Raw genomic sequence first — 144,179 nt, 5'->3', positions numbered from 1 at the left:
CCAGCAGTGGGACACAGAGATGTTTCCATTGTCCCTGTCATGAGGAGGACCCAGGAGTCCCAGGCACCAGCTGTTCATTCATAATGGTGTCCCACATTACACACAGGGAAGCTGAGGCTCCAGGTGGTTGAATCTGGTTTCACCAGAACCTCAACACTCACAGAGCATCTGGGGTCTCCAGTGTGCCAGCCCAGAAGTCTGTCTTGCACAGTTAAAGAATCTATTATTATCTAACAATAAAAATAGAGTACAGTGAAGGTCCTTGGGGGTACATCTGTCCATCTACAGCACCCTTCACCCCTAAAGCCTGACTCCAGGGCAGGACTGCAAGGTATTCATAAGAGGTTGAAGAGCCCGAGGCATCATGGATTGGAATTATGGCTCCCCAAGATGTATTAGCAAAGGATAAAGTTAGGCAAACACCAAGAGCAAGGATCCCTGTGCTTCTTCCAGACTGTTCCCCCACACAGCACTTATCTCAACAAGGGACCCAGGTAGGAAGGCAGCTCTACCCCAAAACAGGATGAAGGCTTTGAAATGAGGATACAGATGCCACCATCCAGAGGGTCCATCACATGGGCTTACTCTCCACACCCTAAGAAGAGCAGGTATCTGGACATCTGTGCCACTGAGTGGCCCATAGATGGGAGGAGGAGAAACAGAGACATCTCCAGGCTCCCACACCATGTCCCCATACTGGCATCACAGACAAGACAAGCAGGGCCTCACCACAGAGATTTCACTGTCAGCACAGCGAGCCATGGGGCTGGATACCCTCCTGTCTGGAGGACCCTCAAAGAGCAGGGAGTGGCTATGCCTTCCTGAGATTGCCAGAGTCTCGCTTGTCTCTGACCCCAGCCAGACAAAAACAAGAAGCGGGGTCTGGGTCTGTGCAGAAAGAATCTCACATGAAAGAACTCAAAGTGATCTTTGGAGCTCACATCCTCTCTAAAAATAAGGACAGACAGTGGGGCAGGCTGAGGAAGAAGCCAGGGGTGGGGCAGAAGGGGACATGCAGCGAGAGGGAGGGAGGTGAGGGGAGAGAAAGAGAAAGGGATCAAGGAAGAGAGGAGAGAGGGAGGGAAAGGGGAGAAGAAAGGAAGGGTGGAGAAAGGGGGCTGTCTTATTCTGTCATCGAACACATTTGGGGCATTAAGTTCTGGCAAGGAGTCTTCCCACCAGCTTCAGAGGCTAGTTGAGGTGAGGCAGTGAGGGTCTTCCTTGGGTTTTTTCCCAGGCCTCCGGTTGATTGCATGTTGATTCCTGCTAGACGTTCAGTAGCTTCTGAGTGTCTGCAGGGTGTTGTGGGGGCATAGAAACAAACACAAACAGAAGGGGCAGGTACCATGGTGGCACTGTTACCCCAATACTCTACGAAGTCCCTTCCCACTGACATCCAGGGTGCCACTATGTGTCTCTAGGGCCTTTATGAGAACTCTGACCTCCAAGATGGGGCTGTAATACAGCACTCCCCCCCCCCAAGTCTGTGAGAGGCAGGCCTCTGCAGCCAGTGTGCAGAGTCCACAGATCTAGCCACAGGATATCATCACCATGGGCTGACCCACCTAGCAGCGATGTTCATTAATGGCTAGACGTGCAGTTCCCAGGTAACCCAGAGCATCTTTCCAGGCCTTTACCACCCGGCCTGCTCTTGGCCGGGCCATTCTGTACCTCCTGTGGCCTGGCCTCCTCTGGGAAGGCTCTCTGCCAGCTCCTGTCCCAGTCCATGATAAGTGGAAGTTTACAGGATGGATGTATGAACAAATGAATGAATGAATGAATGAATAATGAGGGGGAGAATGTGGTATCAGCAGAAATTTCCAGTCTTCAAAAGAGGCTACATTTTAATATTTTGAGCCTCTTAAAAATCACCCACATAGGAAGCAGCTTTGAAGACAATAGAGAAGGCATCTTCTGGGGTGGCCCTGCATCCATATACAGTTACCTGGTACAGGCAAGACTGAGCTTTGACCGCGCATCAATCACATCCTTAGAAGACCTCACCAGGTTGTCCTGTAGACACCTGACCCAATGGCCCTGATTCCTTGGGTTGGAGACAATGTGGACAGTGTCTAGCTGTGCACGAGTTTCACCTGCAGCCAAGGCTGAGCCACTGCTCAAGATAACCCACCCAGAGTCCTCAAAACCTATGATGCTGGGCCTGTGGATTTTGTTCCCTGGGACCTGTTCCCGCAGGATACCTCACCTATGTCTCTTCCATCAGGATTTCTACCCCTCTCTCCAGTTTCCCTCTACATAAGTGTTTTAAGGCCCCCCAAGTTCAATAACCCTCCTCCCCACTAAGTCTCTCATCTCCCTTCTAGGCTCTAATCCCTGCTCAGGGTACCCTCCCATTGAGGCTTTCCCACCCCAGGCTCCTTCCACGATATCCCTTGTCTCTTGTCTCTGGACCTCCCTTCCCTTACATCCTCCCTCTCTCCATCTCCATCCTCTTGCCCCTGCATTTCCCCTCACCTTTTCTGTCTCTCTCTTCCAAAGTCCTTCCCAGTTTGCTATGAATCCATGTACCATGGATGTCTTCACAGCCAGAGGTAGGAAATAGAAATAGTCATTAGAGAGGATATGCCAGGTCAAGAGGAAAGTAGGGTGGGAACAAGGGATGGTCTGATCAGACAGAGGGAAAGGTGGCTTCCACCTCCAGCCTCGCTTCTCCCATCAATATAGCCTTTCATCAGCTCCAAGAGGATGGATTCTGTCTTCCAAGATTGGCTTCCAGCCACGTCTGTAGCTGGGAAGAGTGCTCTAATTAACAACTCTCATTAATCAGGGCTCAAACTGGGCAGAACTGGAGATGGGGGCATTGAGAGGGGCATTTGTATTGCACTGATAAAGACATTGTCACCATATGAGCCTGAGTGAAGGTCCTTGAAGTCAGGCCTAAGATCTCATCAGAAGAAAACAGAAGCCAGGCCTGAACCTGGAGAAGACAGGTGGGGGCTACGCTAGGGGACTGGCCACTTTAGAACTTGCCTGTTTTCTGTTAGCTTCCTTGTGGAAACCTCCCAGTCATTCTCCCACAGCCCATAGAAACTCCAGGTCAGAGGAACACAGACTACCGAGATGCAGCCAAGGCCAGGTCTGTCCAGCTCACAGCCGTGCTCTTGGACTAGAGCAGACCTACATTCCCTCCTCACTGTGGGCACCACACAATGGACCCACTTGGGGGAAAACATCTGAGTGAGCCCTGCACAGGACAATTGGGTACTTTGGGTCATTCTGGAAAGCCTGCTCTGCCTGCTCCTTTATGGAGCTTGGCAGCTCTCTGAACAGATATCACTCACCCTTCCTCCACTCAGGTTGGAGGTGGGTCTTAGAGCTTCCACATCTTGTGGTGCATTTTGTGAGTGAGTGAGTGAGTGAGTGTGTGTGTGTGTGTGTGTGTGTGTGTGTGTGTGTGTCTGTCTGTCTGTCTGTCTGTCTTTCTGTCTCTGTATGCATGTGTATGTGCATGTGTGTGTGTTTGAGAGGTCATCTCTGTTTCACTAACCCATGCTAGTTTTGAACTCATGGTCTCAAGCAACCCTCCAGTCTTAGTCTCCTGAGTAGCTGGGACCACAGACACATGACCACCACACCTCAACTACGCCACTTAGAATTTGACTCCAGACCTAAAAGTTTGGAGGCCCTGCCTCCTTCACCCACATCTGAGCTTGTTCCTATAACTGTATCCTCCTCCATGACTCTATGTCTGATGACCATGAGCTCATTCAAGGGTTCAGCTTCGAGGGCCAATCTATCCCTGTAACTCTGGAAATGGAACATTGTCTCCCTTTGCTTTCAGAGAAATTGCTACACTTCACACTTGCTGCCCTTCAAATGATACTTCCCCACATTTTATCTGTCTTTAAAGCAAGGCTTATTTGATAAGTCCACTGTGACCCCCTGCCCCCCCAAAAATAAGGAGATGCAAGTGAGCATGTATCACAAAGTTTCTATCAGAAAAGGCTTGCCATCAGAACCAAATTTCCCTATGTATGCTTTGCCGCCTTTTCAATTAACAGAGGGAAGGTGAAACTTGCTTATCTTAAATCTGATGACTTTTAAATAATTCTAGAACAGGGGAATTTTATAAGTAACTACAAGTGAGCCCAAATTATCGTTTTGTCTTTATTAGCAAAAAAAAACAAAAACAAAACAAAACAAAAAAAAACTGTCTTACAAAAGCCTATAATTGTTCTGAGCTGGTGCAGCTGTGTCTCTCTTAGCAGCTTGACCAAAGTGGATTTGGACCCCCTACTTGTGCTCCAGTAACTGTTTCCTGTAACATGCACAGTGGGGTTTAATCTAACACTAGAAAATTATTCAGGATTCCGTATAACTTCATGCACACATAGTGTGTCTCCATCTCCTACAAGTGGAGAGCAGCCTAAAGGATAGGGAAGCAGAAATATCTCCTTGCTTCTGGACAACAGGAGCTCCCCATCTCCCTCTCCTGCTGCATGTTCATGCTTCCAGATGAGCTGGATTTGATGGAGTCCTAGGAAACATCAAGTCACATGGCTCTTCAGAGAATTGCATTAACTGTGGGAGCCATGCAGGAGCACCCTGTGATTCCAACCCTCAGCTGGAGACACAGCTTTACTGTTATCAGGATCTCTCAATCCTTGTCTTCCTGAAAGAAAATATTTAGTGAAGCAACTTGTACAGTTCAAATAAAAGTCTGTTTAGTAAAGAAAACACTCCAAAGAGAGATTAGATGGGCTTCACCAAAGCAGGGAGCAGTGAGGTAGGTTCTAGATTGTGGATTTAAAGTTGTTACAAATATTTCTGAGGTGGGCAGTATGTTCGTGTTTTAAGGTAACCCTTTTTCTGCTCCCAAATCATGGTAGACCAGATCTTCTTTTAAAGATATTTCTTTTCATTGATTCCCACAAAAAAAAAGAGTGTCAAAAATCACAAAGCATGAGGTATCATAATGACATCAGACCTTCGAGGATGCAGATCCTTTGTGGATACACATGTGGTATCCCCTGGTACCTTGGTTTCTGATAAAGTGATAAGTGTCTAGCAGCAACCTCAAAAGTATTTAACCACAAAGGGGCTGACCATCAGGAGACACAGTTACCAAGATGCAGATACAGTGTTCCTCAGCTTCCTCATCTATAACTCCTTGTCTAGTCAGGATCACGACACTTCATTCACTAGATTTTGGAAATGGCAGAAGGTCTATGAATCACCTTCCCTATCTGAAAACTGTTTAGAAATAGCCATCTCATTCCACAAACATACTATGAATCTCAGGACAGCATAAGAGAGATACCAAGGTTCTCTCTGTAATCAACAAGGCACCTCTCACAAATGCCACCCAACACATAATGGACCTCTTCTCTTCCATTCCTTTCCTGTAGGAACCTCCCAAACCAGCTGCAGGTACAAAGGTAGAGTCTGAAATCCCTCAAGTCAAGCAGGAAAAGTAGAACCTGGGAGTACTTGGAGAACAACCATTCTTGAGAGATGTACTTACCTGTGTGTACATGTTTGTGTGTGTGCAAGTGTACATGCATGACACACTTGCCTGAGATATAGGGGTCAGAAGTCAACTACATCTATTTGTTTGTTTGCTTGTTTCAAGATGACTCTAGAAATCAAGGGGTCCTTGTGCCTTGCTTCAGGGTAAGCACTTCCCTGATAGCTAGGAAGCTGCCTGCTGAGCCTCAGAAACATCTTTGGGCACAAAGATCAGCTAAGAACCAGAGAAATGCAGGCCTTGTGAGACCAGGCAGACAATTCTGAACACTGGAGGCCGGCCACACTGCATTCTCATACTCTGTCCCTCCAGTGTTCTGAGAAAGCCTGCTGCAGTAGTGCACTGCTGCTACAATGGTGCATTGTAACTGCAATAGTGCACTGCACGTGCCTGGGCATACACTTGCCATCCTCCTCCAGTCTCCTGGGAGGTGTTTGAGCGGCCTCTCCTTGATGCCCATCTTCATTCTAATCCAGGAAAATTGGCTCCTGGCTATCCTCACATCAAAATGAGAAAGAATCATAAGCCGTTGATCCTCCTGCAGTGAGGGCTAAGCTTTGAGATGACCATTTCTTGATTGTGCAAAATAGACATTGAGCTGTTTTATCCTCAGTGGTCGTTTTAATCCCCATCAGTTGGCTCAGGTATTTTCTGAACTTTATTTGCTGCCTCCAGCCAAACACATTTGGCCAAGGTTCTGAGTCAGAAACTGGGTCAGTAGTCTCTGTCTCCTTTAACCTTGCCATGCCATGGTATAGAAAAAGCAGATGTACACACACACACACACACACACACACACACACACACACACACACACACACAGCTCCTACATTCTTGGAATGTTAGGGTAATGGGAGTAACCTTCATTATGCATTGTGAGCCCTTCTGTTTATGCTAATGAGATGACAGAGTGAACAAAAAGGAGGGGCTTCAGGTAGAGGACTTGCAAACACTGGAAGACACTGGTGTATGATCAGAGGCTTGGAACTTCAGCCATGCTCCTCCACCCTCCTTGGAGGAGAGGAGACTAGAACCCACTGGCAATGGCCAATGATAGTTTCTGTGCCTTCTCCAAAATGCAAAGCTCATGATTGACCTGTCACACATTGACAGAACAATGCAGTCTGAGGCCTGAGCAGTGAGTGTCATCTGGGGAGCTTTAGGTGGAGAATGCATTCAAGGACTTGCAGGGAAGTGTGAAACAGTGGGAAGCTCTGTCTACTTCTTAGACCTTGCCTGGTGTGTCTCTTTATTTGACTGTTTATTTATAACCTTCATGATATAGGAGAATCAGAAGCATACATTTTTTAAGACTTTTGTGACTTGTTCTAGCAAATTTTCAGACCCAAAGGCATTTGTGGGAAGCCCCAAATGTAGAGCCATTTGGCTTTGCAGCAGATGTCTGAAACAAGGGCAGTTTGGTTCTTGTGAGTCTGGGCCTTGATTTTATGAATCATACTAACTTCAAGTAGCTCATCCCAGCCCTGACTAAATCCCTGAACATTCAGCTAGTATCCAATAATGACTTCTGACAACTGTGCTTCCAGGAGTGTATGGCTCAGTTCCAAGCCTTACCCATCCAGCTTCAAGTAGCCCAGATTCCCTGCCTTGTCCATAGCAGGCCTTTATCTGTTGTCTGCAGCAGTCTGTCAAGAGAGTCTCACAACACATACACTCCTGTTGGACTCAGCCCACCTTCCTCAACTCACAGCAGTTTAGTGGCAGCCTCACAACTCTAAGATTAATAATAGACCTCAACCCATGCAGGAGATTTCTTGTCTTTGGTCATAAGGTGTGTCATAGAGCTCTCCTGCCAGCAGGTCATAAGCTGAGCCCTTCATCAGCCATGCTGAGTAGGTCCAGATGGCTACATGGTACCCAGGCAATAAGAAACCTCTTCCATTCCCAGACACATGGCCACACCATGGAAAATCTTTCCCCAAAGCCCAAGTCACCACATACAAAGTGATTTCCCGTGATGAAGCTCAAACCACATAAACAGCATTTGTATGCTCGGGGAGGTGGATGGAAAGGACTATGGGGTGTGCCTTTCACCTAGTGATTTGGCCTAGTGAACCCTGGGAATGCATCTGGAGAATAAAGGACTGTGACTCATTCTTCTCAAAGCTTGCTGGATTTCTGTTCTTCAGCGTCCTTGTAGCAAAATAGACTTCTCAAATAAAGAGGCATGTCCCCATACAGCTCCCATCTGGACTTAAAATAACACACTCGCTTTTCATCCTATTATGACCTTGGGATAGGTCATCGCATCACGTTCTGGGGACACCGTGATCTATAAGGAAAGTCTCTTATTATTCCAGGACTTCCCTGGGCACTCTCCTCTAGATGGGGGGTGGGGGGGAGACAGAATAGGGAAAGTGGAAGGATGGAAAAGTGGATGTTGGCAGCTAATTCTGCCTATATTAGTTCTTTTCTCAATGCTATAACAAAATATGGAACAAAAACAACTTAAGGAGAAGGTTTAAGGGTCTAGCCCATCATATGCGGAAGGCTTAGTGCAGGGCAATGGAAACAGCCATGTCTACAACCAGGAAATGGAAGAGGGTGGGGTGGGGTTGGGTGGGGTGACTTGTACTTCACTTGTTTTCTCCTTTTTATTCATTCTGCGACCCCAGACCATGGGGTCTGGGATCACATTTAAAGTAGATATTCCCACCTCAGTTAACACAGTCTAGAACTCCTTCAGTCATTCCCGGGGATTTGTTTCCATGGTGATTCTAAATACAGTCAAATGGACAGGATGAACCACCAGGCTACCCAATATTGCTCACACTAGGTCCTGCCCCTCCAACTCCATTGTTGAGCCTGGGTAAGGAGTCACACTGGATGGCTTTCCTGCCCATCCAGGCAAAACTCACCCAGCTCTCTGCACCCATGCTTTTCCTGGTGGGATAAGAAGTGGCATTTGTCACAATTGAGCCTCAGGTTTTTCCCTCCTGACTGCAGCTTATTGGGGGCAGAAACTAAACGTGCGCATGTTGGTAACAATGCCTGAAAAGTCTGAGTCCCACCACCAAGCTTCGAGTTTGCATGCCTTCTGAAAACTCGCCAAACCGTCCTCACTCTATAGACAAAGCATCTGAGGCAGAGAGAGCTAGAGAGAGGGAGAGGGGGAACAGAAGGGAGAAGAGAAAGGGGAGAGGGAAGAGGAGAAAGATGAGGAGGAAGGAAAGAAGAAGAAGAGAAGCAGAGAGACAGAGAGAGAAAGGAAGGAGAGAGAGATGGAGTGAGATGGGAGAATGGTCAGAGACGACAGAGAAGGAGGGAAAGAGGAGGAGGGAGAGAAGGAAGAAGATAGAGTGGAGAAGGGAAGGAGAGAGTGGGGTAGAGAAAGGGACAGAGGGGGAGGGAATGGAAGAAAGGGAGCAAGAGAGAGGAACTGCTAAGGGGCTCGCAGCCAGAGTTTGAACCCGGGCAGAACACTGAGTGAAGGTAGAGACTAGTGAAGCCTTCATCCTTGGCCCTGGGTACCACTGAAGTGCTTGCGATATCAGCATTCCATCATCAGGACTAATGTCTGAGAAGAGGGATCACTTTGGTGGCTACTTTGCTTAAATAATGTCATCTATCATATCCTCAAATGGGACTTGAGGCAGATTGACAAGTACCTTTATTGTGGTAACAGATAAAGGTCCAGTCCCCAAAGTCTGTGTGAATGCAGAGGAAGATATCTTGCTTAGGGGCTGATTCCCAGATGGCATGTGGAAGAGGGAGAGAGATCACGGGGTTTGGATGCAGACAGGCAAATTTGTGGTCCCCAGGACAAATTTAGCCTGCATGGAGAGAAGAAATGTTGTTCTCAACTGAGCTAAGTCAGCAAGCTCTTCTCAGCTGTCACTGAGTGAGAGAGAGTGTGGGCATGAGAAGAGAGATGGGGCAAAGAATGAGTACCCGTCATTTAAAAAATATATATCCTGTCTCTGAAATTATTTTCATATGTAACCAAGACCACCAGCTTTGGTTGAAGTGGAAATGTGTGGAATGGATGCAACAGAAATGAGTCACAGAAATCTTGGTGCACTGGAGTTGAAATAAATGGTTGTCATGATTCATCAGAGTTGTGACAGACAGAGTCATGATGAATGGAAATAATGATGTATGGAAGACATGATATTCACAAGTCATGATGTTCACAAGTCATGAAGCACAGAAGGTATGGGGTTTAGAAGTCATGGTATTTGTGGTCATAGTGTTTGTGGTCATGTTGCATTGCACACAAATCATAATGTACCCAACTCATCATGAAGATCAGTCATGATGAACAGAAACCACAATGGCCCAAAGCCATGAGTCATGAAAATAGCCATGTATAGAATCCACAGTATATAATGCATAGAAATTATGATGCACAGAAATCCTAATACACATAAGTCATGATGAACAGAAGTCATGATTAACGGACATACTGATGCATGGAAGCTGGAATGTACAGAAACCATGGTGTATGAAAATCATAATGGGCATACATTATGATGCTTGTACAAGCATGACATCAAGGTACACAGAACTCATGAAGCATGGACACCATGATGTATAGATGTGAAAGTCCACAGAGTCATTGTACACGGAAGCCTAGTGCATAATTCAGGGAAGTTATGATGCACAGAGATCACGGCACATGGAAGTCATGACAGAAGTCATGATTCATAGAAGTCATAGCACATGGAAGTCATGGGAGTTAGCAGAAGTCACAGTGCATGCAAGTCTTGATTCATAAAAGCCATGATGCTTACAAGCAACAACACCCCCTTTCCCCCTGCCCTAGTCTCCCACAGGACTACCAAAACCTTGAAGATAAGACATAGACCTCAAACATCTGACAATACATGCTAGCATCTGCCACGAAGGAGTAGATACACAAATGCATCCAACAAAATAATTACAGGATGGGACAAATACTATTTACCTACTAGTTTGGCTTAGGAGACAGGGCCAGGCAATGTGCCTAGTGCTGCATTGTTATGTAGAATCCTCCCTCCCCCACCCCATAATCATTGTTCTCTTAGACTACAAAAGCTTTCCATCCTTCATAAAATAGGCCTACATGATATCATAGAGCAATCTGGGCCCAGGATGTCCCAGGAGAATGGGTATGGCTCTGTTTCATAGTAGCTTTTTCTGAGAACATGGCATGGGAGTTGGGGGGTCTGGGAGACAGCTTCTGGCAGCAGGCAGACACACCCCTTCTGGAGTCTCCAGATTTTGTTCCAAGGAAACACTGCAGGAAAACAAAGGCGCTTGAAAGACAGGAGATTGGAAGGCTTTGGAGACCAGAACTGCAAGATCAAAGAACTTTAAAGCTTTTGAGGTGAGATGTATAAATGGAAACTAATTAATCTGAAGGAGGAGTTTGCTGTGATATTTGAGTTTGCATGAATACCATCTGCTGGGTAATCACAGAGGAGGTCCCATAAACAGAGAAGCCCAAGAAAACATCTTGGAAATAGCCATTTGCCTGGGACTGCTACTCTCAGGGAGATTTAGAACGTGGTGTATGTGGCTTCTGATCATCTTAGCTCTATCTTTGCTTTGGGTTGGGAGACAAAACATCCAGGAAGAACTGACAAGTAGGACAAAGCACCAGATTCAATCCAGAGAGCTGGGTTCAAGTCTCAGGTGGGCATTTGCTTACAGGTAGCCTTGAGTGGGCTACTTAGCCTCCGTATCTCAGTCCCCTCCCTACCACTCACATAAGGCCACAGTGGGAGTAGTCTAAGTGAGAGTCCATTTCAGAGTTCACAGGCTCTGTAAGTGTCAGCTGCTACAATATGAATTGAGTTGCCTCCCTCATTCAGGAAATACTGCTGAGAATGAAAGCTATAAAACCATACAGTTCAAATTACTTACACCTTTGTATCTGAACATAGCTGACACTTAAGACACAGGGTTGTCCCCACACACATACACACACACACATAGATGGCACTAGAAACACAGGACCTCCCCTTCCTGGCCTGATTGGACCCTAGTGACATCAGGAACCAGAGTCCCCAGGTTCTGTGCAGCCACATTACTCTGCTGGCCCTCCCAATAGTGCTTGCTGGCTCAGTGGGTTTTCATGGTAGGTCTCTCCCTATATGCCTGTGATGGTTAATCTTGATTGTCAACTTGACTGGTTCAAAATCAACTAAGAAATTGGTGTCTGGGTGGGCCTGTGAGACACTGTCAGGAATAATTAACTGGTTAGGTATAAACTTTCTCCTAAAGCAGTGGTTCTGAACCTGTGTGTCAAGACCCCTTTGAAGTCAAACAACCCTTCCACGGGGGTCACATATCAGATATCCTGTATGTGGTGGTTTGAAAGAAGATATCCTCCAAAGGGAGTGGCACTATTAGGAGGTGTGGCCTTGGTGGAAGAAGTGTGTCACTGTGGGGGTGGGCTTTGAGGTCTCTTTTCTCAAGCTTTATTCAGTGTGATAGTCAGTTGACTTCCTGCTGCCTTCTGCTCAAGATATAGCCAGTGCCACATCTGCCTGCATGCTGTCATGCTCCCCTCCAGGATGATAATGGACTGAATCTCTGAAACTATAATCACGCTTAGGGAAAAAAGGCAACTAGAGGTTACCAGACTCAGCAACACATACACTGGAAGCTTTGGGAAGAGAGTGTACGGGGAGAGGGGAGGTGCTTAGCAGACCTCCACTTCTAGAAGGACTTAGTTTGCTGGACAGCAAGGTGTCTGGGCATGTGAGCAAGCAGCATGACTTTCTCCTCAGACTTCTTTGTATCTGGGTCACTTGTCAGAAGGTTCCACTCTCTCTAGGGCAGTGGTTCTCAATCTCCCTAATGCTGTGACCCTTTACTACAGTTCCTTATGTTGTGGTGGCCCCCAACCATAACATTATTTTCATTGCCTGAGTGGTGCAATGGGAGCATGCAGGAGTGGAGGGATTGAACTCAGCTGCTCTGCAAAGAGCACCTACAGAAAGTTTGTCTTCCTCCCTTGTCAGCCCTACTATTTTTCACACCACTGTGGTCTGACCTCGAAAGCACATGCAGCGCCTGCTGGGTTGATAGCTCGGCTCTGGAGATGGGCCCTGGAATGTCCAGTCATCTTGAAGCCCATTTTATTGTCTATCAGCCAGGTCTATCTGAATGTCCCCCTGTACACTGAGTTCATGTCCACAAATCAAATCAATCCACCCATCATCTCATGCTCCGGTCACCGAGGCTGAAACCTGCTGCCGACTCATGCTGCTCCCCTGGGCCTCTCTGGCATCACCAACATGTTTAGTCCACACCATCTAGCCAGGCTACTTCCTAATGTACTTTCACTCTGGCTTTGTACACATACCACTGCCTGGTTCAGAAGCCCTTTGCTCTTAAACCTCCCTACCTGTACCCAGCCCTGCTTACCATCTCAGCTGGACCATCTGGCTACTCTGGAATCTCTCCCTTTTACAGCTTTTCAGAAAACTCAAGTTCCACTCCATGCAAGGCAACTACTTAACATGGCTTACAAAACCCCCCATAGAAGAATTCCCTTTTCCCCCAGAGTTTTGTCTCAGACCACATCTATCTTGGTAGTACCCATAGGGTTTTCCATCACTTCTTCTGGTAAATACACCCACACCTGAACATTTTCCCCCTTAGCCTCTTCCTGTCTCCCTCACTGACCACCTTTCCCTGGAAGCACCTCAAGTCCACTGAGGACAGAGCCTTCCCATGAACTCCCTTTACCCCTCTCTAACCCAGGACCATCAGACCTTAGTAAGAAGTGAAGGTTGGGACCCCCCTTAGCAAGATGCTGCTGCAGATTCCACATCTAAATATGAGAGCAAATTGCAAGCATCTGCTGAAGTTGGCTGAGATTAGTCAGGAACAAACAAGAACTCAAAGAAGGGCAAGAATGAGAGCTATTGGTCAAACCCAGAAGCCTGCAGTCTGCCCTGAAAGGCAATCGAGGAACAGCTCTGCAGAGCCTGCACCTGCCACTACGGTGCTTTCTCACAGAACCATGCCAGGTCCCAGCAGATGTTACTCAAGTCTGTCCCACTGGGTTCTACAGTCCTAAAACCTGCTCTCTGTCTCTGCCTCTTCCAGTGGAGTTGCTCATATGGATGGGGTGAGCAGTCAAAGATCGACACCGTTTGCTCAAAGCTACCCTTCCCCTTTGCAGCATCGTGGAGGTAGATGAGGAACTGACTCATTCATCATCCGTCAGCAACATTTGATGTGGGGGCTGCCCCCAGTCCATTAACCGGCTCTGCATTCTCACCGCCTCCTCCTAAGGCTATAGGATCATGGGATCCCAGCACCTTCAGCCCACCCTGTCTCCAATGGAGCTCGGCAGGTGTCCTGCTCATCGCTCAAGAGTGACAATCATGGTGACATGGAGGTCTGATTACAGCTTCCCCTACATTCCACCCGTGATTACATAATTAATATTAGGACACAGTTCACCCACCGATGAGCCACGTGCTACAATCCAAGATGTGGCCACTCACGCCTCCTTCTGTAGGACCCATTAGATTTGGTCGCTCATAGAATCTGCTCTGTTTCCAGCCATGCTGTCCTGTAAGGGAGAAAAGATCATCTGTAACAATTACACAGCTTCTCAGAAGCACTGGTCGCCCTTGACCCTTGTCTGTTCCACTGCCTTTTCTCTGCAGACCTGTTTATTGGACCCTTGACATGACTTCTTTATAGGGAGATACCTCTACTGGCCCCACTGCCCCAGTCCCTGGGGCTATTGATGCCTGCATCTCCTGAGGCTAGTGTGTGCTGGAGAACAGCCTGTTTTATGAGGGATAGACAGTGATGTAGGAACAGACAGAGGAACAATCTGTCCCTTTTCAGTGCCTTCAGGTGGCAGGACATGGAGATCTCTCTAGGCTTCAGGGCCCAAGCTCCCTTTCCTGAAGGCTAGACCCAGGGACATGACTTCTACGCATGTTTCCCTCCTATTAAGGAGGTGCTGAGTGTGCCAGATGAATTTGGGACTTAGAAGAAAGACCTAGTCCCCAAGTTAGTGTTACCCACATCTTCCTCTCTCCTCACTCATCCAGACAAACAACAAAGCAAACAGAAGAAAAGCCAGGACAACTCTGAAGGCTTCCAGACCCCCTTCGTGGTTCAGACCTCACCCCCACACAGCCTCCCCTCATTAAGAAGTGACCTACCTCCTACCTTCCTTCGAGCCAGGCTTTCTCTGCCAAGATTTTGAATGATCTCCACCTGGGTCTTGTGTACAGCATTCTCTAAATAACTATTCTAATTCACAATTGCCTGCTTGTCTTCAGGTGCTACATGGCTTGCTCTGACCCTCTGTTGTGCCCCATCACATGCTAAAACATCAAAGAATGGGGAAGGGGGAGGGGCAATGACTGGAAATAGTATATTGCAAGGAGACCACAGTGTAGGATGGGGGTTTTCCTAATGATCTTGATGAACTTTCTTTGTGGGAGGCACCTGAGGAAAAACCCTAAGCTGGCTAAGTCTTCTGGTGATAATTTCCCAATTGGTGAGACTTTGGGCTCCAAAGTAAACGCAGTTACTATATACGCTGACTCAGTTTCGAGACTCCAAAATTGCCAGAAGCCAAGATGAGTTCATTTGCTTTCATGGCATTTCAAGAACCTGGTAGGACTGCCCAGGTTACAGGTACAAGGCAGCTTTCCCAAGTCCTCATTATTTCAGTTTGCAGACACAGCCCTCCACACTTCAGCTCCAGACTATAGAGAACTGCCAATCAAAGTCTATCCTAGGAGACACATCCACAAAGTGCTCTGGAGCAATTTCCTAGGCACAGGAAACCACTGGGGAGCTCCCTGCCATCACAGGGACAGGGAGGTGGCAAGGAAGGGTGGCATCCCAGTTCCTAGCCCACTGAACAAGCAGTTCTGACCCACCGGCCCCAGGATACACCTGTTTGCATCCCCTGGGGCAGATGGGCTTCAGGGAGAGAGGCAAGTGCAATCAAGGAGCACAGGTAAGCACAGTGCCTTCCACATGGGTCCTGAGGCTGCCAGTCACTGAGGAGGGTACAAATCCACCAAAAACTGCAGGCATCTTCACAGTTGTACCTATTGTTTTGTCTGAGTGGTTATTTGGATACAATGTGTCTTAATTGGGGTTTCTATTGCTGAGAAGAAACACCATGACCAAAAAGCAAGTTGGGAAGGAGAGGGTTTATTTGGCTTACACTTCCAGATCATAGTCCATCATTGGAGGAAATTAGAACAGGAGCTGAAGTGGGGCAGGAACCTGGAGGCAGGAGCTCAGGCAGAGGCCATGCTGTTTACTGGCTTGCTTCCCCTGGCTTGCTCAGCCGGCTTTCTTGTAGAACCCAGGACCAACAGCCCAGGGATGGCACCACTCACCACAGGCTGGGCCCTCCCCATTCACCACTAATTGAGAAAATGCCTTACAACCGGGTCTCATAGAGGCATTTACTCAGCTGAGACTCCTTCCTCTCTGATGACTCTAGCTTGTGTCAAATTGACACACAAAACCAGCCAGCAGAACATGTCTTTTGCATCCCAGGCTGGCCTCTAACTCATGATGCAGATGAGGATGAGCTTGATCTTATCCTCCAATCTCTTCCTCCTAAGTGCTTGGCTGACAGGCATGCATCACCACACCTGGTTTATATAGTGCTGGGGTCGGAACCCAGGACTTCATACACACTAGACCGGCCCCCTACCAAGTGGACCACATTCCTAGCTCACATCTCTATTGCTTTTGATCAAAAATCAGATTGGAACATAGGTGGAAAAGATGAAGTTTACCTTCCCAGGACCTACATCAGAATAATGACACAAGAGGGGCAAGTACAGCAAACAAGTGATTTGGCTCCAACTCTCAGCTGCTGGGAAGCCTTGAGGACTGGGTCTGCACAGTGAGGACTGGGTCTGCACAGTGAGGACTGGGTCTGCACAGTGAGGACTGGGTCTGCACAGTGAGGACTGGGTCTGCACAGTGAGGACTGGGTCTGCACAGTGAGGACTGGGATTGCACGGTCAGGACTGGGTCTGCACGGTCAGGACTGGGTCTGCACAGTGAGGACTGGGATTGCACGGTCAGGACTGGGTCTGCACAGTCAGGACTGGGTCTGCACAGTGAGGACTGGGTCTGCACAGTCAGGACTGGGTCTGCACAGTGAGGACTGGGTCTGCACAGTGAGGACTGGGTCTGCACAGTGAGGACTGGGTCTGCACAGTGAGGACTGGGTCTGCACAGTGAGGACTGGGTCTGCACAGTCAGGACTGGGTCTGCACAGTCAGGACTGGGATTGCACAGTGAGGACTGGGTCTGCACAGTCAGGACTGGGTCTGCACAGTCAAGACTGGGTCTGCACAGTGAGGACTGGGTCTGCACAGTGAGGACTGGGTCTGCACAGTGAGGACTGGGTCTGCACAGTGAGGACTGGGTTTGCACAATCAGGACTGGGTCTGCACAGTGAGGACTGGGTCTGCACAGTGAGGACTGGGTCTGCACAGTGAGGACTGGGTCTGCACAGTCAGGACTGGGTCTGCACAGTGAGGACTGGGTCTGCACAGTGAGGACTGGGTCTGCACAGTCAGGACTGGGTCTGCACAGTGAGGACCGGGTCTGCACAGTGATGACTGAATTTGCACAGTCAGGACTGGGTTTGCACGGGAGATAGGCCCTGAGGACAGGCTTCTTCAGAGTGTGAGCCTTCACAGAATCATCAGAGAAACTCCTGGAAAAGCTGAAGGATAGGAGGAGACCTGGCTCTGTAAGTCAAGAACTGACCCTGGGTCTCACTGGAGGTGGAAAGCCTTGAAGTGCTCTCAGCAGAGAGAAGAAAGACTAGTGGCCTTGGTGTAATGGAAGCTGCAAATAAATGAAGCTAAAAGAGAAAAGGGAATGAAATCTCCAGGACCCTTGCTGGAAGGAGGCAAAGACACGGTGGAAGGATTTGAACTCGAGATCGGGGCGTGTTTACAGGTTACATATCTCAGAGGACATTGAGACCAGCTGCAAAGGCAGATGAGGAAGCAGGTAGAGAAGGAAGCCACATTGGAGGAGTGAAGGTCTGGAGAGCTGGGAAGGTATCAGAACTATACACAGACTTCCAGAAGGTATGAAGGGCCCTCACCAAGCCCCTGTGGTCTGTTGGTGGTGACTTAGTGCAAACAAAACCTACTACAGTTGAAGTTCTGATCCTTGATGGGTAGCCTTGAGCAATGAGTCCCCGTGTGTGCTAGATGGCCTCTGTGGGCATGGCATATCCACACAGAGATGCTGCTCTGTTTAAATGATGCCAGTTAGCACCTAAATTTGGGGCCTTGGCAGCAGTTTTCAACGTGAAGAGGGAAGTGCGGTAGAGCTGAGGTTTCAGGAATGGGAGTGATTCATCCACTACACTTGCCCCACATCCCCACCAATGACAGTTGGCTGTGATGAAAGGGCAAAGCAGCTTTTGTAAAAGAAAGAAGTGTGTGAGAAATAAGTGTGCGTGGGGGAGGGGGGAATGTAGAGGAAGGAACAACTGCTTATAGAACTAAGGTTTTAATATGTTTTTTAAAATGACCCTGAAACAATGGGTGGAAACTGACTTACTACATTGATGGCATTGAAGGGATTGTCTCGGGCAGGGGGAACTCAAAATGCAATTTTACTTTATTTCATACTAAAACATTAAAATTAAATAAATAGAATTTAAAAATAAAACCCTATAAAATGCAGACTGTTTCCACACATTAGCTAGACAGCCCAACGTAAGGTTCTGGATTGAACACATTTAGTCCAACTGAAGGCATTTTGTATGTGATATCATACAAGCTACTCAGCCCCTTTAGACTTCAAATTTCTGATCTATGAAAAGAAGAGGAAAGATGCCCTGAAGACTAAATTAAATACTGCATCCACAGCATTTAGTATAAATCTAGCCCAGTGTATGATAAGTACCCACGTTGTGTTGGCTATTTATATTGCTGTAATTGTTTGTGTTTTATAAATACTTGCTACAATGGTGAGGAGACACTTCCTGCTCCTTGATAAAGCGTTCTGTCTCTGAATGCACAGGAATTATAGCCAGCTATGTTCTTACTCACTGTGCACCCCAATTCCATTTCAGAGTCAGGTAAAAAGCCTGGAGGCCCCTGCTGAGACAGAATGTCAGTGAGGGGGTCTTTGTGGTGGGTGTGAGTAGCAGAAATGATGAGCTCCAGGCTCCATCCTGGTCTTGCATGAACACAGAAGATGTGATGTCCCTGAGCGTCTCTCAGTTAGGTCATGAGATTGAAAAGAGCCAAGGCTAGTAAAGGACTCCTGTTCCCCTGCTCTGTGACTGACAGGCAATAGAGAGAGAAGTTTCCATGACAACACAGCAGGTAGGAATTGTGGTCTCCTCTGTAACAGAGAAGGGATCCCGGACTAAATGAGGTAACCCACACAGAGTCAGAACTTGGTTCAGGGCAGAGCTGAGGTTTGAGTCATGAGATTGGCCTGGTATCCCGTGGAATCCTCTTTGGTTAGACACACTTAGCTCTCAGAGTCTGAAGATAACCCTGTGGGCAGTGGCAAGCAGCCAGCCCAAGCAAACTCTGTGCTGAGCTTTGAGGGGTGAAAAGCAGGTGTGGGACTTGAGTATGGCAGGAAGTCTAAGATGGGGTGGTCCAGAGAAGGCTTCCTCCTTAAAAGAATAATATTTTTAATGAAAACTATACTTTTAAAAAGAAAGGCAACCAAAAAACACATAGGAAAGCTTACACAAATACCAGCACCACCAAAGAGTGTTTGGCTGCAGAGCGGCATCATATTCCCAAGAGGAACAACTTGACCTTGGTGGCCTAGGTGAAGTCCTGCCTGTCTCCATCATAGACACTCCACTTGTAGAAGAAAAAGAAGTATTGTGACTAAGATGGTCCCCAGGGGAGTCGCTGGATGCCTAGGCCCTGAATACAGAATCAAGGGCCTGTGTGACAGTCTACCTACCTGTCAGGGCTGGAGGGGAAGTGCACAGACCTCAAGTCCTGCACCAGAAGCCTTTAGGACCACATAGCTGGAGAAGATCCACCTGGCTTCATTGCTGCTATTCTGACCCTGAACTTAGAGAGAGGAGGCTCAGCCTTTGAAAGGAAAGGAATTACTGTTAACCTTCAGACCCACCACAGAGCTGTCAAAACCAGAGTCTGCTTCCTAAGATAGAATACAACTCCACCCCCAGGAGCAGAGTAGAGTAGGAAGCCCCAGGGAGGCAGCTGAGCAGGCTCCTGCCTCTGCCCCAGACAGTGACCCAGGCAGTTAATCTGTTTTCCAAACTCCATTTGCGGGAGTTCCAGCAAGCAATTGTGTTTCTATCGAGGTGACTCATCAGCCTCCTGCCCCGTGATGGTGCCCGGGGTTTCCACATGCCTCACTCTGTAGACCAGCACTGGCCATGCAATCTCCCCTGCAGGACTGACCTTATTTAGGAGATAGAATCTTGTAACCTAAGTAACGGAAGGGCGGCCTATCTGAACGTGACAGATAACATATTTCTGCCAGCTACACCATGAACCAGTTTTCCACCTCATTTTTTTTTTTTTTTTTTTTTTTTAGATCAAAAATAAATGAGGAAATGGAAAGTCTCAGGAGATTTTGCCTTAAGCGGTGGCTGAGTTCCCCTGGGTGGTAGCAAAGTGCTCTGCCGGATGCCTGGAACATGAGAGGAGCACCCAGTAGGCCCTCAGGACACTGACCCAGTTCTAGAGGATTTGATTCTTTCAGCAGAGCCTCCCCCCCCCCCCCCGCCCCAGTAAGTCTTATGCCCAAGCGCACACCCCTCTACCGCCAGGGGAAGCAGACCTTGTTTGTAGCCATCTGAGGAAACTATCCAGCAAATATCTCAAGATCAAACCTCACCTCCAGTCATCACCTCATCACACTACTAGATGGCAATCTCCTTTAGAGAAAGTGTTCAGGGAACCACTGCTGATGGTGTCTTTGGGTCTGTCCCCAACTCATCACCAATGCAGACTAACAAAGCCCTCTTTAGAACTATAACAAGTAGCCTGTGGTCCGAACCCAATCTTCCAGAACCTTAACTATGACCTTGGACATGGCTACAGCTCTACTCAGCCTTCCAGAAAGGAATGAAAGGGGTACAGAGAACTGCCCTGTGTGGGAACTGGTGGTGGACATTACTTTACAGAAGGCACATGGGCTCCTTGTTCCTGGCCAAGGGAGGAAAAGTTTGTTGTAGGGTATGTCTGCTCACCAGGTGGGAGAAAGATGGCGCATTTCCCCCAGAGCAGAGCTGGTAGGAGCTGATGTCCTGCAGCTTGGCACCCAGAGGCCCTTTCTTAAGCAGCCACCTTCTCACTCTGGCCAGATTGTTCCACATGTTTAAGCCAGGCCCCATCTCTGCCCTGCAGAACATGCATCATCCAACTGGGTCACCAGGAGATTCTCCCTTGGCCCTCCATCTCTCCTCTCTCTTTGAGCACACGTGGCACGTTCTTGTATGTCTAGCCAGACCCACAACCTACGTGAAGACTTCAGTCACAAAGCAAGACTGAAGGTGGTGGGATTTCCTTCTCCTAACACTCAAGAATTCACCTCAAGCCTCTTTGGCCATACCTGCTACTGCAGGGACCTGAGTCTTACTACATCTGCGTCTCCCCGACCCTCCTTCTGCTTCCTTCTAATCCCTACCCGTTAAGCCAACAGCACAGAATACTCTTGCTGTGGGATGTTCTGTATGTTTAATGTGTTGCTCTTATTGGTTAATAAATAAAACACTGATTGGCCAGTAGCCAGGCAGGAAGTACAGGTGGGACAAGGAAAGAGGAGAATTCTGGGAAATGGAGCTGAGGCAGAGAGACGCTGCCAGCCGCCACCATGAAAAGTGAGTGTAAGGTACCAGGAAGCCACAAGCCACGTGGCATCTTATAGACTAATAGATATGGGTTAATTTAAGATATAAGAACTAGATAACAAGAAGCCTGCTGCAGCCATAGAGTTTGTAAGTGATATAAGTCTCTGTGTGTTTGCTCAGTTGGGTCTAAGTGGCTGTGGGACTGGCAGGTAAGAGAGATTTGTCCTGACTCTGGGCCAGGCAGGACTAGAGAAAACTCCAGCTACATATTCTAGTCCACTCCTCACTGTTTTCTGAAAATTCCTTCCCTATCCTGATTCTCTGAAGAAAGCAGTGTTGTTGTCTCAATCTTAAAATCCAGCCTGGACCTCACTTTCTGGTAAGGCTTACAGTCCTTTTCTTGCAGGACATCACCTGTGTGGCCCCTTGGATCCTTCACTGGACTATTTTACACAGCTGCCTGTCACATGACTCTGTTTCACCATGCCATGTGCTTCTGAGGGTGCTCCTAGAGCATGAGGAAGCCCTTTGCCTCCAGTACCTGCCCTGTGGCCAGGCATGCACCCAACACACAGCAGCTACTGGGTATATGATGAGGAACACTGCAGACCACAGAGGCACCACATTGGGAAATTCAAGTCGAGAATCCAATAGTCATCACACCCTTCTATTAGAAACCCTGTGTGTGCCAGAGGGGCAATTGGAAACCCAGAAAAGAGACGTCTGGGGTTCATTTCAAGATTCATGAGTTGGAAGGTTGCTGCAGAGACCGGTCAGGAGACAGACATGCTCATTCCCTGCAGGGCTTCCTACAGGAAATGCACAAGCCACAAGCTGTGTGTACTGGGGCCCAGCAAGACATCAGAGGTTGAGGCTCTGTGCCAGCCTGGCTCCATCTCTAAAGGCGTCTGCATGCAGTCCTTTTTAATTGGGCCTGTGAGTGGCTATTTATCAACATTGGCAATGGGCTGAGCCCTGCTCTTGACTCAAGGAAATGGAGCAGAGAAAAGCACCATTCCTCCATCCTTCCATGAGGTCTGTGAGCACAAGGCTGTCTGATAAATCGGGATGGCTCCAGGCAAGGTGCGCTCTGTGTGAAAACGCTTGGCAGGAAGCCATGCTGAGGACAAGAGCTCCCCCACCATTCCCCAGAGGGTGCGAACCCAGTATTCTTCAAGTCTGTGTCCCTAATACTCTTAACAAGACTTCTTGAAGAAGGTTAAATTTTAAAACATCAGCAAGCTTTGTCAAAGAGGCCAGATTTTCAGAACATGACTGGTTGTCAACTCTGTAACATATGAAATGCAATGCCAAAGGAAGTCAACTCTTTGCTAAAACAGCCACTACCATTACAGGGGAACTTGGCAGTACCACTGGCCATTAGTCATCCCTTTATGTAAGTCTTGTCTATGGGTCTGTACAGTGACTTGGGGAGCCTCTGCTTTGTCCTGTTTTGTAGATAATGGACCCATACCACCTTAGGCAGACCTGTCATTTCCTCAAGGTCACACAATTGGTAAAAAGGAAAAGCTGAAAGAGACTTAGCTCTCTTAAGAGCCTCCAGTTCTGCTAGGTTCTGTTGTATTCTGGTGAGAACGTGCTTGACTCCTTTCTCTCTCTCTCTTTCCATCCCTCCCCCTTTCCCTCCTGTCTCAGAACACAGAACACAGCCATTCACTGCCAGGTTAAGGTTTGTGAAGCATCCTCCGTGGTCGTAAGGAACATAGGGGTACAAGGTAAGCAGCAATGAACTAGCATCTACTGGTGCACTTGGAGCATAATGCTGAGAGGTCTGTCTTCTCATTCACCACTGAGTCTCCTGCAGGTGGGAAGGCCCATACTCGGGGATAGCATGCACTGCCAGTGGGGCATTCACTGGTCATGGCTACAGAACACATGCTGTGTCTTCTGTGTCCTAGGGAACCAGTGGAAATTCCCTGAGAACACCAGGAAAGCCTAGCTATGTGACTACTGAAATCACCCACCAGCAGTACATGGTGACCACAGGACTCCAAGGCTCCTCAGCCATCAAGATGGCCACCCTGGCATCAGTCAAAGCAAGAGCAATGGCAGTATAGTGGCCAGGAGACCCAGGGCCAGTAGGTCACAGTGTACTCCTTGACCTTCTTCTGTCCTACCTCATATTAGATAAGAAGGACTCTGGAGAGTGTGACCCACCTCAGGCAACAGAGCCTGGTAGGTATGACCAAGAAGTCACTCCTTTCTCATCTGCCCTACAGCATCCATTAAAAATCCAGTGTTCCATTTTCATTTTTATCATTTATTTATTTATTTATTTATTGAGACAGGGTTTCTCTGTGTAGGCTTGGGTTTCCTGGAATTATCTCCATACAGTGCTATCCTCGAACTGACAGAGATTTGCCAGCCTCTGCCCCCTGAAGTGCTAGTATTAAAGGTGTGTGCCACCACAACTCAGCTCTTCATGATCGATAGACAGATAGACAGACAGACAGGCACATAGATGAAGGAAGTAAGGAAGGGAGGAAGGAAGAAGAGGAGGAGGAGGGGAGGGGCAGAGGGGGGCAGGAGAAGGGAGGAGAAAGAGGGGCAGGGGGAGGAGGAGGAGGAAGAGGAGGAGGAGGAAGGAGGATAAATAAATCAAAGATTCTTGAAAAGAATCCAGTGTTCCATTGTGTTGCTCTCTTTCCGCTTTTAAAAAGCGTTTACGCATTGGAAGAGGGTCTCACTCAGTGGCACAGGCTGGTCTTGAACTTGTAGCGTTCCTCCCATCTCAGCTTCCCAGAAGGAAGGATTGCAGGCACACCACCATGCGTAGCTACCAGTGTTTATTTTAAAACAGAATGAATTGTAAGCATGTGACTGTTACCTTCATAGTTGCCAAGGAAGGGTGTGCTACTCATCTGGTCTACATTCTCTCTTCACACTTGGAGACAAAGCCCCAAGATTCCCTCTGTAGTCATGGACACCACTTAAAATTTCTGATATGTCCCACCCAAACCAGAACTTCAGAGGAGGAGAGAGGGAGGACCACCCAAGGCCATTCTCCCTCTACCCAGGGAATGGTTCTTGCTTATCATCCCATCCTAAGTTTGGCCATGATTTTCCACAATGTGAGTTGAGCAAACATATCTAGGTGTCCTCTGGATTGAATTTGATGAAGTCTTTCCCTTCATGAAAAGGACATTCAGACATCAGAACTGCCAGAGGTCCAAGTGATCACTCTGTCCTTGTTGGTAAGTCGCTGGTATCTGGTCCCCTTTGAGAGACCAAGAACCAACAGGGTGGACACAAAGTACTGACCCATGTGGTGACATCTGACTTCCTGAAAGAAAGTGTAACCACAAACACCTGTTGGGAACAGACCATATGACAACTGAAATAAATATTAAGTTCTTATGTTTTAATACATAGGGAATAAGAGAAGTGCCTCGAAGCAGGAACAAGGCTGCGGCCCTTTGAGAGCCATGCCAGGTCCTGCCTATCAAACCAACCAGACCTGTCATCTCCAGACTTGGTTCACAAAGGGAAACTGTAAACAGATACACATACACTTAGCAGCCACCTCACCATTACTCACTGCTGGGCGATGGTTGCTCTGAATCCACCTCAACAGACCCCTCCACTCATAGCCCTGCATTCTACCCACCCAGTCTAAAGCCTCTGGGCCTCAGTGCATGGGACTGGCTACCGGGGAATCAAACTTTCTCTTGTGTATCCCCCCAGGAAGGTCTCTTGTTATCCTGCAGTGTCCAGAACCCCATGGTGAGTGAGTGATCCCTTGGGAGCCAACCTACATACAGAAACAGCACAGCCACAGACTTGGGAAAGCAGCCACAGTGGAAGCAGAAAAAAGAGAAAAACATGTACTGCAGGGGTTCTGCAGGAGAGGGGTTGGGACAGGAGCATGGCATTCAGTTCAGAGCAAAACCATCTCCTGGGGGAATCAATGTGCAGAGTGTGGTAGCATCTGTTGGCAGTGGAGCCTCCTACATAACCATGATCCACATGCCAGTGCTGAGTACACAGAATATATGATGTTAGACTGTTTATTTCTAATAACAACATGCTTAAATCAGCTCATTCCAGTTTGTCTGGAGCATGCATCTGTCCAGAGAGTCAGGCTGAGGGTTCCAGTCCCATGTACATCTCCTTTCTTCTAGAGGCCTCTCCATGGTGGGCTTCAGAGTGAGCAGAACAATGCTCCAGGAGAGAGTGGTTTCCAGTCCTTTTGGGGACATTTGTCCATCATTTCTCTCCTTCTTGTTCACTCCTTGAGGTCACAGTGTGCTATGGACAAGGTTCTCCATGCCCCTTTGGCCAGAGTCAACATGGCTCCTCACTGGTGCTTTTCCCCTGACTGATCTTGATTGTGAGACTGTCTTGGTACTGTGGTTCTTCTAACTGGGCTTCAGGCTCCTGTCCAGCAAATGACAGTGGCATTTCCAGGTCCTGAAAACCAAGTATGTCTCCAGAATTTGGTATGTTCTGTACAGGGACCACCCTGGCTAGGAAGCACCAGACATCCAGGACTTGTGTGGCTTTGGAGCCCATCAGCAGGAGGATGTTGAACAAGAGGTCTCCTTGTTTTCAGTAATGAAAAAAAAAAAAGAAAGAAAGAAAACCAGTTTCAGAATCCCAGGGACTGATTGTTACTTGTCCACTTTCTTGGACTTTAAGCCAGAAATCTGCTGACCTCTGCAGGTGAGTGTCAGGGATTCTACACAAAAAAGAACAGGGTTGGGAGCTGGAGAGAGTTCATAGAAGTTAACAGTGCTTACTGCTCTTCCAAAGGACCCATATTTGGTTCCCAGCACCCACACAATGTCTAACAACCATCTGTAACTCTAGTCCCCAAGGATCTGATATCTCTTCTGGTCACTGTATGCATGTGGTGCACATATGCTCATACACACACACACACACACACACACACACACACACACACACACACACACACACACAAATACCCATGAAAATAGATTGATAGATAGATGATAGATTGATAGACAAATAGATGATAGATAGATAGATGATTGATAGATAGATAGACAGACAGACAGACAGTCAGATGATAGATATGATTAATAAAAGAACTGGCTCCACAGAGAAGCATCACCTACCAGTGGGATTGTGGGGGACTGTGGGGTAGTGGCAGTCCCCTAGCAACCAGGTGGTAGGATAGAGATGCTCTTCCATATCCAGCTATAGAGATCTGGGAGGGGATAGCCCAGTCCCAGGATTAAGAGAGAACAACCCAGCAAATGTCTAGAGGACACTGGCCTTTTCTCCATCCCTGGCTCATGAGCTGCCCTCATGTGCTGCCCCACCACCACCTCCTGGAGTATCAAAGCCACAGCACTGTGTCCGTGTCAGCACTAGAATAAAAAGAATACACGTGGATGTCTGTCTTCTCTGGTCTTCAGGGAAGCTGCCTCATGCACCCCCAGAACAAAATCAAGCTAAACAGTGCTGCAAATGCATGTCGGGAACAGCCCTGACAGAGGGGAAGGAGTTCCTGCACCTGACTTCAAACATAATGACTCCCTAGAGCCCAGCTTCCACAGAGGAGGATTTGACTCCACACCTGAGCTTATTAGGGTGCCCTGGGCAAAGAAGGTCAGACTTAGCACTCTGTCTCAGAAATCAGCCCTGGAAAGCCTCCCAGCACTGAGGGGAGCTCTGTCTCAAGTGGGAGTGCACCTCTACATACTCTAGTTCACATCCCTGGACAAGTCAGAAGCCTCCACTGAGGGTGCACACCGGGCTATGGTAGGTGTGGCATAAGAGGCCAGCATGCTCAGGGACTCAGAGAAACTCCACAAAAACCAAGTGCCCTTCTCTACTGCTGACCAGCAGTTTACTTGTCACCCCAAGCATCAGAAATGTGAAACTGCATTGCACACTGATTGGACTCCACATAATAGCTGATTTTGGATGAAAACAATCTCACTTTTTAAAGAAGAAATACTATTCATTTGGATAATGAGCATTATATCAGAATTCTTGGTAAATATTTAGATTGAGTACCTGGGGAAGAAAGAGGCCAAATTAGTTATAATTAATCATGTATAACTCATTACTTAGTAACGTGCATCTCACTAGAGAACCACTGGGTGAAGGACCCTGCAAGACCCCAGACTCCAAGCCAAGCTCACTTGAAGGAGGCAACATCCCCTCTCGTTCTGACAATGACAAATACAGGTTCAGTGGGGGCACTCTCTCAGGAGCCCCCCTCAGAGGGGCCAGTTATAGTCAGGGCTGGGCTACAATTCATTCTGCGCCTCTGCATGGCTCATGGCTCAGAGAGCATCAAAGGGTCAGGATTGTAGTCGCCCAAAAGTCTCCTGCAGTCCTCAAGTCCTTGGGAAGGCCACTCAAATGCAGGACCTAAGAACCTCTTCCTCTGCGGGAGGAAGCACCAGTTGGCATCATGGTGGGGCACTGCCATCCTTCAGAGAGAAGGGTCTAAATTACTATGTGCATGAGTGATGGCTCTGAAAGCAAATGCAGCCAGTGATAAATGGGAAGGACACTGCGCAGCCACCCACATGCACAGAAAAAGAACAGGAACCTGCAGACAGTGAGCACTGAGGAGAAAGAAACACAGTCCCATCTCCATCGGGGGGACTCGGGCCAGGGGTTCCTACACAGGGCAGCTGCTGCCTCAGGAGATGATGGGAGGAAAGAAAAGCTTTCTTCTGGGGGCTGCAGCCCTGGACCTGGAGGAGTCCCACATACTTTGCTTCCACACCTCCTTGGCTGGTTCCTTACGCCTTTCTCTACCTCTCAATCCTCTCCAACTCTGTGGCACACCTCCCCACAGCCTCCCTCAGGTTATCTCCAGGCTTCAGCATCTTAAAACACATGAGCCTCTGGGGACATTTCACATTTAAACCACAGGAAGGGCTGGGGGACCCCATGGGGAGTGAAGTACCTGCTATATAAATGTGAAGACTGCAAGTTCAGATTCCCAAAAACCCATGTAAATGTCAGGAGGGCTGGCTCACCTAGAATGTCACTGTTTGGACACCAGAGACAGGGGAGCCCCACCGTGAGCCAAGAAGCTGAGACTAGCCTAATCGGCCAGTTCAACTGAGCGATGTTAAGATGGAGTGACAGAGAAAGGTACCTGAGGTCAGCATGTAGTCTCTACATGCATGCATATACATGTGCACACACACACACACACACACACACACACACACACACACACACACACACACACATGCACACACACAAACATGGATATGGACATACAGATGTACCACATGTATGTGCACCAAAAAAGTTAAAAACACACAACACCCAAAACATCCACCTCACAGAAACATCCAGAACAACGTTTGACCAAAAATATCAGCAGAATGACTCTGCCGGCTGATGTAGAGTTGCACACAACTCCCCATCTCAGAGTGACACCATCCTCTGATCCTGCTTGTTCATCAACAGTCAATGTGTGGTCCATGTCTGGTGTGGTCCTCCACTGACAGGTTCCTCATGGGTTACATCTTGGTCATCCACTGGCACAGAACTCCAGGGTCATGGGGCTGCACAGTCTCACGGACTCACTTTCTCCAGCCAAATCTACCTCCTGAAAGATCCACAATCTTCTGAAAGAGCACTACCAGCCAGATTGGGGATGCAAGTCATGGGGGGCATTTAATTGAGAGTCTAGAGCTTGATCATATTCCCTGACCACTCTCTGATTCCTGTTCCTCCAAGGTATGAAGAGGTGAGAACTCCCTTGTCTCTGCCTCTGCCAAAAGCACACCAGGTGTCACCGTGTCTCCCTCACTATGGTGAACTGCACCCCTCCTGACCAAGTCACTCCTTGTCAGATATCCCAGCAACCAGAAGAGTTACTGGTGTAGACGAGTTTAACATTAACTCGGTGAACAGAGAGCAAAGGAGGTGACACACCCCAAGGCGGTGGCCTCCTCCAGATAGTCCCTTTCTGCTCTTAGTAACACAATACCACAGACCAGGTAGCTCCATAAAGAAAAGAAGTTTGACTCGTGGTTATGGGGGTGAAAGGTCAAGGGTCACATCTGGCAATGGCTTCTTGCTGGCAAACTCTCAAGGTGATGAGGATGGTGAGAAATGAAGAACTTATGCATACCTTCTTGTGTCTTTCCTTTATCCTATAAAACCACCAGGACTCAATCTTGGGCTTCAACCTGATGACCTGGTCCTAGTCGTTCCTAAAGCTGTCATGTAGATACCACAATGGAAGGGATTTCCCACTTTCTATACCTCGTACTAGAGAGTAAACAGCAATGAAAATCTCATATGCAAATCATGGCACAGTTGAAGGCCTGCATAGAACAGAGTCATAGGTCCATGGAACAAGAGGGATTCACAGCAGATGACCTGACCCAGCCTGCAGCCTTGGCTCTTCTCGGAGCACTGTGGACTTGCCCATCTGCATACCTGCACAAACCAGTTCCTAGAATAAGTCACTTTCCAGATACGAAGCTTTTCAACCCAATCAAGCTTTGTCGGGTTGAAAATGCCATAAACTGAAAATGCGTGGCATACACCTGACTCTCTGACCTTGTATCTTAGCCTCTCCCGCCCTAATCAAAACATTTACCTCAGCCTACACTTGAGGAAAATCACAAACTGATGGTGTTATAAGAGGTTGGCAGTTCACGTTGTGTGAAGAGAAGGAAAGGAAGAGCCAAGCAGCTGTGGAGGTATACTTTCACACCATCTCAAGTCCATAAGCTCATCAAGTTGAACCTTCCAAACCAAGGATAAACTGCATGTCTAGGTACACATCCTACCCATTCTATTTCTCTGGAGTACCCCCTGAGAAACGCCCCATGATTCTCCAAGTAGCAACAGTTCAGCGACCACAACATGAGTTTGTAGAAGAATGAGAAACAGCTTCCATGCTCTGTATGTCTTGGTGCCCACCATCTTCCTGACCATTGCCTCACATGTCTGGCCTCTCAGCCTCTTTCTTTGTGCTCCAACCTGTCCTTGATTCTAGTTCAACCCCAGGGCAGAAATGATATATAAGTACATAAGGCTTCCCTCCTCACCTTTGGTGCAGAGCCAGCCAAGTTCTGGTTTGGGGACACAAAAGACTGTAGAGCAGTGGTTCTCAGCCTTCCTATGTGACCCTTCCATACAGTACCTCATGTTGTGGTGACCCCCAACTATAAAATTTTATGTAGCTACTTCATAACTGTAATTTTGCTACTGTTATGAATTGTCATGTCAATATCTGATATGCAGAATACCTGATATGTTTCCCCCTGTGAAAGAGTCCTTCATCCCCAAAGGGGTCACACCCCACAGGTTGCGAACTGCTGAGCTAGACAAAACCCAACATGGGAAGGATCAGAAAAGAGCACCCCAGGCAAGAAGGTTACAGTGTCCTGCTGGGGCCTCAAAACTGCTCTCATGGATAGTGGAGGAGATATCTGCTACAACCATGCGGCTCATGGAGCATCAGCAGGCTCTCCTACAACCTTGTCTCCATCTCATCCCACAACTGGGAATGTCTTCAGTCTCCTTACCTTAAGATCTTAGTGGATCCATTAACACAGACACATGCTGGCATGGAGTATCCAGGCAGTGTGGTGGGCACATGTTGGTGTGTCAGCTTGCAATGTCCCTGAGAAAGGAGACTCCAAAGGATGTGACAGTTAGTTCTGTGCCCACAGACATTTAAAGCCTGGTGCATTTGGACTCACAAAAGCAAGCATGGAGCAACACTGGTGAGAGAACAGGGAGGGTAGCACCTAGGTACATCATGTGATGCTTGTCTTGGACATCTGCTGTTTCTCCTCCTTTCTGGCCCATCTTACCCCACAGAGCTGATGGAGAGAGCTGGCACTCCATGCCACTCTAGAGAGGGTGCCTGGAGAGCTGTGAATACCTGCCACCAAGTGAGAGAACAGGGAGGTGCAAACATCTAGGAACAGATTTGGCACAACAGTGATGAAGCTCCTAACTGTTCCAGCTGTCCCCAGTGCCAATGCCTGCAGTCCCAGTAGGTGTCATCCAGAGGGACGGGGCAAAGACACAGTCGGGACTCAGAGACCCACAGAAGACTGTATTGCCTTGTTCTCAGCTTCCTCCTAATTTTCTATGGGAAGGCCCAGGTCATCTCTCTCCTTGGAAACCATCAACTCTGATTCTTAGGCAATGTCTGTTCCTAGGCCACACAGCTCCAGAAGTTTGAAGCCACACTATGGGTAAACCACAATCATGATGGGAGAGGATGGTATGGACAGATACAAAATGTGAACATTACCTAGACTCTGGGCAAGAAGAAGCCACCCACCCTTCTCAGGAAATGTCCAGGGAGCCACATGCTCAGCCACACTCACCCTGCTGAGACCTTATTTTCACAATGTACAGAGCGAGGTCACCCTGAATTCTCTACACAGTGACCCAATTTACCTTCCTAACTCAGTCCAGGCATCTGGAACTACCTTTATTTACAGTGACGACACTTGACAGAGACCACACCTGACCAAGTAAAAAGTTAACAACAGAAGTCTCTGTCCAGACACATAGGTTTGAATTCTGGGCCCAGAATTTAATATGGGACATAGGAAGAGAGACACTGCCATTCTCTATCCATTTTGGCAGGAGCCAGGACACAAGGACAGCTACATTTATGCACTGATTAGCCTAAATATTCACAGAATCAACTCTATTCCTGTCTCATCAAAATAACCATTGTGTTAAGAGGGTTTTTTTAATCTTACTGTTTGGCACTTGGAAAAGTTACCATGTCAGTGTGGTGTGCACATGTGTGTTAAGACTTGCTCAGCACATTAATTCTAATTCTAAAATGAGCTCTGAAAATAAAAATTCAAAGGCATTCTATCAACTTGTAATTTTTCTTAAAGCAACTACTGAGGTCCACAGGGAAGTGTGGCTTGTCCCCAGCAGCAGTACACCCTGCAAGGCTACCCCAAGTAACAGGGATGTCACCAACAGAAGGGATTGGCTCTGGATGGCACCAATAAAAACAACAGTCATAATCCTGATGACACCAAAGTAAATGGATTGAAAGAAGAAAAGTTCTCTGACAGAAAAATGCCCATGATCCTCACTGCCCACAGCACAGCTCCACCAGTCTCTCTGGTCCACTCCGCAGAGGGCAGTTTGGAAAACACACAACCCAAAGGCATCTGCCGAGGGCTGGCTCTCTCTCTACCTCTACTGCTCACTAAGAATGTAACTGTGAAAGAGTCACATGACCCGCACCCTGCCCCTGGTCCCTACTAACACCTGAGGTTCAGAAAGCCCCAAGAGACTAGTGCACACTGGTGACTTAACAGGAGAGGTTAGCCAGCATAGAGCCCGGCACATAGTAAAGACTGATGATTGCCCCCTTGCCAAATGTGGACAAGTATATTAGAAACAAGGTCAGTGAACATTTTGCTTTATAACCCCAAGAAGACCTTCTAATATCTGTGGAAAGAAAGAGGACCCAGAGTTTTATAATGGTCAGAGCATCCTCTAGAGGTAGATACATATGAAAGAGAAGTGGAGTGAGGGAGAGAGAGAAAGAGAGAGAGAGAGAGAGAGAGAGAGAGAGAGAGAGAGCGCAGAGTCACTCGGAGGATGGACAGTCTTGTGGGGGAGGGAGGGGTATGGGGTGGCTTGGATAACAGAGGTATTACCTGGCGACAACTTTGCCACTAACCAAGTGATAACCACAGATTGTCAGTCAGGGTCCACTGAACACATTTTCTCAAAGGACTGTGAAAGGATTGGGTAAATTTACATATGGACACTATTTAGATTCCATCTTAAGTTCTCAGTATTAGTCATATGTGTAGATCCAGGGCCAGCAAAGTAAGACCCCTGCCTATGTGTGCAAATAAAATCTTAGGTGAACCATTTAGCTTGTGGCCTTACACCCAAGGAATGCATGTGTAATATGTTTTCACACTGCTGTGGAACACCAGATCCCCAAAGCATTGTCTGTAGGCTCTCCTAAGTATAGCAGATGCTATCACACTTTCCACTTCTATCCACAGGTGACTTAGGATGCTAATACCCAGCCCTGAGTTAGTGCAGAGAGATCACTGCCCAGGCCGAGGACTGGTAAGGAGACTGTTGGTCTATTTCCTGTTGCTGTGGTAAGGGAGAGGGGTTGGATTTGACTTAGAACTCCAGATAGATAGAGTCCACTATATTGGGGAAGACATGGCCACACACAAGGGGAGGCATGGAGGCAGAAGCATGAAGCTGGTTGATCACATTGCATCTACAGGCAGAAAACAGAGAAATGCATGCTAGCTTCCTACATGCTTATACAGCCAGGAGCCCCACATCAATGAACAGCGGGTGTCCTCCCGCTGGTTGGGTCTTCCTACATCCATGAACACAATGCAGACAGTCGTGCACACACATGTCCACGAGCCGATCTTATAGAGACAGCCTCTCATGGAGACCTGCTTTCTGAGTGATTCTAGGTTGTGTCAATTTGATACCACTGTGGCTGAGCCAAGACCAACTGTGAGATAATACCGCTTAGTGTATCAGGCACATCTGCACCATGACCTGAGTAACAAGAACACTATAGTGAGACAAGGCCTCTCAGTGTGTCAGACACTTGTCCCCATGGGTGACCTGAGTAACAGGAACACCAGCTCTCGAAACCCTCCCATCTTTCGGGCTTTGGAAGGAGTAACTGAAGCTCCAGTCCTTAGGCTTTCCTAATTAGTAAGCTTAATTATCACATTAACACTTACCACTGGGATTTTTTTTTCACTTTCAGTCATCTTTTGTGCTGCTATTCCAATTAATTGTGTTGGGAGACCATGAGCCTGAGCTTCAAAGAAAGATGTGTGATTTTTGAAGTATGGCATTTGATCACAGGATTGCCTCAGACAGTTTCAGCATCTGCAAGGGGGAGTTGGAATATTATGCAGTCCTTTATGCATATAAAAATTGGCAATAGAGACATATCATAAGTAAATGTGTGAGTGCATACATACACACACACACACACACACACACACACACACACATACATGTGTGTTGTGTCAGGGTGTTTTTATCTGACACCTGGGATAACTATCAGAAGAAATTTCCCTGTTTCTGCTCATCCATTTGTCCCCATACACACCATCAACACATTCTAAAATGTAACCTCCTTTCACTATTTCTCTTTCCCCAAAAGCTTAAGGTTGAGATTTCCCTGATGCCCTCTAATGGAGCCTGATAGCCATGTTGACAATATGAATACAATGTTGCAGCCTGGTAGCCATGTTGACCATATGAATACAATGTTGCAGCCTGGTAGCCATGTTGACAATATGAATACAATATTGCAGCCTGGTAGCCATGTTGGCAATATGAACACAATGTTGCAGCCAGGTAGCCATGCTGACAATATAAATACAATGTTGCAGCCTGGTAGCCATGTTGACCATATGAATACAATGTTGCAGCCTGGTAGCCATGTTGACAATATGAATACAATGTTGCAGCCATGGGTCACAGCAGTTTTCTCAGTCCTCCTTGGGCATGGTTGGCCACTGTTACTTTTCCTGTGTCTGTGATAAAAGACCATGATGTGAGCAACTTAAGGAAGGGTTTGTGTTGGTTTACATTCAAGGGAGCAGTCCTTCCTGGTAGGGAAGTCATGGTAAGGAGACCTCAGGGCAAAAATATCATATTTCATACAGAGAGACCATACACCAAGGTACACCAAGGCAAAGAGAGGTGAATGCTGGTGCTTAGCTTCTCCTGTCATATGCAGCCCAAGACCCCAAACCTAGAAATGGTGTTAACTACATTCCAAGTGTTCCTACTTCATGAGTTGTAATCAAAATCCTCTCTTGCAGCAAAGCCTGAAGGCTAACCCACTCCAAACAGTTCCAAGTGGGTGTGCCTGGGAACTTCTCCCCTATGTGATACTGGTCAAGTTAACATCCAGTGTTAACCATCACAGAGGCCTTTCCACTGGAGAACCTTCCAGCTCTGTTCACCCCATGAAAGGGACCAAGCATTGCAGGGTCGTCTGTAAGTCACCATCATGGGCCAATGGGGCTAAATGACTGGTTCCCACAGGTTCATTGTGGGCCTGACTGGGCAGGGGCACAACCTCCCACATGAGGAGGAGACCAGGTGGGATGAAGTCTGAGTCTGGGAGCTGAGCAACTCAACATCTTATTTCCCAAATTACACTCCACAGCAAGGATGGGTGTCAGTAATTGCCTCTGGGCAGCAGGGAGCAAAGAGGCCTGGAGGAGAGGAATGCTTACCCCACATGTAGGAAATGAGCAAAATCCAGACCCATGGGAGAAATCTCAGATCCAAATCCAAAAGCCAGCTTCACACTAAGGCCACGTCCAGAATGTCCAACTCCTTTTCCACCATGTCTGCCTCAGAACCTGGCTTAATGGAGGACAACTATGTGTTACTGTAATCACACACAGGCCCCTCGCTGTGTAAACTGAAGTGACATTCCACTCACCACACAGCTGAGAACTCTCCAAATAATCAAAATGAGGGGAGGAAGGTCAAGAAACAGGAGGGAGGGACAGTCCATCTGAAGACCAGTGACAATAGGCTGTCAAGATTTGATCTTCTTAAACCTATCAGCACATTTTCATATAGCTCAGTCGAATTTTCTGTTCCTTTGTGAGCTGAAGTTCCCAGACTACCTACGGGGGGTGGGTGGTCACATCATCTCTAGATGTGACACTGGATCTAGGGGTGACATTGGCTGTAGGATGACACCACCTCTGAGGATGTCAAAGGCTCTGGGAAGACATCAGACATCACTTCTAGGTTGACACTGGCTCTGGGGACTATCACCTCTCAGGTCATCTCCTCCCAAAGAGATACAGACTCTGAGACATGAAGATAATGACTCAGCCAAACAGGGAAAATCCTAAGAAAGGAAAGAGACAAAGGGGGGGGGAGGGTGAGAGGAAGCAAGGGTACTTCAAGGATGCAGAGGAGTCTGAGCACTGGGAGATGAGGACCAAGTGGGGAGGCGCCAGATGGATGTGGTGGGGAGGGGACACAGTGCTGAAGAGCTCACACTGGCCTAAGGCCAGCAGTGAGGAAGGCTCTGATGCTGAGAAAAGACGGGATGTCACCTGTGCTCCTAGAGGCAGAAAAGTGAATGTGGGGACAGCAGCAGCCAGGCAGGCTGGTCCAGACTGGATTAAGTCCAGACATAGAGATCATGGTACAGGGAGGGAGTAGCTGGATCATAAAGGCTTTGGGCAGCAGAGCAAAAGGGTTTTGCTAACAGGCTGGGTTAGGGGTCAAGGGTGAAGGAACCTGAGGGACCAGCACATCTCTGGTTTCTCTTCAAGGAACTGGGACTTGGTGCCACATTGGCTAGATGTGCTGGGCAGTGCAACTTCAGACTATGACTATGTATCTGTGCATGTCACAGCATGTGCTACCCTGCAAGTCTGATAGCTTATTAATCACTCTGAATCCTATCTCCCTATGGGTAAATTTACAAGCTCTGCTGTGGGAGCAAGGTTGAGTTGGCAAATAGAAAAGTGACAAACAGTTCCCACCAGGCCACAGATGCCTGAGAAAAGTTGTCAACTTTGGGTTCCAGCATACCCTGCAGCTTATAGAATGGCTAGCCCACCCCTGGCTGCAGCATGCCACCCACTGCCAGAGTCATGGCAGCTTGATGGGAGACCAGCAGAGGTGCCTGAGAGTTAAATACACCCAGGCACATTCAGCAAAGGCACCAAATGGGCCTGCCTACTCCTGTTTTCTTGAGGGGTTCGAGTCTCCCCAGAGAGCCCTTGCAAAAAGAAGAGAGGGGGTCATGTGACACTGTAGCCTAAAGATGTCTCCAGGGACAGAGTCTCACACACCAAAATGTCACAATACAAGTCCTGTGTCAGTGAAAAGCTCAGAAAAAAATAAACAAAACAAACATATATAAATTAGTCCACAGAAGTCTGTGAGAGCTAGGCGAGAAGCCCCTGACTCCACTCTGTCACCAATTATTCTCTGCCAGGCTCCTGCATGTCCCTGAGGCTTCAGCACACATGCAGAGCACTCATACAACAAAGATGATGGGCCTCAGCCAGGCTTGGCTCACAGGTGCCCAGCCGGTCTGGCAGAACCCAGGGGCTGGAGGAGGGTTGACCCCAGAGGCACAGAATAAAAAATCAGCTAGAATGAGTGGGCAGCATCCTGTGAAGGCTGGAGGAACCACAGCAGTGTGGGGTGGGAACAGCTACCGACATGCTTGCTTCCTGAGGGACCTGTTAGTTCAGGGGAGCTGCTCCTCAGGAATCTCCAGGGAAACCCTGTAGGAGGATAGTTCTCCCACAAGAGGCAGGTTCTACCTGCCCTGAGGTCCCAGACAACAGCTGCCAGGGATCAGATTTCACCCCACCCAGGAACCCCCAACCCAGGGGACATAAGTGTCATCTCTCCTGCCTGAGTTCCGAAGGCAGGTTCCTGCAACTTTGTGTGAAATCCAGATACTTTTGTTCTGATTTGAGCTCTTTGTGTGTGAATGTATGTACACATGCATGTGTGTGTGTGCATGTATGAGGTGCATGTATACATAAATGTGCATATCTGTGTGTACATGTATGTGAGTACACATGTACACTGTGCTTGTGTATATGGGTGCATATATAAGTGTGTGTGGGTACACATGTATGTGTGTGTCCAAGTATGTGGATGCACATGTACATGTGGGTGGGTGCATGTATATGTGTGTGTGGCAGGCAAAGGAAGAGTTTGTACATGTTGGAGGTACATGTATATGTGGGGAGTTACATATATGTGTTGGAGGTAAAGGGAAAACCTTAAATGTCTTTCTTGAGGTGCCATCCAACCTTGCTGAGTAGGTTAACATGTCTGGTTAGTGAGCATGGTCCCTACCTCCACCTCTCCAGGTCTAGGATTACACATGTATACCACGTGTATATGCAGTGGACACAGAATACATCACGCAGGCCAAGGCTGTAGTCACACACATGGCTGTGGGCATGGTTCTCAGCAATTCTGAGAGTTGTGTTCTCTGTCCAGTGACAGGAGCTTATGGCCCACCACTTGATGCCTGGACCCAGGAGGGATAGAGATTCTCACCTCAGATTCTCTGATGGGTGGTGAAACCCTGATGCTGTGGAAATCTGGGGCCAGGAATCTTCCTCTTTCTCCAGCTGCATGCATAGCAACATGCCTGCAGGGACAGACAGATGGGGAGACAGAACAGCTTGGAGACCATCTGTCCAGGAGTATCCCTGTTCACTCCACTCCCCAGCTCTGGCCTGTCTATGCTCACTGCCACCAGGGACTCTGTCCATGTTCAAGTCAACTCAAGCTATCTTTTCTCAAGGCTTTTCCCAGCCGGGAAAGAGCCGGAGCCTGAGCAACATGCTTAGCAACATGCTTAGCGACATGCTTAGCTATAGACTGAGAACCACCATGTATGTATTCAGCACTGAGCTCCATGTACACCAGGCCAGTGAACTCCATGATCCCATGCCCTTCTGTTCCCATCAGCACTCTCTACAGCCAAGGAAGTCGAGTCTCCATGCAATGGAGACTGCCAGGGTCGAAATCCAGGTTCAAATCTAGACCAGGCTGTGCTCCCAACTGCCAATGACATCAAGTTCATGGGCAGCAGGAGGACCAGAGACAAAGCTCAATCCTAAACAATTTCCTTCTCCTCAGAAGTAAAGCAGGTTGCATGCCACCTGCCTCAAGCGCTCTGTGACTCTCCATATTAACTACAGGGCCATTCAACATTCATGTAATGAGAGCTTGTATTAGCCAGGGTTCTCTACAGGAACAGAACTCATTGAGTGAAACACACCACAAACACACACACACACACACACACACACACACACACACACACACACGCACGCACGCACACACACACACGCACACATGGGATTTGCTAGAATAGCTCAGAGGCTGTGGTCCAGCTAGTCCAGCAATGGCTGTCTACCCATGGAAAGCTGAAGAATCTGGTAGTTGTCCAGACCAGGAGGCTGAATGCCTCCGCTGGTCTTTAATATGTTCTGGAATCCAGAAGACATGGGCTCTAAAGCCAGGGCAGGAATGGACTTGCCAGCAGAGCAAGGCCAATCAGGCAAGTAGCCAACTCCCCCTTCTTCCTCTACACAGGCTGCCAGCAGAAAGTGTGGCCTGGATTAAAGGCACTCTCCCTGTCTACAAGATTTGGATTAAAAGTGGATCGTCGCACTTCAAGTAATTTAAGAAAAAGCCCTCCCTCATGGGCAAGCACAGCCTCTTTGGTTATTGTTAATTTAGGGTGTGATCAAGTGGACAACCAAGAATAGCCATCACAGAGCTAATGACCCAGCATTCAACATCAGGGTGCAGGATCCACCCACTCCCACTCCGGAGCAAGTTCACAAACACTTTCTGTAAAGCTGTCAAGAGCCTGGAGACAGTCTGAGGCTGAAGGGGTCTTTTCAGGATCCACCCACCTCAAGCCCACAGTAGAGGGATCCATCTGAGTGGCCCCCATCATGTTCAGCTTAGGCCTTGCCACTCTGCCCTGGGTAAGATGGCCCTGCCAGCTCCACCAACACCTGGAGGGGCCCCTGAAGGTGCTTTCCCCATCTGCTGACTAAGGTCCTGCAGCCTGCCTTTTGTACCCCTGCCCACACCTTCCATCTGCCAAACCAGGCCATCATCAGCTAGGACGAGGCTTCCCGTTCCCACGGTGACATTCCTAGAAAGCCGCAGAAGTGATCGCTCCGGCAGGTTCCTCCATCATGTCAATATTTTCAATAAACAACCCTTTGCTTGAGTGCTCTCGGGGAATTTGATTAGCATAATTCTCTTCCTTTCCTCAAAATTCGATGTTGACAAGGCTATTCTGGTGAGAGCAGAATACAGGCGACTGGGGCAGATTGAACCCATGCTCCTGTCGACTTGTAATCATCCTGCTGTAGGGCTGCAGAGGCTGAAACACTGGCCCTTACTTCATCACTTCTCTGGGGCATTTTGTTGAGAAATGCTGATATTTCTCAGGTGGGGAAGGAGCCTATGAGCTCCAGGGAGCCTGCAAGCTGAACCAGTGTCTACAATGGAGGCAGATTACCTACTTTTCAAACATCAGTTCCTGTTTCACCTCTTCTGAGAAGCGCCCCCCCCCAGCTCTGCTTTCTACTTTCTGCCAGTGAAGTTGAACCCTTCTCCAGACTCTATTAAAATTCTTATCTCTGTTACTATGCTCATAATATTGATCTTAGTTAGGGTTTCTATTACCGTGACCAAACACCATGACCAAAAAGCAAGTTGGGGAGAAAAGGGTTTCTTTGGCTTACACTTCCACATTGTAGCCCATCACTGAAGGAAGTCAGGACAGGAACTCACACAGGGCAGGAACCTGGAGGCAGGAGCTGATGCAGAGGCCATGGAGGAGTTCCCCATGGCTTGCTCAGCCTGCTTTCTTATAGAACCCAGGACCACCAGCCCAGGGATGAAACCACCCACAATGGGCTTGGACCTCCCCTATCAATCACTAATTAAGAAAATGCTCTATAGGCTTGCCTGCAGCCTGATCTTATGGAGACATTTTCTCAACTGAGGCTCCTTCTTCTCTGATGATTCTAGCATGTGTCAAGGTGACACACCAAACCAGCCAGTACAATATTGTACTGGTATAAATGGAAAGGCTGGGGAGACAGCTCTGTCAGTGAAGTGACTGCCTTGTGTCGTGGTTTGAGTATGAAACCCTGTCCCCATAGGTTCATGCATTTGAACACTTGGTTCCAGTGATGCTGTTTGGGGAACTCATGGAACCTTTAGGAGATGGAGCCTTGCCGGAGGAAGTATGTCACTGGAGGTGGGATTTGAGGTTTTATTGACCGGTTTCACATCCTATATCCTTTCTCTGCTTCCTGTGGGCAGATGAGATGTGATCGGCCTGCTTCCTGACTGAATGTCAGCCTCCTCCTGCTGCTGACATGCCGCCCCCACCATGGTGGATTGTAGCCTTCCTGGAACTGGAAGCCAAAATCAGCCCTTTTCTCCTTAACTTGCTGTGCTGGTTTGAATGGCTTATTTGACTACTTGGTCCCAAGTTGGTGGAACTGTTTAGGAGGTGTGGCCCTTATTGGAAGAGGCATCTCACTGCAGTCAGGCTTTGAGGTTTCTGAAGCCCATACCATTCCCGGTGTCCTCTCTCTGCCTTCTGCTTGTGGACCAGGATGTGAGCTCTCAGCAAGGCCTGCTATCATTGGCCCTTCAGTCTACCATGATGGACTCTAACTATCTGAAACTGTGAGTTCTGGTAAATCCTTTCTTTTGTACGTTGCTTTGATCATGGTGTTTTATCACAACCACAGAAAAGCCACTAAGACACCAGGCAAGCACCAGGATCTGAGGCCAATCTCCAGAACCCACATAACAAAGAGCTGGGTGTGATGGTCCACATTGGTCATCTCAGCACATGGAAATGTGGTCAGGAGGGACCCTGGGGCTCACTGGCTCAAGCCAGCCTTGCCTACTGAAAATGTTCCAGGCTAGAGAGAGACCTTGTAAGAAAAACCAGTGCATCAAGTCTAAACAGTAACACCCTAGGTTGTTCTCTGGCCTCCACACATGTGTCCACAAACAAGAACATACATACTCACAAATGTGCCAGCACACACACAAACGTGCACACATACACACATACACACTGCATAAATGTGCTAATCTATCCGCTTCAAATACTCATTGACTCTGAAAAGTATGGTGATGCAGGCCTATAATCCCAATACTCTAGAGACAGAGGAGGATCGAGGGTTTTGGATCAGCATAAGCTACAGAGCTCCAGGCCAGCCAGGATGACACTTGGAAACCATGTTTTAAAACAAAGAAATGTTACTGGAATAAAGAATGCCCACAAGGTACTGAAGAAAACTACAATAATCTGCATTGCTACAAAGAACCACTAAACCCACATCTGCAGTTCTCAAACTGTACCCCCAGGGCCCGCTGGGAGATGTGGATGCTGCAGCTGTCTGAGGACAGCTGCCATCACTCATTCCAGGATGTCACACACGTTCTTGTTACCTTTGATTTTAAGAGTCTGTTAAATGTGATACCTAAGAAGTCTGGCTATTTCATCTATGATAAGGAGATTAACCTTGGCAGAATGCTCTTGTCTGCTATATCCAAATATGAAGTAAGAGCCACTTTGACCCACGTTTGAGCTTTGCCAAATAAGCAAAGCCTGGGTTCCTAAATGGATTTGTGCTTTTCCATAAGGTAGAAAAGTGATTACCCACCATACAGGGCCTGGCTTGCCCTGCGCATTAGCAGAGTAGCTGATCTGCCTTCTCACCGGCTGTCAGGGAAGTTCCTTTGATAGGAAGTTCTAGTGCAGCTAGAAGGCCAAGTCTGGGAGAGGAGAGGTAACTAGTCTCTGGACAGGTCAGCTGCAGAGATAGCCACACCCACCAGGCTGGTGTTAGCTTCTGGCTACACTTGGACCATCTTGGTAACCATGAGAAGCAAAGATTCTAGTTACTTCTGTGAGGAGTCATAGCTCAGCCAGGGGAACACTGAGTGAGGGGACTCAGACTTGTCCCATGAACTAAGGACAAGCTGTGCATGGGAGCAGAGGGCTAGGGAGAGAGCAGGAGACACCTCAGTGCTCTAAGAGGGGGGACTGGGGAGGAGCTATGGGACTGTGGGTACACCGCAGGGGTTTCCCACTGCAGTTTCTGGAACCTAGGCGGTCAGCACACTGAAGTAAAGTTTCTAACACCAACTCTTGGGGACTAATATTCATTCTCACTGATTCCCTTCATCCCCACTCTATACTGTCCACAGGGAATTGAAATGATAAGACTTTGGTATTTTTGAAGGGAAGCCCAGCTCAGTTTTTATCCTCATGAGCTGATAAATGGCAGAACTTACACAAATACATGAAAAAGATCTTAAGTACATGTTCTGTGGGCTGCAGGCTCCTCTCTGGCCAGGGCCTCTCCAACTCTCTACACAAGTGCCAAGTGTAAGACTTTGTCTGAAGAAACGAGTGTCCAAGCCTGCACAGAGCCCATGACTCCAGAAGACAGTCGATCCCCGAGAGGGGGGGTCAGGGTCGAGTCCAGGACCACAGGCTGGTGTTGCTGTCCTTCTCTGGCCTCGAAACTTCAGGGTACTCACTTTCTGCCTCAGAACCTGTCTCCATCTCATAAAACATGTTTATAAGGATCCCAGCTTGACAAGAAAAGACATGTGTGTTTATCCCCCTGATCTCTCAAAACCCTAATGAAACCACAAGGGAAGTTTTTAAAGAGCAGAAAGAAGAAATCTGTAACACAAAAGACAAGGGAGAAGAGAGTAATACCAGAGGAGGAGACATGTCGGGGAGTTCCCAGAAGCAACAGGCCAGAGAGAGAGATGCCATGAGCCAGGAAAGTCATGGTGCCAAGTCTGTGGGAGTCCAGCTCCAACCTGCTCCCACCTCCCAAAGGTTAGCACATACATGTTCAGATTCACATGAAACATGCATTTATATGCACATAGGTGTACACACCTATGTGCATAGAAACATACATGTGCCAGTGCACACACATGAGCAAATACATACACATGCACACATACCTGTGCACAAGCTCATGCATAGAGACTTGTACATAATTCTAATCTATATCTGTGTATTCACATATGCAAACACATGCACACACACACACCATTGCACACACATACATGCACATGCATGAACACAGGCACACACATGCCTCCATGCATGCATACACACTTAAAAACACACACATGTGCACACATGAATGTGCACACACAGATGCACACACAATTACAAACATATATACCACCAGCAAACCCCAAAACACAAACGCACACATGACTATACTTGTAGTCCACGCTCATGAGCACATTTACACACACACACACACACACACACACACACACATATTAGTGCTGGGAGTGGGGACTACTGACATGTAAAAACCTCACTTTATGAACAATCTGCCTGTATTATTTTGCTTACAGTGGCCATGATCTTGAGAGCAGCTGTGATCAGAAGCCGGTCCTGTGGCACCCAAGTCACCTCCACTTGTGGCCTTGAAGTGACCGGGGTACCAGTCGGATCAGTGAACCAGAGTCTGCAGAGTGATGGAAGGTGGCTCTTCACTCCACCAACATGTTGTAACCTCACAGATCACAACTTTCAGCCCAGCTCAGCAGAGCCTCTGCCGTGTAGCAGGCAAAACACAGAATTCAGGACTGTGAGCCTTGTCCAGCAGCTCTGTGGGAGCTGGGTGAGGGGCCCTAAGGCCACATCTGGCTGCCATGTCCCTCAGCTGTGATGGCTCCCTCACGCAGACACCTGTACAGCCCCGAAAACCAAGATTAATGAGCAATTAGTGTGAAAGTCTTGAAGAAATAAGCACTGACTAAACAGCAGACAGAGCAACAGAATTCCTGCCCAGGTTTCGGATTATTACAGACTAAGACTTGTTCATCTCTTGATTTGGGGACAGTCTGATAATGTAGAGGCTGATTTATTTATTTTGTTCCCATGTGTGTGGATGTGTGGAAGCAGGGGTTTGTGGGGACATTTTGTTTGTGCTGTGACAAATAAAGCTACCTGGAGATCAGAGTGCAGAGCCAGACACTAGTTAACCATAGAGGCCAGGCAGTGGTGGCACTCACCTTTAATCCCAGCACTCAGAAAGTAGAGACAGGAGCTCGGCCCTTATTTTGGACTAGGGAGTTGGAGAGGTGAGAAGTGGCTGTGGCATGTTCCTTTACTTCTCTGATCTTTCTGCCTTTACCCCGATATCTGACTCCTAGTTTTTACTATTAAGACCAATTAGAATTTGCACTACAGGGGTTAAAGATGTGAATCATCCCTGATAGCTCCTTCTCTGCATGTATTTATTTGTTTGAACTGGGGCCTCTCACTGAACCTGAAACCAGCTGATTCAGCGAGACCAACTGGCCAGCAAGCCTCACAGATCCTTCTCGTTTCCCTCCCAAACCAAATACATGCACAGCTGGAGTGATAAGTACACGCTCCCACATCCAGCTGTTTTCTCCCTCGGGCTCTGAGGGACTGAACTTGGATAGCAGGCATCCTCCTGAGCCATCACCCTTGCCTGGGCACCTCTTTAAATGGGGAGAAGCACACTTGGCCCTGCCTAGGGCAGAGTGGGTCTTGCACACGTTTGTCTTCTGGGATGACTCTTTCAATGGAAACCTCCCTCCCAGCAGATCCCACATGCACTCAGCCTTGCCTGGAGTCCGAGGCCTACTAGGTGGGCCATTTGGCTCCTGACCCATTGAGTCAGGTCTGCGGCATCTCACCCATACACTGTGAGGCAAGTAGGTTTTGCTGTGTAACACAACTCTGGAAATAAAGCCAGGGGTGCGCACCTCTGGTCTCTCAGGAGGCAGATGCAGTAGACTCACAAGCCCAAAGGCATCCTACGCTATGCAAGAAACCCTGTCTTGCAAAGCCAGTTCCAGGAAAGGTGCAAAGCTACACAGAGAAACTCTGTCTTGGGGGGGGCGGGGAGAAGAAGAAGAAGAAAAACCAACACACAAAGTATCCATCCTACCCGTGAAGGTGTCAGCTAACCAGCCACCAGGGTTTGAAGATGTTTCAGGGAAGTGGAGAGGCCTTTTCAAAAAGCCAGCTGGACGAGTGGGCTGGGGGAGGCAGAGTAGACCTGTCTCTTTCCCACCATAACCTGAGGAATGAGGGCCTTGGACTTTTCCAATAGATCACACCCAGAGCTCTTCCTTTTTCTCAACATTCAGAGACCAGTCCTGAGCCTGTTCTGATCACAGTTGTCAACTTTCTGGCTTATCTTGTACTCAAAGGCTAAATAGGACATCCCTACCTAAACCAGCGTTGCTATTGACCACCATCGACACAGGGAGGGTACCACCAGCATGTCCCCATTTTTACATGATATTGTTGAGTCCTGGCTCCCAGGGTCTGTCAAGAGGACTCTCCAAATATTTGGGGATTCTTTTTGTTAATTGATTTATTCATTTATTTACATCCCTACCAGAGTTTCCCCTCCCTCCTCTCCTCCTGCCCCCTTCCCGCCTCCCCCTGCCACCCTCATCCACTCACTCCTCCTCTGTTTCTGTTCAGAAAGGGGCAGGCCTCCCATGGGTGTCAACAAAGCATGACATACCAAGTTGAGGTAGGACTAATCTCCTCCCTTTGTATTAAGGCTGGGTGAGGCAATCAAGTGTGAGGAACAAGTTCCCAAAAGCCAGCCCAAGTATTTAGGGACAGGCTCTGATCCCCCTGCTAAGAGTCCCACAAATAGACCAAGCTACACAACTGTCACACATGTGTAGAGGGCCTAGGTCGGTCCCATGCAGGTTCCCTAGCTGTCGGTCCAGAGTCTGTGTGCTCCTACGAGCCCAGGTTAGTTGTTTCTGTGGGTTGCCTTGTCATGACCTTGATACCCCCTAGTTTATATAATCCTTCCTCCCTCTTTTCATGATGACTGCCTTTCCTTGTGGTTTCAACAAGGTCCCTTTGGTGAATCCTACCCAGAGATGTAAACTCTCCCCACCCAAGCCTCATCAGCAACTCCTGATGTCAGTCCCAGCCATATCTTCCAATTAGTGGCTCTGTAGCTTTGGGCGCAGACTGTGCCTCTCTCAGAACAGATCTGGTAACAGGATGTGTGGTGTTTCAGGAGCTCCAGGGTGATGGTGACAGGCTGAGGAGCACTGAGCTGAAAGCCGGGCTGCTGTTCTTCAGGTTTCTCTTGTAGACACCCACCCACGCCTCTGCAGATTGCTGTCCTGGCCCCTTCACTAGTTGCCATGGGAAGATGAGAGCTGAAAGCAGGCGTGTTACAGCAGCTTGTTGAGGCTCCAGTCTCCACAGAGGAGTGCTCAGCAGGCTGGAGGCTAACTCATTAGCATGGAGCCCCTGGCCAGGCCTACTTATAGCCGCTCTGTACATGCCTGGCACCCAGGTTCCAGCTCCCTCCTCACTCAGCTGTAAGACCTGGGCAAACGTAAGGCAGTTACGATTCACACTTCTATGTTTTCAATATTGTGTGTGTGTGTGTGTGTGTGTGTGTGTGTGTGTGTGTGTGTGTGTTACATACACATGAGTGTGCAGAGGCCTGAAAAGGATGTCAGATGCCCCCTATCACTCTCCACTTTATTCCTTTGAGACAGAATCTCTCACTGAATGGGAAGCTCACCATTTTGGCAAGGTGGCTGGTCTATAAATGCCAAAAATATTCCTGGCTCTCCCCCCCCCCATGACCCAGTGCTGGGCCTGCAGGCATGCCTAATCATACACAGCTTTTTATGGGGATGCTGGGGATTGAAACCCAGGTACTCATGTTTACATGGAACAAGATTTTACTCACTGAGCCACAGCCCTGCATCCCACCCCCCTCATTCTTGATGCAAGTCTTACTCCAAAGATCTGAGACTGAGTTTCAGACCCATAGGAGATACCGGAGTAAGGATGTGGCAAAGGCAAGCCCAGCTGAGCCAAGGATAGAAGCAGGAGCAGCCTTTTCCCAGGGAAGCCTCTGTTAGGTACTATAACCAAACCACCTATGTGCATGGCCTCAACAAACCAGATGATGACCCTTGGAATATGGGCAGGATGCCCATGTCATGGAGGAACAAACTGAGGCCCCCATGAGCACTAAACAGGCTTCTGGCCAGATGGCTGGGACCATTCTCCAGGCCAGCTCCCTGGAATAGACACAAATTCATGAATTGTGGTCTCACCCTAAGCTCAGTTCTCTGTTTTGAATGCCCATCCCTACCCTATCCCAAACCTTCCTTTATGTTGTGGCTCCCAAAGATTGCAGGTCTAGGTCCCTGGAAACCAGGGGAAAGGGCCTCTGCAGACATGGTGGGGATGGGTACTCCAGACCAGCAGATGGGCCCTGACTGAGGCACAGCATTCTCACAAGAAACAGGAAGAGGTTATGTGACCAAAACAAAACAAGATGGAGGGATACAACTACCCATCAGGTATACTGGCAGCCACCAGACAATACAAGACACGGGGGTTCTAGTTCTGGCCTCTAGAACCAACAGAGTAAATTATTCCTATGTGTAATGTTACCTTTGTGGTCATTTTTGACAACAGCCCCAAACAACAGACTCCAAACAATGGAGCCAACTGACCAAACCCAAGCTCAGCAGAGGACAGCAGCAGCAGCCTCTCCCCAGGGTGTGGCATATGTCAGGCACTGCACCAAATGGCTTACAGGTGTGCCCTCATCAAACCAGAAGGTTGTCTGTCCTTGACGGACCTTGCATTCACACACCTGTATTTTCTTCTTGCAGATTTGCAGTATAAGACACACTGAAGCCCAAGAAGACATACACTCCAAACGTTCACTGCTACGCCCGCAGTCCACCTCTACCCACTCCTTCCACAGAGATGACAGTAGCTGGAAACAGAAGGGAAGCCTAGGAATTACCAACTCAGCTGATTTCACAGCACCTGGTAAGAATGAACTCCCCCCTCAACCTGACTGAGTATTCTGTTCCTGCCAGATGCTCACCGAGAGACAGAAATGCCAATCTCTCCAGGACACCATTCTTCCCAAGAAGCACCATGCCTTAGTCTGCCCTTTCCTGCTTTTTTGCTTCCTAGACACATGGACAGCACTGTCCCCATAGTTCCCATCTCCACACACATCATTAGAGCAGAAGTGGGTTTTCCACAGCTGTGGTTCAGGGAGACACAAGATTCAATTCCGTTTTCGTTGCCCAGTCCCTTTGCTTTATTGGACTCAGTTCTGTGTTCCCTGAGTCTCCAAAGCTCCCCTTGCCTTGAAATGATGAACATCAAGCCAGCAGTCAGTCTGGGACACTTCTTGGATTGTGAGCACCAAGCACCAAGCTCCCAGAATGCAGCCTGCCTCCAACAGACATAAAAGCAGCCTGGGTTTCTTTTTTTAATCTGTGAGAGCTCGGCAGATTCACATTCTACCCACATCTAAGAAGAGGAGCTGGGCAGCTGCTCTCCACAGTGTGAAGCTGGCACAGCCTAGAAGCAGACGTGTGCAGCCCCAGGCGTATGTCCGACTGTCCACAGAGCTCAACTCCGTGGAGACAGAGATGCTGCTCCCAGAAGCCAAGCCTCCACCCTACTTCTGTGCATGAGGGATGCCATTCCTGTAGAGGCTCATAATCTCTCCCTTATAGCATCTGTCACACAGGGCTTAACTAATGTCCCCTGGCTCATCCAAGCAGTACAGAAACATAAAATCCCCATTGTCTCATGGAATCTATGGTTGTTCACCAAAACATTAGAGATCATTCTCAAAGCATTTCGTTCAGAGCTCTGCACCTGTCTGCTAAACTTAGACACTAATCTGGAGAGTACCTGGTTTCCCTCTTGGGAAACATCAGCTCTAAGAGATGGTGGCAGACGTGTTGGTCTTCATTGCAACAAAGCCTCATGTCTGTTTTAGATGGTGCCGCATGAATGTCTGTTAGAGACTTGAAGACTTTATTGTTTAGATTTGTTGAGAAGAAAAATAGGCCATTCCACTCCATGTGTAAGTAAGTGGCTGATGGTGGCCTGAAGGACACAAGGCCATGGAGGAGCTCCAGGGTCACACCAGGGAGGATCATTCAGAGGTCACTGGGAAAAACCTGCCTCTTCCAGAGAGCACACCTGGAAGGAGCCTCGGGGTCTCTAGTGTCTGATGGAGATTAAGTAAGGAGAGAGAGAAGAGGGCGGGAGGGAGGGAGGGAGGGAGGGGAGGGGGGAGGAAGAGGAAGATGGGAGTGAGGAGAACTTTTAGAGAACACACCTAGGCACCAAGGACTGAGTGCCCCTGGCAGTGTGCACTGAGCTGGGATAGCTCAGCACAACCTTGATGTTGGATTCCTGAAGAAACAGCAGCAAGCCTGCCTCAGACTGTACCTGTAATGGGGGAGGGAGCATACAGAGAAAGGAGGAAAACATTGTAATGAGTCTACACACACTGCGTAGCAGATCGAATTGACCTGAGACAATTAGCCAGGAAGCAGAAGTCATAATTCAAAAGCTAGTATCCCTCACACTGGACACTAAGTTAAAGAATATTAGGGGATGGGGATGACTCTCATCTGGCCCAGGTCCTATGTTTATCCCTCTCCTCCCTCCCCCATCTCCTCTTCTCCTTCCCCCCCCACTTCCCCCTCCCCCTTCCTCTTCTCTCCTATTTCTTCATGTTCAGACAGATATTGACTTGCCCTACCCCGCTGCTGCCTCAGTGGCCAGTGGATCCTGGGCCCTGGGATCCTCTCTGCATGACAGTAAGGCTGATGTCATCTCTTTGCCAACTGCTGTACATCAGACCTGGAGACCTCAGTTAAATTTTGCTGACTCTGGGACCTGGGTATGTGACCATCTTGGGGAGGGGTTAATACAGTGTGTGTGTGCATGGTTTCACCATCGTGCAAAGCTATTTGTTCGCCTACATAATTGTGCCTGCAGCACTGACAGGACCCAAAGCTTTCTGCCCATGCTTCGCAGACACTCCACAAATGAATGAGCAGATAAGAATGCTATAAAGACTGGTCAGAAAGCAAATAGAAAGGCAGAGCTGTGGAGAGACCTTAGGATGATAGTCACTGCTCAACCCATCAGTTTCCACGAACAGAAACACAGCATGCGTATTCACAACCCACAACCCACCCCTATAAATAACTATACAGAGAGAGAGAGAGAGAGAGAGAGAGAGAGAGGAGAAATGAGACTACCTATAGTCGGGTATGGGCCTCCTCACCCTCCCCAGAAGGGACAGCATCTGCTTTAGGGAAAAGGTAGCCCTGCTGCAGATAATTCAGGGTTGCAGGACTCTGAGTCCTAGCTCCCAGTGCATCAGGGGAAGGCAAGTGGGTAGTCTGCTATGGTTTGGATGTGTCCACTCCTTCCACTTTCAAGTAGAAGCCCCTCCACATATTACTGTTGGGATGTGGGCTAAAGTAACTCAGGCCATTATGTCTCATAGGGTGGCCACTGGGAGAAAGGCTTATAGGAGTCAGCTTACTCTCTTCCACTACGGCCAGCGAGAGCACAGCACTCATCTCATCTCTCCCTGCCCACGACCATACAGTGAGAAAGCCTTCTCCGTCTTCGTCATTCCTAGACCATGGCATGTGAGTCCCTGCTCATGTAAATCATCTAGGTGTCCTGTGACAGCATCACTGACCACGTGTGCCCCTGTCTAGGAGGGCCAAAATGTCTGCTTTCCCACAGTGCTTTACTTCTTGGAAATGAAGATTCCCAGGCTCTGGCCCACCTCGATGCAATTGGAATCTGCATTGACTAGAACATGTAAAATCGGTGGGTACATCAAGGTAAGAGAAATTCTAAGGCAAATTAAGTTCAGGGAGAAACAGGCCTTAGTTCGGTGCCAAGCATGTTCTTACCACCAGCTGGTTACAGTGGAACAGGGAACAAATCCCACCTGGAGGGAGGGGGACAGGAGAGACATGTGTTAACATCAAGGACTATCACTTTGAGGAAGAAGGATACTGTGTGATGCCTAAGACAAAGCAGGAGGTTCACTGGTCAGAGACAGGGCAGGGAGAAGAGGGCAATTCTATGACCAGCCAGAGCCTCAAGTAAGATGGGGGGCAGGGCCAAGTGTGGCCTGTGTGAATGAGGTGGAAGGATGGCAGTGTACACATGCTTTTGTGACCACAATACAAATGCCTTGTGCATAACCCCCAAAAGAACAGGATGGGGATAATATAAGATGATTTTGATCCCAAAAGGTCAAGGAAGGGGTCTGGTCATAGTGTGCAAGACTAGAATAGGATGAAGTGAAGGATGATCCTAATGGGTCTTAACAATAAAAACCCGGAGTCAGATATCAGGGTGAAGGCTAAAAGATCAGAGAAGCAGAGCAGCAGCCAATAGAGACGCCTTACCTTTACAAATCCTCAGACTGATTGGTGGGCCAAGATTCTATCTCCACCCACTTCATATTCCTGTCTCCACCTCCCTACTGCTGGGATTAAAGGCATGCACCACCACCCCCTGGCTCTGGTGCTCTTTTAGACTGGTTCAATCTCTTGTAGCCCAGGATGGCCTTGATCTTCCCATTTCCTCCTCCCAAGTGCTGGGCTTGAAGGTGTGTGTCACCACCACCTGGCCCCTATGGCCAGCTCCACCCTCTGATCTCCAGGCAAGCTTTATTTGTCAGAACACAAAATACCACACAACAATGAAGGGCTGAGGCTGAGTGAGAGGTTCAGTGGGAACCTGGCAGGACTGAATGTGGATTCTGGCCTCTTTGTTTGGACCACATAGCAGGAGGTAGCATGCTATGAAGGAAGCAGGTAAGCATTGTGGAGGAAGTCAGAGAGTGGCCTGGGAGGCCCTGGAATTGGGTGTTTCCTGAGTACAGAGCACCGTGCATGGACTTTAAGTACCAGGTGGAAGGATTCTCTCTTTACAGTAAGAAGTCCCTACCTGGAACAGTTTGGAGAGTGGAAGAAATGTGGTTCCTAAAGAGTCAGAGATGAGTAAAACCTGAATTCCAGACCCTGATTGTAGAAGACGTGAGGATGAGGTGTAGGTGGCCATAGGCAGTGGTGAGAGCTTGCTTATGTTCTAGTTTAGACTGGCAGGGGGGCGGGGAGGAGGGGAGTTAGGCCTCAAGAGGATGAATATAGATACAGTTCATGATGCAGGTACCATTAGGGAGAAAGTCAGAAACTGCCCAGGCTGCAAGTTTTGAATGTTCTGTGAGTCTGCACCAGTGTACAGCACAGAGGCCTTGTCAAGCACTGGGTGCATGCAGCCTGACTACTCTGGACAGAAAGCAGAGCTCCAGGCAAGGATGGGATGTTGACCAGGGAGAGGCTAAAACCACCCAGGGACTGGTGCTTGGTAGGAAGGACGTGAACAGACTCTGGGGGTTGGAATCATCAATAGGGTAGGGTGAGCTGGTATCAGGAAGACCAGGAAGCTGGTCTTCCCTCACCCAATCCCATGAAAGCTGTCTAGGAGGAAGCTCAGTGGGTCTGCTGTGAGTGACCCCAAACAATCTTTCTTCTTTGTACTGCAGCAGACAAGCCTCTTCTCAGTTCGCATGGTGCCCCATCTTCCAGAGATGTGGGCTTAGAGAGTGACACCTGCAGAATCTGGAATCAGTGGATTGTTGCCTCTGGCCAGCAGCTGAGAGCCACCCACAACTAGGAAGCTGGCCTCAGCCTAGGTTGTGCAGCCTCCAATGTAGCTAGTACAGCTGGCTGCAGCAGGACAAGCAGCCAAGCATGGAGCAGACTGTGCACACCAGTGACAGAGCAGGGCATGTCCAGTGCCACCTCCCACTATTTCTCCAGAACACCACACATATACACACATGTGCATACCTACATGTGAAAAAGTACATGGACCATGTACACACCCACATATGTACAATTACATAAGGGTACACATACACATGTTTACACACAGACATGCTCCACACAGTCCATTGACTCCCTCAGGAACAAAGTGTCCCTCTCCCCCTTTACCTCCTTTGCAGCTTGGAGAACCTTCTGGCCTTCTGCCTCCCCAGTGAGCATTCTCTGAACACAGGGACTTCCCAGCCCTGTCCTGCCTGCCATGGGCTGCTCTCCTGCCATCTGGTCACAGAGTCTGATAAGCATGGGCAAGCAGCCAACTTGGCCCCAGCTCTGCTTGGAGGCTGGACTGGCAGATAAATTGGTTGTGGAGGGGAGCAAGGAGGGAGAGAATGGGGGCCTGAGGGGGGAGTGCAGGCAGAGGAAGAATTTCAGATTCACCCTATGCTAAGCCAGGCTCCAGCTTTCCAAGCTCATTGCAAAGCTGAAGAGTGCCAGCCAGGAGCAGGCAGATGGTGCCGGGCGGGTGTGGGCCAAGTTGGAATGGGCAAGGACCTTGTCAGAATAAGCACAGGGCAGCAGACCCACCACTAAACCCTGCACCCAGGAAAGGTGTGGCCTGCCAACCTCACTACTTCTAGAGGATACTCCAGCTCATTCTGGCTTACTCCTATCCTGAGAGGTACTGACCTGAAACCTTAGAGTTACTCAGGAAAAGACATGGTCCTGGCCATGGGGCTATTGGTACACCCTGGGCAGGTGGCCAGCTGTCAGCTCTTGCACAGAGCAGTTGTGACACTAGAGTAGCCTCCAGGAACTCCAGAGACAAACCGTGGATAACACAAGATTTAGATTGCAAGATACACTGGCTTTGCTGCGACCGATCCTTACTAGATGCTGCCAGTGTGCCCTCTAAGAGGAAAGAGGATTTTATGACAGATCAGCAATGTGGTCCTTGTCACTTAAGTCAATGTCTAGTAAAAATGTGCCTGCTTCTCACACCACAAACTGAGTCCCATCATTCCCTGGTGACCTTGTGAGCATTTCTTTGAAGTCTCACAATGAGTCAACTCCTGTAAGACAGGCCATGGACATATGTGGAGCCACCTGACAGTGGCCAGCTGGGACCCTTGTGTATAGAGTGAGAAGATGATTATGTCTACTGCAAAGGTTCTCTTGATTTTTAATAACCCTGAATTTACTGCTTGGTTCAGAGCAGTTTTGAACTGTAGGGCTGCTGTAGGTTGGAATGGAGCACACTGAGGGATGGATTTGGGTGTATTCCCATAGACAGGTCCACTCAGGCCTGCCTGGGCTATCTGTGGTATGTGCAACCACAGCTACTTGATGTCCCAAGTAGGTCCGAGGAAGTATATGGGAAAGGGAAAAACCCAGTGGAAATCAGCCAAAATCTATGTCATGTTCTGTCTTGGATTTGAACATGATGTTCGCTGCTGTGGAATAATCCTCTTGTACACTGTAAAGAGTTGTCATTCAAGTTGGTTTAATAAAACACTGAATGGCCAGTAGCCAAGCAGGAAGTGTGGGCAAGGTGACCAAACTTAAAGAATGCTGGGAAGAGAAAGGGTGGAATCAGGAGTCTCCAGCCAGAGCAAAGGAAGCAAGAAGAGAATACTAGACTGAGAAAAGGTACCAAGCCATGTGGCTAAACATAGATTTAAAAAAATTATGAGTTAATTTAAGTATAAGAGCTAGTCAGTAATAATCTGAGCTACCAGCCGAGTATTTATAATTAATACAAGCCTCTGAGTGATAATTTGGGAAGCAGCTGCTGGGTATTTGGGAGTTGTTGGCAGGACAGAAACCTCTGGTTCCAATTTGCCTGTCCTGAAATCCCAACTTCACCTGTTCTTAGCATGACATGCTATAGAAGGTAAAGTCCTCAAGGCCTTGAGGCATCTAGATACCAAATTATCCTTGCAAATAGCAATGCCACAGACACACCATAGCAGTAGAAATGTGTTCACTGAACCCCTTTGATCTACTCTGTCACTCAGGTCTAAGTAGGCCAGCATTTAACATCAGACTTTTTTTTAGCAAAACCACTTGAAATCAGCAAGAGGATGCCAAGGCCAAAGTACCTGCCCCACCCCCATCCCTGTATCTCTCCAGCAGCCCACATTCACAGAGAAACTAAGTACTTTAAGGACATGGTCAATGACAGATCAAATTTATTCCCAAGAAAGCCAAGTGGATTTGTAACAGCATGAATATCAGAAGAGCATATGGCTACCCCAATCTCAAGCTAAACTTGTTTATGAGAGATGCCACCATGTTCACCTCCAAACATCCCTGTATTAGGATCCTAACACATGGGTAATAGTGTTCAGAGGAGCAGGTGGGACAGACATTTTCAATATATGTTATGTCATAAGAGCAGACCCTCCTGAAGGAGATTAGTTTATTTATAAAAAGGGGCCAAAAAAGCTCTTGCCCCATCTATCATGTAAGAACATGAGAAGACATCAATAAGGCACACAAGGATTCTTCTCCAGAATCTACCAGATCTCTATCTTAAAGTACCTGCCCTCCAGAACTATAATAAATAAACTTCTATCATTTATGAGCTTCTTGGTCTATGGCAATTAGCCATAGAAATACACACAGAATGAGACAGAATGGGGTCTTGCTGCAGCAAATACCTAAAGCCATAGAGACAGTTTTGGAACTGAGTGGTGGATATAGGGAATAGGAGAATTTGGAATCATGTTCCATGAAAAATCCATAGCTAGACAATTATTGGATGATTACTCTCAAGGGCTCAGGGAAGGGGAGAAGAAGGGGAGCCACAGAAAAAAATGTCAGCTTCCTTTGAGAACATCTAAGTGGTTATGGGGGAGGAGTTAGTAGAAATAAGAGTGGAGAGAATATTCTGATGAGGTATCAGGTAGAAGCTGGTAGCTAGGAGCATGATATTGGAATGAAGTAAACACCCTGGCCAAACCATGTTGATGATTATAGAAGATAGAACTGAGACTGATTGAATTGAATACTTGGCTGAGAAAACCAGATAAAGTGTTTATTCTATAGGATAAAATGGGAAATGTGGAAAGATGTAAAAACAGAGTTGTACATCTAAAGGTAAGTAGAACTTCATTTTTTTGGTATTTCTCAGCTGATCCATGTTGGGAAATTTGAGAAAGGCCGTTTGGGAGACAGCGGGAATAGATATGGCCAAGTGAACACTTGACACAGAGATTAGTACACCTTGCCCATCTGAATAGGAGCCAGGACCTGTCATCCAAAACCAATGGAAGAGAGACTCCCAAGGCATTCCGAGTTCATCAAGTCTGACCATCAGAGTGCAAGGCCCAGGAGCAGGGTAGAGCAAACTGAAAGAAAAGCCATGGCTGCCCAGGGCCTATGTCACTCCCCAACCAAAACACAGAGTTCCTGGTGCTCTAGGCAGGTGCAATGCTGGCAGACACCTGTGCAGCAAAGTTACAGGGGCTTGGAACCTCCTGCTGTATTTCAAGATGCCCCAAAGGGTCATGGAACCCAGGCAGGGAATCCGCACAGGGATGAAGCCACTGCAGAAAGTCCTCTAGGCTCACATCCAAGACAACCATGACAGGTTGACTTGCTGAAGGCCATGGATGCAGGGCTGCCCGGGGCCTTGGTATGCAATCCTCACATGGCAAAGGCACAGAGATGTGAGGGTCCAACACACATGCACACACACACACTCACACATGTATGCACACACATGCACATATACGCCCACACATGCATGTACACACATACACACATGCACACACACTCACACACATGCTCACACATGCATGTACACACACGTTTACACATACATTCACACATCCATGCACACACATGCTCACACATGCATGCACAGAAATGCACACATACATACACACATGCATGAGTACACACATACATACACAGAGGCTCTAGAGCATGGGGACAAAGAAGGTGACTTTTGATTCTTAAGAGTTGAAACCTGGGGCTGGGGATTTAGCTCAGTGGTAGAGCGCTTGCCTAGCAAGCGCAAGGCCCTGGGTTCGGTCCTCAGCTCTGGGGGGAAAAAAAAAAAAGAGTTGAAACCTTTCCCTTTCCTCCTTCCTTCTCTCTCTCCTTCCTCTTTCCTCCCCCTTGGAACAGCAATGTCTGTCCCGTGTCTGCATCACTGTTGTGACATGTTTGATCATGCCTACTCACAGCTCAAGAGGGATTTGTCTCAGTATAAAATATACCTTAAAAACCCAGATCACTCCTGCTACTCAGAGGAGGCTTTGACAAAGTGAGCCATCAAGACAGGATGGTCCTTACCCTGTAGATGTGCCTGTAGGTGTGCTGAGTGTGCAGCTTTCATAAGGCACAGACCACACTCGTTTGGAGTTTTGTAATGGCTACTGTCTTTTTGTACTTTTGGCCACAGTAAGAAACTCCCTCCCCATATCCCCATAAGTAACCCCAATAAAGTTCATTGGTTCAACAAGATGGAGGAAAAGAAAAACATACCTTCTAATCCCGCCCACAATGTGATGAGGCAAGACTCAAAATATTTGAAGACTTTCCTCTAGAATTAAAATTTTGGAGTGATTGGGATGGAATGTATTTTGCCAGTCAGATGAACAAGCATTTGGTAAAGGGAGAGGCAGGATGCTGTTTTGAGTGTGTGTGTGTGTGTGTGTGTGTGTGTGTGTGTGTGTGTGTATGTGTGTGAACATATGTATGTGCATATGTGTATGTGTGTGTGGTTATGTGTATGTGTGAGTGTTCTCAAAATTCACATACTGGAACAAAGGCCCTAAAGTGATGGTATTGCCATGAGGACTTTTGGGAGGTGAGCAGCCCATGAGGGTTCCACCCACTCATATGTGATTAACCTTGTCAGAAAAGCTTCAGAGTTCTCTGGCCCTTCTGTCTTTTTCCTCTGTTCATTCTGTGGCCATTCTACCTGCTGCCATGTGAGAACACATTAACAAGGTGCTATCTTGGAAACAGAAAAACACTAAATCTGTCTGACTGACCACCTGACTTGGGCTTCCTAGATGCTAACCACTGTGAGAAATGGCTTCCGAATATTTACAAATTACTAGGTCAAGTATTTTATTATAGAAGCTCTATTAATCTAGGAAGTTGCTGTTATATAATATATAATATAATACATTTATGTTATATATTCCCACAGAACTTCCTGCAATTTGTAGCACAATTTGGAAGTGGGGCATTTAACACCCACAGGGGAAGGAAGTGGGTGGCAGATGTCTCCTATCTTTTAAAAAGTCTTGAAATCTGGTCACTGATCACCTCCTTCCTCCAATTAGGAACATACCTAAAACCAACAGGGCCTGGTGTTGCATGAATAATCTCAGCTATTCAAAAAACTTAGGGAAGAGGATTGCCAAGTTCAAGGTCTGCCTGAGCTGTAGAATGAGTGTGAAACCAGCAGGGATTTAGTGAGACCCTGTCTCGATTTAAAACAAAGGGGGGAGGGTGGCAGAGGGACTGAAGAGATGACTCAGTAGTTAAGAGCACTCACTGCTCTCACAGTGCCCAGGTTTGGTTCTCAGCAGCCATATGGGATCTGATATTCTCTTCTGGCCTCTAAGACTACTATATGCACATGGCATAAAAATGGATAAACATGCATGCCCACATCGACATAAATAAAGATAAATTGTAAATAAAATTAAAAAGAAAAAACAAGTTGGTATCTCGGTGCTAGTGTGATTTCCTGGCATGTTTGAGGACCTCAATTCAAGCCCTGTACTTGGGGGTGGAGTGGATAGCTCACATTATGTTAATGGTAGCATCCCAGGAGTCATACTTCCCTAATCCATCTATAGGAGTACATGGGGCCGCATAGGTCCAGCCTCGGGGCCATGTATGTGTTCCCTCATATGTAGATACAACTTCAGCTCCAAGTAAAAGTTATTTATAACCTCAGACCCCTGTAGATGTGGCTTCAAATCCCCACAAATGTGGCCCCAAATCTATGTAGATACATTCTATGATGTATACAGATATACCTCGGGTTCTAGAATGCAGTTTCTGTCCCTTAATCTCTTTGTAAGAATGCAACAGAATACCTGAATTTTAGAAATTTCCCATCCTTGGGGGCAGGAGATTCTATGGAGACAGATTTTTTTTTTTTTTTAGATTTGCCCAGATGCACCATGTAAGGTCAGTATAGACATAGATTCACATGTGGTAAACAACAGATTGTCCACATAAAGTCACTTCATAGCTCACAGACATACAGAGCCAAGCACACACTAGATTGCTGTGTTAACCACAAGACTTCTCCAACAGTCTGACAAGGAAGGACCCCATTAAAAGGCCTCAGGGGTCAGGAGCCTCCTTTTCTCACTCAGAACTCAGCCCAGGGCTTCTCAGGAAACACAATGCACCTTTTCCCACCCATGGTGTTGGGAAGGTACCATGGTTCTTCCTCTCCTTGCTGAGGTAAAAAAGAGAAGAGGAGACAAGAAAAGACAGGAGGCTGATCATGGTGTGGCCCACAAGCCACAAGCAGCCTCTGTCTCAGCATGGCTACAGATGAGGAATCGCATTTTAAGCCTATAAATACACCAAGACCTTCTTTGCCCCTAACCTTCCCAGACTAGTTTCAAATACACTAGAGAAGAGTTGGGGAAGCTCACCCCTCACCAATCCTAGCTGCAGCAGGCTGAGTGTATAACATGATCGAGACTGCAGGCCCCACTGAGGGTGGAAGCAAAGCCAGACCACCATCCTAGTTGAACATAGACCCCTTTTTCTACTGAAAAATCCCTCGACCTACCACAAAAGACACCACAGCCGACTCTTCCTTAAGAGATGGGCAGACATCAGATGGTGTCGCTGTCTCAAGAGTGGGGCACAGAAGTCTCTATGCACCTGGCATCTTGCAGTTCACACAAGCAGGAGTGTGAAGAAGGCGGACCTAAGCCAGCCAACAACACCCATGGATGTCATCTGCTGTCTGCTGCCGCATGTAGACAGGTGCTCACACTCCGTCTGCACACCGAGGCAATGCTCCATGACACTGAGAAATTCTCTCCACCTGTTTCAGCCTCTCTCACACACGTGTGTGTGTGTGTGTGTGTGTGTGTGTGTGTGTGTGTGTGTGTACAGAGGCATGCATAGTACAGACAGCTAGAGCTGGTCCCTGCAAGGATGCATTCTGTGTGAGTGCCCTGTGTGGAAAGCCACAAGCTGGCATGGCCAGGGGCCCTGCTACTCTTGCATTTTTTAATCTTCCTGAGAGAGACCTCTGGAGACCTCTCCTTTCCTGTACATTGTTTCCTTTTGTCTGGATTGTCTTCTCTTCAGAGTGAGCACCCCAAACCAGGGAACGTCAGCAGCCCTGGGGAAGTGTGGCTGACTGCTGACCTCTTCCTCTCTCCCTTCTCCTTGCTGGGACCCCTTGTCCTCCTTCCTCAAGAGGATCCATCTCTTAGAACATCCTCTGGACTTCTGTGCCTCCCAGGGATCTAGGGAACCTGTCCTGACATACTGTAGTAAGGCTGTGGCACCCCGCGGCTCCATGCTGCAGAGTCTGGAATCCATGCCAGGCTGTAATGCGGATGTTTTGGGACCCGTGTGAAAATGTGAGTTAGAATGTTGGTTCCTACACCTTCTGCTAACTATTCAGAAAGGACAACACATCTGGTCAGGAGGGACAGCACCTGTCAGTCAGGAGGGACAGCACCTGTCAGTCAGGAGGGACAGCACCTGTCAGTCAGGAGAGACAGCACCTGTCAGTCAAGAGGGACAGAACCTGTCAGTCAAGAGGGACAGTACCTGTCAGTCAAGAGGGACAGTACCTGTCAGTCATGAGGGACAGCACCTGTCAGTCAGGAGGGACAGCACCTGTCAGTCAGGAGAGACAGCACCTGTCAGTCAGGAGGGACAGCACCTGTCAGTCGGGAGAGACAGCACCTGTCAGTCGGGAGGGACAGCACCTGTCAGTCAGGAGAGACAGCACCTGTCAGTCAGGAGAGACAGCACCTGTCAGTCGGGAGGGACAGCACCTGTCAGTCAGGAGAGACAGCACCTGTCAGTCGGGAGAGACAGCACCTGTCAGTCGGGAGGGACAGCACCTGTCAGTCGGGAGGGACAGCACCTGTCAGTCAGGAGGGACAGCACCTGTCAGTCAGGAGGGACAGCACCTGTCAGTCAGGAGAGACAGCACCTGTCAGTCAAGAGGGACAGAACCTGTCAGTCAGGAGGGACAGCACCTGTCAGTCAGGAGGGACAGCACCTGTCAGTCAGGAGGGACAGCACCTGTCAGTCAGGAGAGACAGCACCTGTCAGTCAGGAGGGACAGCACCTGTCAGTCAGGAGAGACAGCACCTGTCAGTCAGAAGAGACAGCACCTGTCAGTCGGGAGGGACAGCACCTGTCAGTCAGGAGAGACAGCACCTGTCAGTCAGGAGGGACAGCACCTGTCAGGAGGGAGAGCACCTGACTGTCAGGAGGGACAGCACCTGTCAGGAGGGAGAGCACCTGTCAGGAGGGACAGCACCTGTCAGTCAGGAGGGACAGCACCTGTCAGTCAGGAGGTGCAGCACAATGCCCTCCTACTGTGATGGGGTGTGGCTAGGCTCTCTGCTCCAGGCCTTGGATATGACTGTAGACAGACAGATGTCTTTTCCCAAGGCATCTGGATCCCACCTCTTCCTCACTGCAGGTCCTTCTGATACAGTGGCCTTGATCACGGCTCTGTGGAGACTCAGCAGGAAAAGCTATTTCCCTGGCCTGTGCATTCCAAACTTCCCTAAACATAGGAGTTAATCCAACTGGGCCAGTCTCACTTGGCTAAGAGACAGCCAGTAGGGAAAGTGGGTCCACCCAGGGAAGGTCTATCTGCCTTAAACCACACAGAAGAGTTAATGATGATGAACTTCCCTTCATCAGTATTCCTGTCCCTGTGTAGCTGCTAAGCATGGCCATGACGTCCTGTTGGCTCTCTCTGACTCAAGAAGTTTCCAGTTCCCCTTTCTTCTCTTCTGCCTCTTTCCCTGGAATTCTGGGTTTCCTTTCTCTGCCTCCGAGCCCTCCTTTCCTATCACTTAGCTCTTTGTCTGGCACATGGCCGACCTTCATGCCAGCTTAGCTCAAGTGGAATTTCTCTTCCTCTTCATCTCCTCGAGGCAGCTGCTGAGATTTAGTTTGCCTGTCCTGGGATTTTTATTTTAAATTCTAATGAAAATTGTCCCAGAGTTTCCCTCTGAGTCCATTCTTAAATTTCTTTTATTAATGAGACTGAGAACCCCAAGAGAGGAGCCTAATTTCCCCCAATAATATGTGACAACTGTAAGGGGATCCCCAAATTTCCAGGAACACTCCTGTAGAATTCTGCTCACTCTCCCATTTCCAAAGCCCCCCACCCCCCAGTGCTGGAGCCTCAGCTCCAGGAAACCTCCTGCTGAAGCCACTCAAGACTCATCAGTGGACACATGGCCTTGTGCGTCTTCCAAGTTGCTGGCTTCAGAACAATGCTGCTGAGCAGGAAGTGGAGTGCCCATCTGGAAGGGGAAACTCTGGTGAAGATCTAGACCTGCCTGCAAAACCGTGATCAGACAGCAGGAGCCACTGTCTCACCGGAGCAGATGTTGCTGGATCACTACCAGTGATGAAGCTGTCAGGATGGCGAGCACAAGGGTCACCAGGGCTCTGCTGTTGGGGCAGAAGGAGGCAAGGGTCACCAGGGCTCTGCTGTCAAGACAGCAATGGATGAGGGTCCCATCAGTAGCAGACAGGGTCATTAAGGATCTTGTTATAGTGGAACTATTTCATTCAGGCCTAAACAAGCATTGGCCTTCAGACTACCTTGGCACCGTAGTCGTAGTCATGGCAACAAAATGCACTGAGAAGTACAGGGATAGCTAGGTCTACTGTGGTCATAACAGAGCTGTTCACGTTCCCTTATACAGTGGGGGAAAGGAAAACATTGCCAGGCCCTCAGCTGAGATTCACCAGCAGCTGGGACACCAGGGCTGCAGCCTTCACTCATCACCCATAATGGAATGAGGCTTTATGGTGAGGCAGCTGCTTCTGAGTCATCCTGTTTCTATAAGTAACCCGTCATCGATGCGCCTATAAATAGCTCTAATATACTAACTGGCTCAACAAAACAGACCTGGACAAAATAATTTCCTTGATATATCAGTTGTCTATCCAGGGAAGAGACATGTTTCTTTACATTTTCCTGGGGAAAGAGCACAACAAATCAGTAGCTGGACTGGGACATGACAGATCCAAGCATGAGTTTGTGAGGAGAGACATGTCTGCTTATGGGTAACAAGACACGCAGCTGAGCCATCTGAGAGTGGGATATCTGCGGGTGGCTCCTAGGGCCGCCCTTCCTTTTAATGTGGTCCAGAGCAGTGACCCTCTATGACGAGAAGCCAACCCATGAAACAGAGATTAAAGGAGTGAAAAGCATATTTCCCTAAAATGAGATTGCCGGGAAGCTATGGCGGCAGTCACATGGCCCCTGAGATGTGTATGTAGTAAGACACACAACCAAGGTTGAGCTATCCACCCATAGGGAGCATGCCCATGTAAAGAAGGAATTACAATGAGGAACAGACAAGTGGGAGCAGGGAAAATGGATGAGAAGGATCAGGCATCTCGGCTTCCTACCGCTCCTGGGAGTCATAAGGCAAAGAGTACAAGATCTGTCCTGAAGAAGCCCTCATGGGATCCAAAACACAGAACCAATGGAAAGAGTCAGACAGTGGGGAGAGACAGAATGAGGTGTAAATCATTTGGAGGATTAAGGAAATGGGAGTGAGAGGGGGTAGTGTTTGATGCTGGTTCACCAGGCCAGACAGGACTGCACTTAATGGAGAGGTGAGTTTGGGTTGACTTAGCAGAGACCTCAGGACTAGTGTGGTAAGTTAGTAGCAGTCTCAAGCCTCATTGTGGGGCAAGATCTTTTTGTGACTACGGATACTCTGGCAGATCTAAGTGACTTAGGTTGGCATGTAAACTGGATTTGTGAAGGACTAAGGCAACTGAGAGAAAAGAGGGACATAAAAGCAAAGAGGAGGTTATTTGAAGGCAAATGTGGCAAGCACTGTGTCAGGGAGGAGTTCCTGTGCGGAAAACAGAGAAAGCCAAAGGCATGGCTTGAGAACTTCCAGGAGGCTTTGCAACCTGGGGCAACAGTGAGCTGTGAAGGAGTGAAGGGGGATGGTGATGATCCTGTTGACCTGCTGTGAAGGAAGAAGATACTCCCAAGCCACCTCACTCACCAAGGACCACAGTTGCCTGAAGAGAGGTCTGTGCAGGGTGACTTGGGGTTCTATTTGATATTGTATATTTGTCAGGCTCCCTGGTGATATGTGTGTGCTGAGGCTCTGGTGAGTGTTGGAGGCAGATCTACCTTATTCACAGAAACTTCCCCAAATATCAGAGCAAAGGATATGAGAGAGAGAGAGAATGGAAAAAACTGAACACGGTAAAACCTGTCTTTGAGATGGAAGAGAATCTCCTCACCCAAAGGATTATTGCTATAGATGCAAATATCAGTGCCCTGAGTTCCATGCTGCTGCTCTTGGCCAGCAGTCTCCATCCCATGTTATCAAATGTGGTCTCTGTAGGATTCGGAGTGTTGCTGGATCCTGATCGGCACCAATCTTTCAGCTCTCCCAGTTCCTACAAGTTGAACATGGGGTCCCCAAAGTGTATAGCATGGGTCTAGTATTCCAAATCCAGCCAATGACAGGATGAGCTTCATGTGTGCAGGGAAATTTGTGTCCACAATGCTGTGAAGGTTCCTGGTGTCTATGTATATGCATGTGTACACAGGTATGACTATGTGTCTATGCACATATGAATATATTTTTGTGTGCCTGTGTGAGCAAAAAGGTTCACATGTGTGTCTATGTGTACATGGCACATTCATGCATGTAGCTTTCCTTATATGTATGGTGTGAATCTGCGTATATGCCTACATGTGTGCACCCATAGTATATGTGTGTGTATCATTATGGCTGTGCATGATAGCTTATAAATTTATGCACCTGTGTTTAACCATATATTTATGTGTATATGGACTACTGATAGTAACAACTACAGATAATAAGCCAGGTTAGGCTCATTCACAGACAGGAATTCTGAGCCCAGGCTGACAGGGTATCTCAAAGGCCAAGTCCTGATTATGTGAGAAAATGGACTCCTAAGCTAAGGCAAATGCCTCCAACTGCACAGTGTTCGAATGAACAGTCATGGGCCCTGCCACTAGTTCATTCACCCTCAGTTCAAATCACTCAGGCAGGAGCAAGTGTGACTTCCACTGATATAATGTGATAAAACCAGAGCTCAGAGAGGACTCGCCTATCATTGTCCAGCAAAGGAAAAAAAATGGAGGAATAGAATTGTATCAACTCTTGCTTCTTCCCTGAAATGGACTAGGTGAATCTTCTAGACATCAGTGAATGTGATGCACAAGAAGTCAGGTGTCGGGCTGGAGAGATGGCTCAGAGGTTAAGAACACTGGCTGTTCTTCCAGAGGTCCTGAGTTCAATTCCCGGCACCCATATGGTAGCTCACAACCATCTGTGGTGAGATCTGGCTCCCTCTTCTGGCCTGCAGGGATACATGCAAACTGAACACTGTATACATAACAAATAAATAAATCTTTAAAAAAAAAAAAGAAGAAGAAGAAGTCAGGTGTCTCCTCCGGGCTTCAGAGAATTGGTATGGTTCAGACATCCTTTAATTCTTCCAAGCCAGACTGTCCCATAGCCCACCCATCAAGAAATGGTCAATCTCTGTGTCTGTCTGGCCCAGTTACACACAGAAAGCCTGACCTTGGCTCCCTCCTCCTCCTGGTGAAGGCCCTGCAGAGACATGTCACCCTTGCAGCCCTTCGGGAGCCCACATGGCTCCTGGGCCACAGCTGAGGTCTCTACTTCAATTCTGCTCTCTCTAGAACATGATAAAGAGAACTTGATGTTTTCTCCTCTCTTCCCCACACTAAAAAGTAAAGACTCCGTGTGGAATCTCTCAGGGTCCAATGAACTGAGGAAAGTTCCCTGCTGGACAGGGCATTCAAAGGGCCACATTTCACAGGCAAGCCCAAGGTAACTCAAACTCTGGAGGCTCAGCTAAAATCTGAGTCTGACCTTTGTCCATCCACAGCACCCAGGTGCTGCTCCATCCACACTGCTGTCTCTGCTCCCGCCAGGGGACCACACTAGTACAGAGGTCCTATGCCACCTGTCCCTTTAGAAACAAGGGGAGGGAAGAACACAAAAACCAAAGTCGTGAGTGTTGCCCCAAAATGCCTTTGAACTGGGGACAATCAAGAAACCCTCTGATGATCACCAGGAGGTCAACTGAGAGGTGAAATTGAAGTCTGCCTCCAGTTAAGGATCTTTCACACGCTAAGCTAGTACTGCAGACTTCGTTTAATAATTTCAAACGTCCAATCTTATCTTCCCAAGAGGGGGTTGGTAACATCAGGACCAGTAGGGCCAACACTGGTACCTGCCCTGCTTAGCCTCTTCCCTTCACCTGGGTCAGGATACTGGCATTGTCCTGAGTTCCCTGAAACCACTGGGTCTACGTGCCGGAAGCTGCCCGCAGTCCTGACAGAGCGACCGTCCCGGGGGTCACAGATGAGGGCTTTGGGAACTGTGGCTTCGGCACTACTGTGATTACTGTAGTCCAGAGGGAATGACAATTGAGCAGTTTTGGGATGGGCAGTGACACCTAAGAAAGTCCCCGGGGTCACCCACAGGGTCAGAGAGTGTCTTATGTCCAAGAGAAGGTTTCTCCTCTTTGAGGGGAGTCCCTGTGGAGACCCCACAGAGACCTAGGGCCCTACTAGTGTGTGACTACAGAGGCCGACCTCTCCTTGCTTCCCAGTTCCTGGCGTCCGACCCACTGTGGTCTCTAACACACTCTGCCAGACCCACAATATTGTGCCCATTTTGACAAGGCACGAGAGTCCGCAGCTCCCCAGGGTCTCATCTATGGTGAGCCGTGGGCCTCTCTGAAGCTGGTCATTAATTCCAGCATTAGTTTCTACCCAGGAGGACATGCTGTGAACTGTGACCATTCTTCTGCCTGTGACCTGACTCTATAAACTCCAGCCTGGTAGAAACCTGGAGCATGGCCCAAACTACAGCTTCACGCTGAAGCAAGCACAGTTAACGGAGGAGAATGGAGCCTCCCTGTGCTGGAGGCGATCGATCCCTCCTCACCCTGGAAGGGCGCAGCCGGGGTGGACAAATCGAAGGTGGCGGGCTCTGTGCACACACAGGGAGGGCACACTGTCTGGGACACCTCGGGAAGCCCGTGGTCACTGCAAGGCAGAGGCCCCGGCTCCCCGGGCGCCCGTTCAGAAATTCCATTTATGGGCTGAGCGCCATCCGCCTGAAATACGCGGCTCCTGACCTAGCCGCACCTGGGAGAGCAGCCAGCGCGTACACACCACACCGTGTCACACCCCGGGGAAACCCACCAGTTCCCCTGCCACCGCCACACCGGAAGCCAGGCCAGAGCGTGAGCATCCATGAGCTCAGACTCTGCAAAGCCCGAGTAAGCACCCCGGCGGTCACAGCAGCGTGGAAGTCCAGGAGTCTCAGGTACCAGGTCACCAGTCTTCACCTGGACACTGCTGTGTCTGAGTCTAGTACATACACCTGTGCACAGAAACGCACATAATGCAGATATACATGCAAACATGTGCATATGTCATCTCTGTGTATCACACCACAAACACATGCACGAAACACACTCGCACCTGTGGTAATGCACACTTAGGACTATGTATTGTATTATGTATGTTATGTGTGCACACATATAAAACACATGCATACCATGTGCACTTTTGCATACAACGTATAAGGATACAACACATCACAAAGGCATGTATACAATATACAAATATGTACATATAAGTATGTCATGTATCTCATACTAGGCACATCTGTACAACCTATAGTCATACACATACATGTGTACATAGGCTATATTGCACACATTACACATAGAAAAACATATACACAACATCATATCATCCATTAATACCAGATACCACACAGATATAATCCATAACACATGCATACACATGCACAACACATATACAGGCCACATATATGTACCTACATGCACATATATGCACATTTAAAACACACGTAGCATACAAACACATGGACATGGCACATACCACTTATTCTTTTGGTATTGCATACTGCAAACATGTAAAACACAAATATGTGTGCACATCCTTCATCACACGCTGACTAGAGGAAGTGGCTGTGATTGGCTGTTGCTGAATCATCTTCTGTCTGCCCTGTGGTCCCTGTCAGAGCCACTGATCCCAGGAGGATGACGGGTGGGCAGGGAGTGGGGGGGGGATGACCTCAGGAGGTTATCGTCCCTGTCTTCACACTGTCCAGGCCAGACACCAAGCAAAGACCTGATGATTCACACATGCAGTGACCCCTGTGACTACCTGGGCCGCCATGATCACTGGGTCACCAGGCTGAGATCCAGAACTACCACAGGGCAAAGCTCACAGCAAACATGACACAGTCTCCCCTGCTCCACAACACTCTCTTCCTGTCCCCATCAGACCTGACCCATCCGAGCTGAACCCACCACACCCCATGTTATCGTGTTGTCTTATCCTCTTCCTCGCTACACCCTGGACTTGCCTTTTACCCACTTTGCCCCGTCCTCACCCTGTCTCCTCTGTCCTGACAGCCATGCCCATGACATTATCATACCTATGACATCATGCCCATAATATCATCGTGCCCACAACATCATCATGCCCATGACATCACAGCCCTTTTTCTCCACTGGCCATTTGTCTACCCAGCCACAGTGCTCTAGGGGTGAACAGAAAGGCTGGCATTGGTACATACAGAGCATCCTCAGCAGTTCATGGCTGTTGGAGACAAAGAGACATGTTCTTCACAGCAGCTACATTGAGGTCCTCAGGTCTCTGTAAGTAGCTTTTATTAAATTCTGATAAATACACATGAGCATGCTCAGTCACACATACACACACACACACACACACACACACACACACACACACATAAATACACTCACACATGTCTGCACACACATGCCCATACCTACACATGTGTGTGCACACATACACACATGTGTGTACACATGCACATTCACATGCATGGATGCACATACACATATACACACACATGCACAGTGGGGTGAGCAGGAGGGAGAATATCTAGGAAGAGGAAGGGGATGTGCAAGACTGAGGAGAGAGAAGAAGGTGATTAGGAGATATGATCCAAGTACAGACATGTATGAAAATGTAATGAAGCCCATTGTCATATACTTCATGCACACTACTAAAAATATAAATAAATGAAATAGAGAAGAGCGCACTAAAGGGAAAACTGAGCCAGGACCCTGCTGCCCATGCTAGGGAGGACTGGGGTCCAGGCCACCTTCCTGTAGGGGTGTGGAGGGCTCCAGTGTCCCTGCACAGGCCCTGCACTGCCGGGCAGCTCCTGAAATCTTTCACATGTCCCTAACACACTCCATCCCTGGAGGTCCCTGTAACCTGTGTCCATTCTCTAGGAAGCAGGCGAACATGGAGGTCAGGAGATTTTGTTTTTTAGGACAGGCACTAACAGGGGTCTTTATGCCACCAGACACCTGGAAGAGCCACACGTGTGAACGCAGCTCTCGGACTCTGCTCAGCCTCCCAATCCCCCACCCCTCCACCCTCCCAACCCCCCTATCCCCACCACCACTTCCACCACCCCCACCCCCCACCCCCGGTAGCAGCACAGGAGCCTGACCGGCTGCCGGTGTGTCTTTACAAGAAGCCTGAAATTGCCGCGGGTCTCCCCACCCCCAACCCAGTCCCCAAGCTGCCCCTCCCCGACACGGCCTGTGCACAGCAGCAGGTGCTTGGACAAGCCCTGCTAAGTGAGCTAATTATTTCAGGATTTCTCTAATCCACAGACCCAGACATCACCCTTTGTTGTTTTGAAGGGGATTTGGAGATATTCAGGGACCTCTCCGAACAAAATTATGGAGTCGATGTTGATGCCGGGGCTGATGCGGCTGTGGACCTTGGTCCCCTCCCCCTCCATCTGTAAGCCTCCCTCCCCCGGGGCTCCTGTCAATTCCAGCCAAATTCACTGCTAACGGCCCTTGCGGCTGCACGGTGCAGGGGGCCTGCGTTTTAATGAACTGAGGCTCTACTGGGAATGTCACCTGGACAAAGGGACTTTTAAAAAGGGCCGTCATTACCCAGGGTAGGTGGGTCCTGTCTGGATAGAAAAGCCCATGCTCTGCTTCCTAGTAACATTTTTACATTTTCACGGGTAAGTTTGATCATGTGAGCATCAGGGTGTGTCCTTGACAGCCTGAGGATCAGATTTCTCAAGGGCTTCTTTGATTCCATCTAGGACTAGACCCAGGAGACAGAAGAACCCACCTTATTCTAGGAACAGTTCAAGGTCAGGTCATTCATTCTATGAGGACTTTATCTAACTGGCTGGTTTCACCTTGACTGTAACTTGTGGAATTACTGTCAGAATTATCTCTAAATGTGAACCATGAGCTCTCCGTCTCCTTCCCTCTCTCCCTCTTTCTCTCAGTCCCTCTCCAGTCCCCTCCCCCAAACCCCCTCCCTTCTTCCCATGACCACAGTGACAATGAATCTAGAACTTTCCAAGCTCAGGAACATCCAAAGTGAGTCCTGACTGCTTGTCTCTAGGGCACCGAGGGATTCTCGCTCAGTCTGGCCTCTGACCCCCCTGAAATGGGGATAGACATCAGGGCTATTTGTGTTCCCCAAAAGGACATGTTGTCATCCTACCTGCCATCAACAGGACCTCATTTGGAAATGGGGGCCTTTGCAGAAGTCATGAGCTGAGATGTCATTGGAATGGGCCCTAATCCACAGGATCAGTGTTCTCATAAGAGTAGAGACACCATGCTAGGAGGAAAGGGTGGTGTAAGGACAGACATCCAGACACTGGGGAAGTCACAGGTAGAGGCAGTAAAGTCATATTGCCTCAGTCCAGGCCTCTTGGATCAAACAAGGCTAAAGAACAGACAAGCCCCCTCTAGTGAGACCTCTACAGGTGCTTAGATTTAAACTCCTGGTATCCAGAGCCCTTAGAGATCAGGTATCAGTCATCTGGAGCCCCCACTGTTCTTCCTGTGGCACACAGGGGTTCTGGAAGCAGGACCTGTAAGGCTGGGCTTGTAATGAGAAGACAGAGTCCTGTGTGTCTATGGGAGACATACTCCAAGACCTCTGGATGCCAGCATGAAGGCTAATACTGACCTCTGCATGCACAGATGTGTCCCAGCATCCACAGAATTAATTCTGCTAGAGTTGAGGGGGAGGATCAGTGATGGAGGTTAGAGCTATTGATAGGGGGATTGGTTCTAGAACCCTCCACAAATACTGAACTCTGCGAATGTGCACGGCCCTCGTGTGAAATGTCATGAACAGGAACAGGATCATTATAATCGTGTACTGCATTACAGTATCTAAAACATGGGACTTTCTATCTCATTGCCAGGCCTGAGGGGCTGACACTGTGGGTAAGGAGGCAGCTGGATACTTTGCTTCACTCCTTGTGTGGACTTGATCCTGCCTCCTGTGAACAGTGACACCAGTGAGGTAAATACAGAGCTGGTCCACGTGTTATTCAGACTCCAGTCTATGGCTTCTGTGGCTGCTATGTGGATAAACATTGAAGGTTGTTTGTGTTCTCTCTCCCTCTCTCCCTCCCTCTCTCCCTCTCCCCCTCTCCCCCCCTCTGTGTGTGTATGTCTGTTTCTCTGTCTCTATCTCTCTGTCTCACTGTCTCCCTCTGTCTCTGTGTGTTTCTCACTCTGTCTCCCTCTGTCTGTCTGTTTGTTCTCTCTCTCTCCCTCTCCCTCTCTTCCTCTCTCTCCCTCTCTCTCCCTTTCAGTAGCTATACAGAGAAGAAACTTTATGAATTCTGAAGTCCACACTTCCTGGGGTGGGGGGTGGAAAATGTCCTTCAGGGCTACCTGCAATGGATCCAGTTTTCCTTTTTTTGATGTTTCTACATAATTTTGAAATTTTGCCTCCAATCTCTAACCCCTCCATCATTGACCCTTCCCCTCAACTCTAGCAAAACCAGTGCTATGAGGCTCATGCATTTTATTATAGCACTTACCATTCCTGTGTCACTGTGTGTGAGATGGGCCTTCCCGACTACAAAGTGATGTCAACGGCCATGGCACTGCCTTCCCATTCCACATTCTCAAGACTTAATACCTAACAAGGACCAAAAAGTATTTAGCCAATGAAATAGCAGTCACATGGAATAAAGAATGGATAAATGGACAAATAAGTGGACTAAAAATAAAGTGAGGGAAGAGGGGAAGAACTCTGCAAATTGGGGAAATTTTAGGAATCAGGTTGTGTAAAATAGACATGCAAAGAGATCTCTGAAGAGGGAGAAGTTTTTCACAAGGAGGCAAATGAGGTAAGAGAGAAATGTAGCTTGGCAAAGAAGGGGCTTTGGGAGCCATCTGAGCCCACTGCTCCAAGATCACAACCCATTACAAAGCACAGACCTGGCATAAACAGAAGCTCCAAGAGAACACCGTCCCACACAGGGATCCACACAGGCATGGATGGTTGATTCAGAGTTTATAGCTAGGCATGGGAGCAGCCTTGAGCTAGCCACATCCCTCCTCCCTGTCTTGGGTTCCTTACCTAAAGCATACCTAAAACACGGGTCGTTCATACCACTCTAGAAACAAAACCAAATGAGGCACGCAGAAAAAGCTGAGCCTGTCCCAAGGAAGACTTTGATGTTCTCTACTTTCTCAACATCCCCATCGGCACATTCCTGGCCAGTGGGAAGCCAGATTCAGCAGCACATGCCCTGTGTCCTCCTACAGAATGAATGACAGTCATAACTGCTATCTATGGCTTCTGATGTCAGCCTCAGACAAGGAGTACACACTGAGAGAAGCTTGTGGCAGACTTCCTGATACTCTTTAAGATGGAGCTTTCATAGCTCTAACATTCCAGCCATGAGCAGATATCCCAAAGACATTGCTTTATTCAAGCACAACTTCAGAGAGGCTAAAAGCATTGAGATCAGCAATAACGAGGAAGCAGATCTGGATTCTGAGACCCTCTGGCTCCCTGTGGAACCACCACCACACTTGCAGCTTGCCATGACAATGACTTTGAAACCACGGGAACTCAAGAAGTGTATATGCATCTTTTTGCATGAGGACTCCACTACGAAAATTCTCATTATTTCCCACTTCCATGGGGGGAAAAAATGCATTTCCAATTACGTTAAATACATGATTCACACTATTGCTAATATAGGCTATACTTACCTGTTGGCACATTCAATCTGCACTCTCTGAACATCGATATTGCTCCAGATGCCTGCATGGAACAATTTCTATGCTATTGTCACTATTTTTTTTTAATTTATTCTTTAGAATTTCATATATGAGTTCTGTAATTGTATCATTTCCACCCCTTTCTTCCCTCCAACTCCTCCTCTGTCCCCCAATTCCTTCTCAAATTCATGATCTCTTTTCATTTACTATGGTACATATATATTCACATACAAATTAATAAATACAATCTACTGAGTTCATTTAGCGTTACTCATATACATACATGTTTAGTGCTGACCAGAGGGGATGGGATAATCTGTCAAGAACCTCAACTCTAAAGAGTACCGATTGTCCCTCCTCTCACAGCAGTGATTAATTACCTACAGCTCTTTATCTAGGCATCCAGGGATGGGGTCCTGTGACATTTCCTCCAACCCCATTGGCTTGTCAATTGGTTGTGTCATTTTCTAGTCTTGCTTAGCTAGCCATATTGTTGAGATTGCATGGGTGTGACTTCCCTGACATATGTAGAAGACACTACCTCCCAGCACCCATCTTGGTCCTTGGGCTCTTACAATCTTTCTGTCCTATGTTCCAAAAAGTTCCCTGAGCCTTAGATTTAGAGGGTACATTGTAGATGTATCAATTGGTGTTTGGTACCTCACAGTCAGGGTCAATTGTTCTGTGTTTTGACCAGTCGTGACTTTCGCTGATGGTCTCCATCTGCTGCAAAAAGAAGCCCCTTTGATGAGTAGTAGGAATTGTGCTTATCCGTGGACATAAGGATCAGCATTTAGAACAGAGTTAGAAGTTATACTAGTTCACAGAAGTAGCAGTGGTAGATTCTCCTCTAAGGCTATAACCCCACCAGCCACAGGGAGTGGGTTAGGTTTCCAACACCAAGCATGAATTCCCTCCTATCAAGTGGACTTTAAAAACAGACAGCTGTTGGTTACCCCTGGGATAGAAGTACCACTGGTACACTTTTGATGCTATGGTTATTTGTTGTAGTATATAGCCATTAGAATTCGGTAGAACTGTTGATCTTTTCTTTCTTGGAAGCATATATGGCTCCTTCTGGTACTATCCAAGCTAGTCCTCCAGAAGGAGGCTTCCAAGTCAATCCCAGCTCAGTTGCTTTGTCCAAAGTGTGTGGTATGCCTTCAGTAATAGGTTCTTACCTTCCATTTCTGGGAACCGATCAATACTGGCACTATTTTTCTAAGCAACTAGAAAAAAAAATTCTGGGAATTCTAACTCATGTGAATCACCTAAAAGTCTGGCTTTGGGACAAGAAGGTTTTTAGGAAGACCTTTTAGGAAGCCTTCTCGTGCCCCAGCACTCAGAAGGCTAAGGAGAAAGATCAAGGCCAGCCTGAGCCATGCAGAGAGACATTTTTGAGAGAAAAGTGATGGCAGAGAGACTAGGAAAAAGAGGGGGTTACTAGGGTTGGAGAGATGGCTCAGAGGTTAAGAGCACCGACTGTTCTTCCAGAGGTCCTGAGTTCAATTCCCAGGAACCACATGGTGGCTCACAACCATCTGTAATGAGATCTGGTGCCCTCTTCTGTGTACATAATAAATAAATCTTTAAAAAAAAAAAAAAAAAAGAGGGGGATGCTACCTCTGTCCTGGCTGTCTAATGGCTACTTAATTTAAAATTTTTTTGTGCTTCAATTTCCCGATTTATAAAACATAATATCACCCTAAGCCAGGGGTAGCTGGCATGTGACTGTGTTTAGCAAATCCTGCAGAATGAGGAAGATCCTGGTAATGCCCCTCAAATCCTGATGAGTAGAGTGGCCTCATTGTCCAGCTGTGTTATTCAGTGAGTATCACAGTTGCCCTTCTCTGGCTACCACACTGAACTCCATGTGGGTCAGACTGGGCCTTGCACATGCCCTTCTAGCTGACCTTACCTGTGTTTGGGATGAGAACCATCTCCTGGCTGTGTCAGAGATAACCAAGTCTGAAGTTGAGGTCACGATGCCTCCCTGAGCAACTGACCAAGCCACTGATGTATCAGGTCCCTTGAGGAACCTACCAACACTGAAACTTGTACAAGTCCAAACAAGCTTCTCTCTTCCCCCAAGAATGAATCCTGTTCAATTGTGTTCCCAGTTGATGGCACCACAGTGGAACTCACTCCCTGAAAGCCATAGGGCTCACAAGTCAATCTAACCACTGTTGTAGAAGTCCAGGAACTCAGTCCTCAGGATTCTGGTGGAGTCAATCGCCTCTCCATTATCTTTTACCCAGAGTCCAAATGTCTAGCCTCATCCTGTCCCACTTGCAACCAACCCTCCTGCTGAATGAAGGTGGAAGCCTCTCTGAGAAACCCCATATTTGCCTTCATGTGGCCATTGTTGCAGTTCTCACTGCCCGGATACCAAGTCCTGTGTCGTCGGGTTTCATTTTTGCTGTGCTGGGGATGGAATCCAAGGCCTTGCTCAAGGCATGCCACATCCCCTGACTAACCCCGAGACTTTGTAAAAATGCAGCTCAACTTCACGCTGCCAGGGTGTTATTGATCATTACTTTCCTAGTCACTGTGTCCAAACCCCTGACAAGAAGTGGCTTCAGAGAAGAGAGATGCATTCCGGCTCCTCACAGCTTTGAGAGATACAGCCAAGTGGGAGAGGAGGTAGGAGCCTGCGGCTATGACACCTCACCTCCTCACATCTCAATAGTACAAGAAGAGAAGGAGTCCAAATGAGGGACCAGGGTCCATCCCCAGCAGCCCACTTCCTCAGGCTAAGCCTCCTGTCCTAGAGGTTCCATGTCTTCCCCAAATAGTACCACTGTCTGGAGACCAAGTGTTCATACACATTAGCCTGAGGGTGGGGCGGGGGGCAGGTCATCTTCAAGCCATAGTATCTGTCAGGGGCTGTCTCTGCTCTCTAACATGCCCACCTCAGTGCACCAACCCAAACACAGCACTGTGTGTTGTCTATGGATACAGGGATGCTGTCTCTCTAGGCTTTCCAGACACCATGACGACGAGGTCCATTCCCAAACTATTTGGAAGACAAAAATAAACATCAAACATTTTCTCCACCAGCCATTGTGCTGGCTATATAATAATGAGCAGTCAATTTGTCACGTAGGATTTTTTTTAAAGCTCCCAGACATGTCTATGAAAATCACCTACATGGGGACCAGATATTGATGGTGACTTCCCTGAAATTGTTTCAGCCTCTTGGTCTTTTAGGAGGTGACCTACTTATCCACACACATGTGGAGGTGCTGAGAGCAAGTGTCAGCCCTCCTGGCACACTCCAGGCCATTCTCAGGCCTGTGGATATCCTCTTGAAGTAATTGTTTCCTTCAGATATGCTTAGAGTACTCCTGGCCTTCCCCGTATCCAGCATCAGACACATTCCCCCATGTTCCTTCCACCCTTTTGCAAGTAGCATTTGTCTCTGCCATGATAGGACTCTGTTGCCTCTTAAACTGACCCCAAACTGTCCTCATTCACTATAACATGGGACTGAACATTGTAAGATAGATAGCTACCATCACTCACCTGTGACCCTCTGTTGAAAGCTTCTGGGGTGCCAGTGGATCATTCTCAGTCCCCGAGGGCTGTGTATTTCTATTATGACACCCACAGAGGCACTAGCAATGGTCCATAGATGTCTCCACAATATCACCTGCACACAGTAGGTACCTAAGAATATTATTAGCAATATTGTAGCTCACCTATAACCTTCCAGCCCTAGACAGTATACTGTCATGTTTCTGCTGGCCACCAGCTATTGATATATGCCTTTCATACTTGAACAATTTAATGTGTACATACATTTATTCTGGTTAATAGTAAGTAAATAAAGGCTACATTTTATTAGGGGTTGTAACAACATTATTAAATTCTCACATATATAAAGCCAGATGTATTAGCTACATATATTTCCAGTCTTATTCTTCACTTCTATAATACTGGGTGAACTTCGAAGGAAAGAAAGATAAAGAAGGAAGAAAAAAAAGAAATGAAAGTGTCTGGCAGATACATATTTTTAAAAGTCACCTTCCATCTGAGGAATGGCTCAGTCTCTAAAATGCTTGATGTCCAAGTGTGAGGACCTGCGTTCGATCCCAATAACCCACTTCAAGAAGCCAAGCACAGTGGCACACACTTGTGATCCCAGCGCTGCAGAGGCAGAGACAGGTGGAGCCCTGGGTTGGCTGGGTAGCCAGCTTACTCTGTCTGGTGAGCTCCAGACCAGTGACAGATGTGGTTTCAACAAAACAAGGTAGAGAATGCCTGACAAACAACACTAAGGTGGACTCTGGCCTCCACTTACATGCATGCATGCTCCCACACTTACATACACACACACACACACACACACACACACACACACATACACACTTGCTCAATTGCATACTCACACAAACTTGCTCATCCAAACACTTGCAAACTCACACATTCTCACACTCACTCATTCACATACTCACATTCTCACTTGCACGTTCATGAACTCACATACCCATACAATCATGTATTCACACTTACACAGTAATATACTCACAATTGCTCATTTGAATGCTCAACTTTCACATATATTCACTGGCTCATACACATACATGCTCTTATACACAGGTACTTGCAAACTCATGCTTACACATGCAGTCACACACACACACCACTCATACATACAGTTTATGCTTAATGTATATGCACTTTCATGCTATCAAAAGCCGGAGGCCACCAGGTTACCAATGCTGATTCTTTGTTAGGGGGGAGATGCCCATGAATACAGGATTTTCTATGTAAAATGTTGTTTGATGTACAATCTGATGTGTGATTATACCACCTTTAAAAATGCTGCTTTTTGAAGTGTTTAATTACTTGAAGAAATGCTTAGGTGATGCACACAAACTTATTTGCACACCTTGATGTCAAGAAAAGTTCTATAGGAGGAGTTGAACAAAGGCCTAACAATGGTGATGGTGTCCCCTCACTGCACAGCTGAGGATAGCTGCTTTTACCTTCTTAAAAGCAAACCCTACAATGTTTGAACATTTCCCAGTAAACATATATAATAAGGTGCTCTGAAAATTGGTCTTAAAACTAAAGAAGCCTAGCATTTGATTTTCTAGATGTTGTCTTCTTCATCTTCCTCTTTATGATGTGTTTATAAGTTCAAAGGATAAGTCATTAATTTCCTCCAGCAGATAAAGACTTAGTTTTAAAGCAACATGAGAGCCATAAACAGGAGGCTCTGAAGTTCCTGGGAGCATGGAGGGTCTCTCACAACCAACAAAGTGGGTTATCCAATGAGAGGATGTAGAGTGTCAGCATATCTGAAGAGAATACTGATCTGGACTCCATCTCAGGAGGGAAATGAGTCAGCAACATGGTGCTGAGGAACCCTTGAGTCTAGCCCTTGGTGGCCAAGAGGAGAAGGTGCCTTCTCTTCCCTTCATCTCCACAGTGTGTAGACTTCAGAGCCCACCAGCTCCTCTCTAGAAGCCCACTTGTGGTCGACTCGCTAAGGAGAAGCATCGGGCATCACTCCTGGGTGCCGAGGCTCAGGAGCCCTTTCCGTCCCACATCAACAGGCAGTTCATCTGTTCAACTGGATGCTGACATGTCATGCAGCACCAGATCCTCAGACCCTCTCTCCTGGCTCTGCATTCTTCCTGGTGGTCTGAAATATCATTTCTGGCTGATAAACCCTCAGGTTATATCCACAGCCATGACTCCTTTGGTAAACCTCCAATTTGTTTCCACCTGATGCTCTTCAGTAATTATAATGGCGAATTTCACAAGAAACTCAAATTTTAAATAAAAAAAAAAAATGAGAAGGTCTGACTCCCCAATTCCTGAGCTCAGGATACCTCCCATGGACATTCTCCTTGGTGAAATTGGAACTTGCTTGTATTTTCCAGGTCAAGAGAACTGAGAGCCATAGATCATTAGGTATGCAAACCATACTCAACATGTTCTCCCTGGGAGAGGTGATCCAAATGACTCAGAGAACTTTAGGAAGCCATGCCTTTACATCTCCTCAAAGCCACAAAATGAACTCTATGGTCACACCCTGTTGCCCCCACAGAGGACTCATGCAGAAGTTGAACAAGCAAGCTAGTCACAATGATACAATAACTCAAGCTAGCAATGGGGGCTGACCCACAGAGAAATGGTACATCTCATCCAGAGACAGGGGGCCATCTGCTTGTCTCCTCTGCTCTGACTGTGTGGCCACCCAGGTAGGATGAAAATGTCCAAAACAAGGAAGGCCAGAAGGTTGGCTTGTCCATGCTGGCCACTCATCAAGTCAACCAAACACAGAAGTGTTCTTGGTTGGTTACATGGGAAGCAAAGTTGCCCTAGTCAGAAATGGAGTTGTCAGCAGCCCACACTAAGCATCCATCAAAACTCTCTGGCTGATGCCCATGGGATGTGGTTCAACCCACATACTGGTGAAGAATTATTCCACAATTCAGAAAAGCAGATAGCAATGTAAAGTCAGTGTTTTCACAGCCCCAGAGGGGATGATGGTCACTGGGCTCCCAAGGTGGGGCGAGGCCCTCAGCACCTGATTAAAGTCACACCTTGAAATAGGATAGCATCCTCAGCTGTCAACCAGAAAAAGAAAACCCAGAGCCCTGCTCCCAGGGAAAGTATCCTCACACAGGCAGGTGGGTGTATCTCTCTCTTTGGTCCAAAGCAATTGGAATTTGGTATCTTTTCCCTTGCCTGGTGGGAACTCATGACAGGCATGCCCATACAGTAGCAGAGCTGCTGCTCTGTGTTTAGGGAGACACAGATAACCTCCTTATCCATAGTCAAGGATTCTCCCACACGATGGAATTACCTGGATAATGACAGACCTCGGGAACATCTGACGGCAGAAACCTGACTTCACTATCACTCTCTTGAGTTCTATAGACAGGGTACCCTGGGTCTAGGGGGTGTCATTGATATAAACAACCGAGCACCATACTCCTGGGTCCTTGGGTACCCAAATGCAAGCTGCTGGAGGGCAGGTGGATTGCAGAGCATGTACTTAGAACAAAGGGCTTTTCTGTATCAGAAAACCTTCCTTTTGTTTAGACAGAAAAGGAGAAGTGATGGAGAAATGCCTTTCTGTATACTGTGAAAATATGTTGCTCTGATTGGTTGGCAAATAAAGCCATTTGGCCAATGGCAAGGCAGCTTAGAGGCAGGCAGAAAATCCAAACAGATAGACAGGAAGAGAAAAGAGAGGCAAGGCAGATGTCAGTTGCCACCAAAGGAACAACAGACCAGCAGACCAGTAAGCCTCAGCCACGTGGCAACTTACAGATTAATAGAAATGGGTTAACTTAAAATATAAGAACTAGATAGCAAGGAGCCTGCCATGGCCATAGTTTAAAAATAATATTAGCCTGTGTGTGTTTATTTGGGTCTGAGTGGCTGCAGGACGGGTGGGTAAGAGAGATTTGTCTTGACCACAGGCCAGGTGGGATACAGGAAAGCTTTAGCTACACAGCTATGTACCAGGTGTTGCACCAACCACTTCTTCATGTTGTCTCACTTCATCCCCAGCAGTCCTACAAGGAAGGTGCCATTTCTCCTGGCATGCTACTGACCTGGGTAAGACTTTACACAATAACCATGACTTGTAAAGTCCACCAACAGTAGCTTGGCATCCGGGAGAATGCCAAGTATTCACACACCCTCAGGAACAAGGTGTCCCCAGCTGTCACAAAAGACTGGGAACAGTCCAATGAAGCCCCAGTGTACAGTTGCAGCCATCAGGGTACTGGCCTTCCATGGAGCAGGCAGATGTTCCGTGTGGCTTCCACAGAGAGAGCGAGCTTGCAGGGACAGCCTACTTTTCTGCAAGTTACAGATAAGAACCACATCTGTGAGGGTTCTGTGTCCATCTGGTGGTGAGAGTCCCCATCAGCAGGAAGAACCACCATGGCTCCTCGTGTAACAGGGCTGACCTGTGTTGTGGGCCCATCTTAGACAAGCCAAGATGAGACACAGTGAAAGTTAAGGCCAGGATGACAGATGCCTTTGCTGGTCCAGCCCCTGTGTCTTTCTAGACCCAAGAGTGGGCCCCACAGTCCCTCCCTCACCCTTCCATCCTCCTCTGCGGGTCTGCAGCTGTCTTAGTCAGTGTTCTATCCTATGAAGAGACACCATGACCAAGGCAACTCTTATAAAAGAAAGCACTTAGCTGGGGCTTGCTTACAGTTTCAGAGGTTTAATTTATCATCATCATGGCAAGGAAGTGCAGCAGCACACGGGCAGCAGTGGCATTATAGAAATATCTGAGAGCTATATCCTGATCCACTGGCCAAGAAAGAGACTCTAGCCTTGTCATGGACCTTTGAAACCTCAAAGCCCATCCTCAGTGACACACTTCCTCCAACAGGCTACTCCTCCTGACACTTTCAAAGAATGCCACTCTCTGTGACCAACATTCAAATCTAGGGGCCTATAGAAGCCATTCTTACTCAAACCACAGCAGCAGCCATTGCCAAGGTGCTGCTCTAGATGCACTAGAAAGTACCCTCTCTGACCTGCAAAGTACAACCCCAGAATCTTGCAGCATTTTCTAGTAATCCTACCATGCAGACACTAAGTGTCTGGAAGCTTTGAGAAACATCCTGCCTGGTTCTTGTTTAATGGAAGAGGCATGAAGAGGCTCTGAGCTAGGGCACGTGGATGCATTATCAGGATCATGATGATTTTGTGCTATCCCTTAGACGGTTTGTGTGAGCCATGGTTCTCCCCACACAGAACAGACTAAGCTGCTCTAGTTGGTTTGGGAGTGACTTCCTTGTCAGGGGAGTCAGGATCAGTCTGACCTTTCTAAAATGAAAACACCATGCTTATGTGAGCAAAGCCATTTTGAGCCAGGGTTTTCCCAGGCTGCCCCACATCCATCACCCCTGTCTCTAAAGATGATCCCCACAGGGCTGGTGACTCTGAGAATCCAGTGTGTCTCTTACTGATTGTGAGTAGGGAGGCTGGGCATCTTATCACAGATTGCAGAACTTGGATCCTCAGGTCCAAGCTGAGAGAAGTGATCAATGAATTCAGAAGGGCAACAGTGGCCCATTGCGGTGTCTTCTCAGCATCTGTTCCCCGAGCCCTTCCTATCAGACTCCAGCTCTCCCTGCTGACAGAAGCAGTATCAGTTCCTACCCAGGGATCAGGATGACACCTCAATACACCAAGTCTCCCCTGAGACAGATGACAGGAGTGGAAGTGAAGCTGCCAGTATCTGCTACATCCTGATGCCACACAAAGGAAGGTTTGAGCAAGCATCTCCTTCCCAAATGCTTACCGAGAATGCCTACTAGCCAGAGCTTCAAGGGAGTGACAGTCAGGTCTCTATGGTAGGTACCGTCACATCATTGTTTTCAGATGAAGACAGTGAGGCATGAGAGGTTGGATAACTTGCCCCTGATCACACAGTGCAGCAGGTGCAGGCAAGGCTGGGCGATGACTGAGTGTCCCTACTATGGCACATTTATGCCTGAGGGGTGTGCTACACTCCTGCCTGCCATCCGTGCACTTGTGCCACATGCCGTGTTCATCAACCCCCTCCCCTGATCATTAGAACAGCTCCATGGGGCAGGAAAAGGGATCCAGGCATCAGAGTATGATAGAGAGCAACATTAAACCCAAATGAACAGGAACCGGTAAAAGGAAAAACACGGCCTGTGAGTGATAGGGAATGGCACCCAGTGCCTAGAGGAGCAGCCCTCTGGTGCACAAGGTGACCTCATACACACACACACACACACACACACACACACACACACACACACACACAAAGAAATACATGCTGCAGGACCCACACAGTGTTCTGGAAGACCCACACTGCACGGCTGTTGTTCAAGTTCCTTCTCCCAAGGGAGATATAAACAATGTCTACCCCTCTTTCTATGGTCTCAACGACAAATGCACTCTGGGGGACAAATGAGTTTACTGGGCTTCCTTGCAGAGTAGTGGGTGAGGGGCCACAGAAACAGTCACACTGAAAGATCTGCACCCAGTGAGGATGATAGCTCCCCATGGCCACAGAAATAGAGGCCTCCTCCCTAGTCCTTCCAAACTATACACTTCTAGTCCCTCCCTGAGGCCACCTACAATTGGAATACAAATGCATAGATCTGTTTAGGGAAATTTCTGGATACTGGGTGAGGGTCCTATAACCTCCTCTGGCTATCTTTTGGTGAGAAATGAGGAAACATGATTAGTCAATGAGCCTAGCTAGGATGATCTTTTGCAAGTAAGCATAGCTGAACTCATAAAAATGGTGGCAGTTTGGCTTGTAGGATAATCCTGTATAACAAAGGAACAGATCAGCTCCCACCAGGGCCAGGGCATGTCAGCTGCCCACGAAGGGGCTCAAATCCAATTTGGGAGGTTGGAATGTTCTATCTAGAATGATGGTGGAAGTGGATGCACAGCTACATGTTATCACACTTTAAATACTGGACTTTACTATCTGAAAATCACACTCAATTAACCCAAATCCAAAAAGTGTATAGCCTGACCTGGTCTACTATGTATCTCTAGGAGAGTTAGGCCTAGGGCCCTGGACCATGGAGTCCTTCAAAGCAGCCAGTAGGAGCCTGATCTCAGTGTTCCAGGGAGGCACTGGGAATTTCTGTTTGTTCAGTCATACATTGTGCAGCCTTGTGGTTAGCAAAATTATAAGTGGGGAGACTTTTCAAGACCTGGATCTCACACACTGCAGTGGATCAGAGGGCCCGCTGTGGATAGATACGTGGGGACGCCAGTGGCATTTCTGAAGAGGATGTAGACAGAGGGAGTGAGCATCTCCTCACAGGAGCCCTTATTAGCATTCTCATCAACACCTCCACATGGATTAGCAAGGATCTCATGTTCCCACAAGGGACCTGCTTGTATTGAAGGAGGCAAAGCCCGGCTCTGTTTACACTCTGTCTTGTGCATTCACAATGAACTCCATTTGCAGAATGGCATGTTCACCAGCATGAGGAGGGTGCTCTCCCTAGATCCAAGGAAGAAACCACAGCACTGAGTCCTAAACACCTTTGCCATGTTAGTGAGAGTGCAAGCATAATGTCCCTCCCATATTTGTAGGAACACAGTGTAAGTCCCCATTGTTCTCACATCAGAGTGAGCTAGTTAGAGGATACCACTAGTAATCAGAGGGAAAAAGTGGGCTGCAGACTCTCCCCACTGTCCTGGTTCCAGAGGACAAAGAGCTCAGGTGTTGCCAATTCCCATAGCCATTACTCTAAGTCAAGAGCAAGACTATTGGCTGGGTAGCTATTTTATGGGCATTCATTCCCTGTGCTGTTATTAACCCTCAAGTATCTGTAACAATCCCCATCCCCATTGCCACACAGGCAGACACTACAATTGGAGATCAGGGGACTTGTTTCTGAGATCTGCACAAGGTCGTGATGAAGGCAGAGACAGTGCTTTCTAGGTAGCAGCATTCACCCTGAGCTATCTGCACCCTCCACTGAGCTTCATAACAACCCTGTAAGTATGATATATGGCAGAGAGATCATCTCTACACCAGAGCCCCGTGTCTTCTGCAACACGACACTAACTGATACTGTTGGCCGTGGGTTGCTGACATCTGGGACAATCTCCTAGTCCCCTTGTTCAGCCTGGAGCTGCATGATTCATTTCTGGGAATGGAAGTGAGCAGAGATGATGTGTGTCAGTTCCTGGCAAGGCAGGCTCTTGAAGAGTGGGTGGGGCTTCTTCCCATGTTCCTTCTCTTTCCACCCACAAGCAGAGGCCTCATGGGTCCTTGGGCCAGCATAACCATGAGATAGAAGGGTCATCCTCAGCTGCCAGCCCACACACTCACATGGACTCCTAGCAAGCCAAAGATGGGTTTATGGTGCCAGGTGCTTTTATAGCAGCTGGCTCCTCCTAGTGAACCTGGCACCATTTCACCCATGCTACAAAAACCAAAGACCAGGGAGGTAAGCCCAGTGTGGGTTCTTACTGAACATCTCCTCTTCCAAACCCTCTCTCTCCACCCCCTGACCTGCTTTGGAGATCTGAGTCTGCTGATTTGCCCACTGCAGAAACCTGGAGTGAAGACAGGACTCCACCTCTAGAGGGAGTTAGTCCCACCCCCACAACAAGAATGGTGGGACCCCACAGGATGAACAAGGTGCCCCTGGGAGGCTCAGTGTCAGTGACTATGATGCCTCACATGGCAGCAGCAGAGCCTACCCTGTCTCCAAATATAGTCGTGTTGTTTGCCAGCTCCCCTGAGACCAAATGGATAGCTAGAGCTTCTCCCATTCCTGGGTACTGGTTTTGTCTTCCCAAATGGTAATTAATGCATTTCTACCTGACCATGGGATATTTTGTACCCAGGTACTAAAGCAGCTCAGCCCTGTTTCTACAAGAACTGATCATGAACCCTCATTCTGAAGGTAGTGAGCAGGCTGTGGGCCCTGGGAGCAGTATGGGACCTCCAGAGGTAAATGGGAAACCAGATTATTTTACAGTTTTGCTTCACATGCATCAGGCTCTCAGAAAATATTTGTTAAATATGCAGGTTTCATTTAAAGATGAGAGGCATGGCTGGGATGTGGGTCACTGGTCAAGTGCTCTGCTTAGAATAGACAAGGCACTGAGTCTGATCACCAGCTGGAGAGAGACAGAGATGGGAGAGAGGGGATGATTTGATCACTAAATGAGGGCATCCAAAATTATACCCACCATCATTATCATTCCATGAAACAAAATATTTAATAATCCAAAGAAATAGAAAGACTGGACCTATATAGCTCAGTTGGTAGAGTACCTGCCTAGCAAACATGAAGTCCTGGGTTCAGTGCCCAGCACTACATAAATCAGGCATGGTGGGAATACCTGTAGTCCTTGTACTCATGAGGGAGAAGCAAGAATATCAGAACCCAAGCTCATCCTTGGCTCCTGTCCTGGTTTGTTTCAACTGTCAACTTGATGTGGCCCAGTATCACTGGGGGAGTCTCGATTGCAGGATCAGCCTATGAGCATTGCTGTGGTTGTCTTGCCAATTGATATTGGAGGGTCCAGCCCACTGTGGGTGGCACCATCCCTAGACAGGTGTTCCTGGGCTTTATAATAAGAAAACAAGCTAAACAGGAACTTAGGGGCAAAGTGAAAACAGTGTTCCTCCATGGTTTCCACTTGAGCTCCGGCCCTAACTTTCTCAGTGATGGACTGTGACCTGGAAGTGTGAGTTGAAATAAACTCTTCCCTCTCTTGCATTAATTTTGGTCATGGTGTATATTAGAGACACTCAAAGCAAACTAGAATGGTTATACAGTGAGTCTAAGGCCTGTTGGAACTCCATGAAAACCTTTCCCCAAAAATCAAAAAGTACCACCACCACCACCACCACCTAAAAATAAATAAATAAATAGAAAGGAAGAAAGGAAGAAAGGAAGGAAGGAAGAAAGGAAGGAAGGAAGGAAGGAAGGAAGGAAGGAAGGAAGGAAGGAAGAAAGAAAAAAAGAAAGAAGGGAGAGAGGGAGGGAGGGAGGGAGGGAGGGAGGGAGGAAGGGAGGAAGGAAGGAAGGAAGGAAGGAAGGAAGGAAGGAAGGAAAAAGAAAATGAAAGAGGAGGAAATAATCTCAAAATACCCTTTGCAAGCATGCTCTGGACACTCTGAGCAACACACACCTTATTTGTGCTTTCCTGGCAATCCCACAGTGGTGACTTCTTGCAGGCTGCCACAGGCTTGTGCCCTTGTGAATGGAAGTGTCAGGTATTGGAGAGTTGGTGCAGACTGGGCCTGGTTCTGCCTTCCCGTTTTGTCTCTTTGGCAATCAGCTGCTGTGCCAAGTTCCACTTCGGTAGCTCTGGAATAGGAACCCGGAAGAGACTCTTCATCCTTCAGCACCGTGAGGTGGGCGTCCTCAGAGCGCCACCCGAGGACACCTGCTGTGGCCCTGGTTTGGTCTTCAGGAATCAGAGGCTGTGGAGAAAGTGGGAAGACTTGTGTGGAGACGGTGTAGCTTGACAGCTCAGCCCTATCCTTCCCAAGGTACAGATGCACTAGGCAGGCCCTGATGTGTCGGCCACACATCCTCACTGACACACACACCTCAGTCCCCCTCTTGTGCCGTTTTCACGAGTGGAGGACTGAAAAGATTCAGAAGAATGCCTAACTACTTTAGATATCAGCGCTCCTCACCTCCCGCTGTGGTGACTTAGAACCCCAGGCTAGACCTGGTTCCCTGCTGTGTGTGCCACATGGAGGGAGCTGGTGAGGAGCCTTGTACCAGATCAGCAGTACATGTGAGCCCAAGTCACAAACGGTATACCAAGACAGTGTTAATTATTATGGAAAACACAGCCAATAAAATCAGGTCCAAATGCCTGCCTAGTCCACACAGGACCCAGGAGAAGAGAGTCTCGTGATCCTTGGAAGCCCTGCTTGACCTTCCACAGCCTTTCTGATTCCATCTTGACTGCTTGCTTCTGGCTTCCTATTTCTCACACTCCTCCCTCAGAGTTATTGCTGCATCTGTCTTTCTTAGTCACCCACATGACTTGACTGTTCACTTCTCTAATGTCCTCACTAAATGTCACCTTCCAGTAAAACTATAGTTGGCCACACACCCCCAAACTCCCTATAGTCTCCCCTTGCTTAGTTTTTTTTTTTTTCCTTATAACCCATTTCCATCTAATAAAATATTCAGTTTACTTACGTATTTTATCTGATGTCTTCCTCTGGTAGGATGTTGGCTCTGATAGTGATGTGTAATTTCTATCTGTAGTCTACTTGTTTTCAAACCTACATTCTGAGAACCTAGAGCAATTTCTGGGTCACAAAGGGGCTCAATGGGCCCTTGATGGATAAATAGAGCAGGGTGTGTAAGCAAATATCAACTAAGGGATGGAAAACAGGGAAAATGTATAGTGTTTGAGTTGAGCCTGCCAAGTAAGTCCCCCACAGAGGCTCCAGGAGAGCCCTCTGCAAGAACTATTTCAGGACAGACAGACAGCTCAGGCACCTAAGAGAAGGCTAGGGGCATTAGAATAATAGCAGGTGGGACTGAGAATAGACAAAGAAAGCAAAATTCCTTCCTCAGCCTGTGGGAGGATCTGGCTGTAGATACCCACAGCTGGAGCTAGGCTGACGTCTAGCTAGGTTGGGCCTGCCTTCCTCTAGCTCCCAGGAAGTCTGAGTGCTTCACAGTGGTATGAATGGAGATGGGGGCACAGTTCCTGGAAGTTTCCAGACCGTCCAACCGTCTTGTGCTGGCAGAAAGGCTGGTAGCACAACAGAGTGTCCACTGTCTCTTCATGGAAGCTGTGATTTACAAGTTAGCACCAGTCCCTCATTTTACCAATAGAAACTCACATAGCATTCAGAAATAAAGCCCTGGCAAGCAGTAGAGTGTCCTTTGGGGCTGCTGTGGCTACTCTTGGTTAAGTTGTTACTGGGCCTCTTGGTATAAATCCATACCACATTTGAAATAATGCCTTCAGGTCTGCCACAAGAATTACATCCACCTTTTTTTCCCAAGCAAATGAGTTGCATAGGCTTTTGAACTTATGGAAGAGAAACTGAGAGAAAGGGGGTCAGTATTTTGAGTATCTTCTATGTATCTGGCATGGAACTAACTTTATATTGAAATCTCAGGCTTCTGCAGATCCAATGTACAGGGAGAGATGTCAGAACTTGCGTTGGTCCCTCTTCCATTGTGATAATGAAATACAGGAGTCTGGATGAGTTATTTTAAAAGACTGATTTTAGCCTGCCATTTTGGATGTGTATTAAGCTTGGCAAGGACCTCCTTGATGACATTATATCACAGTGGATGACATCACGGCAGGAACATGTGAGAAAAGGAGAGTGCACATGTTGAGATGGTACACAGAGCAGTCTTACATCTTTATAACAACCCTCCATGGGGGTAAAAACCTCAGACACCTCCAAAAATATCTCAGTCCCTTCTGAGCGCATGAACCCATGACCTAATGACCTCCTACTAGACCACATTTCTTAAAGGTTTCCAACACATGAATCCCTGAGGGATATACACTCAATCCACATTCAAACCATGGCAGAGCCCCAGAAACACTGACAATGTGTGTTAGTTCCTCCTTTGCTGCTGTGATCAAACACCATGATCAAGGGAAGTTACAGAAGGGAGAATTCACTATGGCTTCATCATGTGGAACTAGAAGAAAATCATCCTGAGTGAGGTAACCCAGGCCCAGAAAGACAAACATAGTATGTACTCACTCATAAGTGGATATTAGGAATAAAATATAAAATAACCAAGCTGCAATCCACAGCCCCAGAGAGGCTAGGTAACAAGAAGGGCCCAAAGAGAGACTCATGGATTTCCCTGGGAAGGGAAAATAGATGAGATCTCCTGGGTAAACTGGGGGCGGGGGGGGGGGGAGGGAGGGAACTTGAGGGAGCGGGTAGGGCAGGCTGGGCTGAGGAGGCAGGCTGAGGGCAGGGCAAAAAGAGACATCTTGATGGGAGGGGCATTTCAGGGGTTAGGGGGAAACTTGGTGCCAGGGAAACCCCCAGGAATCCACAAGGATGACTCCAGCTAAGACCCCTAGCAGTAGTGGAGAGGGTGCCTGAGGTGACTACACTAATTATCATCAGAGAGCCTTTATCTGGTAACTGATAGAAGCAGATGCAGAGATCCACAGCCAGGCCCTGGGTGGAGCTCCTGGAATCTTACTGAAGAACTGGAGGAGGAATTATGTGAGCCAAGGGGGTCAAGGTCATGATGGGGGAACCCACAGAGACAAATGACCTGAGCTCCTGGGAGCTCATGGACCCTGGACCAAAAGTTAGGGAGCCTGCATGGGACCGACCTAGGCCCTCTGTATGTGTGTGACAGTTGTGTAGTTTGGTCTGTTTGTAAGGCTCCTAGCAGTGAGTCTGTCCATGGCACTAACTAGGGGAGACTACATCCTCAGGTGAGACAAACCCTTCAGAATTTGAAGGTTCAGAGTCCTCATCTCCACCCCAAGTTAAAGGCTCCTTTTTTTGGTCTCTTTATTATTATTATTATTATATTTCTGTTTACACATCAGCCATGGGTTCCCCTATCCTCCCTCCTCCCGCCCCCACTTCCACCTTCCCCCCCATCCCCTCCCCTCCATTCCCATCTCCTCCAGGGCCAAGACTCCTCTGGGGACTCATTTAAACCTGGTGGATTCAATACAGGCAGGTCCAGTCCCCTCCTTTCAGGCTGAGCAAAGTGTTCCTGTGTAAGCCCAAGGTTCCAAACAGCCAGCTCATGCACTAAGGCTCCTTTTTTAAAAAAAAAACCAACCTGTGCTCTTACTTTACCCTCTGACATCCTCCGAGGCTGGGGCTTGAACTTTGACTGTGGGTTAGCCAACATTATAATAAGGGATTAGGTTTGATTTTCTACAACTTGAGTTCTGCGGCTGCTGGAGAGGAAGATTTTCTTCCAGGGCACACTTACAAGCTCATAGACTATTTAGTACATTGGGAGCCAATTAATTTTCTATTGAGCTCATGCTTTTCCATTGTCCGTTTAGAGCTTCTAGGAGCATCCAACATTGTTATCTTCCTTATTTATCCACAAATGGTCAAAAGTTTTATACACGGTTGCTAAATTTCTTCTTCCCCACAGTAAGCTCTTTAAATATTTCTAACCACAGGCTTTCAGCCCATGACTCTGGATGTCTTACCCAATGTGGTGCTGGGGTCCTGGGACCCCTAAACAGCTGCTGGTCTTCATTCTACATTGGAATCCTGAAGATGTTAGATCTCACACAGGCAGCAGCAGAATAGATGAATGAGCAGGCAAGTGGGAAGACAAGCAGGCAAAAAACAAAGTTGCCTACTTCAGTATCCAGAAGGTATGGTCAGACTTCAGGTAGATCTTCCTGTTTTCATAATCTGATTAAGGAAATCCCTCACAGGGATGCCTGGCAGCTTGAGTTTTAGTTGATCACAAACACAGTCAAGTTGACAACCAGGATTAGCCATCACATGGTGCTAATCATCCACTTCAGCACAAACCTCCTGACCTGTTGGGTCTACAGTCACACAGCCTCTGTGTAGTTCCTGGGACTTCTAGGTATCAGACACACTCACGACGTGTGACTCCTAGCTCCTACCACAGCTCTGTAGAGCCAGGGATGGATCACCTATATTATATGCATATGACCACAGCTCCTGAAATGTATGTAGCAGGCTTTTGTCAGGATCCATGGTGACTTGAAAGTTCAATATGGACTAGACTGAGGGGTCTCTTAAATTGTCTCATCACTTGTGGACCTTAAATCCAGACTCCACAGAGACTCCAGCATGCCACCAGCAACCCAGACAGAAAGCCACCTTTCACTAGATGGTTGGGTGCACCCACAGAGCCTCTATTTCTGGAAATGACACCGAACAAGGGAATGGAGCCTGCTTGGTGCCACAGGAAGCTGATACACAGGAGAGGTGAAGAGGAGGAGGAGGAGGAGGGGCTGATCTCCAGATCACTCCCACCCAAGCTCTGCAAAATGGTACTGTGTATCCCCGAAACTGCCAGCTCATCTGACAAACAGGCAGCAATAGCGCCCACCTCAGCCTACTTTCTGGGGCTGTTGGGAGGATTTCAGGGAGGCAACAGGGTCTCCAGGCTGCCCTCCGACCCTCACTGTCCTGCTTGCCAGATATTTCCAAATGCTGCTCCTTCCCTGAAACCCATCTCTCTGCAGATGAAGGCTCACCTGTGCCTCAGACTTCATGTCTGAAAATCAGCCATCTTCCAGAAGCTCCGGTCATCTGCCTTGTGCGTCTACAACTCTCCTTTTATGAAGGGCCAGAGGAGCCATGTTGACCAGACAAGGGACTTCCTCCCAGGAGACTGCCTTCTGCCACCGCCACCCCTTGCCTGCATGCTCTCTACTAGGAAAGCTAGCAGTTTTACAGAAAGTTTCACTGGAGGAAGAGCCTAACCCAGGGACATTTCTCTACCTTACAAGGCCAGGTGCCCCTGTGTCACTCAGCAGGTCTCCATTATCTATCTGCCTCTGGGTGGCTCAGGTCATGTCTCTGACATACACCAGTGCATCTTTGTTGGCAGTTGCCAAATCTAGCTCCCCAGATGTCAGAGCAGTATCTCCTGAGTCATTCTGAAAGCATCCCCAGCTGAGTCATTTCCTAGATCAATGCCTTCACAAGGGCTGGTGTCCTCAAGACCCCTCTGGGAGGTGGTTGTAACTGGCTGAACCATGTCTACCTACTATCTTCTCCCTCCCCTACTTGGCACACCCACACGGTATGTCTACACAGGTAGAGGCAACTAACAGTCCTCATTGACTACCATGGTAACTTTATGTCCTTGAAGTACAAAAGGAGGCTGGAATGTTAGCTAAACTGAAGGCTCATGGGTAATGGAGCCCAAGGCATCTCCTGTGTATAAGAGAAGAGAGCTTAGTACACCCAAAGATATTGCTTGCTTTCAAAAGAATGAGCCTCACTTTCTTGGGCCCTTCCCATCACCATATCCCATCCATGTCCTGCCTTTCACCCAGCTCACAATATAGCCAGGATGGGACTCCTTGTCACTGAAAACTTCAACCTCTATTGCAAGGTCTTAAACAGCCAACAGCTAAGCTGAGATGGACAGGTAGGCAGGACCCAAGGAATTGCTTCCATCATTGTACATAGCCACCAGCATGGTTTGCTAAATGAAGAAGGAGATCTGTATTCAAATCTATGATATATTGACAGCTATGAGATGATAGAGAGGCTTGGACATCTGGACATCATCTGGAAATGGAAAAAAACACAACACAGAAGAGGGCTGGGCAGAGCTGAAGGAACATCTGGAAAGATGGAGGGCATAATAAAAGTCCAGATGCCCACTCCAGAGGCACCACATTCTAAGGCACCAGTAGAGGAACCGCACCAAGGGTGACACGGGACACTATTTACACCAATTTGTCCTAGCAAATACATACATACAATAAACTTTATTCTATCACCAAAGGGCAATAAAACACTAGAGGCAATTTATCATGAAACTCAATAACCTTAGCCTAGTTTTTACCTTCCATGCTAACCTAAAAGCCTAAAGGAATTGCTTCCCAGGTCCTCTGTAGGATACCCACACTTTCTGCAGCATTACTAGCAGCTTTAGGACCAACATTAAGTAAAATAAGGGTTTTATAAACCTAACCACTGAGGTGCCTCCTCAGTATCAGATGATGAGCAGGAGGGGGAGGTGCAGAAGGGAGCACACCTGGAAAGAGACTGACAGCAAGATTCCATCCCTCCGCTCAAACAGCCTGAAATTTAAAACTAAGAAATTGTTTACTTCTGGAGTTTTCTATATGGTATTTTGGGGAGAAGCTGTCATTGGGTAACTGAAACCATAGAAGTTAGCACTCAGGAAATGAACTGCAGGAAGCCATGACTAGGGTGGGAAGAACGAAAATTATGGACAGACGACTACAGCAGACACCACAGAGACAGGACTGCTGTAGACCATAGAGAAAGGATTGCTGCAGACCATAGAGATAGGACTGCTGTAGACCATAGAGACAGGACTGCTGCAGACCACAGAGAAAGGACTGCTGTAGACCACAGAGACAGGACTGCTGTAGACCATAGAGACAGGACTGCTGTAGACCATAGAGACAGGACTGCTGTAGACCATAGAGACAGGACTGCTGTAGACCATAGAGACAGGACTGCTGCAGACCATAGAGACAGGACTGCTGCAGACCATAGAGACAGGACTGCTGCAAACCATAGAGACAGGACTGCTGTAGACCATAGAGAAAGGACTGCTGTAGACCATAGCGATAGGACTGCTGTAGATCATAGAGACAGGACTGCTGCAGACCATAGAGACAGAACTGCTGCAGACCATAGAGACAGGACTGCTGCAGACCATAGAGACAGGACTGCTACAGACCACAGAGACAGGACTGCTGTAGACCATAGAGAAAGGATTGCTGCAGACCATGTTTCATTGCTTAAGTCAGTCTTTAATTGTCCTCCTTCCATGTGCCCTGCTACACATGCAACATAAATATAAAGCCATCTCTTAACTCTAGGGATTCGTGGGTGTGAGAAACGGGGTGTTATAAGTGCAAGAAGTGGATTCCTCCCACATTAGTGGAAAACAAGGATTCACTCAGAGATCTTTTCAGCGTGGGGCTTGGGGAGTCTTAGAGTGGATAATTCTTCAGGCAGTGACAGGGTAGAAGTTCTTCTCTGATATCAGTTTGTATACCATGATCCCCAAAGCAGACACACACACACACACACACACACACACAAACACACACACACACACAAGTACAAAGTGGTGGCATTCTGACCCCCATGGACATCTGATTCTAGGCGGCCAGTGGCAGTGAACAGCACCAAGGACAGACAGACCACTGCAAGACTGCTGACAAGTGCTGCTAACAAGGGCTATGTCCATGATGGCAACTACTCATTCGGAATGGAAAATAGGCCCCACAAATAGCAGACCCCAGGTTAAGGCTCGGAGTCTCCAGGTGACCAGGGTGGATGAGGCACCAAAGGCAACAGGTGACCTTTACCTTGGATATGACATTCCAGAGCGACAGAACTGGAGCTTGGTGGTGCAGACATTTAATCCCAGCACTCAGGAGGCAGAGGTAGGTGGGCTTCTGTGAGTTTGAAGCCAGCCTGGGCTACACAGTGAGATTCAAAACTGTGTGGCTGAGAGGACTGAACCACTGGCCCACAGACCTTCTGCACCTCACTCATTAAATGCCTCTGCCAGATCTACCACCTGGTTCTGTGCAGACAGGTACAGGGCGTCCATTATGTCCTGAAAGGAGAGAGAGGAGGCCGGTTCCTTTGGGGGCTCTTTGTGACATGATGACGTTAAAGTCTTTTTACCCATCAGGGGTGGTGGCATGCACACTCTCATCATTCTAGCTCTAGAGAGGCTGGGGAGGATGAGATCTCAAGTTCAAGGAAACCCTAAGCTACACAGTGAGACCTAAACATGTCAAGGGCTGGGCATGCAGCTCAGTGGCAACAGGTCAGGAGGATGGACCCTGAGAGTCTTTGTACAAAGCCTACAAAATTACCATTGCTCCCCATACCCTAAAAACGTACTGGCACATACAATGACTGGAACACCCCCCTCCACATACACACACCTTAGACATGCAACATATAGAACACACAGAAGAAAGAGCACATTGCATGAATGACCCATGAAAGTCCCAATCCTTTCTGCATGGGTACCTTTCACCCCTGCTCCATCCCACTTCCTCCCTTGGAAGTGTGTGCTTCCACAACACATGCTGTTGTTTCACGTGCCACTATCTATATGATCCCATCCAATTCCTTGTTGGAGAACACAAGTGTCTCCAAATCCTGGCAGGTGCCCTTTGAACCCCAATATCTGTCAATATTAGCACAGCACTTGCCGAACACATACAAGGCTCTGGGTTCATCCACTGCAAAATAAATACATTACACACACACACACACACACACACACACACACACACACACACACTCTCTCTCTCTCTCTCTCTCTCTCTCTCTCTCTCTATATATATATATATATGTATATATATATATATACATACATATATACACTATATATATTGCACAATATTTATGCACACCCATAAAATCCAATAATGCCTTGATCTTGGGGTTTTCCTCAGAAAGGTAACAGGCATGACTCCACTATCCTGATTTATCCAGTGCTCAACCTAAGACAGTCAGTCCTGAGCCAGGGCGGCCCCCAAGGAGATCCAAACAGAAGCTCTGGTGTCCCTCTCTCTCTCCCTGAAAATAAATAAATTAAACTCATCCCATGACTGGTTCTGCATCTGGCTTCTTCTCATGAAGATTTTTTTTTCCTCTTCCTACCAAAAGGGTTCAAAAGTTTAGAGCTGATTTGTATTCCGAGCACCAGGCAGACTGCTGCAAAGCCAGCTCTGTGGGGGAGGTTGATTGAACAGCCAGCCTGGGGCAGGCACTGCTCTTCAGAACTGGAAGGGCTTCCTGGGTGTCGCTGTCGCTCTCCCCTCCCCGAATCTTAGCCTCTCTAACCCTCCTGTCCCTGCTGGGAGCGGCTGCTCTTTGTGATGATAACAGCTGATCCACGGGCAGCGGTGGAATGCTGGGGAATCTCCAAGGAATTCCAGGAGGGCTCTTTCAAGCACTTCATTTGCATACATTTGTATAAGTTATGCAGCAGTATACACTTCTCTTTAACATTGCACCCTAATGAAATCACTCAGATGGGCACATTAGAAACGGGATTTACTCTGGGAAGGCTGACCCTTTGCCTGTTAAATCATTTGAATGATCATTTGAATATATTTGCACCAGTGGCACAAGGAAAGGGCTCGGACTGGTGTTTTCAGAATTAATGAACCAACTTGGCTACCTCTGGGAGGGGAGCATGAAGGACTCAGAAAACAGTCTCAGGCATTTAGAATCTGAAGCTAGGACAACCCAACAGCAGCAGGAACCCTGGTCCTAAGACATTCCCAGGAGTCAAAAGCCACCCTAGAAGTTCTCACACACAAATTCCCTTCAGCAGCCCTTAGAGTACCTCTGTGGAGATAGGAGAGTTCAAACAAGCTAAACAAGAGGGTACAGCCCCCAAAGCTGTAGGTACCCTCTATGGAAGGAGAGGCATCCAGAGGAGGCTCTGCTGGGACCTGTGAGCAATGGCTGCTGCTTGCTTGCTAGGTGGTAAGCTCACTAGCCTCAGATTGGCCTGCACTCAAGAGGCATTGGCAGGCTCAGCAGGGCAGTGGCTGGAGACTGATTATGCCCCCAGGAAGCCAGCACAGCCAGCAGCTATCCTGGAGGATTTAGGTTCAGTTTTTTCAGCTCTGTTGCAGCTCCAGGTGAGCTGTTCAGGGTCTCCAAGCCTCCAGGAGCAAATGGGGTTCAAACTGTATTGGAGGGGCAGCCCAGCAGAGGAGGACCTGGGCAGGAGAGTCCATGGCAACAGGGCTTCCACCTTACTACTTTGTATTTCACAAAGCTTGTAATTTATTCTTTGTGAAAACCTCCAACTGACAGACAGAAACTAATCCAGATTTGTAAGACTTGCTCCAGGTCATTCTGCATATAGAGGACAACACAAAAGTTAACTGTTCGAGTCCCAAAGCCCAGCCCCCGAATGCCTGTCATGAGTCCATTTATCACATAGGGGAAACCTCTTAGTACTGTGAAGGCCTAGACTTGACTTTACAGGCTCTACCTTAAGGAAACCACCACCATCTCAGACCACCTGTACTCAGTTCCAGGAAGGACCTCAGGAATGTGTGAAGATATCTAGGTAATCCTGCTGAGCAGTCCAGATAATCCTGTTCAGCTGGTTGTGGTTCCCTGCCAAAAGTCTAACCCAATGGTTTCAAATGTGGTTTTGCACCCAAAGTCTAGACCAATAGTTAAAAAAAAAATCACCTTGCGCCATATTCCTTCTACCCAATCCCAAGTTGCCAATTCCCGGCTTGTGGTTTTTCCCTATAAAGTCTCTTCACCTGGGCTGGTGGCCATCACCACATTTCCTTCCATCTGCCTTGTAGTGGCCCAGGTTGAACCTGAATAAAAGACCCTTATGTGCTTGCATCGGAAACCGGCTCCTTGGTGGTCTCTGGGGGTTTTGCGAAATGGGTGCAACGGTACATCTTGCCCAGGCATGGCATGTTTCTTAGGAAGCATTACCTAGCAAGTAGCAATGGAATGTGATGCCCCTGAAACCACCTGGCCTCTGGATAGGCACATTCCTCAGCCTCTGCCTTAAGGAAAAGCCAGCTTTAATCTCGGGGTCTGGTGGTTTCCATCAGCTGCCAAGCTGGCAGAGGGTCATATTATCCCTCCTCAGAATCAAGACAAAGACCAGCAAGTACATAGCCCATCTGCCAGAAGTCAGAAAACACCCAGGAGTCCCTGGCCAGGTCAGACACCAGAGCCACTAGTCAGAACAGCCTTTGTAGATCAGCTGCAATGGGCAGGTGGTGGTGGTTGTTCTTTGGCTCTTTTCCTCTTTTGAGGGGCCCACCTCCCAGCTCCCAAATAAATCACACACAGAGACTTATTCTTAATTATGAATGCCTGGCCTTAGCTTGACTTGTTTCGTGTAAGCATTTCTTAACTTAAAATTATCCCATCTACCCTTTGCCTCTGGACTTTTCCCATTCTCCTACTTCTGTAAATCTTACTCTTACTCCATGGCTTGCTGTGTAGCTGGGTGGCTGGCCCCTGGAGACCTCCTCCTTCTCTGGCTACTTCTTTCTCCCTTTTTCTCCCAGATTTCTCCTATATATTCTCTTTGCCTTCCAGGCCCACCTATCCTTTCTCTTGCCTCACTATTGGCTGGCTGTTCAGCTCTTTATTAGACCATCAGGTGTTCTAGACAGGCACAGTAACACAGCCTCACAGAGTTAAACAAATGCAACATAAACAAAAGTAACACACCTTAAAATCATATTCTCCAACAGGCAGGGGTCTAGCAGCTCTAGCCCTGAGAGAATGTGGGAATGTGTCCTTTGACCAATGACCTCACCGCTGCTTTCTCCACTGCAAAATGCCCTGCTGGAATGAACAGGAAGTTGTTCTTTGTTCCAGGAAGCCCACCAGAGATGACACAGTCTACAGCCAACTGAAAGTCTTTATTCCAGCGGGCTGGAACTAAACTCATGTATTTGGTGGTCCCAAGTGTAGCCCTGAGCATTTAGACTGAGGGGCTGAAAACCACATCCTGTTACCTCAGTCATCAGCTGGGGGGGGGAGGGGAGGATAGCACAAGCAGGCAGTTTAAAAGGAGCTAAGAGGGGCTGTAGAGATGGCTCAGTGGTTAAAAGCACTGACTGCTCTTCTAGAGGTCCTGAGTTCAATTCCCAGCACCCACATGGTGGCTCACAATCATCTGTAATGAGATCTGGTGCCCCCTTCTGGCCAGCAAGGACACATGCAGACAGAACATTGTATACTTTATAAATAAAAATAAATCTTAAAAGAAGCTAAAATATCCAGTTACCTGTTCAGATCCCTAGAAGAGAGATGGGTAATTTTCCCATGGGATTCTTCATCAAGGAGATCAAATTCTAGTTAAGCCTGAAATGGCCTCAGCAAGAATATAAGATAGAGGAACCTCTGCATGGTTTTCCTCTGTCACTCTTTGACCAGCCTGTCAGTCATGACTGTTTTCACCTTTCCCTAAAACACATACTGATGTCATGTCCGGGGTTGAAGTCACATGTTCTCCTTCATTTTTTTTTCCCAGAAGATTGGGTGGCTGGGTGGAGACAGGGTTTCACTGTGTAGTCCTGACTGCCCTGGAACTTGCTTTGTAGACCAGGCTGGCCTTGAACTCATAGACTCACAGAGATCTGCCTGCCTCTGTCCCCACCCTACTCCACATGCTAGAATTAAAAGCATGTGTTCTACATGCTCTCCTTCTAGATCTGGTGGAGGGAGAGCAATGAGGTCTGCCTCCCAGGATCACTTTGCCCTCAGTGATCCAGTCACTGCCCCAAAACTATCTTCCATACTCCCTCTGCTCTCATCCTTAGTGGCATCAGGGCTGCTTAAATTGCCATCTGCAGAAGCAAGCTTTGGCTGTCTAGCGGGGTCTCACTCTTTCCTGTGATACAGGCCTGTCAAAGGGAACCCCATGTCCCTTGGGCAGTTAATGGCTTGGTGTATCATATGGGTATGCAGCCACTCACCATTTTAACTGCTGCCTGGTTGTGAGGGGTGATAGACCTGTCTGCACTGTCTGCAAGAGTGTCACACACCAGGGTCCTGTGTCACCACAACAGCACTGATAGCCAACGTTTCCTGTGAATGTGGAAGCCCCATTAAGCTGAGTTCAGATTCTACCAAAGTAGATTCTCCTAGTGAGGTCAAGGTTTAGCAGCAACTTTTCCATGGCTGTGATAAAACACAGTGACCAAAAGCGACACGAAGGCGGAGAAGGTTTATTTTGGCTCCCACTTCTGGTTGAGACTTGGTCCATTGTGGTAGAGAAGGTATAGGGCAGAAATGGGAAGCTGGATGATTATATTGCACTCAGAGAACAGAGCCAGAGTGAGAGAGAGAGACACAGAGAGAGAGAGAGAGAGAGAGAGAGAGAGAGAGAGATGGGAACAGAAAGTACCACCAGGCTACAAACCCTCAAAGCCCACCCCCAATGACATACTTTCTCCAGCAAGGCTCCACCTCCAAAAGGTCCCATAGCATCCTGTAAACAGCAGCACCACCCGGGAACTAAGTGTTTTAATGCATGAGCCCATGGTGGTGCCTCTCATTCAAGCCACCACACAAGGCTTCTTACTATACCCACTGAGGCGGGTGGCCTGGCAGAGTCATTCAGGAGCCAGGGGCTCAGAGGTGAATGTAGAGGCTGGCTGAAGGGTGTGGCCTTGTGACCTTCTCCATTTGTTTCTCTCCTATGAGACCCGTGCTTTGAGATCTAGTCTCTCAGAAACCTTCCAATCCTCACCCTGGACTGGAACACCTCAGGCTCCAGCTAGTGTCTGGGGGCTCACCTGAAGATTACACTTGAAATCTTGGGTTTTAATTTGTCACTGTAAGATTTCTCAAGCACCAAAGACTTCCCTACAAGGTTGGCACAGTCATACCATAGCTTTCTCATAGAAAAGAATCTTCAGATTAAATTGGTATGGCTGCGTAGCCAGTATTTGACTGTGGAGAAGGACCTTCCAATTAGGAGAGGAAAGTCATTTAGACAAAAGACAGTTGTGAATGGACGTACCATCTGTGCTTCTCAACATCTGAGGCCTTGGCGTACGCCCTTCTTTCCCTGAGGCTTCCTTTAAAATGGACCACAAATGAGGAGGAATAAGATATAGAAACTGAGTGTTGTCATTCTGAAGGCTGCAGATGAGAGTATCTGTATGATGGAGTCTGAGGGAGCCCTTCCTGGACTGCCCCCTGGTGTAGGTGACAGACAAGCACTTCCTTCTTCCCATGGTACTGTCTCTGTGTGTCTCCATGCATCTTCCATATGTGTCTATTTCCTGCTCCCTTCCATTAATAAGGATGTCAGTCTAGAACTGACCTTGTATAAACTAAATCTGCCAAGGCCATCATCAGCGTATAATGCCACCTTCTGAGCTCTGGGGGGGGGGGGGGGCACATAAACCCATAGCACTGAGGAGACCATTGTATATACTTCATTCTAAAGCACCTCTGCCGGTATAAATTGTCATAAATTAACTTAAGTAACTTGCTATAAGGGCATTTCTCCTGGGAAATAATCCTCAATTTTCCTGACATCTTGAAAATGTACATAAAACCATGAAGTTGCACTAAAAAAAAATAGTATTAATTGAAAACTTCACACACACACACACACACAAAAAAAATACTTTCTGGTTCCCTAGTGATACTTTCTCCAGCCACAAGTGAGACATTGTAGACACTGCTTCTGCCCCACAGGCATCCTGCAACACAGCTATTAACATTTTCCTGGTACATATATATATGTGTGCATGTGTGTGCACATATATGTGCAGGTGCGCATGCACACATGTGTGGGAGTACATGTTGAAGCCAGAGGACAACCTTGTATGTTGTTCCTCGGGCTCACTTCTTTCTTTTTTGAAACAAGGTCTCTCACTGGCCTGAAGCTTTCCAAGTAGGCTAGTCTGGCTGGTCAGCAAGCCCCTGGGACCTGCTGTCTCCAACTTTCCAGTACTGGGATAACAAGCACACATCTAACTTTCCCAGGTGGGGTTTGAAGACTGAAGTTTTGCATTTGCAAAACAAATCCTTTTCCAACTGAGCCACCTCCTGGGGACCCAGCATGTCCCTTCTTGGGGGTTGAAAGTGAAGCCTTGTAAGTCCATAGCTTGCTGAAAGAGAAGATTTAGTTAGCAATGAAGGTTTACCTCAAGCCTAAGCCTGCTTCACTTTGGGGATAGAGACCTTCTAGCCATGTGTGGCTGGTGTTTCCATCAATATGCAGACACTAAACATGTCGATGACCTCTACTGTGAGGCTCCAGCCGTGGCCTCATATACTGAGGCTGCCCCTGCCTAGGTCCTTACTGTTCTGCTGCTGAGGATAGAATCCCATGAAGCCAACTAGAACTCCCTCTCAAACCATTAGCACCAGGCACATTGTTGCTTGATAGTTGCTCGGGAACCAAGTTACACCCTGGAAATCTCCCTGCCATGAAAAGCGATGTGACATTATCATGTGACACAGATTCAACTATGTGTTCCTGTTGTAAGAGTCCTCTACAGACACTATCAGGCCCTCTGAGGCTTTCCTGCCCACCTTTTACCCAACCACAGCTTCTTGACATCGCCAGCCTGCAGAACAGGGGCTAGGATTTGAAATTAGCACAGGAGTGATTTGGAGAAGGATGTGACACATGCCCTAGACCAATTAATGACATTCAAGGTGGAGGCAACCATGAACAGCACCTTAAAGTTACCACACTTGAGCCAGGTGACCTGCTCGTAACTACCAAGAAGCTCAAAAAGGTTGGATGATTTGGGGGAGGTAGCTTCTAGAAATGGCATGTTCCTCAAGTCATAACAGGGGAGAAGATAAATAGATTTTACTTTATATGTTTATCTTTTTTTTAAGTTGCCAAAAGGCCTACCCCTTCTCCAGTAGACCCTAGTCCAATCTTTTAGGAGGAACAATCCTTATTCCTCTTCCCTTGATGAGGACGAGCAAAGGAGTGTGAGAGATCTCCAGAAAAAGGCAGATAGAGAAAGAGCAGCAAAGAAAACATTGGGGGGAAAAGTGCTCTCAGAAGCGCTCTTGCTAATTGTGTAGTTTGTTTGGGCCCATAATTACAGGAATAATTTTTGCAAACTCACATCAGGAAAGATGACATGAAGAAGGTTCTCAGCACAGACAAATAGAGTCCAAAGACTCAGTGGTGTGGGGGTCATGTGTCTGCTGTAATTGGCAGGATGTGTTTTGACTTGTTCTCTTGAAATGTGATAATCATGTGCCAGAGAGGTAAATGGGTAATTGCATTTTTCAGCCTTTAGAATCGAGTGTGCAAGTTGTAAAGCCACCTCTCTTTCATCTTTTCAATAACCTACTCTGCTATTGACAACAGACACTTGAACTGTGGCATTTTACTCCTTTTATGGCATAGATCTAAGAGAAAGGGAGGTTTGCCTTGCAAAGGTAACTTCCCAAATGGTCCCTTGTGGGGAAGGGAAAAGCCAAGCGTTCCATTTTGAGGTTTATTTAATTACAAAGAATAATTGGAGAAGGGATGAAAAATAACATCAAAACAAAATGTGGCTGACAGCCTGAGGGTAACATCAGAAAGCTTGCTGACCAGAGGTCCCTGGCATACTTTCCTCCACAGCACCTGAATAAAACAGAAAAAAACAACAGCTATTTCCCTCGAGTATTAGAAGAGGGTGCTGGAGTTCAGTGGTAAGGTGGCAGGGATGCCACAAAACACAGATGAGTCACAGCCTTAGAAAGAAAAAGACCAGAGCTCACAGCATCCACAATTCTACTTCTTGACATCAACCCTGAACCACAAGGGCCCTCACTCACAAAGGGGAACCAGGAGGCTCAATAGTCAAAACTGTTACCACAAGCATGGAGTACATGCTATTGGAAAATCCTACAGGGCACAGAGGTCCTGGACCTATTTGAAAAGCTGTCTATCTAGTGCTAGACTGCCTTACCCAGAGAGAGAACCCCACAGGCACTCTGCCCCCTCCCAGACTCCTGCTGCCCAGCCTAGCTTGAAACCCTACCCACTCAGGGTCTTGTGATGGTGATAAATACCTCAACTTGGTTACTCAACTGATCCATCCCTGTAAACCAACCAAAACCCTTGCCAACCCATCCATGGCCCCAAGACACAACCTACTCAAGCAAGTGAACCCCCAGGGGCCCAGGAAGATCATCTGAGACATGCTCAGATCCTGATATGCACCCTAGTCTGCTACCAGAGGTTCTGCATCACATGCATCTGTGCTCACAGGAGTGGTCCACCTACACATAGCCCTTAAATTGGCAGACACTTGCCTCTGGAATTGCAACTGCTACACCTTTTGCCATGTTGGACTCCAGGGCAACCCCTCCTTTACAGACTCACAGAAATTGATAGGTTCCCTAGAGCCAGGCACACTATATACAAAGTCATCAACCTACCTAAGAGAGGTGCATTCCAGCCACAATCAAGTCCTGACTAGGCCACAGAGACCTTGTACACATCGCTGACTGTGCACTCAAATGTTTACCTGAAACCAAAACTGTCATGGCTTCTCCAACCAGCACCATTGGTTAGCTCCCAGGAGGTCTGCTACTAAAGCCATTCTGTAAACAGTAGGACAGCCCAGATGCACAACTATCAATCAAGAGTCACATGAAGCATGATATCATGCTGTCACTAGGCCCTTAGGTCTATAAACTTGATACTTGGTTTTCCTGCATTGTACAACAAGTCAGGAATTGGTGCATAAAAATAAATTTATTTAGAGTTTGTCCAGTTGAGGGGGGTGTCTAATTTCTGTGGCCATATTAAAGAACATATGCACATTTAACTGTGCATCAGTATAATCAGCCCTTTTCTGGGCCATAGGAGCTGGACCAGAAGTTGCATCTACTCTCTGTTATAGAAAATGTTTCATATTCAAGTCTAGAAAAAAAGAGAATTAGGTGAGTTTTGGTTTGATTGTTGTTGTTGTTGTTGTTGTTTTGAGGGGGCATGTCTGTGTAGCCCTGGCTATCCTGGAACTCACTCTGTAGACCAGGCTGGCCTCAAATGCACAGAAATCTACCTACCTCTGCCTCTTGAGTGCTGGGATTAAAGGCATGAACCACCACTGCCCCACATGAGAATCAGATTTTAGAGATCCCCTATTTTTGGAAAAGAAAGAATCTTGGGGTTTGGTGGGATGAAGAATCTCACCTCTTCTAGACCTGGAAGCACTTTCTGTTCCTAAGTCACCTCCTTTCGCAGGTGGAGATTAGAAACCATTTGTGTCTATCTTTGAAACTCAACTTGAAGCTCCAAACTTTCATATTAAACACATCGGCTTTACAAGTGAAAAAAGCGATAGTCAGCCAACTAAAGGTAGGAGCATAAAGTGCATCATCTCTTGGAAACAGCTCTGTGGTCAAAAGCACTTGCTGCTCTGCCAAAGGACCTGAGTTTGGTTCCCAGCACCTCATATCAGGCAGCTCACAACTACCTGTAACCCCAGTTTTAGAGGAGCCAATGAGCTCTTCTGGCCTCAGTGAGTACACACACACACACACACACACACACACACACACACACATACCTACCGTCATATAGACATGCACAGAGACATATAAATAAAAACAAATATTTAAAATATCCTCCCTCTCACCAGAACTTTACTAGAGGATCGTAGACACTGTGTCTCTAGAGCAGTGGTTCTCAGTCTCTCAGTCAAAGGTCATGACACCTTTGAGGGATCAAACAACCTTTTCACAGGGGTCGAATATCACATATTTACATTGTAGTGTAGCTGGAGTTTTTCTGGTCCTGCCTGGCCCACAGTTAGGACAAATCTCTCTTACCCACCAGTCCCACAGCCACTCAGACCCAACCAAGTAAACACACAGAGACTTATATTGCTTACCAACTGTATGGCCATGGCAGGCTTCTTGTTATCTACTTCTTCTATCTTAAATTAACCCATTTCTATTAGTCTGTACTTTGCCACGTGGCTCGTGGCTTACTGGTACCTTACATCTCATTTGTCATGGCAGCAGCTGGCAGCGTCTCTCTACCTCAGCCTTCCACTTCCCAGAATTCTCCCCTCTCTTTGTCCCGCCTATACTTCCTGCCTGGCTACTGGCCAATCAGTGTTTTATTTATTAACCAATCAGAGCAACACATTTGACATACAGGACATCCCACAGCATTATAGTCCATAACAACAGCAAATTTACAGTTATGAAGTAGCAAGGAAAATTTATGATTGGGGGTCACCACAATATAAGGAACTGTATTAAAGGGTCTCAGCATTAGGAAGGTTGAGAACCATGTTCTAGAGGAATATACTCTCTAGAAACTGCCTAAACAAGAATTCAGAATCATGATTATAAGGAATGCCAGTGGGAATTTGAAAGGAAAGGAGAGGAGGGGAGGGGAGAGAAGGGGAGAGGAGGAGCTTAATAATAATTATTGAAAAAAATTTTAATTTGGGGAAGCTACAGACATCTGGGTCCAGAAAGCTCAAAGGAAGCCTAATAAGTTCAACCACAAATGTCCTCCCAGTGATATATTCTGGTCAAAGTTTTCTGACACCCCTAATGAATGGTGTAATAAAGTCCCAAAAGAAAAACCTGCCAACCAAGAATACTATACCCAGTACAGCTACCCTTGAGAAGTGAGGAGTTATAAAGTCTTTTCAAGACAAGCAAACTTGGGAAGAATTCATCACCACTGGACCAACCTTCCAGGAAATGCTTACAGAAGTCCTACACTAATAGTGGATAATAACTACCACCAACTTGTCAATTAGAATACCCACAGACAGCAAATACACAGATCTCACCAGGGCAGCAAACTGCAAAGGTAACAAATAAAAAGAAAGGAAGGAACAAAGAGATAATAAGAGTACAAGAGTGGGTCTTTATTTTCAATAGTAGCCCTTAAATACAAATGTTTAATTCTCCAATTGAAAAAAAAATAGGCTTGCTGAACATATTTTTTAAAAAAACAAGGCCCAATGACCATGCTGCCTGGAAGCAACTTGCCTCAACAGCAAAGATATGCATGACCTGAGAGGGAAGAGATGGAAGAAGGCAGGTTACACAAAAGAAAACAACTGTGGCCAGGAATCATGGTATCACTCATGCCCATCACTGTGAAAAGAGGTGAGGAAGATTACTGTCCAATGATGAAGGTATAACTTCCAAAGAAAATAAGCTAGAACAACATGTGGATTGATACTGGAGCAGCTAATTAAACAAGGGAGAAGCAGACCCTTGCACAATAATAATTCAATGCTTCACTTGCATTAGTAGATCACCCAGATGCCATGCTCAATGGCAGACCTCTTAGCCAAAATCTGACAACCCTGCAGAACAGTATGAGGCGGAAGGCAGATCATCAGATTTAAACTAAACTATAGAACAAAAGGACAAGCAAATATTTAGCAGACATTTTACCAACAGCTGCAGAATATACATTGTCCTTATCAGGTCATAGGACATTCTCTAGGAGACACCAAATATCCAAGCCAGACAGAGTCCAAAGTAGAGCTGACAACCAAGCTCCCATGGAGCTCCAGATGGAGCTCCCAACAAGAAATCAAGGCCAACAGTACAACTGAAACACACAATACACTCAAGTAGAATTTATCCCAGGGATGTAAGGGTGGTTCAACACATGCAAACCAATAATGCATCACCACCCATCAGGAAGAACTAACGTCATATGACCATCTCAATATACACAGGAAAGATACAAGGTGATCCAATATCCTTTTATGATAAAAGAAAAGAAGCCCTCAACCAGTTGGGTACAGAGGAAAGTCCCTGGACACAATAAAGGCTGGTTACCAGATGCCTGCGACCAACATTAGTTTCCTCTAAGATCAGAAATAAGATGAGGGTGTCTCTGGTGGCATTTCCAGAGAGGATTAGCTAAAGAGGGAAGATCTTGCCTGAACGTGAGTGAGAACTTCCCAGAGACTAGAACCTGGATAGAATAACAGATGGAAAAAAGAAGACCACTGTATTCTATCCCTCCCCCTCTCTCTCCCTTTCCCTTCCCCCCTTCTCCCCCTCTCCTCCTCTCTCTCCTTTCTCACTCATGACTGCTATGGTATTAGTCATCCCCTACCATGCACTTCCTCAAAGGGATGAAATGAAATTTCTGAAACTATAGGTCAAAATTAAATATCTCCCCTTGTTTTTTCTCAGACATTTGTCACAGGGCTGAAAAGTCTGCCTCACACATCATTAGCTAGGAAAGGGTCAACATCCATAATATATAGGGAATTCAAACAACTGTAGAAAGAAACACTATAATTTAATTAAAAGGTGGGCAAATGAAATGCCTAGACATTTCTCCAAAGAAGATATACAAGTGGACCACACATCAATAATCGTGATCAATATCACCAATCATCATAAGATGAAATCAAAACCACAGTGTGATGTGATTTCACCATAGTCAGAATGATTATGATCAAAAAGATCAAAAGAAATAAATGCTTGGAGGGTGTGAATGAAGGGGAATGCTCCTACTATTGGTCAGATGTAAATTATAAAGGCCATTATGGAAAAAAAACAATAGAAATTTCTCAAAATAATAAAACTGGAAACAGAGCCAACATATGATTGGGTATGTATCCAACAGAAATGAAGACAGAATGCTAAAGAAGGATTGGTGTTCATGTTTATTACAACCTGCTTACTGTAGAAGCAACCAAGATGTCTGCTGAGTAATGAGGGGACAAAGAACATGTAAGATGGATGTATAGATGGAGCTACACACACACATGGAATATAAGTCCACCATGAGAAAATTAAGTCCTGTTACTTTTAGCAACATAGCAAACTGGACCTTATGGTGTAATGATGTCTGGAAACTCAAAAGTTCATTTCAGAAAAGTTACCACAGCCTGAGAAGTAGGGAGACATGGATGGCCCAGAGGTGCAGCTGGATGGGAGAAATGGCTTCTAGTGTGTTCTGGTGTAAGCAAACATGTAGATCTGAGGCTTCTACAGAACACTGGCAAAGATTCTTACTACAGAAGACTCGATGTTGAGCAATCATATCTAAGAACAAACAACAAACCATCTGATGAAGATTCTCTCTCTCTCTCTCTCTCTCTCTCTCTCTCTCTCTCTCTCTCTCTCTCTCCCTCCCTCCCTCCCTCCCTCCCTAATATATATATTAGGACTCCCTTTAAAACACAAATAAATAATACAACCAACAAAAAATTCCATGGTGTCTTTTCTCTTCTGAATCCCCAATTTGTGCAACAGGAAAACAAACCCAAGGGGCTGGAATTCAGAAGGAAAAGCTGTACTGCAACTTACAGCTGACAGTATGCAGTTGGATATTTCAGGCTCACTAATAGATTGTGAATGTTTCCAATATAAAGAAATGGCATATCTCGAGTGATAAGTGTGGCAATGACCACAATCTGATCATTATACAGGGTACACGGGCTGAAATGTCACACAATAATACATATGAACAGTTAGCACACATCAATTGAAAACAAAACATACATTAAGGTACAAATGTAAGCAATGAACATGTTAGTGATTTCCGGTAGTTACAATTGACCCTATGCCTAGGGCTTCCTTCTTCCTGAGATCCACTGCGCACACAGAATTATGATGCAAAGAGGATTCTACCCTGGTCTGTAGCACAGACTGGGGTGTGCTCTCCTCCATACTGTGATGTCCTGACTCCTTCATATTGCCATCTGCAATGCCCTTCTCAGAGAATCTTCATCTTCACTTACATCAAGCCAGTCCCACTAGGACTCTCATCACAGAGCAAAAGGAAGGCATAATCCAAAGTATGGGATTCCATGTGATAAGTTGCGTGTGAGCTTTTGCATGCTGCCAAGTAGTCAACTTCACTTTGTTCTTCCTTCTGAAGCCCCAATGTGTGCAGCCGGCAGAAGATCCAAAGCACTGAGATTCAGAAGGAGAAGCCTTGGCCACCGCCTCCCACATACCAAGTGGGTGCCATGGCTCTGAGCTGGAAGAAGCCGTAGAACCAGACTGCAGCCTGGCACACACCACCGCTCTCCCTCTTTCTGCTGCCGATTGCCCATGACGAGGATGCCTGGGCTGGCAGAAAGTGCTTATCTGAGAATGTTCCCCAGGCTGATCATAACTGATGCAGTGTGCTGTGTCAAATCGCTTCCTGTTTCCTGACTGCCGATGAGAAAGTGTGATCAGAGCAGAGAGCCTTTGCCACAGCTCAGAGCCCATCACCCTGAACAGGTTGCAGCCTCCCTTCATGCCTCCTGCTCAGCCTGGCTGACACCCACCCCATCCGGGGCTGGTCTTGGCTCACTGTGGAAAAGCTGTGTACTGGTTTGGGGAGATACTGAGATAGACTCCACAGCAAATATCTCCACTGGAGTGAGCTTGTGGGTCGCAGCTTCTTCAGGATGCCAGCAGAGATTCCTACTGCGAGGTTCTCTATGCTAAGCTATCATGTCTAATAAGCACCTCCTTCCACAGGCGACCTTAACCTGTCCCTTCCACCTCGCTACCTTTGCTCATATTCACCATCAGTCTTTGTCCACTTTGGGAACTCCTCATTGAGCAGGCGCTAAGACATGCTCTTTGTTTTATTCCCACTCTACACATAAATAAAATGAACCTTAGAGAAGTAAATAGAGAAGCCATATGGCTGCAAACATCAGGGCTAGTCCTGGACACCCCGCCCACAGAGACCTATTCCACACACAGACTGCCCCCACAATGTGCTCCTGTCTGCCTGCTGGACTAGTGTGGTAACTTCAAGGCTAAATAACTCTAAGAAAACATCCTTCGAGCTAAAAGCACTTTCTTAGGAAGAGTTTCCTGTCCCTTTCCCAGCATCCACTGAGTCCCTCATACGTTGGTCATCATTACGATGGCCAAAACTGCCCCAGGATTTAAAAGGCTGAGCACTGTTCCCTGTCATTACACAACTACCATTCAAATAACTAGAGCTAGACCTAAAGCTAAACAGCTAATGAAGGGGTTGCCAGATAAGAAGGGGGCAGCAAGGGAACGTAGACAGACTCTGAGCATCGAGATCACTCCAGATGAGTAGGAGGGTAGCACCAGAGGGAAGATAGAAGCTGTGAAGATGTCTGCAGGAAGAGTCTCCCAAAAGATACAGTGTAGGGTCCCCACATGAAGAGACAGGGAAGAGGACGAGGAAGGCTGAGGAGAGTCAAGGAAAGTACCAGAGGTGACAGACAGCTCTTGGGGCATCAGACACCACAGTGAAGACCTCAGGCATTTGCCTGGGTTTGACAGAACACTAAAAAGATTCCAAGCACCAATCTGAAGAGACCAGGTAGTGCTGGGTTGAGAAAAGATGTAAATCTTAAGGAACAGCCATAGAGACACTTGGGAGGCTGTGCCAAAAATCCAGGGAGGGTATTATGACAGGCTGGGGTGGTGGGGAGCCAGTCAGACTGAGTGCTTTTCAAGGCAGTGGGTGGGAAAGCTCAGAACTGTAACAGTTCCATGTCACAGGCTTCCATAGAGCAGGCACAAGTCCAACTTAGGGACTCCAGGGACCTCAGACGTCGTGTGTCGTTGCTTTGGAATAAAGCCTTGTACTAGTGCAGGAAAGCCTACTAAAGATGTGAGATGTGCCACGCACCACCGAGGGGCATGCTCACTAGAGGCCTAGCAAGGCATGCTGCCAGTACTGTGCCGTGGGCTCTGAGGTTCCATTTGCTTTGCTTTAGTTTGTTTTATACCTACTCATAAATAAGCCAAACCATATATTGAGGGCATCTCCTAACTCTGTTTTTGTACTAATTCTGAATACCACTATCTATTTTAATCTTGTACAGTCTGAGGCTGTGTTGGTTTTTTTCTTTTTAACTTTAGGTAGAATTATAGTCTGTGTCTTTCTGCATTTTCTTTTCCCATTCATAATTATTTTGAGATCTATTCATATTGGTTTCTATTGACCTGGTCTGACGGTTGCACTGCCATGCACCACCCATTTAATGTGTGAGCAGCAGCCTCTCCATTTCCCTGCTAAAAGACATCCAGGTCATTCCACTAAGTCACAGATGTTCCACAAACATGAGACATGCCACTGTATATGTGTCTTATACATTTCATAAGACTGTGTGTCCTTGTTATGAACCAGGAAGTGAAATTTCTGGGTCAGCGGTGCTTTGACATTTCACTCAGATCTTTTCAGAGAATTCACCAAAACAAGGGTTCAGGGTCACCTTCGCCAGCAGAAATGACTCCTGCTTCCATGTGGCTATCCTCAGTAGATACAAGAGCTTCTGATTGACCCTCAATAATTCTATTACCAGGTCTGTAATGCTTTCTTAACCTAATGATTATGAAATATAATGCCTTATTATTTCACTTTTAAAATTCCCAGCATAGGGGCTGGAGGGACGGCTCAACAGTTAGGAGCAGTGACTGCTTTACCAGAGGACCTGGGTTCGATTCCCAGCATCCGCGTGGAGGCTCACAACAATGAGTAACTCTAGTTTCAAGGAATTCAACTCCTTGTTTTACTTCCAAGTATACCAGGCATGCACGCGGTGCACAGAAATGCATGCAGGCAAAACACCCATACAAATAAAATAAAAATAACAAAGAGAAGTCGTATGTGGGATAAGCTGAGGATGAACTGCATTGCTTTTAAGATAGACTGCCATTCTTTTGTATCTGGCATTTAAAATATCCTCTCTCCCGGGCCAGTGAAATGGCTGAGTGACCAGAGGAGCTTGCCACAAAGCCTGACTACTTGAGTTTGATCCTTGGGACTCAAAACGTGGAAGAAGAGAAGTGACTGCCCCAAGTTGTCCTCTGACCTCTAACACATGTGCTGGGGCATGTTCACACACACACACACACACACACACACACACACACACACACACGCACACACACACACACGATAAATAAATAAATGCAAAACCTTTCAACCGTCTCTTCCTTCCAAGTGTTTGTAGCTATTTAATTTCTTATATTGTATTGGATAACTTCTCCAATACAGTACAAATGGAAGTAAAATAGCCACCGTCATAATTGCTTCTTTAGTGAGAACATGCTACAGATGTGACACTGAGCATTATATTTGTTATTGTAACAAGTAATTCTCTGTCCCACCAGGCAGATCACAAATAATGACACAGACTGCTTATTAATTATGAAAGCTTGGCCTATAGCTTGGGCTTGTTTCTAGCTAGCTCTTATAACTTAAAATTAACCCATTTCTATTCATCTACAGCCTGCCACATAACTGGTGGCTGTTATCTCTCCTCCTGCATGTCTTCTGTGGGATGTCTTTCTGTATGCTGTGAATATATATTGCTTTCATTGGCTAACAAATAAGTAACTTTGACCTATGGCAAGGCAGCTTAGAGGCAGGTAGAAAATCCAAGCAGAGACAGAGAGAGAAGAAGGATGTAGTCAGAGGAGATGCCAGCCCACTGCCCAAGGAGATGGGTAACACCACAGCCAGGTGGTAACACATAGATTAATAGGAATGGGTTGAATTAAGTTATAAGAGCTAGCTAGTAAAAAGTCTGAGCCATAGGCCATACAGTTTGTAATTAATATTAAGCCTCTTGATGGTTATTTTATAAGTGGTTGCAAGAGTTCCAGTGGGAAAGATTTTTCCTGACTTGGGGCTAGGCAGAACCGAGAAACTTCTCCCTACACATGTCCTTCTTCCTCTTCATCTGACCTTTATTCCTGCTAGTGTTCCTCTCTGCCCGGAAGTCCCACTTATATCTCCTGCCTAGGTATTGGCCATTCAGCTTTTTATTACACCAATCACAGCAATATATCTTCACACGGTGTACAAATATCCCGCAACACATGACACTGTTGCTTTGGGGGATTTTGTTCATGGAAAATAGGTTTCATTCTTCCTATCTCTGTAAGTCGTTCTGTAACTAAGTGGTATGAAACTACACTGAAACACTATTAAAATAATCAAAACTCAGGGTGGGTGAGGTGATTCAGTTAGTAAAGTGCTGTCTGCACAAGTATGGAGACCTGAGTTCAGATCCTCGGTGCCCATGTAAGACACTCATGGTGTTAAACACCTGTAACCCCTTTGCTGAGAGAAGGGACAGGGAGAACTCTGGAGCACACTGACTGGCTGGCTTGACAGAGCCATTAACTTCCAGTTCAATAAGAGACCCTTCCTCAAAAACTAGGTGAGGAGTGGTTGAAGCAGACACTTGACATTGACCTATGGACTACAAATGCACACACACACACATACACACACACACACACACACACACACACACACACACATACACACACACTCCTGCATGTGTACTTCCACACACTTAAACACATAACACCACACACACACACACACACACACACACACACACACACACACACTCCTGCATGTATACCTCCATACACTTAAACACATAACACCACACACACACACATACATACACACACGCACAATACCACACACAAGTAACACCACACATACAATACTACACATGTAGCATGCTACACATATACCCAGAAAACCACACAAAGAACGCCACACATACACTGCCTCATACATACACACACACACACAGAAAATATCAAAACTTGTTTCATTCTTACTGAAAATTTTTATCATTATTTTCTGATGTTGTTACCTTTCAATTGTGAAGATGATTATAACTTATAATGAATCTTTATACACTGCTTAATTCATTTTGCATTCAGCATATGCTTGGCTCATCCATACGCATAAGTAAGGTTAGCTTAAAAGATGGTATTTCTTGTGGACTTCTTCAACTGATGATAGAGTCAGAGTGTGCCTTGGCTGCCTTTCAACAGACACTTGTCACTTTAAAGTAAAACTGTACAGCTGTGTCGACTGTTTCTGAGGATCTTACACCAATGTTAGTAAATGGTGATTTATCCCATTATATTAATTACATTAATATTTCTAGACTTTTCATACACATTTATTACAGTAAGTTTTTTGTATTCTTGTTCTAGTTAGCATCAACTGTCACCTTGACACAACCTATAGTCACCTGATCCTCAGTTGAGGGATTGATCATGTCAGGCTGGCCTGTGGGGGATTGTCTTGACTAAAACTTCAAATTAATGCTGTCTAGAAAAAGTTATATCCAAACTCAAGGCTTCTACAAAATACCTTACTGAAAGCAAAGAAATTGTAGGCCATACATATATTCATTGAAAAATAAATTGCAATCAACTCAGAAGAGTATTAAAAACTGCATGGATATGGTCCTAGAAAGATTGCTCAGTGGTTAGGAGTACTTGCTGCTCTTGCAAAGGACCCAGGTTCACATCCCAGCATACATGTAGCAGCTCACAACCATCTAAAACACTAATCTGATGCTGTTTTCTGGCCCTCTGATCATGAGGCATTCATGTGGTGCACATATACATGTGCAGACAAACAGGAAATATTAGTAAAAATGTCTTAAATCCTCAAGAACAAAGACCATTCACAACAGAAATAGAATTAGGGAAATCATATGCCAGAAAATCTTAGAAGGTAATAGAAATAATAAATCAATAATCAAACTATGGATCAGTAACCATATTAACAGTTGGGATCTGCAATGATGATGGCATTGACTGCATCATTGGTTAGAAATGGGCTGTGCTTCTCACCTCAGGAATGAATGCCAGGCCATTTGGATTCCTAACTCCTTAAGCAATTAGGAATAATAAGGAATAAGAGGGGTTATGATGCCACAGATGGCAAGTGTGTAATGAAGGCATGTGTCATAGAGGCTGCCACATCTCCATGAAAAAACACAGCTCTCAACTCAGGGAATAAAAGAGTTAATTCTGAAGCCAAATGAGTGACCATGGCCCTGAGACAGATTTGGGTTGCAGAAAACACCATGTTCTGTTGTGGAATATTAGTTTAAGATGTGTTACATTCACTTATGCTGTGGAATATTTATTTAATGATACAAAGTTGCATTGTATGCTTTTATGTTGCATGTGTTTAATTCTGTAAAGCTGTGTTACTTTGCATTGGTCTATTAAGAGCTGAAGAGCTGATATCTAGGCAGGGGAGAGAAATAGGTGGGGCTGACATGCAGACAGAATAAATAGGAGGAGAAATTGAGAGAAGAGGGAGGAGTGAGAAAAGAACCCCCTCAGCAACTGCTGAAATGCCATGCCTGTCTGCTTCTCTCCATAATGACCATAGACTCACCTCTGAAACTGTAAGCCAGCCCCCAATTAAATGACTTCTTTTATAAGAGTCACATTGATCTTGATGTCTCTGCACAGCAATGGAACAGTGACCAAGATAAAGGGTGTGAGGATAAACACCACGATGGACACTGAATGGCTATGAGGAGGGCCAAATAAAGACAGCCCGACTCAATTTGCCTCTGACTTGTAACATTTCAGCTCTCCATAATCATAGAAGTGTAGTCAATTGGCCTTGTAGAATATTTAATATGTGTGGAGATTTTTCTTCTAGGAACCCTGTTCATACACACATAGCTAAGAACTTTTGAACAAGAGAAAGAATGAAACATAAATGCAGGGGAAAAAAAAAAAACCCTAAATCTCTCTTAAACTAAAGTGAGGCAGACTGGCTTTATGGACTACTTAAAATTGACAAGAAGAAACCTACATGTGAGAATTTAAGGAATATAGCGGAGTCTGTCTCTATGCTCAGGAGAAACTGTAACTGCAAATGCCTTTATTATCATTCAAAATTAAAATTGAAAGAAGGAGAATTCATAGCAACAAGAATGTGATGGTTTCTTCAGAAGGTAGACCGACAGCATTTTATTAAGAACTGAGTTAGGGTTTTTGTAAGGGCAGTCTGTCTTCCATCATTGTCGTGACACTGAAAATGGACAAGCCCTCTCAACAGAGAAGTTTGTCAGTAAATATCCAAAGTTTTTAAACTATAGGTTTCTTTTCTGGTGGCCACATTTGAGAATTCATTCTAACAAAACAAGAATTAAAGTACACACGGACTTTTTCTCTAAGAAATTGCAGTACAATGTTGTTTATAGTGGAAGTGGAAATACAGAAAGAAGAAACCATAGGAAATGTGAGAAATGGCTATTCTACATGAAGGTTGTGCTACCTCATCACAGAGAATACAGCTCCACACCCTGTGTCAACCTGACCCAAGCTAGGGTCATCTGGGAAGAGGAACCTCAACTAGGGGAATGCCTCCATCAAACAGGCCTACAGAAAAGTCTGAAGGGCATTTTCCTCATTAATAATTGTGAGTAGTATCATTCCTGGGCCGTGGGGAGCAAGCCAGTAGGCAGCATTTCTCTATGAACTCTGTTCGGTTCCTGCCTTGAACTCCTGCCTTGGCTTCTCTCAATGATAAAACGTGACCTGTGAGATGAAATAAACCCTTCCCCGACAAGTTTTAGTTATGATGTTTGTCACACAAACAAAGCCAACCAGAAAGGTGAATCAGAGTCCACTGAGATATCTAGGTTCTTGTGTCCAGGAACAAATAATTTAACCAGAACACATAGATAGTCAGAGAAACACAAACAATTTAATAAGGGAGGGAAAAGGGTCCTGAGAGTGGAAGGTGGGCCAGAGAGCTGAGGGAAATCCTGAGGCTCAAAGGCCCTGGGCTATGAGGTCCTGGATTTTTTTTTTTATAGGTCATTTACATAGCTCCTCCTGCTCCTGTACCTGTCAATCACTAAGAGTACTGGCTTCCTCCCCATCTCTATTCTATGTAGCTTGTGATTAGAGGACTTTCTATTCTAGATGCTTCTGGGACCTTCCTCTCTACTGCCCTACCTCAAAAAGGGCCCATTCTAAACTGAAAAACATGGCTCCACTTGGCTCAGGGCAGTGTCCCAAAGACAGCCAAGGTTGGACTGTTTCCTCAGCTCACCCTAGTGATGCAAAAGATTCCTCAAGCAGAGGACATGTGTTTCTACAACTGAAGTATGAGAGGGGACAGCTTCGGGACACCAGCATTACTGAAAGGACCACCTCTCCAGCCCACTTACCCATTGGTGAGACATGAAGTAATGGTAGGACAGTCCTGGACTGGCTTTCTCTCAAGCCCATGTGGGCTGCACAAGCAGGGACCTGCTGGGACCACAGACCGTGTCTTTCCTGCTCCCAAGAAGCACAGGTGCCAGGAAGGCTGTCACTTCTCCGGGAGCCAAGCAGCCAGCCCTGCTCTTCAATCCACAGAGGAGCCGACTGTCAATGCAGTGACTTCAAATTGGTTTTCAAGTCTGACTCAGTTGAAGAGGGTAATTTACCCTCCAGGGTGGGGTGCAGTAGTGGAGACATCTGTCGAGTGGCTGCTTTCTGGGAACCTGTGTCGGCATGGCATCCCCTGCTAGCGTGGGACTGTCTTCCCTGCTGTTTGCAAGAGATCTCCCACGTGGTGGGTTTTGAAGGTCGTTATGAAAAGAGGGGCCTTGAAAGAGGAAGCAAAAGGAAGGACAGCTTCGTGAAAGAGCCTTTGTGGATGCTGTCATCGAGACGTATGTCTCTATGGTGACCAAGGCCGGCTCAAATGCAAGCAGAGCAGCCATGATGCACTCCAAGTCAGAGGCAAGTAGGGAAAGAGCACAGAGAAGGACAAAGACTTTACAACCCTGACTGAGGAGCTGGGGCCTTGCTTGTGCCTCACAGAAGAGGATGTGGCTTTATTCACAAAACTCAAGCTCTTCAGACGAGAAATTGCAAGCCCCTCCTCAGGTGGCCAGTGAGGTTCTCAGAAGATCAAGGTTATAGAAGCTTCTTGCCAAGAGCTGTCAGTGGCAGGAAGATCAAAGGCCTCTGCTCATTCAATATTTATTCAACAAATATACAGAACCCAGTTTCAAACTGAGAGCTGAGTTCAGTAAGCCAGAGAGGTGTCTAAACAGGTCTCCAAAATCAAAGTGGAGTCTGAGAGTCAGGTATCAGACCTTGGGATGCCAACAGCTGCAGGAGGAAAGAGCTGTGGGAGGGGTCACTGCCCAGGATAGAGCTGGGCTCTGCATGGCACACTGTGAAGCCAGTATAGGTCTGTGAAAAGGGGACAGAAAAAGGAATAAGCCAGAGAGTGTTCACAACAGGCACTACCATCTAAGATGGCTGCCAAAGGTAAGCCAGAAGAGCATAGCCCTGGTCTTGGAGAAAGAGCCACCAAGACTCTAAGCAACTAAATTTTGCCCTAGGAATCACAGACCTGCCTGGAGAACACAGCAATGTGGCTGACATGGAGGCAGAGGGGTTGTGGGGAAGAAGCAAGTGGTGCCTTTCCTTCAGGGTGGGAAGCAGTAGCTCATGGTCAGCTGAGAATACTACACAACTCCTTTCCCACCTACCTCTCACTTTCTTCTGGTCTTTACCATCACCTCGTTTCCTGCTGAGCTTTGGTTGATAGAAATCAATGTCCTTGCTCAGCCTGGATGTAGGGCACCAGAACCCATGGCTGAGCCATGACCGCCCTCCAGCCTGATTCCCACAAGCCCTGCCCTGTCTTAGCTACCCTCATTCTAACATGCCAGCTTTCAGGAGACTGAGCTTTGGACGCACTGTCCCATCTGTCTCTTCTTCAACCTTAGGCTGCCTACTAGCCCTGGCCAAAGTATCTCCAGTTCCCGATTAATCCCCAGTGAGAGGTCTCTTCTGGGATGATGCATGTCCTGGCATAAGGCCCACCCCAACAATGTGTCATTCCCCTCTGCTCAGGAGTTGGTCTCTCCTCTCTGTCTGGGGTCTCCCTTCCCTGTGAGCCTCAGCTCAGTTTGGGATAAGCTCCTTCTCTGTAAACCCCAGTATCTTGCACAGACCTGGTATATGGTATATACACACTAATCTGTGGTCAAGATCTCACTGTCATATGAACTGAACCCAATTATCACAATCACCAGTGACCTGACAGCTCTTGTCCCCATAGGAAGACAGTACATACAGATCACACAGGCAGTACATCCCAGTAATGCTGTTAACATTCACCAAGCCTGGCATCTGTACTCAGTATGCCATACTCTTAAGCAGGATACATCAAACTCAGGCTGCCATGTCTCTTTCTGATTCCTGAGTGGCAAAGCCATAAAACAGTTCCAATTCAGAAACTCAAGATTAACCTTATCCTCAGGCTTATATAGAGAACACAAGAATTTCAGAGGGGGTGAGGAACACAGGTTTCCTGCCCCACCAACTCCTTCTCCTTTTACCACACTACCGATGAGATTGGAATGGGCCATGGTTTTCTCTCTTTTTACTGGAGATCAATTCCCATATGCCATACTTAAACTACCATGTACCGTTCATTGTTGAAGTTGCTAACCACAATGCGAAGTCAAGTTTACCAAGAGCTGATGAGAAGGCACCAACTCCAGCACCGACACCTCATCAGCATTTGTGGAAGAGGAGTGACCCCATGCTTCTTTCCACAGACCAGAAGATTCACTGTCACCCATGAGAAGCTAGATCATGTGTATCAAACTGTGTCCCCCACAGAACACCAATGCTCTGAGCCTGGAGGGACCCAAACAATGCAAAGAGCAGATCAATGGTCAGAATGGCCTGGGACTTTCACCTGGATTCCATCCCTTTAAAGAGAATGTTCCTACCTCTCTGAACCTAAAGCTTCTCAGACAGAAAGTAATAATGACATTTATCCTCAGGATTAAAGGAAGAACCAGCCATGAAAAAGCAAAACACATAACAGTTTCCTGGAAGGCAGTAGATGATCAATAAAGTAGACTTAATATAGATTCACTTATAAACTAAGGCAATGTCTTGAATGCTATAGTGATACCTCTTAATGAACACAACATAAAGGAATACAGGGAAATATCTAGTTTTAGTTCTTTATACTGTGAATCATTTCACTGTGACTCATTTGGTCTAAGATGGCATCTGATTTAGTACAAAATTAGTCTAGACATTTTAACTGTTCCATGATTAATTCTATCAGTGTTCTTCCTTGAGGACGGTCCTGACTTCAAGCCCTCCGTGTCCTGGTCAACTGTGGAGCTTTATTCTGAGTGGGAAAAATTCAAAGTAAGATATGGAATAACATATGCAGACTTTGCTTTCTACACTAGGGAAAACCAGCTTAGATGTATTTTATGTGGCACTGAGAGATAAACAATTCCATATGTATCCCAGGAGCCATACTGTGCTTCTGGGACTTTAGGAACAACCCAGAATTTCTGATTTCTTATAGTGACCCGTCTACCAACTAATCCATGCTCCTATTGCCCAGCCCCTCCTCACTGGAACACCACTGTCTCCTTAGACACACGTACCAACCACCACCCTGATACCTCTCTGGGTGGTTTCATCCCTTCTTAGAAGTAATGTGTACCACAGATATGTAAGATGCCTACTGTGCACATTTTCTTTTAATGTTTAGGTTTGCTCAATGCACAGTCATTATTAGCACATTATTGTTCAAGATAGATGTTCACTAAATAAAACAGTTTAAAGCCTAATATCTATTCCTGGAGTCTAAACAAGCAGGGGGTGGAGTGCTGATGTCCTGGGGAACCACAATTTCAAAGAACTGAAAAAACATAACAATACTTTCTGAACCAACACAAGCTGATGCTGTAGACTCTGACCCACTCAGCACCCAATGTGGACACCTCTATGCCTATCATCTCTACAAAATCATTATAAAAAATAATTTAGAAATAACCCCTTTACTTAAGGACACCTGAATCTTGGGACTTTCCTCTGAGCGTCCAAACAGGTCCAGCAAGACAGGATGGAACATTATTCATGAAAAACCCCCAAACCTAACTTTGAGGTTTGGGCAAACATCTTAGGGACACATAATGAGACATACCAGGTGATGCTGAAGATACTTCAAAATCATGTCCTCAAATTACAGGAGAATGAGGCATTGCTTCACCGTGGCACCTGTGTGGCCTTGGGAAGCTGCAGCATCCCTCACTTCCACTGCTCCATCAATTACAGGCCAATAACTGCCCTTTCCTGGTGGTTGCAGAAGCTCAATCTAGAAACCAGTGTTCTTCTTTCCATGTTGGCGGAAGGTGGGGAGTGGGTAATAGGCGCCAAACGCAATTGTTTTAGAGGCTTGGTCCACAGGGAGCCAGTGCTAGGAAACAGTAGAACCTTGAAGAGCTAGGCCCAGTAGGATGTCTCTGTGTCACTGGGGATAGGCCTATGAACAAGACAGTAGGACATGAGTGTGTCTGTAATCCTCTCTTTCACATCCGTGCCATGGGGTGGCAGTTTTCTCTGCCATGTGTCACTACCATGATACATGGCTAGAATTCCAAAGCAATGGAGATGACAGACCATGGACCCAAACCTCTACACCTGTCCTTGTGATTGGTCAGCTCAAGTACGTGCTCCAGAGGTGGGGAATTGATAGACATTGTCCTTATTTAAAACTAAGTAACTCTACCTGGTGGAATTGTCATTTTCTCTCCTACAACTGTCTTCCATGTTTGGTAGCTGGCTGTGGCAAGGCTGTCTGTTTGTAGAGGGCAGGTTCCTATATTGCTCTGAGCGAAGATATGGGGCAGTATGAGGACACCAGTTTCCTGGGCTCTGGGAAGATGACAAGCATCCAAGGTCTTCCTTGATGCCCATTGTTCCTAAAGAGCTCAGGGTTGGCTGGTCCTTCCTGTTGGCCCTCTCCCCATCAGTGTCAAGTGCTCTTCCCTCCCATTCTTTCCCCAAACTTGAACCTAACCTAAACACTAACCTAAACCTAACCTGTATCACTAACCTATACAATGTCCACCCCTCTGCCTAAGGTCCCTGTAACAAACCAAGGTAGGAGTCCTCCATCATTCACTCTGAGAGCCAATGAGTTTGTTGGACTTACTTTCAGAGACAGGTGAAGGGTTACTCACAGGAATGTGGCTGCTTCCCCACAAAAGGCTGCACCAGAAATAATTTACCCATTAGGAATGGCGGCTTTCCCATAGACACATAGATGGAGCCTCCATCCCTAGCTCTTCCCACCTATATCCTCTAGCTCCTCCTGCAAAACACATCCCTACCAACTATCATTCCACACCCCCCCCAACTCACCTGTGAGACCTCCTGCAGTGAGGCGGGAATTGCATACAGCTGGCTGGGAACAGTAGCTGGATCTATGCAGGCAAGTGTTCCAAGCTTCCTCCTTCTATGATCAGGAGGGTATTGGGAGTTGAGTAAAAGGTCAACAGGCCCTCTTTGAAGATATTTTTGTGATCAGGCCCAGCAAAACTCCTGAAGATGGCAATGGTTTGTCTCAGAGGATAATCCTATATAACATTCACTGTGGCCAAAGCATTGGACATGGCTTCCCAGTGTGACTAAGCCAGCATAACAGGAGATGGTGATGGCCTTCAATGGGGGGTGTAGCTGACGGTTCAGATAAAAATGGCCTCTTCTTACTTCCAGGAAGTCACCCCACCACTCCTCTTCACAAAAGGGCTGATAGTGAGCCATGGCCCAAATGTTCATCAAGCCCCTTACAGAGATGTCTGCTTTCTGTATAGAAAAGCATTCGAACCCCACAAACAGAAACTGTCCTTGTCCTCAGTGAGGTTGCATGAGTGGCTGCTTCTCTGCCTCCCTTTCCAGCCCAGAGGTCAAGCAGAGCAGGACAGACAGGGTGATCACTGCTACCACAGCTGTAAGGATGCTTCAGCCTATACAGTGAAAGACCCTCTGCACACAGCCTGCCCTTAAGGATGGGGCATTGCAAGGCATTAAAGAGACATTTTCTAGAGAAGATCAGGGCAAGCATGCAGGGTGGGGCTCAAGAGAAAACACAGCCAACTGTAGCCAGGGAAACCTGGCTCCTGCATAGCAGAACAGTACCTCTGTCTGAATATATATATATATATATGTAGAGACTGGGAGAGGAGGGAAATGGCCTGCCTTCCAGGTCACTGTCCATCAACAATACCACTGCCTTGTGTGTATGTGACATTGCAAGAAGGGAGAAACCTTGATCCAGAAGTAAGTGTCCATAAAGGTTTGTACTCAGTAGGTGATGACACTATGGATGTTTTCTCAACCCATCTGTGTCCTCAGGACTGGCACAGCCCTGACGTCTGCTCAGTGCTGAAGAAACGGTAGAGGAACAAGTACTGTGTCTTCTCGTGACATGGTTGCTAATGGCTGCCATTCATCATGCTCTTATTATGTGCTAGGCAGGTAGTTTATATTTAATCCTGTGACCGCCTGATGGAGCAAATATAATCCCAACTTTATAGATGGGAAAAATGACACCATGAATATTTAATAGGTTAGATGAGGTCCCAAGGATAAAGTGATGGGGCCGGGATTCACAATCCTATTATGAAGGAAGAGACCTGCACGGTTGTGTTCCTGCCTCTGGCCTGTTGGTACAAGCTTAGTCTGCGACACCTAGCACAAGAAACATTGGAAGAATAACCAAGACTGTGCCCTGCCATTATAGAAACACAGACTCTGCTGAGCAGACTGCCAGCCTCCATTCACAAATACCAAACAGCAGGTGCTAGACTCTCTTACTGGAGTTTCTGGGAAGAACCTCAGCCCATGAGCAGTCCACAGCAAAGGTGTACCTCCTCACCTGCATGTGTATCCCAGTCATCCCATATCCTTCATGAAGAATCCCAAAGGGAAACCTGGTGTGCCCAGGAGTCCATCTTCATGCCTACATCCACACAATCCTTAAACTCCCTCTGGGGAGTGATCCTGACACATTCCGCAGTGAATATGCAAGGGTAGTGGTAATCCTCAGCTCTGCTTGGTAGCCTGTTCAGCTTTAAGATCATAAGCTTTGGGCATTGCTGAGGCATAGGCCTTGGCTCTCCCTGGGATGGCCTGGATGTTTCTGTGCACCTGTGCCTCTAGGAGGAGTCTTACTACTCTCCCGCGGGGCATCTGGCCTCGCAGGAGAAGAGACACAATCCCTGCCTCACACCTACCCAAAAACTCAAGCTTCCTGTGGGACACTCAGGTTGAGTTTATTTTTACCATCATGGATGCAGTACATGCAGGCTGAGCATTCACTGACCTCTAGGAAAACAATCAGTGGCTTGCAGACCAGAGCAAAATCCACACAGTGACTCCTGGACATATTTCAACAGACACAGACTCCCTCCCTTGGCTTGTGTCTAACAGGAGGCAGAAAGGATGGCAATGAAGACACCTCAGTGTGTGTGTGTGTGTGTGTGTGTGTGTGTGTGTGTGTGTGTGTGTGTGTGAATGAGGGGGAGGTCAGCTTGCTGTGAGCAGGGGAGATTGGGTTATCATGAATGAGATGCACGTCCAAGGTCAAAGAGTGACGGTTGGTTCCACTGAACTTAAAAATTAACACTGTAGAGGCAAATACCACTAACCTGTTACAGAAAAATGGGCTAAAGAGATGGCTCAGCAGTTAAGAGCTCTGGCTGCTCTTTCAAAGACCAAGGTTCGAGTCTCAGCACCCACATGGATGGACCTTACAACCATCTCTACTCCAGTCCTAGGGGGCAGATACCGTCTTCTGACCTCCAAGGGCTCTGCACACATGTGGTGCCTAGACTTACATGCAGCCAAAACACCTACCCACATAAAAAAAAAAAAAATTAAGACTGCAAAACAATTGTAAACACACATTGTTTTTAGGTTAGTATAAACCAAAACAACATGTTGAGTGAGGTAATGTTGATGAATTCGAAGGACCACACAGCAGAAAAAGCCTTGTGGGATGGCCCCTTCTCTCATCTGTTGGAGTTTGTACCCATGTTCCTGACATAAGAGATATAGTCTCTTGATGCCGCCATGGCCTTGACTCTTAACCCAGCCCTGCCTCCAAGGTGCAGGCAGTTAGTAGCCCAGGCAGTGCATTCATCCCTTTAGCTCACAGTCCGCCACAGAAAGGACCAGAGCTGCAGGCTCTCCTCCCTCTTTGACTCTCAGCTCTCTGCTGTCTCCCTTCTGTCTTCTTCCGTGTGTCCCTCTGCTCCTATACTCCACATATCTCTACGTATTTAGTGTCAAGAGTGCGAACCCTCCTTTAGAGTTGATCCTCAGCGGAGAAAACATACAGCTAATGTGCAATTCTGAAATCCAAGTATCACTGTTTCTTCCCATTTTACTTCACATGTGGTAATTTTATCACCGCCAAATTCCTATTAGTACTTGAAAAGAGACCAATCAGAAAATGGAGTGGTTTTTTACATGTATTTAGATAATCAAGTGATTTGTCTTTACTACTGCCTCCAGTAATTTCAAGTATGCACATTAATATATCAGGATATTATGTGCTATTGTTTTGTGCTAGAAAGCTATTGCTGAAGATGATTAAGAACTCTAAATGAGGCTCATGAGCTAAAACATGTACAGATAGTCAAACCTGAAAGAGAGTGATAAACAGAAAGTCCATGCTTGGAGACTACCCCAGGCAGCAAAGGAAGGCAAGAGAGGCCAATAGCCATGGAAGGTTATAGAAGAATGTACAGCTGAAACAAGCCATGTGGCCTGAGGGCAGAGGGGCACAAGGGGACCTCTGGAGAGGCACTTCATGCCCATGGCCACCAGGGGAGATAGACAGCAGGGAATAAACAGTGAGGTGAGAGAATGAGGCTGTAGAGAAATTGAGGCTGGCAGTCACTGAGCAGTAGATTTTGAGCAGCCATGAAATTTTAGATAAAACATAGAAAACAACTCAGCAATGAGAGAATAATCAGTTTTCTTTCTAGCTGCAGGATAGGGGAGGTTTCCCAACAGGAAAGCTCACAGAATAGTAACAAGTTTTCTATGACCTGCCCGAGGCCAGCAGCACACACCCCATGGGATGTCATGGAAGTGCAACTCTGCACTGAGGGTGTGAGGGTGGACAAGGGTCCCTCCTCCTAGAGAGAGGCTCACAACTACTCTTCAAATTCACTCCTACTGAGATGCCATTGAACCCATACTCTGTTCTGTATGGTTCCATACCCATACAATGACACATGGTTCCATGTGGGTCTGATGGTTGGCCTTTCTCAGGGGAGGGTTGGGGTGGTCATACTCCCCATGTCCTGACACAGCTGCATTATGCTTCCTGGCCTGTCTTCCAGTCCCAACACTTGACTGAAATGTGTGGGCCACATATCCACCCACACTCTTGGGCTTCACAATCCAGCTTGCATCCAGCCTCCTCTAGTACTTTCCAGCCATTCCACTGTGAATCACTTCATTCATTCATTCATTCATTTATTTAAAAAAAAATGCTTCCTGAACTCTTCCAAGTGTCCAGAACCAAGATTCATTTTCAGAAAGTAAAAAAAAAAAAAAAAAAAAAAAAAACTAGATATGGGTTTGTGTCTTCTTCGAGTCAGCCTGACAGTATGGTCGGATACAAATAAATAAGCAATTAAATGTAGCATAATGAGAGAGGAACTGTGTAATCAGGGCTGTGTAATTAGTTTCATAATAAATCGGGCATTGAACAGCATTCCCATTTTGCATTCACTCTGGGTGCTTCCAGCTTCACCATCCCTATTAACATGCAGCTTCTTGAAGACAGGGACTAGATCCTAACCTAAGCACCATTGCCCAACAGACTCATCCATTTCTCCACACCAAGCATGTGCTTGACATTCTCCTTTTCACTTACTTACATTGGCATTTTATACATCGTGCTGTGAGATATGTGTATGTAGGGAAATGATACATCACAATTAACCAATTTACATATCGATCATCTACCATAGGGGTGTGTGTGTGTGTGTGTGTGTGTGTGTGTGTGTGTGTGTGTGTGTACACATGTGTGCACGCAAGTACCTCTTCTGTGGGTAGAATTTTTAGTACATTTTAAAATTGGGATAGTTAGGTTTTTGTTATTAAATTGTGTGGGTTACTTTTGGTTTCAAGTTATATTACAAAACAGTATCAAGATAGACATAAAGACCAACAGATTAGTAACAGAGAACCCTAAAATAAATCCAACTGCATACAGTCAAGTATTGGTCAACAAACCACCTAAAATATACAGTGGAGAAAGAACAGAATCTTCAACTAATGGTGAGGGAAAAACGCTCACTCAAGAAAGAAGAAAACTGATGGAGAAGAAGGCCATAGGGCCAGCTCAACTAGATAAGGGATCTAAACAGAAACTTTAAAATCCCCAGAAGGAAACAAACCAATAAATCCCTTGGTACTGACTGAGGCAATGAGTTGGGGGGTTTTACTTGTTTGCTTTTAATATCACACCCAACGCCCCGGGCAACAGAACAAAAATTAAGCTGGCGGCCCCCCATCAAGGTGAAAACTCCACACAAAGGAAAGAAGTGAAAGGGGACAGATGTCAAGCAAAGGGGAAACACTTGCAAGCCACAGTTCTAACGAGTGTGTGATACCTACCTATGGATTTTGTCCAAAGACTTTAAAAAGGAAATTACACAGACACCTGTGGGAAATTCCAACTACAAGCATGAAGTTTGAGAAGTCTGTGTACCTGTTACTTACCTGGCACATGGTGTCACTCTGAATGATGGCACAGGAGACACAGGCCCTCAACTCATGGGTGACTCACTCCTAAAGACTGTATTCAACTGGATGAACACACGGGGTTCGAAGAGCAAAGTCAAAGGGCTCTGACCCAGGCAGAGTGCGCAGCTGATGAAGAGCGTGGTTCCACAGCAGTCAACACCTTGACACCAAATCATTCCTGGTCCCAGAATTCAGAGTCTGATGTGCTCAATGGACACCTGACCCTTCCCAGGCAACTCCAGATGATCTGCCATCTATGTTTTTAAGGTAATTTCTATTCGAAAGACATTTTTGTCTATCCACTTATTACAATGAAGTTGATAAGAGAAGGCAGATGTGAAAAGGACAGCAGCATCCATTCAGTACGTTCCATAAGCAGAAACTTCACGAGCACCCACTGTAGTAATCAATGTGTAAGTGGTGGGCTAGGATCTGGGACTCCTGGTGATTCCTCATCCTGGGTTTCATCTCAAATCTGAACTTGGAAGTCTGTGATTCCAGAGCCTTTGCTACTGTTAACATTGTCTCACATTTTTAAAGGATTCAATTTTGTTCATGTGTATGTGTATATGTGTGTGGCATGTACAAAAATGCCCACAGAGGCCAGAAAACAGTAATTGGATTTCTAGAGCTGGAATTATAGGCAGTTGTAAGCTGTATACCTGGGTGCTGTGAACCAAACTGATGTCCTCTGGAAGAGCCAGAAGCGCTTTCAATCCTATAACCATCCTCACATCTTTGCTGCAGGTCTGGATCTCCATCTAATTTTGTGCCCCCTTGCCGTCTACCTGGAAACTCTATTATCATGGCAAGACCCGCACACTTTCTGGCCAACCCCATGTTGAGATCTGTCCTTCACAGGGCCAACAAGATGGCAGATTGGTGCCTTTTTTAGCTGTGTGGTGGTGATCTGAAGCATTCTCCACACTTCTCCATCCTTTTGAAATTTGATCCTTGACATTTGCTAGTGGGTTCCCCCATCCCTAAACTACTTGATTGATTTGAAAAGGCATGTTCTTTTCTTTCATAAAGAGAAGGTAAGCTTTATACTAAGTATTCAATTACCGTCTATACTGTTAGAATTAAGCTAAAACTATAGAGATTACCCTGGTAGGTGACTGAAATGGAGGATGAATCCTGGATATTCTGGGACCTTCTCTATATGCATAGATAAATGGGCATTGTTGAGTCTGGTTCAGGAATGATGTCTCTCTCTCTCTCTCTCTCTCTCTCTCTCTCTCTCTCTCTCTCTCTCTCTCCCCCACCAATGATGCTCCTATGTATGTGGGTACACATATACATGTATGTGAATGTGTGCTCAAGGCCAGAGGTCAACCCTAGGTGCTGTTCCTTGGAAGCCATCCACTTTAGTTCTTTAGCAGAGTCTTTCATTGATGTGGAACTTACAAAATAGACAAGACAATATGGCCAGTGAACCCCAGGGATCATCTACCTCCCCAACACTGGTCTTTATAAGCATGCACCACCACACTTGACTTCTCCTGTGGGCTCTGGAGTTCAAGCTCAGGTCTTCATACTTGCATGTCAAAGCACTTTACCCACCAAGCCCTTGGTTTCCTAATCAGTTTTCCTAAGGACATCATTGTTCATTGCTCAGTATCCAAAACCACCATACCCAGATTCCCGCCCAACAGTAAGCGCAGGATCAGGCATCCACAGAAGTGGGCTATGGGGTTTCAGGCAATTAGCACCCCTCCAAGGACCCCAGTTTATTCACTACCAATTCAGATGATCTGTCCAGTCAAACCTACAGTTAGGTCTATGTGCTAAAGGCAAAGCACAGAACAGAGCCGTAAGAGATAACAAGCAAGACTAGATTCTGAGAGATGTTCACAGGCATTTTCTTAGGGATGCTAAACATCCTGGGACAGGTGCAGTTTAGGAGAAGATGGAGGAATGTAAAGGATCATCCTCTTTACGTCCAACAAGACAAACTTCCTAAAAAAAAAAAAAAAAAAAGTAGGTTTAAGAGATGTCTTAGAGGAAGGCTAGGACTTTTGGATGCAAGCATCAGGGCCAGAAGGACCTTGAGAGCCTAACTCCTGGGAAGGAAAGACTAGGCAGGGACACAAGTGGATAGTTAGTTAGGATGGCATATGTCCACCAAGCTCTTGTCCTCTGTCAGATGGAGGCAACTAGCTAGAGAAATAGAGCCTCAGGAATGTGAACAATTTATCAAAATAGATGATGAGTGGATAAACAAAATTACTCTTTACTATAAACAGGTAGGGCATGGAAATCAGTAAACAGTTTCTGAGTAGTCTTATTTTATTTCAGTAAATAGTAGTTTTCTAGAGGAACACTTAGGGGTTAGAGCCCAGAAGGCTCCATGAGGGGATCCCAGGAGATGAAGCTTGGGGTTTCAACTAGCACCCCCCCCACCACACACACACATAGGGCCTGCAGCATCCAGGAAAGCTTCACCTAACTGCAAGACAATAGGCAGCCACTGAAGATTTCTGAGCAGAAGCATTGCAGGAGCAAAGTCATTAAGGCAATTAATCTGAGGGCTGTGTCAATGGCGGCTTGGGAGTGGGGCAGAGACATGGCAATAACTCACGGAGGAGAAATTCGATGGAGAAAATGAAAGAAAGGTGGATTGAATGCCAGTGCACACACATTTGTCATGCTGGACCATCCCACGGTGACACTCCCACAATGCCGCTGAGCACACTGCAGGTCCCCTGCACATTGCCGGGGTGGGTGTTGGGGTGGTCCTCCCACGGGCATTATTACAGCTAAAGGTCTCAGAGATCACACTGCATTTGACATTTCGTTTGTTTTATTAAAGTACAATAAATCCTGTTCATGAGTGCTGCAAAAACACACTCAGTGCATGGGAGCCATCATCATCCTAAGGCAAAGGAGAAAAATCCCAGGAGTAACGGGGAAGAAACCCTGCTGTCCTGCTCACACTGTTCACACAGGTACTGTCCCTTCCACACCAAATGTCTGAGTGTGTATTTCTCAAAGACCCTCAGTCTTCAGTCTACAGCCCCATCACTTCTCCCTGTATGTCCCAGTTGTACCTGGGACTATGGAAGAAGCCAAGAGCAGCAGAGGCAGGTCAGCCAGAGCAGGGATCACCGGCCACACAGTAGAGGGACTCCACTAACACCTCTGTGAATCTCCATGTCTGCTAAAATCTGCCAAAATTGCTTCTGTCTCCAATTAGGAGAAACATCTAGGGGAGGGTGGGGAACCTTACTTTCCTCCTTGTAAATTTTATGTATGATCAGCTACCTTTACAAGTGGAGTCTCTCAGGGTTAGTGTCATATTTTTAAATGGTTAGTAGACAGGTAGACTTTTTTTTTTTTTTTTTTTTTTTTTTTTTTGGTATCCTCCAGTAGTTACACCTCCAGGCAAAAGTCCCTTAAATTTGCAAGGCAAGGCAGCTGGTGAGGAGATGATTGTCTTTTGAGTAGAAAGCAAGCTAACATCAGCAAACAACTAGGTATGGATTGCTTGCGGCTTGTGGTTTGCGGCTGTTATCTCAGCACCAAGGAAGCTAAGGCAGAAGGTTTGCTGTGGGTTCAAGTCCAGTCCGGGTCACACAGTGAGTTCGAGACATCTTGGTCTAGAAAGAGAAAGCTCATCCCCCCAAAATCCTATGTAGGGCCTGGGAAGATGGTTCCACAGTTAAGAGCACATACTGCTCTTGCAAGGACCAGAGTTTGATTCCCAGCACCTCTGTCCAGAGGGCCTGATGCCCTGGCCTCCCAGGGTATTTGCACCCATGTGCACATACCCACACAGACACAGATACAGACATAAAAATAAATAAATAAAAGTAAATATTAAAAATAAAAATATAAACAATAAATACAATAAGCAAGTAAAAGAATAGGAGGGAGGAAGGAGATGGGAAGAGAAATGGCAAATATATATATATATAATATATGTATTGATTTTGAGGTTTTTTTGGTTTTTTTGTTTGTTTGTTTGTTTTGGGGGTTTTTTTTGTTTTGTTTTTTGACAAGGTTTTGTGTAGCCTTTGCTGTCCTGGAACTCACTCTGTAGCCCAGGCTGGCCTCGAACTCACAGAGATCTGCCTGCCTCTGCCTCCAGAGTGCTGGGATTAAAGGCGTGCGCCACCACTGCCCGACATATAATTATATTCTAGTTAAAAATTGTATTTAAAAAATGTTTTGTGTTTTAAAAAAAATGGAAGAAGTTGCCTAGATTTTCGGCAAGCCTCTTGTTTCAACTTTTTGTTGCCCAAATTTTAGAGGGGTGGAATTTATTATGCAGATCAGGCTATAGGCCTGAGAGAATTACCATACTTCCCGATTCTCAGGTGCAGGCAATTAAAGATGCAACTTCTATTTATTAGCAGCTTTTCAGAAAGAAAAAAGAGAGAGAGATCATGTTAAAAGCATCCATCAATTACACTCCGCATTCAGCTCTCAGAACTACTTACAGGTGAAAAATATGCATCGTATCATCAAGAAATATGGTATTTTAACTCAAAGGTCATCATCAATTAATCATTTTAAAAGACTCAAACAAAATGGATTCTCTAGGATGGAGGACATCACAGACAAACGACAGCCAGGCCATGTGAAAGACGAAGCAGGTAAATACATCTCAGACATCCAAGGAAAATAGCCGGCCTACTGGAAGCCCTATTTATAAAACAGGAAGGCTCTCGGGACAGAAAAGGTGCTGGTCTCAGCCCTGGTCTGATCCGAGGTTGGGCAGTGAGGGCTTGTGGGATAAAGATGTGTTTGCTGAGTCCTGCAGTGCTTGACACATCGGGTGACATACAGCCTGAACATGGGAGATCATGTCCACCCTGATCACAACTGTCCTCCAGCACTCTTGCCCAGCCTCCACAGCACCCCACCCTTGCCTCCAGGCAGCTCCGTCCCCAGTCCTCCTATAGTACAGTTTCGATCTTCCATCTCCATAGACTCCCACAATAGAGATGGGAGCCTGACTCACACAGCAAAAGCTACAGACAACTTCTGCCAGTGCTGGCCAGGCAGTGGAAGGTGGTAGGAGGTGTCAGTGTCCAGGTCTTAACCCAGCTATACTCCCACCACCACCAAGATGTCTGGGAGCTGTCACAGGTCAAAAGGGAACACAGAGCAGTGGGGAAAGTTGAGTTACAGTGGTACACAAAAACCAAGAGAAGTGTCTGACCCAATCCAAGCAAACGGCTGGCCTCTCTTCCTTTTACTCCTCTGATAACACACTTCTCTGGCCTCAATTGTTTCCCTTCTCCCAAACAACTTCTGCGATTGCATGCAATGCAGGTCCACTAGAGACGAACTCCCTCTGTTTCTGCCTATATGGGAACGCTCCCTCTTCCCCATTGGAGGAGCAATCTCGCCAAATACACAAGTGAGTCTGGAGGGAATTTTCTTCTAGCTCTTCAGCCTACCACTCACCCAACTTACTTGTGTGGTGCCTGGGGGCAGCCAGGATGTAATTTAGTTTCTCACTTCTCTATAGGTATCCTAGATTGGGAGTTCGGTGTCCACCACTGATTTTTGAAATTTCTCAGCCTCTATGCACACATTTTTCCCCATGCCTGTCATTATGAACACAGAACGTATTGTGTCCTTTGGAAATTAGCTTACATTCTTTGATAATCTGTTTTGAGACTCTGACTCTCTCTGTGTCTCTGTCTCTGTCTCTTTCTGTCTCTCTGTCTGTCTCTCTGTCTCTCTCTCTCTCTCTCTCTCTCTCTCTCTCTCTCTCTCTGTCTCTCTCTCTCTCTCTCTGTTTTTCAGTTTGGGGAGTTTCATGATGCACCTTCAGGGCTGTGTGTTCTCTTCAGCCAGCCTGGTCTGTTGATGAGCACATGACAGGCTCTCTCCATGAGTGTCTGGTTTCTCATGTTGTCTCTTAACTCTTAGCATCCCCAGCTCTCTGTGCTTAGTGCAACAGTCCTGGTTGGCTTAATTCCCATGAGAATAGGTCCTCTATCCTTACTATATCTGAGTTGGCTCAGGTGGCTGGTCGGCCTCTTTGACTGTGATTGTTGTCTCTCCAAGTGGTTTCTGACTCTGTATTTTGATAGCTAATGCATTGTGTGCTGTATATTCCTGTATCTTACATGTTTTAAATTCTAATGTGGCAAATACTGATCAATATAATTGCGTAAGTACCTTATATGAGTGATCATATGGTACTGATCAATTACATAGTTTAGGTCATTGCATCTTTTTAAAAGGAAAAAAAATAGTATGATATATCAGATTCACAGAACTCAGTGTGAGCTGTACGGTTGTGTGGCAATTATGCTGGCCAAGGGTCTGTTGAGTCTGTTCTCTTGACTGTGGCTTAGAGCCTAGAGTTTTCTCTCACCTCCTTGTTTCTATTTCTTCTACAGCATTAGGTCTCCTCAAGAACACCTTCATGGAATCCAATGCTGGCTGCTCTTACGGCTGTTTCTTCAACTTGCTTGCTTGGTTTGTCAGTTGGCTGGTTGGTTGGTTTCATTTTCAGAGCTGGGGACAAGGCCCAGGGCTAAGCTCATGCCTGGGATGTTCTATACCACTGAATCATGCTCCTTGGTATCTTTTAATCTACAAGAGCCTAGTTGGTGTGGTACGTGATCTCCAGTGACAAGGGAGATTAACAATAACCCCAAACCAAAGCTGTTGTTTAAAGAGTTAATGCCTCTGAGATGTGCTACTCCCAGAAACTTTTCAGCCCTCTCCCTCCATGATACCCCACATGAGACCAGAAGGGGAGAATGAAATGGAGTTTCATTTAGCCAGATAATTCTGTGGGCTCTAAGAACATCTCCCCCATCATCAAAAGCAGCACAGTCCTCCAAAGAAGTTGCCTCTCTCTGCAACTTCCTCTTCATCTACCACTGTGACAGGAGGACACAGGCAGGAAGACCCGTGCCTTCACATCCCATTTCCCATCATGCATTTTGCATGACAGCCATCTAATTGTCGGAAGATCTGTTCCAATGTGCTTCTATTCCTGTGTAGTCAGGAACTGACCCAGTGGGTACAAACCAGTTACCCACCAAACTGCCACTAAATTGTTATCCAATAGTAAAACTTGGTATTCTCTACTGTTGCTTTTGGCTTATGGGTCTTTCTCACCCCCCTCAAAAAAAATCCAGATGTGTGTAGCTCCAAGTAGATTCACATTATACAAAAATGCTAAGGAACAAGAGGTGAGTGGGACCAGAGCTCCACATCTGTGCACACTCAAGGACCTCTGTGTGTACTCACATGAGATTAAGTATGAACATGCATGTCTGAACCTGTGTACCCATACATATGCGTATATGTACATATGTGCATGGTACAGAGGCACCTGCATGTGCACCTGTGTCCAAAGAACTCTCACAGAAACTAAGGATTCTACATGATCACATTCTTAATCATGTGCACAAGGTCACATGGCAGGAAAGACCATGCAGGATCTGTACTCAAACCTGAGCCTTGGGAGGAGGTGCCCACCCTGCACTGGTGTTCACATATCCCTCTCATACTAAGTTCAGGGCTCACTGAATACTCCTTCCTTCCTTCTGCTGTGAAGACTAAACTTGCACTTTCTGACTTCATTATATAATTACAAATGTATACTCTGACACGCTTAAATATTTTATTCATCCTAAAAATTCAGTTTCGTACTTTGTCCTCTGAAAACAAGCCTAAAAGCAACTCTCCATCCATGTCAAAAAGAAAACTCCCAGAAATTGATATTACACAGGCCTCTATATGCCTAGGCACATGGGGCAGAGGGTGGAGTGGGGTCCCAGAGTCTGGACCATTCAAGCATCTTCATGCCAGTTCCCTCTGCCCTGGCCCAACCACTGGTGTCTGTCCCTGCAGTTCCCACACAGCTGTAATGTGAACACATCTGAACACAGGCTGCTCCTCTAAGAGACAAAGCAGAATTCACTTACATTCTCTCCCTGATCACATTACTCATGGCCGTGATTGATAAGCCAGGCTAAGTCTCCTTAGCCTGCAGGAGAGGCAGGTAGCCCAGGTGAAGTCCTGCAGGCCTCTTCTCCTGAGACACTCTCTCCCTGTGTGTGCAGGGGCACTTAAGCACCTCTATCCAATGGTCAATCCTCCTCTGCATGGCTAATGAGATAAGCAGGCTGCCCCCACAGTGTCCTTGACCCAGAGGTTCCTGGCCCATGCTACACGTCTACAGCACCCTGCAAGACTTTTAATTATAGGAATAAGAGGCTGATGAGCATGAAGGCCAACACAGGGTTGCTGAATGAGTGACAGATTTATTCCTTGGGCTGCCTAGGGTGATTTCACTATGTGTGTCTGGACAACAAAACCAAGACACACACACACACACACACACACACACACACACACACACATTGCTCACAGTTTGGAAGCACCTGAATTTCTCACACCAAAATCCACCTGACACAGTCCTAGCAGGGCCTTCCCTGTAGAATTCCTCTACCTTCCGGGGGCCCTAAGACTACCTGACAGGATTTCACCACATCACCCAGGCCATTCATGCCTATGTGTCTTCCTCCTCTGTCACACTGGTAACTGTGAGCTCCTGGGCTAAATGTTACTTTCAAACATCTACCCAAGTATTAGGTGGGAAGCAACCAAGGCCCTGAAAAACTGCAAGCCTCCAAGGCCATAAAAGGTCTGTGTTAGCCTGAGGCCGGGGGCTTCCACATCCTTGTAAAATAGCCTTGCCAGGATCTTCATTTAGTGGAAGGGCCCTCTGATCCTGTGGGCACCACAGCTGAGGCACAGGCTACCACGCGACCTGTCCCATGCACGGTGGCCTTGGGTAGGGTCTGTCTTGCTTATCTATGATTTTGAACATCTGCTCCAGGCCGTCTCTAGCCAAGCATACTGGCTGTGTCAATCTAGTCTCCTCTATAGTATGTTGATAACCACAAAGACTTCAGCCCAAAGTGAAGCTTTTCATAGCCCTAGCAACACCAACCTCAAACCCTCTGTGCATCCCCCAGTTCCTTGGGACTCAACATTTCACGGAAAGGGTTTGGTTGACCAATAGTAAGGATATTCAGGGGATGAACAAAATGAAGAAATTCCTGGATAGAAAGTTGATTCTCACTTCATATTGGATGTTGGATTAAGTTTAACAACAAAAAAAATCATATAAAATAAAAATCCCATACTTAAGCCTTTACAAGGAGCTCAAGGAGAATTATCAAGCAGGAACTTGAATGATAGGCCCTGTTTTGCAGTGCCTTTATCAAGTTCCTTCCAACCTGTGCCCTCATGACAGAACCCACAATGCATTCAACCTTCCCTCCTCCAGGCCTAGACCACTCCATGAAGCATGAGCCTTGCTCTGGCAGCCTGGATGTGGCACAAGATGACATCCCAGGACATTTGTCCTCATGACCCATCTCCCACTTTTTATTTCTCTACAACTATGTCAACCACTGGTCTAGGGGTGTACACTCTTCAGTTCCCAAAAATATACAAGGCATGAAGAATAAGGGCTGCAGGATCACTTACCAGAAGTGTAAACACAAGGCCCCAGCTCTGCACAAGGCCCTGTAGCCTTAGCCACCTGCCTGGGTTTTGTTGTTAGCTGTAATGGCTAAGTGGACACAGCCTGTGGTCACCTGACAGGAGAATGTCGGCTGGGGAATGACCTCCATCAGATCAGCCTGTGGGCATGTATGAGAAAGTTCATCTTGATTATTCACGGAGAGAGAAGAGTCCTGAGGTAGACAGTACCAACCTCTATGGGCCCTGTGATAAAAACAAAACAAAACAAAAGATATCCAAGCATGAGCCAGAGAGTGAGCCAGCAAGCAATATTCCTCCAATGTGTCTTCTCTCCATGACAGACTGTGGCCTCGAAGTGGAATCTGAAATAAACCCTTCCCAACCCAAATTGCTTTTGGTCAGAGTGTTTTGTTATAGCCACAGTATGAAACCAGAACACTGATTACTTTAAAAGAAAAAAAAAAACAAAACAGTACAGCAAATCCCAGGACCACGGGACTGGGTGTGCTCTCTGAACATGGGTCATGGTCCTGGTAGAGAGGATAGTGCTCACTGAGTCCTCATAGGGAGACCCTGGTGTCTGATGCCTGTGGTGGGCATCACAAAGCCTTCCTGCCTCACAAGACCACCATCTTCAACTAATCCAAGCAGCCTGGCTTGTGCTGCAGGCAGAAGGAATTCAGTTGCTGATACATGCATATTTATATCATTAATGAATACATATATGTCCACATGTGCAGATGCATGTATTTATACACAGGCATTCACACATGCATTAACACACATATGCATGCATACAGATGCACCTGCACACATATGCCCCTACAGACACACATGCACATGTGTATACACATGTACACAGACACATGCATTCCTGCATGCATGCAAGTGCTCACTAACATGTGTGCACACAGATTCATGCACACACACACACACACACACACACACACACACACACACACACACATTGTGCCTCTGTGGACTCGCTTAGCATCAGGATCCTCAGAGCCTCAAAATCCTGTTGTACCACTCCTTTCCTCACCCACCTGTGTTCTGGGGATTCTCTGGTGGCATCCTTTGACTTGTCTTCCTGTGAGTCCTAGCGTGCATCCCTTGGCACCTAGGCAATTTCGCTGACGGGCTGGTGTAAGATGATGGGTTTCCAATGCACCTGCTGAATACAGCTAGTTGTGAGCAAGAGGCCACCTGGCAGCTGGCTGCACAAAGGATGCTTCTCTCATCATAGAGCCTGTCTGGCATGGTATTTCAAGGCTAGAGGACTGCCAGACTCCCTTAAGGGACTGGCTACCCTATCTATCCAACCTCCCCCAGATTCTTGCCTCACAGTCCTGGGAGAATGATGGATGGCCCATTTTCTGAGCCCAGATTCTGAAGTTCAAGACACCTCAGTGCTCTCCTCCTTCTGGACCATATAGAACGCACATTTCTGCAGTCAGAGCACCAGGGCCCTGTCTCCCAGCTCGGAACACACGCCATCCCATCCCATCACCATATCCTGAGTTGTCCATGAGTCTCTACCTAATGGGTCTTCAAGCAGAGAGCTGCCATCCTCAGATCCCCCACCCCACTCAAGGACCATTTTAGGAGAGTAACTGCCTCAGGTGGGGGCCCCAGAAGCCACTGTTGTCTTGTTGCTCTCTTCCATCCCAAGTTTTCCTTGGTACTGCAGAAGAGGAAACTGAGACCTGTAGCTACTGCTGGTTTGTGCCATGTCAGGGGAGAAATCATAGATCGATCCTCAACAGGTCTGTCCTCTCCTGTGAATCAGCTGGGAGGAACTCAGCTCTGCACATCTTGCAGCAAATGTTGGAAGGTACCAGATGGACCCTGGGAACTGCATGCTACTTCCTTCAGACTATTGAACAATCTAAGTTATTTCATTCCAACTGACTTAAGGCTCCATGACAAATTATCATTTTTCTGCCAGCCTCACAAGGGCGGTCCGTGAAGGGCCCTGTCACCCACCTTCAGGAACAAAAGTCTTGCTGTCAGTATTAGATTCTTCAGTATCATTGTGGTGTGTGTATTTTGAGTAAATTTGGTGGCATGGGGGCAGGGCTGGGTACACGGCACCCAAGGCTCTCCACAAGATCTTGGCCACTGGTTCCCAAACTCCCAGACATTGTGGCCTTGTGGCCATGTTCCTGCCTCAAACCTCACCCTGTCACCCACTCTCAAGGGGGTTCTGTATAGGAGTTACATTTCTAGGAGATGTGATCTTGAGTGAGCAATGCCACGTCCTCCCTTGCTGACAGTACCAACTGGTACATGCTGAGGCAGCCGCATCTTGCCACCCTGAGCCAGGCCTTGCACATGTCTTCGCATTGAAGTTAGGATCACCTGACTGCTCTGAACTGGGGCTGTAGACTATGGATATCTCCCAAACCTGATCAGGACTCAGGGATTAGGTGGGCTCTAGTCTATGTCAGGATGAGCAGGGAAGCTGTGCCAAAACTGTATGTCTGCCTTGTTAAGCATCCCCATGTAGGATGCTTTGGTATTTCTAAGTCAATTAGAGGAAGTGGGGCAACCATAAAGTACAAATTGTCTGACTACATGATTCTGCATGTGATTTACATTCTTCCATTTGCACAACAGAGATGAGAGAAAAACTTCATTCTGGTCATTTGAGTTTTTAATTTTTCTTTACGCAGAATTATACCCATCAAATAAAACAATACAAGCCAAGAGCACAATCATACAATAACATGATTTATGCTCCTTTAGTGCTGCTCCATCTTGCTTTTAAACAGCCTTTTATTTTGCACACGGCCCTGAAAATGATGTGGCAACCTTAATTCTAAATCCTCTAGGAGCGTGTCCAACCATTTCAAACCCGGGCTCTGGGCTGAGGAGACGGGAACCACCTCCAGTTGCTGGACACAAGACTTTCTCCCAGCTAACCGACTGGGCATGAAGCCTCTGCCTCTGGGGTGTGAACTCTTTGTCTCTTGCTGCCCCAGTTCTGTGGCCCCAAAGTCTTCAGGTCCGAGAAGTGCAGCTCCTGACACCTCAGCGGGGAACAACGCCAGCCTCTCTCGGGTAGATTGGCCATGCCCAGCCTGATTAGATTGGCCAAACGCTTTAAACATCAAACGAACTGACCCCTGACATGAGACGGGTTGATTTATTACCCTGCCGACACAGCTGACAACAGACACAGAGAGCTTGGCTCTGTCTGGTCATTTTTCAAGCTCTCTGCACAGGAGTGGCACCTATATCCTCGAATGCATTACTGCAGACAGCTCCGCTAGAATACTAAGAGGCTCCTATTGAGATTTTTTTTTTTAAAGAGGCTCAGAAGAAAAGTATAATTGAAGGAAACTGAAAATATCTGCAGCGTGTGCATGTCGGGTAACAGGGCTGAGTTATTAAACCCAAGCAAGCTGGAGGGACTGGGGAGGGGGCTCTGGAGGGAGACATCTGCCCAAGGTCACCTTGCTCCCTGACTCCTGGCCCAGCCTGGGTGCCACTCCAAACTACCCTAGTGCCTCAGTGCTGGAGGACAGCAGTAAGTAGCTCCCATAGCTCCCCAGTGCTGGGGCCAATTCTGTCTTACATGGTTTATAAGGATCTATACACTTAACAGTGCTAATTCAGGTGCTGTGTTATGCAGAGAACATTATCTGTCACCTGCGTAAGGAAATCATAAAGACAAGGAAACATGTCACCTGTTCACAACTGGAGTTATGAGCTAGTGCTTAAGGACTAAGTACTTCCGGGACATGATTTGGTCATTATCCTACTTTCCAAAGATTAAACCTGGGCTTGAGAGATGTCTTGTGAATGCTACTCCAGCTCTGAGTTCCATGTGGCCATGTGTACTTGAATGTATGTTAGTTCTAACCCCAGGCTATAGTGGCAAGAGCCCGAAGATGCTGGTCCCTTGTTTCTTTCTAAGAGACCTGCTCATTAAGGAATCCTCTCAACTCCTGGAGCCTGAAATCACGGTAAGTCAAATATGGCTGCTGACCTATACACTCACTATCCAGAGAATCTAGGCATCAAGGAATGTTAGAGAGCTCAAGAAGACATTACATCCAGGAAGCTGAGCTCACCCTCCTTCCTGCTGACAGAGATGCCTCAGGCTTCCTTCCCAGCTCTGCACATCTTTCCTCTCTAGCTATTTGCTGTTGCCCACTGAGTCACGGGTGAGCCCCTGCCTCTGGAAGAGAATCTAAAACCCAAGCATTGTGGAAACAGTCACAGAAGCAGAAGCAGAATCAGGCTCTACCGTGTGTTTTCCTAGAGGGCCACAGGACAGTTTTGCTAAGCGGCCTCTTCATAACTTTTATTCCTTCATAAACCAGAGTGATGGTGAGCTTGCATGCAGTCCCAGGCCTTTAAAAGAATAGCAAACAAAAGCCTTTTGCCCTGAGATGGAAAGTCTAATAACGTGCACACTCCCGGGAAGTTGATGAGAAAGTTGTAACAAGGACATATTGCAGAGTTTAATTAAAATTTTAGGTCTATTTAGGCATTTTAAATAAGTAGCAATTTCCCAGACTTGGGAGAGGAGTAATAAAAAGCAAGAGAGATGGGGGAGGGGGCAGAAGAGCAGAAATGCACCCATAAAGTCCCTTATCATTTAAGTGGTATGTTCTACAACAAGGAGGGTAGCTCAGCTTCTAGGAGGCAGCTGTGCAGGGGGTAAAAGGGCCTCCTCTGGGGACTATGTCTCCGCAGAGAGGAAAGAGCAAAGGCTGGCTGTCCCCTGGAGGTCCTGTCAAGCCCTCCCAGAATGCTCTTGACTGAAGCCCATGGTTGGCCGACTCCGCCCACACATTCAGAGCTGCAGGACTGATTGCCGGGCTGTCATTCTTAATCATGAGCAGATGGTCAAGCAACACCAGACATCTGAGAAACACTTCTAACAAGGAAGCCAGTGACCAGAACAATCCGATGGGAACAAAAGCAATTTGCTGGAAGCAGAGGCTGGACAGGAAAGGGGGAACGTGAGAGGGAGGGCCCACCAAAGAGGCCACATCCATGTTGCAAGAATGAAGGGCTTACAAAGAAAAGAAAAAAAAAAGCAAGCAGACAACAGAACAGCATTTGGAAATTAAACACAGGAAGGTAGACTTCTGACCACCATGCCACAGAGAGAGCTAGATCTCATTGTGTTCATCCTCACAATGCAGCCAGAGAAGGGAGCTGACAGCCTATTAAAGAACACCTGCACTCGGATCCCAAAGAGAGCCAAGGGCACAGTGAAGGTGATTTCCCCAGATCTTGAGGAGATACAGCGTAGAGGAGAGCCCTCAGTGTTTACTTACAGCAGAACACACAGACACTGGCAGGAGAGCCTCAGAGGGAAATCTGAGCCTATTTCTAGGAGTCCAGTATGAGCTAATTGTGGGAGACTACAGCCCTTGAAGAAAAAAGAAATCTACACACATCCACAGATGCATCTACAGTTGCTGGGTCATTTTAGGGGGAGGACCAGCACTGCCGCTGTGGGGAGGCATGAAGCTTTATGGTCTTAGTAACATGGGAACCGGTATACCTGTGAGAGGCAAGGGTGGCACCTGGCCCAGGTCAGACCTGATGCAGAACAGGGGTTAGATTCATGTGTGTGACCCTGATCTGGAAGCTAAAGCAAATGAGGAAAGAAACCCTCACTCTCCTGGAGCACCAAGCCAGGGAGCATGCCCTGACAAAGAAAGAACAATTACCCCCGAGGAAGGGTATGATGACAAAAGCAGGTGTCCTCTGAAATCCGG

General features: G+C 47.0%; 1 long non-coding RNA gene across 5 annotated transcripts; it reads right to left on the bottom strand.

Moving 5' to 3' along the window:
- Window positions 1–25,080: 25,080 nt before the first annotated feature.
- Window positions 25,081–90,104, bottom strand: LOC118571707. 5 transcript variants are annotated; one of them, XR_004943386.1, is made up of 13 exons: window positions 88,577–90,104; window positions 87,546–87,840; window positions 77,427–77,570; window positions 74,562–74,627; window positions 73,893–73,944; window positions 72,707–72,807; window positions 71,365–71,484; window positions 44,230–44,568; window positions 38,331–38,424; window positions 35,507–35,639; window positions 33,989–34,139; window positions 30,788–30,898; window positions 25,081–25,840 (listed from the first exon to the last, which is right to left on the bottom strand). It is a non-coding gene; the product is annotated as an uncharacterized LOC118571707 (long non-coding RNA). The 5 variants fall into 5 exon arrangements; XR_004943384.1 differs by having other exon boundaries at window positions 87,546–90,104; XR_004943388.1 differs by having other exon boundaries at window positions 30,788–30,885; window positions 87,546–90,104.
- Between the last annotated feature and the right edge of the window lie 54,075 nt (window positions 90,105–144,179).

The sequence above is a fragment of the Onychomys torridus genome, chromosome 21 (genome assembly GCF_903995425.1).
Source record: "Onychomys torridus chromosome 21, mOncTor1.1, whole genome shotgun sequence".
Classification (NCBI taxonomy): Eukaryota; Metazoa; Chordata; class Mammalia; order Rodentia; family Cricetidae; genus Onychomys; species Onychomys torridus.
This window is presented reverse-complemented; position numbering and strand designations above follow the sequence as displayed.